We start from the raw sequence: 143,160 nt of genomic DNA, 5'->3' as shown, positions 1-143,160 counted from the left end.
GGAGGACAAAGGACCAGTCACAGAAGCATGACTGGGCAGATCAATATCTCACAGTCGCAGGCAGGACTATAGAAATGGAAATAGGGACATGACTGGGTCACAAGGGCTTTCAACACAAGTCCAGGGCCTTCTGACCAAGGCAGTCAGGGTTTTGTGACTATGTGACCCCAGTACCCCCATTTCCATTAAGGAGACATTCACATCAAGCCCTAAAGGGACACTGCGCCTCCCTGGGCTGTTTAGGCTCCCTGTGAGTTGGCATCCACACGATGGTAGTGAGTTTGGTTTTTCATTTGGGGGTGGGGGTTACAGGGGAGGGAAGGGGGAGACTGTTTAGGGGAGTGGTAGTAATTCACTTTCTAATGCACTCTGCCTGAGGGAAAGGTGGTTCTCACTGCCAGCTAATGGTCTGAGGATTCACGGGATCCGAGTGCACTACCCAGCACACCCCAAAGCAGAGGAAAGTGGGCTGCTGTCATGTATAATTCCCAATAGCCCTGCCTGCTTCCCGTTCAAGGACGCACATCACAATGCATGTGAGAATGAGTTAACGAGACAAATAACGTTACATCTCCTCTAATTCGGAACTTTAGATTATATGATTTATAAATAGACTTGTTTGGAAAATAATTTTCTAATTTTAATACAGTGTTGGGTCAAAAATTGACTGTGAACTCCACAAAAGATGGTAATGACAGGTTGAAAACCACTCAATTATCCCTGGGTGGTTCTCAGTGGACACTGAGGCTGCCTTTGGGAAGAGTGTTCTGGAAGTGCAGAGAAAAGGAAGAGCAGTTAGGAAATTTTTGCTAAAGTTCCTGCTAACTAGAGACGATAAAAAGCCAAAACTAAGACGGTACTGGGAAAAAAAGATGGATTTGGAAAATGCCAAAAATAAGCTTTATGAGGGCATTGGTCTGAATTGTCATCTCTGAATCCCAGTGGGTTTCTAGCTCAACAAATATGACTTGGTGCGGAGACAATGCATTCAGGCGGTCGGCGCCAGACCACCTGGGTTCAGACCTGGCTTTGCCTTTTACTCCACCTCTCTGTGCTTGTTCCTCACCTATAAAATGAGAGTCATAGTAATGTCTAATAGAGGGTCAAATTTGGATCACAGGTAATTTTGAGGATTAAATGGGTTCATATGTAAAAATCTCAGAAGAGTGTTTGATATGTATGTATGTATCCATACACACACATACACACATAATATGCTATCTAAATGAAGCTATAACTTTTATTAGTGAGGGAGGCATTGTCGTTTTTACAGAACTTCAGAAGTGAGAAAAATAGTTTGGGGGTAGGGTAAACAGTAGTACTAAAATGTTCACTAGGCACCCTCATAGCAGAGTGGTTTAACGTTGGACTGTGTGTGACTCACAAAGTCAGCAGTTTGAAACCATTGTCAGAGCCACGGGAGAAAGACAGGGGTGCTACTCCCTTAAACAGTTACAGTGTGTTAGTCTGGGTGGACTAGAGAAACAAATCCAGAGACACTCATATGTGTGTAAGAGAGAACTTTATATCAAAGAGCAATTGTACATTAAGAAAATATCCCAGCCCTGTAAATCTGATATTATCCCTTATATCCGTTATCAGACTATAAAGTCTTCTTCAGACACACACAGCACATGCAATGATGCCGAATGCAAGAAGAAAGATCACAGGTCAGTGGGTAAAAGTCTTGTGGATCCAGTGATGGTGGAAGCATCTCGAAGCTGGTGTGGGTCTCCACGTGGCTACTCCAGCTCCAGGGCTCTGGCTCCATCAGCATACAGCAGCACATCTGGCTTGTCAGCAGGAAGATGAAGCAGAGAGACTCGAATCTCCAGGGAGGAATACAAGAGTTCCCCAAATCCCCTTGTGGTAGATATATAATCATTTGTCTATTTGAGGATTAAGAGTGTAGGCGTGGAGTCTAGCTTGTCAATCAGATCACAGCCAATGAGGCCACTGTGTGGGCATGACCTTCTCCTGAGAAGTCTGGGAAATCTGGTACTTCCTCTTTGGAGGCGGGAGACACTTCTTTCTCTGCCACTCCCTGGGAGACATTGCAGCTGACAAGACACATGGAACAACGTTAGTGCCCTCAGTTGGAGAAGCCACATGACCTACCCTGATGCAACCAGACCTCTGAAGCCGGAAAAGCCACTACAGACTTCTGCCAGTGCTGAGATGCTTATAAGGCCACTGATTTTCTACCCACTGGCCTGTGATCATCCTGCATTTGGCATCATTGCATGTGTATCATGAGTCTGAAGAGGGCTTTATAGATTGGTATCAGACATATAGGCTAATATCAGACTTAAGGACTAGATCTGGACTGGGTTGGGATGCTTTCTCAATGTTCAGTTCCTCTTGCATATAAAACTCTTTCTTATACGTGTTTATGAATTTGTTTCTCTAGTCTACCCAGACTAACACACCTCAGAAGGCCATGCCTACCCAGTGGCTATATCCTGATTGACAGGCCAGGCTCCACCCCTTCCTAAATTGACAGATTGTATAACTACCACATACAGCCTGGAAACTCATGGGGGCAGTTCTCTCCTGTCCTTTAGGTTCACTGAGTTGGCACCGTTTGGATGGCAGTGAGTAAAACACTCGTTGGTATTCCAGGGAGCCGCCGGACAGCGGGAGCAGGCATCTGGGAGATAAACTGGTGTTAAGAGCTCAACTGCTACTTCTCCCCGCTCTCCACACACCTCCTATCACAGTAGCCAGATCCCCGACAGGGCAGTTTTTGTCCTCCGTCCTGTCCCATTGCTCTAGCCTCTGCTTGGACCAATACAGAGGCAGGACTCAAAAGATGTTTAATTGCTCAATACATGGATTTGGGGGCCTTCTCAAAGGATATAAAAGTTAAATGCCTAGGAATGTACCAGCTTGCCATGAAGAAAGTGTGACTAAAAGGAGTAGGGTGTGGGCACGGAGAGATGAGTCACAAAGGAGTGTTCAGAGGGGTGCCCTGGTGACAGGGCTGCCAACCAAAGAAACGTGTGCAGTCTAACCACCAGGCAGTTGGTTGAGGAAAGGGGTGACAACCTGCTTTTATAAATAGCCTTAGAAACCGAATGTGACATTTCTACTGTGTCCTGTAAGGTCGAAGTGACTTCTTTAAGGGGGTGGCAAGAGGGGGTGTCTCCTTTGATGTTTTAAGTGAGGTAACCAAGATAGTGGGAGCAAAGTTTGCAAGAGCTGAGTAGCAGATGTCAGAATCTGCTTCATGGTGATGGTTTGCTTTTGCGTGTAACACTAAACCAGCGGTTCTCAACTTGTGGGTCGCGACCCCTTTGGGGCTCAAAAGACCCTTTTACAGGGGTTGCCCAATTCATAACAGTAGCAAAATGAGTTATAAAGTAGCAAATAATACTTTTATGGTTGGGGGTCACCACAACAACTATATTAAAGGGCCGTGGCATTAGGAGGGTTGAGAACCACTGCACCAAATGCTCAGACAGCAGAAAGAATCATGATATTTGACAATATCAGGAAACAGATCTAAGAAAGTAATTTTTCATAGGGGAGTAGGTGGGGAGTAGATTTTTCTTTGCCAAAGAAAAGAAATCAATGTACAGAGCATCTTTTCCAAAATGTTTGAAAAGAGAAACAAGAAAAGGGTGATGTTCGGGAGAAAGCCCGATTTTAAAGTTTCTCTGGGAAGTAGGAGGCAAATGACTAAGGTACAAACTCAGCTAATAAAAAACATCAGGCTGGATCCTGGGAACGCTGTGACGTGTTTCCTAAAATATATCCAGGGTGCTTTTCACATGCACGGCCTTATCTGAAAGGGGCCCCGTTGTCAGAGTGGGTTGCTAACCTCTGCTAACCACAAGGTCAGCAGTTAGAACCCAACAGCTGTACTTCGGGCAAGTTGAGGCTGTCCACGCCTGTAAAGATTTGAAGTCTTGGAAATGAAAAGCGGTAGATATACTGCCCTGTAAGGTCGCTAGAAGGTCACAGTGAGTCAGAATTGACTCCACAGCGGCGAGTTTGATCTTTGGTCTTATCTCCAGCCTCCTTGAAAATAACGTTCTAATTGAGAGCTTCTCAGTGTTGTCAGTACCTGAGCAGCAGCACCTGGAATCTGACCGCAATGCACACTCAGGCGCCTCACAGCATAAACTCCCCAACAACCTGTCATTTCCGACACTCTCCCGGGGGTTCTGATCTGCTCCAAGGGCCCACGCTCAGGGCTTGCTTTCGAAGCGACCACTGCAAGTAGTGGCCCAAAGCAGCAGACAGGCAGGATTTCCCTTCGGAACTGCCTGCCCTGCAAGACCGCACCCAGCCAGCCGAGCAACGCCGGCCCCAGCCGGCTTGGGCCGGAGCCGGGCAGGCGGGGAGGCGAGGCGTGGCTTCCTTCACCCAAGCCCCCAAGGCCCCGGCGGCGGGTTCGGCCAGGTCCCCGAATGCTCCCGAGCGTCCCCCCCTCGGGCTTCCACTTCCGGCGCCCGAGGAGACCGGGGCGGACGTGACCAACTTCCTCGAGCGGGGGGGGCAACTTCGCTCTTCCAATCCCTCCACGTGCGGACAGGAGGCTGACTGACGCGGCAGTGGAGGACGGGCTAGTTTAACATAAGCGTCTGGAGAGACCTGGAACCCCAAAGGGGAAAGGGGCAGCTTTGAGAACCCTCTTGCCCGCCTGTTCCGACTGCCTTCCCACCCGAGCCCCAAAGAAAGAAGGGCGAGAGAAGGGCCGAGGCCGGAAGTCTCGCGAGAAGAGACGTGCGGAGCGGGGGTGGGGCCTCTCCTCCTCCTCCCCGTCCTCGGCCTCCTCCTCCTCCTCGCGTTAGTTCCGGTCGCAGAGGAGACACCGCCGCAGTAGCCGCCACATCGAGGATTTCTGGCTCTTTTCTCTTCGCCTTAAATTCGGTGAGGCCCGCTTGCCCCAGGTCAGGTTGCGACCCCTCGTCGCCGGGCCTAGGGCGGCGGGGCCGCGGGCCCAGGCCGGCCTGATTTGGGGTTGCCCGGGCGGAGGCCGCCTCCTGAGACCGGCGCGGATGAGGGGCCTGGATGGCGGGGCCCGGCGGGGGCTCGGCCGGGCTCTGGGACGCCGGGTGCGCGGCGCCGGCCCTGGCGGCTGAGGCTGAGGCGGGGCCCCCTCCGCGCCCAGGCCGGCCTGGGTAACAAAGCCGCGGCGGCTTCTGTTGGGTGATGTACGCGTGGGGGGTTCCGGCGGGCGGACGGACGGGCGGGCGGGGCGCGGGAGCCTCCGCTGCCGCCGCCGCCACCTCCACCACTGCTTTCGCTGCAGGGCGGGCGGATGTACGGGGCGGCAGGGGCCCCGGCGCGGAGCGCCTCGGCTCCGGTGGTCCGCTCGTTGCGGCGGCCGCCACTGCCCACGACGGGGTCGGTAAAGAAGGGGCTGGAGGCCTGTGCGGTGCCCCGCAGTGGCCCAGGGCGCCGCGGGCGGGGGCGGCCGAGTGTCTCCCGGAGCTGGACTCTGGGAAAGGGTGTGGGGAGGGAGACACGTGCCTTGGGTGGAGGTTGGACTGGGGAATGGGGCCGAGTTTGCTGCCTGGAGTGGTGCAAGCGGCCTCTGCGGTCCCGGGCACGACTTTTAGGCAAGGTGCCATGGCTTTGAGTAGGCGCCCCAGAAGGAGGGATTCCCCCTTGGCTGGCTTTTTAAGGGTGCCATCTGCCTTTTTGGTACTTGGGAGAAGGAAGCAGTTAGCGATCCTTAACGAGGAAGTAATCCTTTCCGAGGGGCTCATTGGCCACCAGTCAGTGTGGGCCGTAAAGTCATCTAAGGGTATTATTGCACAGCCGCGCCTCGTTAAGGAGCGAGCGACCTATAGGGGCAGATGCAGAGCTTGGAGTTTAATTTATTCAAGCGAAGGTCACTTAACCTCTCTGCACCAGTTATGTAGCCATATTGTGTGTGTGTGTGTGTTCGTTCGTGTTCTAGAGGCTTGATGATTTGTTTTGAAAATGATTATGACCCTGGTGTTTTTAAGACCTTATTTCTCTTTTCCTCTAGGGTGTCTTTTATGAATAATCAAAAGCAGCAAAAGCCAACGCTATCAGGCCAGCGTTTTAAAACTAGAAAAAGAGGTAAATATTTAGGTTGCAGTAATCTCTGCGTGTACAGAATAGCATGCCTGTCTTGGTTCTTGGTAGGTAACGGCTTAGTACCAAAACCTCAGGAGAAGATACCAGGAAGGAACTGCAATGTCTGGTTATTGTCATTTCCTTTAGCTATACCTTTAATATTTTGAGGCCATTGCTAAAACCTCTAGTTCTGAATCAACTAAGTCGATTAGTGAATGTCCCTTTTTAGTGCAAGCTATAGTTAATTAAAAAAACATTGGGCTGCTTGTCCTAGCCAGCAACGTCATTTATTGCAAACATTTTGCTTGAGCAAAAAGGTTAATTCATAAAGGCTGGTCCTAACTGATGACTAATTCACCCAAATTTGGGCTTAATTTGGGAGAAGAAAAAATTAGGCTTAAGTTATGGAAATAAATTATAGAATTGAATTCACATGAAAATATGCTTCAAAGTGTGCCACAGGCTTAGTAGAAATAGTACTAGAATTACCATTGTTCTTAGTGGGTAGTTGAGGGAATATAGCTGGTCCCTTAGTTCCCGTGACTCAGTCAAATGTTTTTAATAATGGTCTTTTATTATCAACATGTTCATAAATCCAATCTTTAAACATATAGGAGAATAACAAATTGATCAGTAAATTATACACTACAACATTGTAAGTATTTCATGCTACAATAAGGTACAAGCAAAAAAGACTCATAAATCCAGTTTATCATAAGTGCGTAAGGGACTGCCTGTAGTTTTTTAGCTGAAGCAAGGCACTGCATAAATTAAGCAAAACTAAAACGTGGCTTTTTGTATGTTGTACTTAACTATTTCCAAAAATACTTTTTAATGTTAACTACTGAAATGTACATTTTTTTTTTCACAAGATGTTTGAGGAAGTAGAGAACTGGGTCTACTAATTATAAATTGTGGTTGTTTTGTTTTTTTTCCCCCAAAACCACTTTATTGGGAGCTAATACCAGATGTATTATTCCATAGTTCAATCACATCAAATAGTATTATACAGTTGCTACCACAATTAGTTTTAAGACTCTTTAATATCAGTTACTCAAATTGTGTAATTTTTTTTGCACACTAAGTGGCAAACACCTTAAGAGTCTAATCTAATCTCTGACCCTGGTCCCTCTTGGAGGTGACGGAGATACCAAAGACATTTAGTCTAATCTGCCCATATTCTTTTGGATTTGGCCAATAAGTTTGCAACTATAGAAATAAAACCAAGAACACTTCACCACTGAAGGAAAGTCCATATCCTCGGGTTACTGATGATAATCACCTTTATATAAATGTTGGTATCAGAAAGTGATGTCAGTTTCAGGTTCCAGGGAGAGGTGACACATCCCTAGCTGTTGACTCAAGTTTGGGGTAGGATGTAGGATGATATGCCATCCTGACCACTGTGGGTCTGAGGGAGTTCCCGGGGCATAGAATTTTCAGTATTAGAACCAAGAAAAGTCATTAGCAAATGAGTCTGTAACTCAAGCCTGCCCCCAAAGAAAAAACCATAGAAACCTTATGTTGAAAAAAAAAAAAGAAACCTTATGTTGGGTTTTCAAGGCTATAAATTAGCCTCATCTTTATCTTGCAGAGCTGTGGGTGGGCTAGAACCATCAACCTTGTGCTTACCCAACAGGGCCACAAGGGCTCCTTTAATCACCCTTGTCTTGGGTAAAAATGAAGATAATCTAGGTGGAGAAACTGTCATTTAATATTTGACAAAAAGAAAATGCTTTCCATATTAGAAAAGAACCAGGAGTTCCATTGTTTGGGGAAAGCCTAGCTAAATAAAGTTTAGGGAGGGGAAAACACCGGCTAAATTTCAGTGTATAGCAACCCTTTATAGGTTTCTAAGACTCAACAGGAGCAGAAAAGCCTCATCTTATGCAAAGTAGCTAGTGGATTTGAACCAATGGCCTTGAGTCAACATGCCAACACAGCTGGCAATACTTGCTTTAGGCATACTTGAGGATGGCTTTCATTTCAGAAAATCTAAGGTAGTGGGGAAGCATTAAAGGTAGAAATTGTCAAAAGCCCCTCCTGGCCTCCACAGTTAGCTCATGGATGAGGCTTACTTAAGGCAGAAGAAAAATCTTTATTATTCTTCTGACTAGACCATACTGCTTTTACTACTTGAGGCCACAAATTGACTAGGGTGTATACTCAGTCTCCTGTTTTGGTGACTGTGTTGTATGTACCTCTTGGGTAATCTAGCTTGTGTTTATATTTCTCTTCAATGAAACTGAGTGCAATTGCAGCTTGATAAGGTGGTATTCTGACATCTGAGTAAATCTTTTAAAGCTAAATGTTTTGAATTCCCCTCTCCCTAGATGAAAAAGAGAGGTTTGACCCTACTCAATTTCAAGACTGTATTATTCAAGGCTTAACTGAGACTGGGACTGATTTAGAAGCAGTAGCTAAGTTTCTTGATGCTTCTGGAGCAAAACTTGACTACCGCCGATATGCAGAAACACTCTTTGACATTCTGGTGGCCGGTGGGATGCTGGGTAAGTGTGGACTTTGTGATGTGTAGAACTGAGAATCCTGGATATGAGTAAATTGTCAAAGTTAGAATTGAATTTTGTTTTTATATCCCATTAGACAAACTTTCTCCATTGTTCCATTTCCCAAGTCATAGTATGTAGCAGAATCTATTTAGTAGAATTGTAATCTTTGAGGATGACTTCTGTGTGATAAGCTTAAGTCCCTGCAACATCCCTGCTCTGTGCCACCACCACCACCCCAATTTTGAATAGATCTAGTTACTAGAGAAACCCTATTCTGCATGTTTTACAAATAGCGTTGTATTGACCCTGAGCCACAGCTGTCCCAGCTATGCTGGATTCAACTCTAATACTTAGTCTGATCAGTAGTTCTTGTATTGTGTTACCAGTTTATAGTTTTCTAAATAGGTGAAAGATTTACATTTTCATAGATTTATAATACTACTCTTAATGCTTTTATTTGTAAATTGCTTCATTTCATTAGGCATATTGAAGCATACAGCCAAATCCCTGTTGACAGCTGGCTTTGCTTTCAGTTTATGTCTTAGAGTTCTATAATGACAGTCTTTGTTTGTTGCTGTTAGGTGCTCTCCAGTCATTTCCAACTCTGCAACCCTGTGTACAGCTGAGTGACACTGCCCCGGTCCTGTGCTGTCCTCCTGTGTGCTTAGCTCTGAGCCCATTGTCCCAGACACATGGGAACCCATCTTGTCCAGGGGCTTTCGTCTGGTGTGCACTGCCCCTCCCTCCGCTTTACCAAGCAAGATGTCCTTCTGTAGGGATGGTCTCTCCTGGTAACGTGTCTACAGCACATGCGTGAGACCATGTGCCATCCTTGCCTCTAAGGAACATTCTAGCTATACTTCTTCCAAGACAGATTTGCTTGCTCTTTTGGTACTCAAAGGTATTTTACCCAAAGAAATCTGTCATTTGGTCTGACAGCTGCTTCCATGGGCCTTCATTGTGGATCCAACCAAGGTGAAATCTTTGGCAACATCAGAATCTTTTCCATTTATCCTGTACCTATTGGTCCAGCTATGGAAATGTTACTTTCGTTGAGTTATAATCGATATTAATAGTTACAATCCTTGATCCTTACTTTCAAATAGCAAGGTTGTGTTCATCTACTTATAGCTGGTTATCTGTGTTACCTACTAATGGCTTATCTACTTAGAAGCCTTCTTCCCTTGCTGATGCCACATTCTTACAATCCAGTTTCTTTTGACTAATTGCTCTGCATACAGCTTGAATAAATATGAGCGGACCCTCCTGATTTTAAACCATGCATATTCCCTTCTGTTTGTAAGTGCCTCTTGATCTATGTACAGGTTCCACACGAGTGCAATGAAGTGTTCTGAAATCCCCATTCTTCTCATTGTAGTTTGGTAGGGTCCTCGCAGCTCAATTGCCGTGGCATGGTCCATAAAACACAAGTAAGCATCTTTCTGGTGTTCTCTGCTTTACATCCAAGATCCATCCGACATCAGTGATGACCCTGTGCCACATCCTCTTCTGAATCTGGTCTGCTCCTCTGGCAGCTCCCTGTCAATGTGCTGTTGAGACAGTTGTTGGATGGTCTTCAGCAACATTTTACTTGCATGTGATAGCAATGGCAGTCTAATTTTCACATTCTGTTGGGTCACCTTTCTTCAAAATTAGGTGCATATGTGGCTCTTTTCCAGTCCGTTGGCCAAGTAGCTGTCTACCAAATTTCCCGGCCTAGATGAGTGAATTGTTCCCATTACTTTTATCGGGTTGTTGAGACATTCGACTTGTTATTCCAGCAGTTCCTGGAGCCTTGTGTTTGGCTAATGCTTCCACTCAGCCTGAACTTCTTCCCTCGCACTGTTGGTTGTTGGTCATCGCTTCCTCTTGAAAATAGAATGCTGACGGCCTATTTTTGGTGTCGTGACTCTTCCGTCCCATCTTTTGATGCGTCTTGCATTGTTCAATGTTTTGCCCATAGAATTTTTCAGTGTTGCACCTTTGAGACTTGGATTTTTTTCCCCTTGGGTTTGCTCAGATTAAGATATGTTGTGCATGATTTTCCTTTTTGGTTTTCTAGGTCTTTGCACATTTTGTTACACTTTGTCTTCTTGAGCTGCCCTTTGAAATTCTGTGTTCAGCTCTTTTGGCGTCATCATTTCTGGTATTTACTTGAATAACTTTCTGGTCACTCTGAGTGACCCTGCTAGTACCAGGGATAGAGCCCTGATCTTCACAGCACCACACGGGCCACCAGTCTGACAAACTGGCAGACAAGTGTGAATGAAAATCTTTAGCTGTATTTAGTTGGTGACTAATTGAAAATTAAATTCAATCCAATTTTTTCTTAATGTCCCTTAGCCCCGGGTGGTACACTGGCCGATGACATGATGCGTACAGATGTCTGTGTGTTTGCAGCACAAGAAGACCTAGAAACCATGCAAGCATTTGCTCAGGTAAATCTTGGGTTATTTTAATTTTAGTTAGCTTTTCATAATTTATTTTTGACTAGTTTCTATCCATTTTAATTAATGTAAAGGGCATACTCTGCTCTCTGGTTATATGTTGAAAAGTAGAAGGAATTTATGCATTAACGTTACTTTTTTAGTGTGAAGCTGACAGTTTAAGGATACTGTAAACTTGGTAAAATGAATTAAAACATCAAAAATGTCGAGTGAAACAAGATAGGAAAAAGAACAAATTACTCTTTGTGTCTTCCTATGAAATTACTCCATTTTGGTGGAAAATGCCAGGTAGAAAAGAACCAAAAGAAAAAGTATAATTCCAATCAAGTCGGTAAATATCAACCAAATCAAATCTCTACTGGGAAAAAAAGAAAGGAGAACCAGTTCATTGGTATGGTTTCCATAGTTGAGTTATTTTATATAGAGTTACTTAATGAGTTTTAGTCAAATTAAGCAGAACAATCTCTTCAATGTTTCATAGTTATATTTGTATGGTGATTGTAAGCAGAGTGTAAAATGTTGCTGTGGCCTATTAGGCAGTATAAAACTGGATGATAAGTGTTCTGTCACTGTTCTGCAATGGATAAATGTCCTACAGTTTATCAGTAACTAGTCCACTAATACACAGTGACAATCTGTTAGAAGTGGCTATTTGAAACTATTAACAGTCTTGGCATTGTGCAGGGTTCTGGAGTTGACAAACCTTTGTCAGCTTGAGTTAGACGGCTCATAAAATGCTGCTGCATCCATCCAATGGGAAGTTCACTTCCTGTCTCTATCCTATAATGTGGGAGAGTTCTCGGTAGCCACGGCCTGGGTGGTTTTAGGGATCTAGCATCTGCCCACATAGTAAGTTATTAGATGTATATCATTTTCCTCCTAGGTTTTTAACAAGTTAATCAGGCGCTACAAATACCTGGAAAAAGGTTTTGAAGATGAAGTTAAAAAGGTATGAAGGACAATATGCTTTGTGGGAAAGAAAAGGTTAGGGGGAGAATACCATTTTGTTTATTAAAGTATGTATCTGCACTGTTTCTTAGCTCGGTCCAAAGGAGAAAGGGCTTATAATCAGAAGGAGGTGAATGGGGTTTGTTTAGAGCAGTGGTTCTCAACCTGTGGGTAGCAAAGTGACAGTGATGAAGTAGCAACGAAAATTTTATGGTTGGGGGGGCTCACCACAACATGAGGAACTGTATTAAAGGGTTGTGGCATTAGGAAGGTTGAGAACCACTGGTTTAGAGCATCTGAGCGAAATACCTAAGAGAAATGTAGCATATTTGTTGTTGAGTGCATCTATGGTATATTCTAATGTGAGAGGGTCTCAAAAAATTCCATTATGTTTTATTTTTCTACAAACGTTTGACGTCTATTTATATTAGAAGTAGGAGGCCTGCCGGCACAGTGGTTAGGTGTGAGGCTGTTCACTGCATGGTCAGCAAGCAGCTCAAAAGCACTGACTGCTCTGCCTGAGAAAGACAGGGCTTTACTCTCCCATAAAGAGTTACAGTGTCGGAAACCCACAGCGGCAGTTCCACTTTGTCATGTAAGGTCACTATAAGTCAGCATCTACTCGATGGCAGTGCTTTTGTTTGGTATATTATGCACAGGAAATCTGGTTATAGAAATAATAGCAATTATCAGGTATCGGGCACTGTTACATTAATTATTTTCATATTTTACAAAAACCCCATGAGGCGAGTTTTATTATGCATATTTTACATATGAAGAAACCTAAGCACACGGAGGTTAAGTAACATGTCCACAGTCTTCCCCCAGCTCATCAGTATTAATAACTGAGATATGTCTTTTAATTAACAATACCATTGCTCTTTTAACTCTTACTCATTTACTTTTACAGCTGCTTCTGTTCTTAAAGGGTTTTTCCGAATCAGAGAGGAACAAGCTGGCTATGTTGACTGGTGTTCTTCTGGCTAATGGAACACTGAATGCATCCATTCTTAATAGCCTTTATAATGAGAATTTGGTTAAAGAAGGTAATCAACATTTTGTAAAGGATGGTGTTTAGCTGTGGTGAGGTAAAGAGCATGAAAGATGACTTGACACGAGTTGGTGTGATTCCAGTTCAATTGTCCATAAAGTAGGTAAATCCACACTCCATGTGTACTGTAGGCTCTCGGGTTTAGGGACTTAAGGACAGCCAACGTCCAGACAAGATGTGAATAAAGAAATGAAAGTAAAGCCAGGAATGCTTTGGAAACATATTTAATAGAATAAGATGGGTTAAGAAAGTGTCAAGTTACAAATGTAAGTCATTTCCCTGTGTTAGTTTCAGTAGGTGAATTCTGCACAATAATAAAAAGTTAACTTTTTGTCAAGTACTTGATGCTTGAAAGGGCTGTGTTTTAATTCTTAGGACACCCCTGATAGGTATAGAAGCTGTTGCTCTTAATTTACACACTAGACGACAATTTATTTAACCTTGGAACACACAGCTAGCAAATAGAAAAGACTGAGCGGCGAGGTGGTGAGCAGTGGTAGAGAGCAAGTCAGACCCCTTTGTGGTCTCACTTTGAAGGAAATTTGAGGTCCCAGGGGAAGGGAAACCAGGAATGCACTTCTGTTGACTGAGCTCTTCTTTTGCAGGGGTTTCAGCTGCGTTTGCCGTGAAGCTCTTCAAGTCATGGATAAATGAGAAAGATATCAATGCAGTAGCTGCAAGTCTTCGGAAAGTCAGCATGGACAATAGACTGATGGTTTGTGAATTTTTCTTGTCAATACTTAAGACAAATGTATAGAGGGAAATCTTTTAAATTTAAAATCTTTAAAAGAGGGAAGGTGCTTTTAAAATCCCTAACAAAATTGAATTCTTCCTTTCAGGAACTTTTTCCTGCCAATAAGCAAAGCGTCGAACACTTCACAAAGTATTTCACTGAGGCCGGCTTGAAAGAGCTTTCAGAATATGTTCGTAATCAGCAAACCATAGGAGCTCGTAAGGAGCTCCAGAAAGAACTTCAGGAACAGATGTCCCGTGGTGATCCGTTTAAGGATGTAAGATATTTTTATTTAAACCTTCTCTGTGTGGTTTATGTTGATGCAAGACAATTTTTTTACTTGGTGTGTTAAGAATTTCACTACCATAAGTTTGAAATAATGGCTATGGAATGTTGTACTAGAACTTTGCTTTAGTCTAAAAATCCTTAGGCAATTATGGTGCATGCCACTGCTCACTAACCTACGTATCTGACATTGCACATTTGTAACGATAGTAAAAAAAATCATCCTGTGTTTGCACATTAACAACATATCTGACAGTAACTAGTGGCAAGGTGTGCTAGGTTAGAACAACGCTAGTTGTGGCATATGATGTGTCGCCTTGGCCGGCCATGACTCCTCTGTTTGACAGTTACATGTATGCATCCTCTGCCTTTTCAGACTGCAGTTTCCCCATAACAATCTGGTCCTCGTAGGGAAAGGGGTTTTTGGTCTTTTGTAGAAGGTCTAAATTTGATATTTGGGCAGTCTATACATGTTAAAACTGACTTCTATAATGAAACTTGAGTTCTTTGGCAGATAATTTTATACGTCAAGGAGGAGATGAAAAAAAACAACATCCCAGAACCAGTTGTCATCGGCATAATCTGGTCAAGCGTGATGAGCACCGTGGAGTGGAACAAGAAGGAGGAGCTCGTAGCAGAGCAGGCCATCAAGCACTTGAAGGTACTGGTGCTGCGCTCTGCTTTGACGTGGCCATGAGGGGATCGCCGCTGTTCTTTGTGTGTCGGAGAGGACAACCATAGCCTAGGATTCCTGGAGTGAGCCGTGGGGGCTTTTTTAATCTGTTAAACATGGCCATTGGTGTTTAAATCCATCAGTCGCTTCCAAGAGAGAAAGAAGACTTAGCTATTCCCCTAAAATATACACTGTTGGAAACCATGTGTTATTTAGGGCTGCTGAGAGTCCATATGAGGGGTTTGCTGGTTTTTAGGTTCCTGGGGATAGCTTCCCACCCCCAGGCCATACAGCAATGATAATTATTGATAACAGTTTAAAGTTGACTTGGGCTTTCTTTGGTTCACAACCAGTTTAAACACATGTTTAAAATCTGAATTGTGTTGTTTTGCAGAGATTATTGAAAAATGGGAGCATTCTTTCTCTCTAAAATAATTGGCACCGTGTTCATCTGTGCATTTTTTTGACTCAGATGCTAAGTAGTTTTGTTTGAGATTCACAATTGTTATTAAAATGTTTAATACTAAACAATTGCATTAATAAACTAAATCTGTTTCCAGCCCATAGTCATTACACAGGGGAGGAGTTGTGTTCTGTGTTTTAGGGATCTTGTCGAGGACAGTCACTGTGGTGTTTGATTAAAGCTTTTCTCCCGTTACTTTAAAAGCAATACAGCCCTCTCCTTGCTGCCTTCACTACTCAAGGTCAGTCGGAGCTGACTCTGTTACTGAAGATTCAGGAGTATTGCTATGACAACATTCATTTCATGAAAGCCTTCCAGAAAATAGTGGTGCTTTTTTATAAAGGTAATTTCGTTTTGAATTTTTGTGAATGCGTATACTGTATATACTCAAATAGAAGCTGGGTTTTTTAGCACATTTTTAATGCAGTTTTGTGGTGAGATTGGGTGCCTCGGCTGATACTCCGGTTGGCTTAATCTTCAGTATATACGGTAACAAATTTGAATAATTCAAATAAATAGTTGCATGAGCATCCACTCCCTGCAATATATTTTTTATTTTTACTCATTAATTGGATGCATTTCAACGGACAAGTGTTAAAAGAGCTCAACTCTAAGCATAAAGAGCTTGTGGGGAACTTGCCCTTGAGGCAGTGTCTGGTTGGTGGGGCTGCTCTTGGTCTCTTGTCACATATGCAGTCCTGTGAGTAGTGTGTGTATGTGTCCGTGTAGTATTCCTCTTCCCTAGCTTTCAGGTGGTTTTGTTGGGTTGATTTGTTTTTAAAGAAGGTCTGGGAGACCTGAGCTCTGAGTGTGGTGCACTCTTAATCACCATCTCATGGTTTGGTGTCCCCCAACCATACACATGGATTATTTAGAAGCAACTTTTGGAGATTTCATTTTTTTGTTATCCATCTGTTAAAGTTAGCATTTCACACACAAAATTAGTTTCTTAGTGAAATGTTCCTGATCCTTTAACAGCCTCAGCACCCTTTGAGCCAGTGTGCATTTGTCCTGTGCATCATAAGGTGTTGAGCAGCGTCCCTGGTCCCAGTAGACACAAAGCAGTAGTATCCCCACCCCTGCCCCTGAGCATGACCATCAAAATTGTCTCCAGGTTTTGTCAGAATTCCCCCACGTGTCATGACCACCCTCTCTCCTTAACAGCTGAAGTCCTGAGTGAAGAGCCCATCCTCAAGTGGTATAAGGATGCCCATGTTGCCAAGGGGAAAAGTGTTTTCCTTGAGCAAATGAAGAAGTTTGTGGAGTGGCTCAAAAATGCTGAAGAAGGTAAGTTTTACCTCCTTTGTGCTCCCCCCCCCTCCCCCCCAGTATCTGGAGACTAATGCAAGGTCTTGGAAAGTTTATGGGAAAAAAATTAATTGAAAGATAATGGCACAAACTCAACATACTTTGTGACACCCCCCCCCATGTTAACTGTGAACATAGCTATGTGTGTCCGTTTATCCTGGTGCTGTTTTATGCCCAGGACGTAGACTTGTTCCCTGACAGCAGCTCTGCAAATAGACATTTGCTTAAGTCGGGAGAGTCGCTAGACTTTCTTATTGCAATGTGGTGGTGGCGCAGCTCAAAGCTAAGCCTTGTCTAACTCATAGGTGTGAATTTTAAGTTCGCAAAGTGGATGCTTTTTAATGGGTCCTCAGCAGTGTCGTTTTACTAAAATTTCTTAGTTATAATAAATGCATCAAAGTGCTACATGGGAACTTATATGTTCTGATAGCATATACTTCACGACTGTGTTTTCCCCCCTTTTTAGAATCTGAGTCTGAAGCTGAAGAAGGTGACTGAATTTTGAGACTACGTCCTCAGTAAAGCAAACAGGAGTTGTAGATAAAATGTCATGTCTCATGTGTCCTGGTTTTTACATCTTCCTACCTCCCTATATCAAGCATGATATAAGGGCTTTCATGGCAAATTTTATTTTAACTGTTTCTATGGTTACTGGAAATGTTGGGTTTAATTTCTAAAACCATGTTTTAAGTAGCTACAGGAGCTCTAGATTGGAATCTAATGTTGCATTAGTCTTTTCAGTTCTCTTCTACCTCCTGTATTTTCTACTGTAATGTAATTTAAGGCCTTCCACAATGAACAGTTCACTTTATTCCCTGGGTTTTATATACAGTTTTCAAGATATGATTTGGTTAAAAAAAACACAATTTCTTATAAAAATTCTTTTGGCAAATTAAACTGTAAAAGTATCCAAAGTCTCAAAAGACAATGATTTGTGTGATAATTTGGTATGAAATGTAAAGGTGGCATAGTTTATGCCCAGAGCCCTATTCATCAGTGGAAATCTTATAGATATAATTGCTTATTGACATAAATCTTGAGTGTTCAGACCAGTCCTGGCATGTGAATATACTTTCTTGTAATGGTAGCCCCAGACGTCCTTAAATTCAGTTGTTTGCTCGCTGGTTTCATTCCGAGTGGAGCCATGGAAAGCGAGGTCTCTGAAATCATACATGACAGAAGAGAGGTAGGAAGAGTAATTAATATTGAGCTTTTTTTCCCCATTGAACATCTCTTTTGGGTTACGATCTTTCCAGGCAAACCAAGTGTTCTTTTCATACAACCATTTTCAAATGTATCTAAATGTGTCGTTCAAAATCATACACGTAGGTAGATTAATAAAAGTGCAAGTAAGGGAAATAACTGGTTAGTTCTGAACTCATTAATAGTTGACATTAAGTGATCAGCATGTTCTTAATTGAAATCTAAATAGAAATTGACTATTGGATTAGCGTATTTAAGATATTTGTGGTAACGAATGAAGTGCAGTGATGATGATGAGATATTCCACTTGGCCGGCCTGGACTGGCTTCAGTTTCCCAATGCATTCCATGATGACTCAGGCATCTTGGCCATTGACAAACTCTAGTTGCCATTTTTTAAATTGCCATGAGCCAAATATTCTGTATGGTCGATCCATCTATTTTAATGGCTGCTTTTTAATTTTCATCCTTTGTTCTTGCTGCTACCCACTTATGTATGTAGTCATTAGAAAACAATGTGACCACATTTTCGGGGAGGGGGTGAGAACTTCATGTTAAATGTGAACATTCTGAAGGTTTTCTTAATGGTTGAAAGAAACTAACCTGGAATAATGCCACCAGAGACAAAATGAGATAGCCCCTTTCTAAGGTGCCATTCTATGTGCCAAGCATATGGCATATGAAATCAAAGTTTATCTTGAAGGAATAACATGTAATAACATTATAACTGGTGGCATAAATGGGGTGAGTTTGTTAAATGAATAGCTTTGATACTATTTTTCTGCCCAGACAAAATGTCTTCACTAGGTTTCTACATAGTCATTGCTTTCACTTTGTAATTTGTAGTCCTCAAAAAGATTTTTCTTTCTTTTCTTTTTTTTTTAAATAAAGTCCATCCTTACACTTAAACATTTTATAGGTCAATCTTTTTTGTACACTTGTTATAATTAATGATCGTGTATGCCAGGCGTTCAGATGACTCCTGTGGTTTGACTCTTAAACACAAATATATGTAATTTTGAGGTAGCTGAAATGACATAACACATTTCTACAGCCAGGTCATTGCATGTTACTGCTGTACCAGCGCGGTGTCCTTTGTTTTAATATAAGCCCCACAAAGAAGAGCAAGCCATTTTCCTGTATAGTGTTTACTGATGGCGGCAGTGTTACGGACCATTCACTTGTGACAGTATGTAAAGGGAGGGAATGCTTTTTTGAAAAGATGTAATTCTTAGTGTTACAGCTGTACATTGATGATTCCCCCCCCCCCTTCTCGGTTTCCTCGCTCTGGGGCCCTGTCTGAGAGCAGTGTGACAGTGCAGGTGATACGGACAGCGTAATGGTGGTGGTTAAAGGAGATGCATGTGCCTGCGACATTCTTTGTAATGCGATGCTTTTCCACCTTTTTTCGTCCTGCCCTCAATGTAGTGCTTTTTTAAAAAAAAAACCTATCTTACTAGTGCAGCTTTTTTAGACATTTCCCCCTTGTTCCTTCTCCAGAAAGTCTTAATACCACAGATAATGCTGAAAATGGATGTGTATCTACCATTTGTGCATAAAGAGGTTATTTCCCCATTGAGAATGCACAGCCAAACGTTAATGGGTAAGGCAATTCTAGTAACATTTGCATTGACAAGAATATTTTTATGCTTATCCATATGCTGAAACTTTTCCAACCAGAGTTAGAAAATAAAAGATTTGTTTTCTTCCTAGGCTGTCTTTAGGCAGTTGTACTTGGTAACCTAACCCACCGTAGGCATTTCCCATCAGCTGGTACTTGAATGTAAATGTATCCCTTGGGGATTCCTTCCACTCAAAATAGTACCAGGTAGATGGTTTGTTTTTAAATTGCTGGGTGTAATGGATTTGGGGAAATCTTTTTGAAATTTCAATGTTATGTATTTTGATTATGTTCACCAAACCTTTGAAACCTAAAGACTTAAAGCAGTATTAAGGAATCTGAGATTTTTCAGTAGGCTAGACTAGACTAGTTCAGTAGAATCTGGAGGCTGGTAAGTAATTCGTTTACAGTAATAGATTTTATCATTGCCTTGTACCCTACCTATACGTCATTACACTAAGTTGGATCGGAAAGGCCACTTTCCTACCCCACAGTGTTTTTAAACCTGGCATTCAGCAGCTCTATAAAATCCATCCATTCTCATTTTCTAGTTCACTTAGTACTGTCTAAATTCTAGGACTATCAATCACTTCAGCGCTTAGTGAATTGAAAGGATAGGAACACTTTACACAGGGCACTGCATCATCGTCAGTTTAATTCAGAACCTTAGTTAAGATTTTAAAAGCTTCATTGCTTACTCATGCCTGTTAGACTGCCCAAGAAGAGTAGCAAACATGAGAATCCCTTGCTTTGTAAGCTCTTACCTAGAGGAACCATTATCTTGTTCAGATGGTTAGAATGGCTAATTATGTTGCTGTAGGTTCTGGAACTATGCATTCATATGTATAAAGAATTAGGGGTGCTATAAAAATCCAAGTACAACTTAAGATAGAGTGTTTCAGGGAACTTTTGGCCTGTGCCGATTTTTAAATATCTGAGCAAAACAACTAGGGGAGTTTGTGCTACTGTGCTATGGGTAAAAGTAAAATTTGTTACCCTAAGAGTTAGAAACTTTAAAAGCTTTCTCCAGTAAACTAAATGACCCATTTATAGAACCAAGCTCTATTCAAAAAGGTATTCTTTCTCTGGCATTTTAAAATTCTGCTTTCGCTGTAAATAATACCTCAGCTCCATTCTAGTTGAGAGTAATGGTGAGAATTGAATAGCTGGTAATCCAGATAGCTCTTGGCCCTCTGAACAACCGTGGCTGTCCAAGTCAATAATTACAATACTGCATTGTTTGTAACTGAAACTTGCTTCTTGTCTGTACCTCTGAAATTGAATAAACCTTCATGAGACTCCTTGTTAATGGGAAGAGAAAAGCCATGGCTGTTCAATTGCTTGTATGCTGCTTTTACGTGCTGGAGTTCTTAGGTCTCAGTACCTGCGCTTTCCCCTTCTAGTCAGCCTTTTCCCTGATTTGTGTCTACGTCAAACTCATATCCAGACATGTATCCTAGTGTCTCACATTATAGGACAGTGATGCTGTCTACATGAGCATCTCAAAGCTTTCCTTCCTAGCACCCACTTGTAATGGATCACATCTTGTTGGTTCCAACTTAAGATAACACCAAACCAACATCTTTTCTAATTCATTTAATGGTCACTGCAGGCAAAGTAAACAGCTTAAAACTTTTCTGCCTAGTCCCACATGCTCTTAGATAGAAGCTGTTCTTCCCACTTGGCACTGTGCCCAGTATCTGCTTGTCCATTAAGTGAAGAAATAAGGACAAATAATTGGCAATGTTGCCAACCAAGTCTGAACAACCTTCAATAAAAACCTGCAGATCCAAACTACATGTGACCCAGGCAGATTGAGATGGCTATTGTAGAGCCCTTTAGTGGGAGGTGCCCCGTACAAATGTGTGGTAGTTGTATGCTTAGGCAGCACAAGAAGACAGAATGACCCGTGTACAAGGTGACATGCAAATATGTGACGCTTTTTTTTCCTTCAGGGGAGAGCGTAAACGTACCTTACTACAATAACACAGGGTACCAAGGGTGGGGGGGGGAACAGAAAAGGCTCTGCTTGTCATAGCTTTCATAGCGTGCATTTTTCCTACTAGGGGAGCATGCAGCAACTTGCTCTCAGTGCACCCAGTGGCATCACCTGGGAAGGCTCTGGTCAGTGAATTTTTTAGTTGGAACTTTTTTTTTTTTACCCCCCTGCAAAACACCTGTTATTCAATCTTTGTGAATTGGGTGGGATTTACAGAATAACCAATCATGTTTTACATTCAATACATGCACATTTTGTTTCAACTCATTTGCAATCCCAAGTGTACCATCACTTATCCCAAGTGCACAAAAAGGTGAAATATTGATAACTTAATTCTGGACATCCGTCAACTTCCCAATTGGGTGAAAATGTTGACAAAATTCATCCACTTGTGCTTGAAGACCAACAATGGACCTTTGAAGAGATGGAGAAGTTATCTGGACTATCTTGGAGTTTGGTTCTGTGAGTTTTAAAGGGAGATTTGGGAATGAGAAGGTTCACTTAGAAATGTGTGCCTAAGGTTCTGATTGACCAGGAAAATGAGAGTTGAGTGGAAACAGGTTGAGCTTTGAAAGAACAGCTCCTGAGCGACCCAGGCTTTTTCCCAAGGTTGGTAAAGCAAACATCAAGCCAGTGGAAGACAAAAGTGAAATCAAAGATCAAGATGGGGCTCTCTTTTGATATGAGGCATAGTGCATTTGGAGTTCATCCGCCAGGTCAGACTTCCTCAAGCTTCCTATTTAGAGGTTCTGAAAAGTGTGTTAAGAGTGTGACCAAAACAAAAACCTGATTTGTGACACGACTGATTGGGCACCATGACAATACAACTGTTTTTGGCAAAAACCATCATGCTTTTCGCCCCACGTACCTTACCTAGTTCATTACAACTTTGTTTCCGGAAATGAAGAGGGACATGAAAGGATAGCAATTTGATGACAGAAAAGGTGAAAATAAAACTCAGGTGCTGGCAGTCATCCAAACATGAATTTGAAAAATGTTTCCAAGAATGCAATCACAAACTTGACAAATGTAGAATCCTTTGAAGATGATGTTTTTTTGTAAAAATACTATCTTTGGAGGAGGCACCCTCATGGAGATGTTTGGAGGGGTGGGACATGGCAGGTACTAGCAAATTATTTTCAAGAGGTTATATAATCTGTATTCAACTACTATGAGACAAATGCACTTTTTAAAATCCTAAAGAACTCAGAAAGCTAGTTAAGTGAACTCAGTAAAGTTGCAGACTAAGATCAACAAAAAAATTCCCCATGTTTCTATATACAATGAGTTACGAAAGCAATTCTATTTACAATGGCGGCTAAATACAATACCTAGAAGTAAGTTTGAACAAGGTGATAAACCTGTACATTAAAAAGATGACCTAAATATATGCAGAATTGAAAGATGAGGCTCTGTGCTCCTCTGAACCCTAAATATGTAGTTTCAGAAACAAAAAGGCAGTTCTACTCTGTCCTATAGGATCATTAAGTTAAAATGAACTCTGGCAGTTAGTGGGCAATACCAAGAACCAAGATCTCAAATTGAACAAGGCAACGAAGAGCCAGCACCAAAATGAGACAGCCTGGGATTGCCCAAAGCAGCCAACATTAGACTGCCGCAATGAACTACAACCTCACTTAAAACAAATGAGAAACAAAATAAAGCCAAGGAATAGATATGGAGAACCATGTGGAAATTTTTAAAAAAGCATTTTTTATTAGGGTGACTGTAAAATGGGTTTTGAAACCAGGAAGTGAAAGGCCTAGCTTTTGTTTTTGACTAGTTTTTTGTTTATATTGGGTTTTTTTACTTTCCATATAGTTGATTTTCCGTTTCTTGTAAGAAGTGTGCTGGGATTTGTATTTGAATTGTATTAAACTTGAGTACTTTTGGTAACATTGACATTTTTGCTATATGTCTTTGTACTTAATGAGACATTAAGTCTCTTGGTTTCTAGAAGTGTCTTATACAAGGTACTGTTTCATAATATGGTATTCTTTTGATTTCCTTTTTGGAATCCTCTAATATGAATCAAATTGATTTTTGCTTAATTGTATAACCTATGTTGGCAATTTTTTCAATAGTTCTAACAACTTTTCTCAACTGAGCCTTGGGTTTCCTTCATCAGTACCTTTGAGGTTAGATGCCACTGAGCTGAAACAATGGGAATTAAACAGTCTGAATTATAGATGATAGTTTGAAAGAGGGCCAGGGAACTGTGGGACTAACTAAAGATCTAATAAACATGCCATCAGTCAGCTGAAAAAATTTGAATGGCTGAAAACTTCCCAAATTCAGCACAAGACATAAACCTAGATTCAAGCTGAGCCAACCTCTAGTAGAGTAAATCACAGGAATATACTTCACGACACATCATTGCCAAACTTCTAGAAATCCAACCTTCTGCCTAAAGTTTTATTGGAATACCGCAGTAGTAAGTTGGAGGGCCAGTCAAAATGCAGTGAGGAGGCCTCTGGGTCCGAGAAGCCCTAAAGGATAAATGCAGCTGGGGAAGCCTTTGTAATACCTACAGGTTTTATCTGATTTAGGACTAGCAGCCACTGGGTACAAGTTTGCTGGGTATGCAAAAGCAAGCAGACTAAATGGCTAATAGTCTTACACTATTAACAAAAAAACCAACAATTAGAAGTGTACACACTTGTTTGGTGCCAGCACTTTTTTGCTCTGGAGGCTTGGAGGAAGGGAGAGTGGCTAAAGGGTCTTGGCTGGTTATGAAGTGAATCCAATACACAAGCCATCTCGTTTATTTGCCTTATGTAATAGTCACATTTGTTTACATGTTACCTACAACCACCTTCAAGCTATAGCAGAATTGAGATATAACTAAGACCATGGGTCTGCAAGGCCTAAAAAATATTTTTAATCATTTTGTTGGGGCTCTTACAACTCAACACAATCCACATATCAATCATACCAAGCATGTACATACGTTGCTATCATTTTCAAAACATTTGTTACTTGAGCCCTTGCAGTCAGCTCTTTTACCCTCCCTCTCCCACCCTTTTGACCGGTCATTTTCATCTCTTACACCATCCTACTTGTCTCCCTTGATCTGATCTACCTTCATGTCCAAAATCCTGATTTAGTTCGTGAACTATAAATGTAGCTAAGCTCAAAATTATTAACCAAAATGTCGATTTATATTGTTGCTGATAAGTGCCCTTTAGTTCCAACTCAGTGACCTGCAACAGAAGGAAAGCAGTTCAATCCCAAGTCTTCACAATCACTACTGTTTGAGCTCATGCGGCATCCACTGTCAATCCATCTCAGTGAGGGTCTCTTTCCAATGACCCTCTGTTCAAGGTCCTTGAATATTTAAGCCACCTCTAGGGCCAATATGGCCCAGCTATACATGGAAAGCCTTTTCATATATTTTTTTCAACTTTCTCATGAAGATTTTAAACATATACCAAAAAACCCACAATTCCCCTTCATTGCTCTCACCCAACACCATTCCATAGCTAATCTTATCTAAATTCCTCCACCCCCCTGAATTTTTAAAAGCAAATTCAAGCTATTAGAACTTTCCTGGAAATCCTTTTGTTACTGAAGAGGTTCTCCCACAGGGAGGCTATCAACCAGGAATTGCAACATTCTTACTACCAGGACTGAGCCTGATGTGCCTGAAGACTAGGACTGGTTCTTTGATTTTCCCAGGCCGGCTTGGGCTGTGGTGTCCCACAATACCACATCCTAGTGGGGAAAAAAAACGGGCCCCAAAGCTTGGAAGTTCCAGCTCACCGTGCTCCTGACAGTCACAGCAAAGCAAGCCTTACACGAGTGGTGCTCCAGCTGCTGCTATTAACCTTTGTCATCATGTAGCGCCAGCAATGCAAACTCCACTCTGCCATGTAACCTTCACTACACATAACAGTAAAGGAGTTTAGGCTGTATAATACTGGGACTGGTTATCCATGTCACCATTTTCAACAAGGGAATTGACATGTAGAAATTTAGAACGACAATCATTTTTCACACCAGAATACATAGCTGCTTAGGTCAAGATCTTTGAGTTCATTAACTAGGGCACTCACCAATTAAGTACTTAACTATAGGAAATGGATTTTCTGTGGCAGAAAGTTATTTTTACACAAAGCAGACAATGCTGAGAAATAGCTTAATATACAAGGTAACCCCAGAAAAAAATTTTTTTTCATTTATGGTTTTATTTAGCACAAATAAAACTCGAAAATGGGCCATCTATCTACTCATTTTCTTCACTGCGCAGCCTGGCGTTGGGATTGGTGACTGATGGCCAGCTGGGCTGCTTTCTACAATGGCTTTGCGATTCTTGGAGGAAACGTTGTGAGCAATCTCCGCACAATACTTGTTGCACATCAGCAGCACTTCCAGCTCCTTGACGTTGTGGAGCAGAAACTTGCGGAAGCCACTGGGCAGCATGTGCTTGGTTTTCTTGTTGCTCCCGTAACCAATGTTGGGCATCAAGATCTGGCCCTTGAATCTTCTCCGAACCCTGTTGTCAATGCCTCTGAGCCCAGATGCGCTTAATCTTAATATAGCGGTCGGACTGGTGCCGGAAGAACTTCTTGGTCCTCTTTTTTTACAATTTTAGGCTTCACCAAGGGTCTGAGGGGAGCCATGATGCCGGTGGGAGATGGCTGCCTCCTCCATAGGCAGCGCCGAAGAAGAGACCCAGAAAATTTTTTACAAGCTATGTGTGCATCTAAATTTTCGCTCAAATGAACTTGTCACCTTCAAAGTACTCTCCATTACGTTTAATTCATAAGTCAAATCTACAATTCCATTCTTGGAAACAATTTTCAAAATTTCCTGTTTGTGTGCTGACAAAAACCTTCATTTTTTTCTTTCACCACCTCTGTTGTCAAACCACTGCCCTTTCATATCCCTCTTCATTCATGGAAAAAGTCAGTGTGCGAGGTCACTCAACCCAGCCCAATTCTGCTTTTTTGAGGGGTACTCCCTCATAGGTCACTTCGAATTCTGCCTACATCTATCAGTATGAAACCAACTTATACCCATACCACTGAGGAACTACTATTAATTGTCTAGTTTTACAGGCAAAACAAGGAGGCATAAATGGACTTTCCAGGGTCATGCAGTTACAAACAGCGAATCTGAATTTAAGCAAGCTATTTGGAATTGGGTATCTTGAAAAGTCCAAGTCTGCTTAATCTTTCAGACATATTCATCTTTAATTTGCATAACATTGAGAAAGCCCTGAATCTCATAATCCCAAATGGATCAAAATAAAGTAGACTTGGCTACAGCCATCACTGACACACACTTCTGAAGGAGACCCAGTACCTGAAACCACTTGGAAAGCTCCACTGAGGCAGAGACCAGCAAATAGCACCTTTAATTGGGTTCCTTAACATTTAGCCCAGAGAAGGAAGGACAAGCCCCAATTCTGGCAACCCTAAAATGAAAACCAATGAATGAATGAGTACCTCCAAGAACAGAAGTGTATATTCTTTTAACGGGAAAAATAAAATACATAATACATATAAATTTTAGAATCACATGTTTATTTATCAGCTTATATAATAATTATAGGCGGGGGGGGGGAGTCCATTAGTTTATTTAGCTATGTGCTTAAATCACACAAACAAGGCAATAATACAAAACCTAAGAAATTTACAAAGCTATATACAAATAATTTAATATTTAAAAGACTGATACAGTCTATATACGATCCCTTCAAGGGCTGTGCAAAAACCTAGACCTATACAGTTTTTTTAAGAGGGAAGAAAAATGAATGCTTTAAGGCTTCTTTCAGAGTAATTCTTTTGGCTGGGTCATACTCCAACATTTTCTGAATGAGGTCAAACAGAAGTTCATGTTCGGCATCCTGAGAGAGCATAAATTCCTGGAAGAGAAAGAAACACATCCAACAGGTCTTTTCTACTACCATTATCGTTGATCCTATGTCAACACCACAGAGATTGGAAATTCCTTTTTTACCATTAAGTAATGTGCCATAGGCTTACCTTCAGAGGTTTACAACGTCTTGAAACATATCTTCCTGCAGATGTGTGCTCATCCCAGTCCAATCGATCATGATGGAAATATTTACGCTTCCTGAAAGAAATCAACATTCATACTTCTGTTGACACTGAAAACTTAAAAGCCTTAAAAAGGTAATTGGCTTAAATTATTAAATGAGTAAACTCAATGTAGTCATCGAAAAATTTATCTTGAGAGGTAAAGTGTGTGTGTGTTGGGGGAGGGGGACACGCACAAAGGGGAGCTATTATCAAGAAGTTCAAGAAGAAAATGTTTTAGCTCCGAATAAAATGGCCTTGGAAAAAAAAAAAGATGAAAAATATACCTTGAGTTTTCACACAAAGGGGCTAGTACTGCTTTAAAATGTCCAGGATTTGCCTTAAAATCTCTGGCCATATTTGTGAACTCTAAAATCCTTATGCAGTTTTGAGGATTTTCACCCATATTTGGGGAGGAGCCCAAGAGGTTATCACATTGAAATTGATAATCATTATATTCCAGGTGGTGCAATTCCCTCTATACTTTTGGACAACAGAAAAAAAATCTTTCTGAAAGAGCACTAACTTCAATAAACTATACCTGGTTTTCTGTATCATGTGTTTCGGTAAAGGTCCAAGAATTCTTTCCATCATTGCCAAGTGCTCCTTGCTGTCATGTGTCTGAATAAAAAAACAAACTTTTTTTATCCACTTTGTAGTTTATTCTTAGGTCCACAGAAAGCCAAAGTAAAATGATTACTACAGTAGGTGCTACTTTTATCAATCACAGCCGATAGCCAAAAGTTGTTAAAAACCTTACCATCAAGTTCACTAACTGCTTCAATTTTTCCCTCAAGCCTCAGTGTATGAAAGAATTATGAAACTAAGTACGGTACCAATTGTACAACACTGCTTGATGTGATTGAATTATGGAACAATATTTGTATTAGCTCCCAATAAAATGGTTTTAGAAAAAAGCAAACAATTATGAAGAAAATATTAATGCACTCCTCTCATTGCCATACAGTTAATTCCAACTCAGAGCAACCATTTTGGACAGCGTAGAATTGCCCCTGTAGGTTTCCAAGACTTATATAGGAGTAGAAAGTCTCTATTTCTCTCACAAATACCCTAAGGTAGTAGAATTGCAGTCATTTCTTCATAAATTTCCTGTAATTAACATAACCTTTAACCATAAAAGAGCTACCTCCTCAATTTATGCACTTAAGTACTTCAAATACTCTTCTATAAAGCACTTTTTGAGACAATACAACTAAAACACAAAATTGCTACTCACCGGAAATACTGTGAACCCAAGGTAGTACTCAATAAGAATGCACCCTATACTCCAGACATCACATGGCTGGGACCATCCAAGGGCTGGCAAAGCGAAGCAATGCGTTAGAAGAGAAATGCATCCTCAATGATTTTTTTTAAAAAACAATTTATTAGGGGCTCATACAACTCTTATCACAGTCCATACATATACATACATCAATTGTATAAAGCACATCCATACAGTCCCTGCCCCAATCATTCTCAAAGCATTCGCTCTCTACTTAAGCCCTTTGCATCAGGTCCTCTTTTTTTTCCCCTCCCTCCCCACTCCCCTCTCCCTCATGTGCCCTTGGTAATTTATACATCGTTATTTTGTCCTCAATCATTCTTTAAACGGAACGAAACTATTCCATGCAATGACTAATACATTGTCACACATCAGGCAATAAATGATTTTTAATCCCCACCACATACTACAAATGTGCAAACTAAGTTCTAATAAGGTTAAGCCACTTGGTCCAAAGGATCTTTAGAATGTTTGGAACTGAAGAGCTTAAAGCCTTTAATATGTTCCTCCTCTTAAGGAAAAGATATAACTTCCAAAGCCTAAAACTCCATTTTAAAGTAGCTCAATAAAAAGATACACCGGTTAAATTTAGAAGATAAATTATAGTCTGCACTATCATTGTACAGACCACAGCAAGGTGATTGTTATAGGCCCCAAAGCAGTGACCACACACCTAATATAACTTCAGGTGCTCTGTAATGCCGTGTAGACACCAACGTACTGTGATGTTCATCATCGTATGTTGCACTTCCAAAGTCCACAACTTTAATATCTGGATTTATTAAAGTCCGTTCATCACGTTTCTGAAAACCGTAAATGATGATTAAGAAAGAATGAAGGGGGGGAGGAGGATCCCACTAATTTAAAATGATTTAAAAAATACATTAAATCAAAACTTACCATTTTGGGGTTATAGGCCTCCGTGTAGTCTGATTGTACGAATAATATATTTTCAGGCTTTAAGTCGGTGTGAGTTAACTTATTACTGTGTAAAACTGAGAATGAAAGAATGTTAAAAATGGTACAATCTGAAAATCAAAAAAGCAAAGACAAAACAAAACCCAACAATATAATAATCTTTGATGTCTTTCCCCACATTCGCAAAGCAGCCAACAGTCTAGTCAGTTAGCCCACCACCCATTATACTTCTTAAAAGTTATTCAGCTTACTTAGACAACTGCTTAAAAAACAGGGCGGGGGGGGGGGGAGGTGGAGGGAGAATAATAATTCTCTTTTAAAGCTAAGCTCAACACACTGTAATTTTTACTCCCGTGTTCTAAATTCCTATTCAGGAGTCAGAAAGACTAAATCGCAGTTGTATGTTTGAGGACATGGTGGCAGCCACTGGTTGATTCAATACAACTCTTGAGACACGCACCCACACCTTTAAGTCAGGCCTCCAAACCCTGTTATGCTGGGCCCTTTTCGTTCACGTCTAATATTAAACTCACGTTTCTGGAAGACAGGCAAAGTACTTACAATTCACAGACTTGCATATCTGATAGGCCATTTTCCTGATATGATCCAGTCGAAATGGAAGAAATCCATTTTCCTTAATGAAGTCATAGGTACTAAGTCCCAGCAGTTCAAACACAATACAAATATGGCCATGATGTTCAAACCATTCCAACATTTGAACACAGCGGCTACCGACAAATGAAAGAGGTTTTGAATGCGATTCATAATTCAAACCAGCTAAGGTGGTGGGTGTCCCAGGTCTACCCTGATACTTACAAAGTACTATTGGGGTCTGTTGTATTCAAGTGTTCCAGAACTTGAATTTCTGAGCGAGCAGCTTCACAATATCTGTCTACATTTTTTACTATTTTTACTGCTACACGCCGATCTCCTCTGCAAAGGAAGTTAAAAATTGATCATTTCTATGTATCTAAAAATTGATAAAAAGATTTCCTATCACCCTCTTTACCAAGCATTTCTTTCCTTGACTTTATGGTTCAGCATTTAGTTAAGACCTCTCTTCTAAATGGAACTCAGAGTAAACTACTAGAATGATTTGGGGCCTTACTAGAGTTCGTAATGCAAACATATACATGTCCAATGATAAAGACTTCTTTTAACAGATCACCATTCAATTGATATATCTGTATCCTTCAACTGTAGTCAACCAGGTCATTAACTGCTATTTTAACAAACACACTGGAGACTATCACCTCAGTTTGCACCCAACTTAAAATAAATATATGCACATCAGCTTCTTCCTATGATTCCAATCAATGGAAAGTATTTAAAATCTTCCTTTGTGGGGATATAGGAAGCCCTCTTTTAAAAAAAAAAGAAGCACTCTAGTCCTCATAACTTATCAGCTAACAGTGGGAACATTTCTTAATTACCATTCAAAACAATGAAGGGAACAAAATAAACAGTGAACAGAAAAGATAAGCTGTTTCTTAAGCTACTTTAAACCATTGCAACCAGTTTAATGGGCATAAATAAACTTGTGGAAGCAATCCAGAAGACTGCTTCTAACTGTATGTTGTAATGAACTATGGCATATATATATTTTTAAAGGAAGAGGTCTCACATAACTACCTTGAATGTTTCCTTGCCAAGTCTGGGTTAACAAAAGCTGAAATCACTCCTAGCCACTGATCCAGGTAAAAAACAAAGAGACAACAACTGTGCCTAGGATACTTTTCAAATAAACCTGCTATTCGGTTAACATTAGGGCAGAGAGGTAGCATATATTATTAATAGCTACTGTTTAAAAATAACAAAGAGTCGGTTACTGGTAATACTGGTAATGAAGGTTTCGTATATGAAATCCAAAGACTCCAAAAGGTAAAAAAGATAAATCTCGGTATCAAATTACATTCTAAAGCTATCTAATTGTCCTATACTTCAAATTTCCCCAAAGGTAAGCCCAAGGGTAGGAGACTCACGCTTTATGATCAATGCACTCCACTACTTTTCCAAAAGCTCCTTCACCTAAAGTCTCAACAATTTCATCTAAAAGAGAAACAAGCCAAAATCAGATAAAAATACAGAAGCATCTTACTTATAAAAAATGCTATCAATGAAGATTACTCTATCTAGATGATTCTACAAATTCCCTAGCACTAGTTATTTACTTTATTGGTCAATACCCTCAAAAACATTAAAATAATTAGGTCTAATTTCAAATGCAGGCTAATTCCATTAAACTTGATTTACTGTTCTGGAAGTTCTGAATAACATACATAACATTTCTAAAGAAAACAAAACACATTTCCCCCCCCACCAAAAGAAATGAAAAGAGAAAAAGGGGGGGAGAGAGAGAGAGAGAGAGAAAGAAAAAAAAGATTTCCAAATCCCTGAAATCTTACTCTACATATAGATTATGTTATCTGAAAAGTTAATAAGTGTTAAAAAATATTCTATACATCTTGCACTTAGTACGTCTCCACTCTGACAGATCAGGTGACCCTCCTCATCATCCTCTACACTCCTGGTTCTTTTCCTTCGGTGACTCTTCTGGTAACGTCAAGTGGGCGGCACCAAGATCATCCAGCCAATCAATATACCCGAGTGAATTCAGGGCAGAATACGAAATTCATTCAGCGGGGAGATATTCAGGCATTCAGATACACGCCAGGCCACAAACGGTTGGCAGGAGCAATTTCAAATTCAGTCCCCAGAAATTCACAGGGCACATAGTTTATGTTAACAGGAGAAAAACATGGCAAGGAACAGATTTTCAGATAAGATACTCAAAGTGGCAAGGCAACAAAACATAATACAATTGTTTTTTCTTTAAAAAAAATGCTTAGTTGTAGCATTCACTGAAACATCATTTTAAGTTCCTAGTGTCATAATTTAATGTTGCAAAACTGTAGGAGGTAGCATTTACTTGTCAAAATAGGCTGTGGCCAAATTAAAGCTTCCTAGCTAATCTAAGAAAGTAAATATTGGAATAGTAAATAAAATTTTTAATTCTTCAGGGAAAAATATTCAGCTATGAGAATAACATTATGGCATTTTAAATGTTATCTGAGCTAATCTCCAAATTAACACATAACCCATAAAACCTCTTGCTTAGTGAAAAATATATTGAGCATGCTTAGCTAAAACAAAGTGGCATATCTAAATCACGTAAATAAAAATGTCTTCTTTTACTGTAACAAAGCTTCGTTATCAAAATCTCTAAAAAAAAAAAATCTACTAACTAGCCTAAATAACTTCTTTGCTATTCACTATTTCACTGGAATGACAATTAGATATCAACTAGTAATAAAATCTGTTCTTACAAAACTAAGTATATACTATATTTCAGGAACTTCCTATCCAAAACAAGCATAAAGAATCCTGAAAGTTAAAATTGAGTTTACTTCATCTTAAACAGAACTTTCTCAAATAGTCAAACATAATATACAATCTTCCTAGTCCACATAGGAAATTAAATTTCCAAAAATGTTAATAAAGAGCACATACCCCATGGGAACGATGATGTGAAGTACTGTGGGGAATCTTGTGTTTGCTTTTATAACTACTTCTTCCACTTCGACCAGAAGACTTGCTACTATGGTTCTGATATCTGTTTTCATGGTCTCTATGGTAATGCCCAAGTTCACATCCTTGACTGTAGTCATTTCTGTATTCATCAATGTAGCGACGACTATGGTAATCTTTCTCATTTATAGATCTACTTTCCATGTAATGGCTAGAGACATTAAAATTATTTTCAATGAGTATAGTGAATACCACATATTTTCAAATTTTCAGTCTCTCAAACTATCGTTGAAAGAATGGTAATCATAGTTACTTATTTAAGTGATGTTTTATCATGAACACCTTTATACATTAAGACATTTTCTTTTTTTAAAAAACAATTTATTAGGGGCTCATAAAACTCTTATCACAGTCCATACATATACATACATCAATTGTATAAAGCACATCTGTACATTCTTTGCCCTAATCATTTTTTTTCTCTTTTCTTTTTTTACATTTTATTAGGGGCTCATACAACTCTTATCACAATCCATACAGATACATACATCAATTGTATAAAGCACATCCATACATTCCCTGCCCCAATCATTCTCAAAGCAGTTGCTCTCCACTTTGCATCAGCCCTTTGCATCAGGTCCTCTTTTTTTTTCCCCTCCCTCCCCGCTCCCCCCTCCCTCATGTGCCCTTGGTAATTTATACATCTTTATTTTGTCATATCTTGCCCTATCCGGAGTCTCCCTTTCCCCCCTTCTCTGCTGTCCCTCTCCCAGGAAGGAGGTCACATATGGGTCCTTGGAATCAGTTCCCCCTTTCCAACCCACTCACCCTCCACTCTCCCAAGCAAGACATTTTCTTTATTTAAAAAAGGCTCCTTACCAATCAGATGTTTTAGAATTATTGTATTTGCAGCGCTTACTCTCCCGAGCACCGCTGTGTGATCTCTTCCTTCTTTTGTAACTGCTACTGCTCCTCCATTTTCCACAATCCCAATCCTTTTCATCCCAATCAGGGCAGTAAGTTCTCCTGGAATGTCTCATCTACATGAAAAATAAAAACATAACAAAGGCTTTTCCCCCATGTCAAAACTAGGTTGTTTAATATAAATCTCCTTTGTAAATGCATCCTAAATGGGGTATTTGACGGCAAACTTCAAGTCATTTTCTAACCCTCTCCCCAAAGTAAATCCAATCTCTAGAGGTAAAAGATGCTGGACTTCACGCATATAAATTCTGTATTATTCACATCATGCCTGGGATTAAGCATATGTAGTCCAAGAATGTAAAGAAAATGAGAGAAAAACATCCCAATCTGGTAATTTTGGTAAAGTATTTCTGCTAGTCTGCCAGTAGAACTATAAAATGATATATAATCTTCCCCACTTAACAGTCTATCAGAAATTAGCCTTCAACTCCAGGCAATCATAATATTCTTGTCACATATCAAAACAGATTAATTAAATTTGCAAATACACACATGACCATTTAATCTTTCTGTAAAGGAGTAAATCATTCCACCAACCACGGATTTTCACTCTACCAATTAAATCAATGATGGCACCACGGAACCACCACCACAAAATAATCTTTTCTTTCAAGTATCATTTTCCAGCCTGCACAATTTCAAAACCTAGCTTATTCTAATTTTAGCACATCAATTTGGGAATACGAGAGGAAAACACCCTCTTTTCAGAAGGGATTTTAGTAAAATGTGAGAAATAAAAAACATTAAATTGCCACCATACAATTATTTCAGATTTCATTTTCTAACTATTACTAAAATTGCAGAAAATCAATTGAGAATTCTTTTTACTTGGACTCTGCCTACACCACCAAGTCACTGTAGTGACGATAAGCCGGGGGGGGGGGGGGGGGGGGAAAGAACCCAATGTCCATCCACAGAAGCATGAATAAGCCAGCATGTGGCATCTCGATACCATTGCTGTCCAACCCGTAACCACCCTGCGGGGAAGAGCAGAGCCGTTATCTCCTCCCGCCGCCGCGCCGGCGGCCGACCTGGGCTTAACCACTCTGCAGCCAGGGCTCCTGAGCTAGTTAGGAGTTACTGAGGAAGGGGTACTGAGTTTCGGTTGGGGAATTCTGGACATGCGTCGTAATAACGGTTAAGCATTAATGTCACCGACCAGTTCAACTTTAAGAGCTTAAAATGTAAAATGTTTTGCTTATAGGAGGGCGCTTCCAAAAGTTCTCGGAAAAAAATATTAAAAGCGATATTCTTGGGGGAAATGGCGAGCTAATAACAAGACAGAGAAAATGTTCTAAAATTGATTGTGTTGACTGTACAGCTCTTCTCGACAGGACTGAGCTACTGATTGTATGATGCGCATCGGTTACGATCTGCCACAAGCCTTCTGCAGCCCCGGGCCAGGCGCCAGGTCCACCCTCAGTGAGGTTCACGGGCAAGCAATTAGGCTAATTCAGGCTGAGAAAGATTCTATGAGGCTGCGCCCTTCAAAGTCGTCGCCGTAAAAAGGAATTTACAGGGCTGTCTTTTTAAACGTTTTTAGAGCAAAAATAGTGACGTATTTGGAAATGTCTTGGTTCAAAACCAAAACTCATTCTATAAAACGTTGTAAAATTTAGCGTGACACATGAAACGACCCGAATACAAAAGGAGTCAACGCCCCCCCCCCCCGCTGTCGTCCAAGGGAGGGGTGAGTGTGTGTGAGTGTACAGGGCCACACACGCAGACAATGGCGCTCGCTCGCTGCAATGCGCTCCGCGGCTCCGCGGTGACCACGCCAGTCCTCCGCGACGCAGCGAGGCCTTGGGCGAGACCGCCATTTCTAACCACACACACACTTCCGCCCCGAGCTCGACTCGGGCCCCTGCCAGCACCCACGTCAACGCCCGCCACGACGCGCGGCTCAGGCCGGGCCGCGCGAGGGCGCAGCGCTGCCTCCACCCCGCCGCCATTTTACGGCGCGGCTGAGGCGGCGCCGAAGAGGCGACCCACAACATGGCGCTCCCGGGAGGACGCGCACCTCCCCCACAGCAGCGCTGACAGGGGGCGCGGGCCGCCCGCCTCGCAACAACCGTCACTACCCCCACCCCCAGCCCACCCCACCCCCGAGCGCCGGGGTCGTGGTGGACGGGCAGCGGCGGGATCGCCAAGGCAGAGCAGGCAAGCGCGCCGCCTTTGTGAGAGGGGCCAGCGGGGAGGCTTGCAGCGGGGACCGGGCTGCGCCCCGAGGCACGGGAAAAGGGCCCCGACGTCTCCCCGTCCCCTTCAGCACCTTACCGTTCTGGTCAGAGGCCAAGCGACGGTGACAGCGCGAGCGCGGCGACCAAAAGATAGACCCGGCTGACAGCGACGAGCTCACACACAAAATGGAGCTGACGGGAGTGCCGACCGGAGTCTCCGCGAAAACAACCGTGACGTCGGCGTGCGTCACCTCGGGGGCGGGGCCAGAGGCGGCGGCGCGTCCTCTGCGTGTGCGCATGCGCATGCGCCCGAACGTGGGCGTGCGTGCTGGCAGCGGCCATTTTAGCAGAAAGATACTCTCTTCGAAAAGACTAAAATCTTGCTCCGGACTCCTAAATCGTTTTACTTATGCAGGAAAACACCGGGGCGGGGGGGGGGGGGGGGTGGTGATCAAAATGGTGCGGCACGAGGCACAAATCTAGGAAAATCTTTTTAAAAAAGTATTGTACCTGCACCAAATAGCTGCAGATTATTAACTGGATAAAATTCAGTCTTTAAAAAAATGTCTTTAATGTTTGGGGCCCAAGGGGACTTAAGTTGGATCCTAAGTTTTTTTCCCTTTTTTAAGGTTCAAGAGATACAGGAAATTGAATTTTACGAAGTGAGGGCTTAAAGGCAATCGACATCAGCAGCAGATCTGGCCTCTAGCATTCAGAAACAAGCTCTGAACGATAATTAAACTATGTTTGGGTATGTGTTAGAACTGAAGTTCTGAGCACCCCATTTACAGGAAATGGACGACAGGGAAAACCCACACAATCCATTTGCAGAGCCCACATTTGAATTAAAACTCCTTTGAATCCTAAATGTTGCTCAGTCGAGTACATGGAAAATGGATTCCCTCCAGCCAGCCTAGGGAGGGGCAGTCTCCCTAAGGGGCTTGCCTGGGCATATCCTTGAAGAACTGATCTTCACTTACCCCTAAGAACCAACAAAAGAAGCATCACTTTTTCTTTTTTTGTGTGTGTGACTATTGCAGTAAAGTTATACTGAATAACGTACAGAGATACTATGTAGTGTATTTGATCTTAAATACCAGAATGAAAAATCCCAGCTTAAAGGACCATAAATACTCAAAAAAAATCTAAATACACTTTGAACATTTGCTTTCTAAAGTGGTTGGGCAAACACCAAAGTCCACAAGATTACCAATTTGTAAAATAATAAAACGTTCATATCTTAGAATAACCGTTTCAGTGCATTCTTACTATTTTAAAAGGTAACACAACAGACACTCATCTGAATAAGGGTGACCATGAGCACAGGGTCCAAATGGCTTCAAGGATTCAGTCATCACACAAATGGGAAGTCTTGGAACACAGGAAACCAGCACAAATTAATATGGTTGGTGGCAGTTACAGGTGGGAGTACAGAAGCAGGGCCAGGGCCATGATTGGGACATATACTTTGTTAGAAGAGCTTACAAATGTCCTGGACATTTGACCAGGCCCCATCTTGACCCCCCCACCCCACACTCAGGCATTCCCCCAAGAGACTGCCCCTCCAGTGCCTGGCTCAAGAGGGATGGAGGTAATGTACTTTTCCACTCTCTGCCTGAGGGCAAAATTACTTCGATCCTTGGTTAATAAAATCACTGCCATTGAGTGATGAATTGGTTGATGAAACATTAGCAGCCCTGCTTCTATGTATATATAGAACACTTACATGCCAGCTGCTTTATACACATTCCAAAACCACTGCCATCTAGTCAATTCTGACTCACGGTGACCCTATATAGGATTTCCTAGGCTATAAATCTCTACAGGAGCAGAGAACCTCAACTTTTCCCCAAAGAGCAAATAGTAAACTTGAACTGATAACCTGGGGATTAGTAGGCCATCCATTACTTAGCTGATAGTGCCATTCATTTAATTCTCAGCAATTTGAATAAATAATATTACTCTATATGGATGGGAAAATGAAAGTTTAGTGATACAGTAAGAGATACCACTGTGATTGAGACACAGACCGGGACTCTGAATCAACTCAGTTTTAATGGATAGCCTACAGAATTCTTATTTTGTAATATCTTAAAAGACCCACTGTTAGGAAAATGTTCTACAAATAAGTCAGTTGGAGAATGCTTAGTGTTTACTGCACTCTGTAGTTTCACTGCACATCTAACACCTACAGAAAACAGCCTGTGGACAGGCTAGCCTTTCCAGACTATTCCTGTTCTAAATGCACAGGGTGAATCATTTGAAAAATCACCCGGCATATCCGGAACATGAACTAGGAATATGTACGGTGAGTGCTTAACACTGCCTAGAGTTAATGAGTAGGCTCCACATTTAAAAATAAATATGTATTTATCACAAATTAAACAACTTTTATATAAAAATTAAAGAAACATGTTAACACGTGAAGTAAAAAATATGCTCCTAGGAGGTAAAAGATGTCTCTCTCCTCTCTGAACCACCAGCACACACAGGTCTTCGTTGTAAACAAGCAGGATGATGATGCAATCTATGGTGTGATTTCAACTGGTTAAACCACAATAGGCGTCTTCCGAGAGCAGCTTGCCAAGTATTTGCTATGCCTCTTGTAGCTACTGAGCAAATGGATTGGCATGAATAGTTATGTCCTTAATATGTACATCATTAAGAGGTCGGAATGTCTTCTCGTTTACTGGTAACTTCTCCAATTCATCTAGGGTCTCCAGACCATCTATTACCCTAAAAGACAAAAAATATGTGAACATTTCCTCAGGCTGAAACATATCTAAGTATCTGTAGAAATGATACTGTTTGAAAGAAAAGGCTCAGTGTCAACTTAAGTCCCCATGGCAGAAGCAAACCAGCCAGTGTGATCCAAGGAATCAAAACAATAAAATCCGATTCTAAAGGAGGAAATGCTATCAGAGCTTAAATTGTGAATACCCAGCTTACAGAGCTATGGATGGCAGTGGAAGCCCAAAATGCACTGCAGGGTCCCCACACAGATTAAATCACAAATTCTTTCCGACCACAGGGGAGGTGAATAACCTCGCTAAGAGACAGAGAACATTATAAAGTTGTGGCAGTTACATAATCTGTCAATCAGGGCACAGCTTGATGACCTCATTTTGGAGTCGCTAAGGAGATAAACAGCTCGCGGGAGGAGGGACAGGTGGTCATTTCCCTGTGAGACATTATTGACAATGAGCCGGATTTATTTAGTCATCTAATTTTTATTCTAACTGCATGAATCTTACTTCATTTGTTCCTAAAATAGCATTACTTTAATTGCTTAGAGAGGGCAGACACCATAATATGTTCACACTTGAGGTAACTCACCCATTTCAAAAATATAATCGAGTCTCAGATAATCCTTTCACTCAATTACTGAGTTGAATATAAAAGATATTTATCTATCATAAAATATATTTATGGATTTGATTTTCTACCATAGACATAGGTCAAAATTCAGAAATAAAAATGTACTTTTATAACCTTAGTCAGCAATAGTGGGTTGGACTAAGAGAATCTAAAATAACAACACCCTGAGAGTTCACACAGACACATAGAAGATCTACAAATGTCAACAACTTGACTTTCTTTGCGAAAAGAAATTTCCATGGAAGTGAGTAGGAAGACACTCCTGTTCTCAGCACTGTCCACCACTGAGGGCTCTCAAGGGGGCGCCTGGCTCACACGCTCTTGTAAGGCAGTGGTTCCACTCTGCTTTGGAACAATAGACAGTAATAATAAACACAAGAGAAACTATCAGTGGACTCAGCATCTGAGAAGCCCACTTTGTTTCCATCAAGAAAATGTTATTGAAAGCTTTCTTTCAAATATATGGTCTGAAAAGTTGAATTTATAAAATCTGCTAAGCAATTGTGACTTTTTAGATTTTAATACCTGTGAGTACAACAATAAGAAATCCTCAAGATTTCCAACATCCACTTAAAAAAAATAAAAAGGCAACAGATTTTGATCTCATTTCACCTTTCCACTAAAATGGTGTTTTAAAATAGGATATATGAAATAATGGAAATCAGCAACCATCACTGGATACTTGAAACTTTATTTCTAAATGCAGGCAATTAAGACGTTTAGGCTCTAAGTTTTAAAGACTTTTCCAGAAACCGAGCTGATTCCAGGAACCCAATTGGAAGGTGAATTATGAGAGTGACGAGTGCAATGAATGTATAAGGGTGCTTTGCTCAGTTGATGTATGTACAGATTGTGATAAGAGCCTTATGAGCCCCAATAAAAAGATTTTTTTAAAAAAAGACTTTTCCAGCCTCTGGGTCAGCAAGGTATGGGAACAAACAGGGTCAAGCTAGTTAAGTATTTCGGGACACAGTCTTTTGAGAACCCGAGAAGCTAAAGTGTGGGTGCAATAGAAATGCCTCCAATTTCAAACATTTAATGGAGTTGAGGCTAAGTAAGTCCAAGTAATTATTGATGAAGAATTCTGATAGATGGGTTGAGAAAAAAAGGAAATAGGTATTATCTAAACAGACAAAGAAATGAACATATGGTATAATATTTCATTTATTACTAGTAATCTATAAATTGCACAGGAAGTAAAAAAAATTGTAAAGGCTTCTATTTGGAAAATTAACCTAACTTTGCAGTCCAAACTGTTAAAACAAATTATATAATAGTGTCTTGGGGTATTGGGCAAAGTAAATATTATTGAATGGACAGATGCTTTCCTCTAATTTATAATTGCAATGATACACTAGAAGACACCACTGAGATCCATTCACTCTTCCTTCCTCCCAGAAACCTGATTTTATTCAGGGTGGCAGTGTATCCAGCTGAAAAGACGTTCCTTGCTTAGCCTCCCTTGTAGGCCGAAGGTGACTGTATGACTAAATTCTGAGTCTTCCAGAAAGCTGACTGAGTTGGCAAACACCACTGTCCTTGTTTTGCTTGGAACGCAGAAGGTTTGAGTGGAGCTGTGATAGCCATATTAAGAGCAGCCAGTGAGTATGAGGATGGAAACTAAAGATGGTTGAGAAGAAGGAGAGAGGTGCTTGGGAAATTGATTACCTCATAGAATTTCATACCCATAGCAGTCCTAGACACCTCTTATCTATGCCAATGTCCAGCAGATATACAAACTTCAGTCAAGTACGAGTCTTATTGAAAAGAGATGCATAGGGAACATGATCAACCTTCAAAGCGATCTCTCTGTCTACAGTAATTCCCCTGCCAGCTACAGAGCTCTACACCTAGGAGGGTATACCCACACGGCCTCCTCACCACTACAGTTGCAGAGAAAAACACCACAGGCCAGCCGAGGTGCTCCAAGAACTGGGAAGCCTACTTAGAGATAGCCCAGGGAAGGAACGCCCTCATGGGCCCACAACAACCCAGCAAGGAGTGGGGAGCCAGTGGAGGGACCTGAGGGCTCGGCCCCCATACCAACTATGTGGACAACTGCCCTTCACCCCAGAAGAATTTACTTGAGAGGACGGCACTGAAGCTGCAACTAGGAGAGAGGGGCATGTTTGATCAGAGCAAATGGGAGCAAATGAAGGGGGAGGAAGAGGGAGTGGAGCACATCCTGGCCCATCAGGCCTGGAGGACGATATCCCTGCTCTGAACAGCCAATGGACAGAGTGGACAATATGGCTGATCCCACTACGAGACATGCCATCCCTTGATGGCCAAGGGCCCTAAAGGGGACAACAATGGAGACTCAGGGCCGGGACTGGCCCAGACTGACCTTGTGACACTGAGGCAAACCACTAAAAGCGTGCGGCAGAGCAACCGTGGGAGCAGAGCAGGGAGCCCCCGAGGGAGTACAAAGGACAGACTCTGGGGCCAAAGCATGGTACCCCATTGGACCTGACTGAAGGACACGCCTAGAGATCAAAAATCACACCTTGATCTATTTACAGGTTTTTCTTTCTTTTTAAAATATTTTTCTTTTAATTAATTTATTCTTCGATGGGTAATTAGTTTCCTTTTTTATTGTCATCGCTGTGTTCTCACTGATAGCCTATCTTGCTATGACTTGATTTTTGGTGCATATTACTATCTCTACAGATCTATCTAGATAAGATAGAATGGATGAAGTCTGGAGGAGAAAACAACGGGACCAATGGTTCCGGGGGGACACAGGAGAGGGGGATGAGGGGGTACGGAGGTAGTGCTGACCAACCCAGGCCTCATAGGGATTCAGCAAGGGCAAGGTAACTGAGAGAAATTACTGAAACCCAAATGAACACTGAGCATGATAGTGGGACAAGAGGAAAGTAAAAGGAAATAGAGGAAAGAACTAGGTGACAAAGGGTATTTACAGAGGTCTAAAGACTGGAATGTACATATGTAAACATATTTATATGAGTGGGGAAACAGATCTATGTGCATATATTTATAGGTTTAGTATTAAGGCAGCAGATGGACATTGGGTCTCCACTCAGGCACTTACTCAATGCAAGAACACGTTGTTCTATTAAATTGGCATTCCAGGATGCACACCTTTCCGACACGATTGCTGAAGAAAAATGTGGTGCATAAGCAAATGTGGCAAAGAAAGCTGACGGTGCCCAGCTATAAAAAGATATAGCATCTGGGGTCTCAAAGGGTTGAAGATAAACAAGCGGCCATCTAGCTGAGAAGCAACAAAGCCCACATGGAAGAAGCACACCAGGCAGTCTGACCACAAGGTATAGAAGGTACCAATTATCAGACATCAAAGAACTAAAAATCATATCAATGGGTGCCCACCTCCCTGATGCGATCAATGAAGATAAACATGTGAATAAGCAAAGGTGGTGAAGGAAGCTGATGGTGCCAGCTATCAAAAGATATAGCGTCTGGGGTCTTAAAGGCTCTAAGATAAACAAGTGACCATCTAGTTCAGAAGCAACAAAGTCCACATGGAAGAAACACACCAGCCTGTGTGACCACGAGCTGTCGAAGGGATCAGGTATCAAGCATCAAGGAATAAAAAATATCATTGTAATTGTGGGTGAGTGCAGAGTGGAGACTCAAAGCCCATTGGTAGCCAACCGGACACCCCCTTAATGAAAAGTTGTGGGGAGATGAGCCAGTTAGGGTGCAACGTAGCAACAACAAAACGTATAACTTTCCTCTAGTTCTCAAATGACTCCTCCCCCCCACTATCATGATCCCAATTCTACCTTACAAATCTGGCTAGACCAGAGGATGTACATAGGCACAGATAGCAACTGGAAACACAGGGAATCCAGGACAGATGACTCCTCCAGGACCAGTGCTGACAGTGGCAATGCCTGGAGGGTGGAGGGCATGTGGGGTAGAAAGGGGGAACTGATTACAAGAATCTACGTATAGCCTCCTCCCTGGGAGATGGACAGCAGAGAAGAAGGCAGGGGGAGACGTCAAACAGAGTAACATAAGACAAAATAATAATAATTTATGAATGATGACGGGTTCATGAGGTAGGGGGGAGTGGGGAGGGAGAAAATGAACAGCAGATATTAAGGGCTCAAGTAGAAAGCAAATGTTTTGAGAATGATGATGGCAACAAATGTACATATGTTCTTGACACAATGGATGGATGGATGAAATGTGTTAAGAATTGTACGAGATCCCAATAAAATGATTTTTAAAAAAGAGATGCATAACTCTTCATTTGCATAATAATCCTAAAATAATATTGGCCCTATTTTTAAAACTAAGGAAACTGAGAAGTCAGGGCTTTCCTAAGATTACAGAGCTGGTCCAGGATGAATTTAAATACCGAGTCCATTTAACTCTCAAGAGTGTTCTTTGCAATACTAGACGTGTTATTATCAACTCCGCTCATAGGCATTCCTTTCACTGAAAGACCAAAGATCTAAATGTAAATCTCAGGGCTATAAAGATCATCAATAGGAAAAGAGGACAAACTTAAGGGCCCCCATTGCAAGGCACACACATCTACCAACATAATGAAGAAAGCTCACAAAGTGGAATGCAAAATAGAGGACTGGGACCTACTACAAGGAGACACTTCTGTACATCAAAAGACTTCATCAAAACGGTAAAAAGAAAACTCACAGACGGAGAAAAAAATCTTTAGCAGTGACACAAAAGACAAGGGACTAATCTCTAAATCTATAGGAAATACCTCAATCTATGCGATACTTAAGTATGCAATGGAAATAAAGAAAGTTCACCAAAAATTACATCCAATGGCTAACAATAAAAAAGGCTCATGACCATTCATCACCCAAAGATGCAAATCAAAATAATGAGATACCACCTTACAATGAAAAAGACATCTCAATGAAAATATAAGACAGAAAAAACTTTGAGAGAGGGTACAGAGATATTGAAACTCTCATACACTGTTGGTGGGTCTGTCAATATATCAAAGCATTACGGAAGGTGATATGGCACCATCTCAAACTGGGAATAGGAATTCCACATGATCCTGCAATACCGCTGATAATACACCCTGAAGATGAGCCAGAAAAGAGGCATATACCCTCCTATACTCTTTAAAGCACTGCTCACAACAGCATGATGTGGAAAGCAACTCAAATATCCATCAGTAGGAGAATGGATAAAGAAACTTAAAGAAACCTATCGGCATAGTAAGCATTGCTAGCTGAAAAACAATGATGAAACCACCGAACGAAGTGGATGGACCTAGAGAACCTTATACTGAGTGAAGTTAGTGAATCACAAAAGGACAAATATAAGATCACCACAAAAAGAATAAAACAAGACAAAGACTTGCACACCAAAGGGAATAGCTTCTTGGAGGCTCCCAAGAGAGAGGGCAAAGGTTAGAAGATGAAGCCACAGATTATAAGGTTGATGGGTATTGACCTGGGTGAAAGGGAGGATACAGGTTCATATGAAGGAGAAATGAGAGAAAAGAAGGTGACACAGAAGGGAGGGTGTGTGTGTGTGTGTGTGTGTGTGTGTGTGTGTTTTCAGAACTGTTGAATGAAGAATTGATGGTCTGAAATGGAGCCCTCCCGACTAATTTATAACAACAACAAAAATTATTCATGAAAAACAAAATACTTACTTTCCAAATACTGTGTACTTCATGTCCAAGTGTGGCTGCTTGCCATAGGTGATAAAGAACTGGGATCCATTGGTGTTTGGGCCATTGTTAGCCATGGACACAACACCTCTAACACTGTGCTGGGAAAGACCAGAGGGTTGATGTAAACGTGCTTGTAGATACACATCCTACGTATTACAACTGAAACAACATATACTATCTTTGGAACTGTTAGGTGCCATCAAGTTCACTGTGGCTCATCGGGAGCGATGTACGACAAAGGAAGACACTGCTCAGTCTTGCAGCACCCACACAACCATTACTATGCTGAGCCCATGGTGGCAGTCCCTTCGCCAACAATCCATGCCCCTGGAGAGCTTCTTCTTTGCTCTGGGAAGCCTGCTAGCCTTCTCTGGGGATCCAGCCCTCTTTAGAACATGTCCAGCCTCACTGGTAGGAGAGTTCCAGCTGTGTTCTAAGAATGTGGTCCGTCTTCTTCAACAGCACACTTCACACACATCAGTGCTTTATTCCTTCTTCCTTATTGTCCTTCACGTGATCCTCTACTCTACCAAGAAAACATGTCATCTGCTTCTCTTTATTAGAGTTAACCAATTTCTATATTAATTGAACCCCTAAAAACCTGTATGCAAATTGTTCACATAGCAAATCACATCCGTCCATTAATTTTACATTCACTTTGGAGAAGTACAGCTACAAACTCTTTTGGCAAAACCAAAGCACAACAGAAATACTCCCCACATTGACAGTAAGGAATTGAGTGTTGGCAGGAAAAGATCACAAAGACACATCCAAATCCCCATGATCTCCTCTGCGAGTTTCCTTTTCTGCAAAACAAGGGTGGTTGTACTACTGGTAATACTACTTCAGGGTCTCTTCATAATTCAAATGGACACAAGGCTCAGTCAGACAGATAACAGACTGATACCTGGGCAGAGTGTAAACACGGAAAGATGTAATCTGTTAAAATGAACAGTGCCTCTTTTGCCTATGGTCTTTACATTTTTTAATATCAATAGACCTGGGAGTCTTTCATATATAGACAGTCAATTCATAAGCCAAGAGCTGGATAACCTAAGAAAATTTTCTTCCACGCTAATTGATGAGGATATTTTCTATATTACAGCCTTTGCGTGAGAATTAGAAGGGCTTCATTGATGAAGAAAACTTCAAGAAATGACCAAGAACCATGGTTTATGGAGGTGTTCAAATACATTCTACAACTCCAATGATTCCGATCTAGCAATTCAGCAGACTAGTTAGACAGCCATTGGCACAGCTACATCAAAATATTCATACTTTATTGTCTCCCTAACTAGTGGTTATAAAATCAAATAAAATTGGCACATACATATCATTTGTAATAATATATGCCTATTAACCTACTTCCTAACTTTAGCCCTATAATGCTGAGTGTGATGTTTTCATAACATTTAATTAAATATATATATTAATATATTGATTACTATGAAATAAAAACAAAAAAATTCCCAGAAATTAAAAATTCAGGTGTTATATGGTTAAAAATTAACATATACTAACATTGTTGCATACGTCTATAAGCTCCTCTTCAATCCAATCCTCTGCCTCTTCTTATAAGAGATAGGCACCATTTTACATATGCCAAGTACCACAATGCTTTCTTTTGCTCACTGGTGAGCCTTTAAAATGGTATCAAACTCTTTTAGTCTTCTGCAATGTGGGATACAGAAAGATTTCTCCCAAATTGTCTCCCCCAAATATATGCCAAACCCAAGACACTGCTTGCTACATATGGTAAATGACTGTACACTAGGAGTTCAAGGAAAGTAGGTCAGAGGTTATTCTCCTTAAGTGTATCAGCCATCTAGAGCAACCAGACTGTATAGTCTGACTCACCCTAAGTAGGGCCGACTCCCTTCTGATACTGTTCCCTTGAAGGCGTGCCCGAAGGCAAGCCCACGACCTCTCAAGGATGACTAAGGTTAGGGTACTATATTGAGCCTAGGGTCTGCCCATGAGGAAGCAAGCCTCTGGGGGCATGCAGCAGAGCAGTGGGGGGAAGCAGAGAAATGGAGTCCACAGGGATAGATGGGGGACCAGGGCATGGTACCCCATCAGACTCGACTGGGAAGCACTCGTGAAGGATAACAAATAGACCCTGAACTATTTATAGGGTTTTGTGTGTGTGTGTGTCTTGTTATTGTAGCTATTGTTTTACTTTCTATTGTTGCTTTGTTGTACTCAGTCTTGTGACAGTACACAGCATGTCTACCTGGAAGGGACAGGCAGGTAAACAAGCCAGAAGAGAGAACAACGGGATGACAGTTCAGGGGGGACATGGAAGAAAGGGAGGCAGGGGAAAGGAAGTGGGTGTTAACAAACCCAGGGACAAGGAAACAACAACTGATCCAAAATCAGTGACAAGGAGGGTATAAGAGGTCTAGCAGGGCTGGATCAAGGACAATGAAACCGAGAGGAATTCCAAAACCCAAATGAAGGCTGAACATGGTAATGGGACAAGAGGAAAGTACAAAGAAAAAGAGGAAAGAACTAGGAGGCAAAGGGTAGTCATAGAGATCTAAATACAGGCATATATAGATGTGAACATATTTATATACAACAAGGGGAAAATAGATCTATGTATATTTATTTTTAGTTTTAGTATTAAGGAAACAGATGGACAGTGGACCACTGCTCAAGTACTCCCCCAACACAAGAACACTTTGTTCTAACAATTTGGCAGTTTGAGATGCTCACCTTCCTGGAATGATTGCTGAAGACAATGGGTGTACAAGGAAGTGTGGTGAAGAAAGCTGATGGTGCCTGGCTACCAAAAGATATAGCATCTGAAGTCTTAAAGGCCTAAAGACAAACAAGCAGCCATCTAGCTGAGAAACAACAAAACTCACATGGAAGAAGCACACCAGCCTGTCCCAACTCGATCGCTGAGGACAAAGCAGGTGCATAAGCAAAAGTGGTGAAGAAAGCCTACATGCAAGAAGCACACCAGCATACCCTGACAGTTGAGGACAAAGTGGGTACAGAAGCAAATGCTGTGAAGAAAGCTGATGGTGCTCAGATGTCAAAAGATATAGATTCTGGAAGATAAACAAGGGGCCATCTAATTGTGAAACAACAAAGGCCACATGGAAAAAGCACACCAGCCTGTGAGATCATAAGGCGTCGAAGGGATCAAGTATCAGGCATCAAAGACAAAAAAAAAAAATCATAGCATTGTGAATGAGGGGGAGTGCAGAGTGGGGACCCAAAGCCCGTCTGTAGGCAACTGGATATCCTCTTGCAGAAGGGTTGCAGGGAACAGACGAGCCAGTCAGGGTGCAGTGTAGCAATGATGAAACATACATTTTTCCTCTAGTTCTTGCATGCTTCCTTCCCTCCACTATCATGATCCCAATTCTACCTTACAAATCCGGCTGGACCAGAGGATGTAACTGGCACATACAGGAACCAGAAACACAGGGAACCCAGGACAGATGAACCCCTCAGGAACAGTGATGGAGTATAGATACTGGGAGGGTGGAAGGAAGGTGAGAGAGAAAGGGGGAACAAATTACAAGGATCTACATATAACCTCCTCCCTAGGGGACGGGCAGCAGATAAGCGGGTGAAGGGAGACGTCGGATGGCGTAAGATATGACAAAATCATAATAATTTATAAATTATCAAGGGCTCTTGGGGGAGGAGTAGGGAAGGAGGGGGGAAATGAGGAGCTGCTACCAAGGGCTCAAGTAGAAAGCAAATGTTTTGAGAATGATGATGGCAACACATGTACAAATGTGCTTGACACAATGGCTGGATTGTGATGAGTTGTATGAGCCCCCAATAAAATGATTTTTTTTTTAAAAAGAGTCCATCCATCTTGCCACATCTGTACCCCCATTCCCTCCCTTTACTATTCCAAGTACACCCCTAGGTCATCCCCCTCCTGTTGCTTGTACTGCCTATGTTATAACCCCTTCCTATGATGTAGGTCATTATCTGTAATCAGGGGGCTTGCATGCCCCCAAAGATAAATAAGCTTTGGTTAGAAATAAAACCTCACGAGAGCTCTCACCTGCCCTCTCTGGCCATGGCGGGCAGGAACCGGCTGGTGAGATCATGAACGGATGTGAGCATGCACCATGAAATGTGTCTGACTTCTTTTTGTTTGATTTTTCTGACTTCTTTATTTTACTCTCTCTCTCCTATTCTCTACGACTTTACTATATTCTTTGTATATCTTAACCATATGGATTACGCCTACCGAGCCCGCGATTAGCTGTAGGAGGCTGGTTAGTTCCACACTGGAACATAGTTTTAAAATTTATTTCTAAGATTTATACAGGTAAATGTAGCTGCAGTTCATTGTCATTGTATGGACTAAATAGCATTTCATGATTGACTAGACTATCATTTATTCTATCACAAACATTTAGGTTGTTTTTAGATTTTTGCCATTATAAAGAGTACTCTCAAAGCACTACTGCACAGATTGCTGCTGCACAGAGTGCTTCAGGACATAAACATTAGGGAATGGAATGGCTAGGTCATAGTGTGAGCAGTCATCATATACAGCTAGCACTGGAGATACCCTGGGAATCTCAAGACACAGTCACACTCTAATCAGTCCTGTTGACGGTTTTCTCTTCTATTTTTAGAGGGTAGCATATGGTGAGATAAGACCTTGCTTTTCTAAATTTTTAAAATTTCCAGATGAATGTCATAGCCAAGGTTAACAAATGACAGGTACAGGATGCTAAAGGATACAAGATTAGTGTCATGGAAGTAGTTCTTAATTCCTGCCATAAAAATATGGCTTAGGCAAATGTGGGGAAGAAAGCTGATGGTGCCCGGCTACCAAAAGATAAAGTGTCTGGGATCTTAGAGGCTTGAAGTTAAACAAATGGCTATTTAGCTAGCAACAAGCCTACATGGAAGCAGCACACCAGCCTGTGCGATCATGAGGTGCCGATGGGATCAGGTAACAGGCATCAGAAGACCCAAAACAAACAAATATGTTGAGAATGAGGCGGGGGTCAGAGCAGAGACCCCAAACTCATCTGTTGACAATGGGACATCCCCTCACAGAAGGGTCACAGGGAAGGGAGGAGTCAACCAGGGCACCAAGGAACACAAAATGAACGCAGTATTCCTCTAGCTCCTTGAGGCTTCCTCCCCTCTCACTATCATGACCCCAGTGCTGCCTTTCACTGCGGGCTAGACCAGAACATGTACACAGGTGTAGACAAGACATACAGAATCTAGACATTCAGAAACCAGGTAAGATAAGGCCCTCAGGAATAGAAATAGGAATAGCGATGCCAGGAAGGTGGGGAAAAGGCGGGGGAGGGAGAAAACGTAGGGAAGAAAAAGGTCGGTTAAAATATGAAAATAAAATCATTTATCAAGGGGTCACATGGGGGGAGGGAGGGAAAAAAGAGCTGATACCTAGGGCGCAAATAGAAAGTAAATGTTTAGAAAATAATAATAGCAACATATGTACAAATATGCTTAATACAATTGATGTATGGATTGTTTTATAAGAGCTTTAAGAATCCCCAATAAGATGATATTTTTTTTAAAAAGGCTTAAGGTTTTTTTTTTAGGGCGCATACAATAGAATAATATACATACATCGTTAACGAATGAGACAGCTGTGAAAATACCTCATGACATGGATGAACTTGGAGGACACTGTGCTGAGTGAAGTTAATCAACACAATAAAATGGATATCATGTAAGATCACTGACCATATATAGTCACCAGCCATGGGAGGAAACCGGGAAGTAAAAAAAAGGCTAGGCAGGGGTCCTCAAACTACAGCTTGTGGGTCACAAGCAGCCCGCCAAGGATTTTTATTCGGCCAGCCGGGTGTTTTTGCCCACTTTTGTTTTTACTTCAAAATAAGATATGTGCAGTGTGCATAGGAATTTATTCATAGTTTGTTTGTTTTTTTTTACCTATAGTCCGGCCCGCCAATGGGTCTGAGGAACAGTGAACTGGCCCCCTATTTAAAACGTTAGAGGACCCCTGCGCTAGAGGGTGGAGAGGTTTTTATCTTAGGTGAGGGAAAGATGACATCCTACAAGAAGGAGCTGGGGAAATCAGGAGGTAGGGGAACAGAGTAAGTCACTGGGTGTGATAGTTAATGAATGCAAAATGATGATCTGGTATTGAAATGTAGTGAAGTAATATGGCCCTCCTAGCCACAATCCCTTTTGTGACGGAAAGTCGCTGTTATATTAATGGGCAGGGTTAAGGTGGGATGAATTCTGAGACTCCACTTTGCTAGAAGGTATGAACCAAGTCACCCTCCTGGGTTTTCCTGGAGTATAGTCTGATGAAAGACAAAGAAGCCACACCTCCATACACGAGAGAGAATGCTTGAGACCATCAAGGATAAAGACCCACTAGTGGAGCGTTCAAGATCCCTCCTTGCTTGGAAAGGCAGCTGCAGCAGAGGTCATACCACACCCCAAGACCAGCAGCTTCGGGACGTTAACAGGGGGGACCCTGAGACAGGACAGACGATTAGTGCTGAGACTACGGGACTAGGAGGTAGAGAAGCAAGTGGGCTTCCTGGTCCATGGAAACCCGAGGCTGAGGACCAGAGAAAGACTTGGCCGCTGACTGAGACAAGGTGCTGCTGGATCCTTAGTTTACTGACACTGGCCTGTGGTAACCTGTTAACTTCCCTACAAGCTCTTATGACAGTGAATTTGTCTGTGACTTCTGTGTGGCCATTACAACTACCCCTCATCCCCTGATTTACAATATATGTATTTTTTCACGTCTTAGTTTCGGGGAAAGGCTGACTTTTAAAATCTATCGTCTCTCAATTGTGTCTACTACAACAAAAGTATTATTACTTACATTAAAAAAATAAAATGAAAAGAAATTGCCCAAGTCCTAACACTCAGAGATAAACACTACAATGATATTTTAACCATGATTTTTGCAGGATCTACTTTAATGGAACAAATACAAGATAATAAATTATATATTCTGACAGTATTTCATTTCTTTTCCTAATTATAAAGTTAGTACTACATGCATATAGAAAGCTTGAAAGACCACACAACAAAATGCTCACTGAAGTCATGCCTGGGAAGTGAAACTGACTTAATTTTTTAAAGCATGTACTAGTTTTTAATTTTAGAAAAGATAAAAAGATTCTTTAGGAAGTTTGCAAACTGGAAAAAATAAAATCCCTAAATTAACCAAGGTGAAAGCTGATTGACTTACATATGTACACTTTCTCTAACCAGGTAGAGCGTTACTGTAGGGCTTGAGTTTGACCATCTAATAGAAGATGGTCAAGCTGGGGCTTGGCGATGGGTGGCATCTGCAAACAGGAAGTTTGGGGTGTATGCCAGGGCTCCCAGGACAATCAGGGGTGCTGCAAAAGCAGCTTACCTTCTTCCTAGATGATGGGCCACGGCACAACAGTTTTCATCGCGGGGGGCACTGACTAAGAGAGTGGCAGGTCAAGTACACTTGGGAACCTCTGGTCTATGTTCTCCTTGCTCAAGAAACATCAACAACTCATGACTTTTCCATTCTTAATTAAACATTTCAGGTTGGACCTAAAAATGAGTTAATTTAACACTAAGATTTATGTGATGAAATTCCAGTATGTCTGCTTTACATGAACATTTTCTATCCAATATCATCTACCAAGGGTAGAAAAATTACATATATATAGAAACATATATAGATACACACCGACACACATACATAAGAGGGAGCTTCAAAAAGTTCATGGAAAACCTCCATTATTTTTCAATCCCATTTTCCCACAAATATTTTGAAAATCCCCTTCCTTGTACATTCAAACAACAGATATATCAAAGTTTCCCAGTGGAACCCAGGCACCAGAACACAGATTGTGCAGCTTGGGTCAGACCTTAAGATATTCACTGTATTCATCCTCAAACTTCCTGCCCCAGATACTGCTACCTCCTCTTCCAGTACCTGTAAGAAAGCAAAAAAAAAAAAAGAAAAGAAAGAAGTTATTTAATGAGAGTTGAAAAAGGTCCTTAAGATAGGGGTTCAGTTTAAGAAACCCTTTTTTACATTGTTCTCAAACATAAGAAGGCCTCCTGGCATAATGGGTTACGTGCTGGGCTGCTAATCAGTCAGCAGATCAAAACTTCCAGTTGACTTTCTACTCCCATAAAGATTCGCATTCTCGAATACGCACAGGGGCAGCTCTGCTCTGTCCTGTAGGGTCACAATGAGTGTGAATCAACTCAATAGCACTGAGGGTTTGTTTTGTTTTTAGGGATAGAAGCTAATAGGTTCTGCATCAAATTTTCTTGCTGTGGTAAAGTGGCCTGATCATTAAAAAACTACATTTTTCACTTTATTATTTTTCTACTCCTTCTTTATACACCCAATCCTCTTGATATTGATTAGTAAGAAAACTTACCTGTTGGATCTCCTGTTTGAACCATGAAACCCTTGATATTTCTATGAAATAAACAGCCATTGTAGTAATTACTGGCACAAAGAGCCAAGAAATTCTGGAGAGTGAAAATGATTGAGAATAATTGAGAAATGACGCAGCAGCAACATGTTTAAGAAAAAGCCAATCATACTTACTGAAACCACTACAGCAGAATGCTACACTACGATTTCTAGACACTACTTTGGATAATGTCACTTCCCTGCTGAAAAGACTTCTGCCTGCCTGTGCTCTTGAACTCAACAGGGCACAACAGGGCTGAGATGGCCTGGCCTACCTCTCCATCATGTATGATAATGTAGTCTTCCCTGTTGCTTACTAAGATAACCCCATCAGCCTTCTGACAGTTTATCTAAGAGCTAGGCTTCCCCCCAACCCCCAACCCGGATCTTTGTTCTTGCTGTTTCTACACTTGGAATGGCCTTTTTACATCTCTTTCCAAGGAAATGTCTTCATTACTTATAAATCTCTATTAATTTTTTTCGGTGCGGGGGGGGGGCAGGCCTCCCTCACCTTCCTCTCTGAAATAGGACCTTCCTCATTATTCTCTACTCCAAGACGTTATTTCCTTCAAGGTATTCCAGCCAGCCTCTAAAGTTACTTACCCCATCTCCCTTGCTGGAAGGTAAGCTCTAAGAAGGAGGCAAAGGATGCAGCTTGTTCAACACTTTATCTCCAGACCTTGGCAAGAGAGCCTTTCCTAAAATGGCTAACTGACTCTTTGTCATTTACCCGGGGAATATAATGTGCAGAAATGTTCTATCTAATAATCCTAATCATTCTCCATCTTTCCCGAGGAAAGTGAATCAAAAGAAAAGGGGCCAGCCACTCTGGTCGTTGCTGGCTACCACAGGGTTTTCAAGGCTGTGAGCTTTGGGGAGCAGATCAGCACATCTGTTTTCCCAGCATCTCCAGCTGGGATCCAATGGCCAGTTTTTCAGCTTGCGGTTAAGCGCTTGCGGGGCTCCTACTCTAGGCTGAGAGAAAAGTAGCCTCTCTTGTCTTTGATGAGTTTTTGAACATGTAAATATAACAGTACTCACCTCACAGGCTCTGGGCGTCCTTTCACAAAAGACTTCTATTTTAATATCACCTACATCTGTATGCAATGTCACCGACTAAAAGGGGAATTTGAGAAAAGGATTTGATTTCATCAGGTGACTAGATATCCAAGATGACAGTGAATTATTTCACAAGGCTCTTCTAGCTGGAGGCTTTGTTACTCCCACCAAACTGACCATTATCCTGACAGGTCTGGGTAAGGTGGGGGGGATACTGATTGGGATTGTTAACAGAGTTCATTGTGATTGCCATCTTGCTGGCTATAAAACGCGCCCTCTCAGAAGCAGGAATGGGAGCGCTTACAACCAGGAAGAGAGAAGAGCCCAGAGTCCTGAACATCCTTTGGACTTTGAGCTTCCTGCATTTTCCCGAGAGACACCTCTGACAGCAGAGGAGTGGCAGCGAAGCAGCAACAGCAGGAGACAAAACAGTGGTTTCTCAGTCTACAAAGCAAGTAAAGCTGAGTGGTTTGGAGTAGGAGACTCTTGTGGGATGAGATGCTATGGGCACTGAAAAGGGAGAGCTGGAGCTGCTGGCCTTCTGGTTCAGGCTTACAGCAGAGGGGCACGTATTAGCAGAGCTTTAGAATAGTGCCTAACCAGAGCAGAGGTGGACAAACATATATAGGATCTAGTACTACTTGTGGTTTCAAGCATTTACTGGGCGTCTTGGACCATATTCCACACAGATAGGCAGGGCTTATTGCACTGCTTCAGAGATAGCCTATTCCTACAACAGTTCTGAAATAAGTTTGCTTCTCCGCAAAAAGTTATTCTACCAATAGAAAAAAATACTTTAGACCTAAATAAGGTCAAAACTACCTACTGGAAGCAAATATTGAGATGGAAATAATTATCTTACATTTGGATTTTTCATCGATTAAAAACAATCATTATGTTGGTGTTAATAATTTAGACGGCAAACCACCAAGGAGTCCTAGTGAGTCTGAAAGACGAGACTTGCCACTCACATAGAGATCCAATCTCGGAAATCTACTGAAGCAGTTCTACCCTGTCCTATTGGGTAGCTATGAGTCTGAATCGACTTGATGGCAGTGAGATTGGTTTGGGTTGGAAAACCACCAATGTCATTAATATTCATAAAAAAATGTTAGGAAAATGACTTTCAAAAGTTTCCACTATGTAATTTCATGCTCAGAAAAACGGTTAACAATCTATTTCTTGACTAAATGAAAAACATAAAAGCACCGGTGTTTCTAGGTCCTACACAAGGAGGGAGGTCACCATAATGCTAGTTCTTGCTTGCTTTTATGGGGCTAGATTAGCATCTGTTTTTGGTAGCTTGCATATTCCTTTGTTCCATTTTAGGAGGGGAGGGGATTATTTTGAGGATTTCTTTCTTTTCTTACAATATGTAGCAATTAGGAGGTATGGCCAAGTGGAAGATCTAGGAGGCAGTTGGGGGCAAGGCACTATTCTCCTGGCTCATCTTCTACCTCAAGTTGCCTACCTTCGACCCCAGACAAAAGGATCCAGTGAAAATAATCATCCTTATTACTTTACCATTTCCAACTCTCCCCTTCCATCTCCATTGTAATCTTTTTGCCTCAAACGCAAATTCTGTGTATTTAACATGGAAACGATAAAGAGTTACATTTTTTCCCCTAATGAATGATTTCACAGTGTGCTTTCCAGCCTGTTGTTTCTCCAAGGCGGTATCGGCATGTCCCTGCATCCCCTAAAAGTTCCATGAAACTTACCATTCTTCCTGATGGCTTCACGATGTACTGTTATTTAAATTCTTAGCGTGTGGATCTATTGGGGGGAAAAAAATTCTTTTTAAAGCGTGAATCTATTTGGGGGGTGATGGTGGGGGGGGTGGTAAAGAAGTTATTCCTCGGGATGTGAATCATTCTTAACTTCCTCTTTACTGTATATTTATAAAAAGAAGAAAAAACCTTTTCGAATAGCAAGCATTCCCCAGAGAATACAAATTTGGTTATGTGCTCAAGTCGGTCAGTAATTTCCTACCTCCCTGGCTCTCCTCTTTAAGAGCCCCCTGGAGACTGAGAGAACTTTTTCTTGCCGTGTTGGGACAGTGTCCCCATCGCCTTTGGAACGCTTTCACGCAAACGAATTCCCTCACCTGGAAGTCTGTTCAATTATCAGGTCTCATTACTCTGAAGACCTCAATTAAAATGCCCGCAATCCTCCTCTCTGCCCATTTCAGTTTTCCATCACTCGTACTAGCAGATTACAGACATGAATTCAGGCGCTCGGCTGGCGGGTGGTGCGCTCACTGCACGGTCAGTAGTGTGCCTCGGAGGCAAAATCCCGCGTGTTTAACACTGAACCTCTGGTTTGAAACCACCAGCCGCCCCCGGGGAGAAAGAAAGGCGCTCGCCTCCTGCGGTCGCTCTAAACGCAGAGGTAGGTAGCCTGTCCCATCAGGCCGCGCGGCGTTGGCCTCGACGCGGCAGGAGGGAGTGTGCTTGTGTTGGAGCGTTTGGACGGTCAGCACCGCCTCACCCCGCAGGTCCACGCGGAAGTACCCCCAGAAGCCTGCCTGCCATCGAGTCCTAACAGAACAGTAGCGCTCACCAGGGACTTGAATAAGTGAATGAAGTGACTGCTGTCTAAGCTTCCTTCATAACTTCACTGGAGCACAGCGGCGTGCCGGCGGTGACGTACTTACGTCCTATCGGAGCTCAGGTGCCAGGCCCACCCAGCGGAAGGCGAAGGCGGGGCCGAGGACGCCCGGCCTCCTGCCTCCGCTCCCGCCGGGCCGCGGCCTTCCTCACATCCAATCGATTGGCTGAGGGGGCGGGGCCTGCGCGGCGTGAAAGGGAGCGGCTCTGCTACCAAGGACGGCAGGGCAACAAGCGGCACCGGAACTCTCGCGGGCTCCCCAGAAGTGCCCGGGTTGCCACTTAAGGAATTGGACCACTTCCGTTCAGCCCGGCCGTACAACCCGGAGCTCCCGCACCGGACCGGAAATGACTCAGGGGGCGTGCCCAGGCCCGGTGGGCGGGGACCCTCGTGTTTTAAAAACCTGCGTGGCACTTGGAGGCCGTCCCGGAGCACACTGGGTCAGGTACTTGCGTGGTGGGGTTGAGCGGTTTTGCGTTGGACTCCCGACCGCAAGGTCTACGTTTCGAAACCGCCAGTCTACTCCTTGGAGAAAGACGAGGCTTCCTCTCCTGTGAAGAGCTCGTCTCGGAAGCCCTGTCCTGGAGGGTGGCCGTGTGTCAGGGTGGACAGACCTGCTTTTGCCAGCAGGCAGCTGTGCTCCGGTGAAGTTGTGAAGGAAGCTTAGACAGCAGTCACTTCATTCACTTATTCAAGTCCCTGGTGAGCGCTACTGTTCTGTTAGGACTCGATGGCAGGCAGGCAGGCTTCTTGGGGTACTTCTGCGTGGACAGACCTGCTTTGTGTGGTGTCCGGCTGTAATCCTTCCGGAAGCAGATGCCCACGCATTTCTCCCGCAGAGTGGCTTCACAGCCTGGAGTGCTACCAGTGGTTTACCCCGCCGTGGGCGACTGAGTGCTTAACCTCTGGGCCACCAGGACTGTTTCGTTAGGGTAGTCGGTGGCGGCGGTAGCGGCGGTAGGAGCCTCGTATACTTTTACTTTTGGACGGCTGGTTTCGAGTTCTGTGGTTCAAGACTATTTTTGCTTCCTTAAATATTTCCACCCCGGGAAGCCCTTGGAATAGACTCAGTGGCTTTGGCGATGGAGTAGGGGGAGGATGTTGGGCAGAGACAAAGAACTGACCTGCTAGAGTCTAGGATGGGATCCTGAGTCCGGGTGCTCTTCAGTGCTCGGAAAGGCGCTGCCCTGGGGCTGAAAGGAGGTCGAGACCAGGTAGCACACTGGAGCAAGTGGCTTGCAGGTCTGGAAAGTGGGACCTGCTAATATTAACAGTAGCTATCGCAGTACTTACTCCAGTCCTGTCACTGTTCTAGGCACTTTACGTTTAATTATCCTGGCTACTGTATTAGTTGAGCACTGTAACTCCCCCCTCCCCCAGGAGGCAGCAATAATGATAATTAGCCCCTTGTTCATGGCTGTGGCTCTGAGGTTCAAAGTCCCTGCCGTTGTTAACCAACATGCTCTGCTGCCTAGCTTTGCCTTTAATTGCTTCTGGAAAGCAGCCTGTCAGTTTTCTAAAAGCTGTGAAATGAGAATGGCCCACCATGTGGTTTCCGAGGTCAGTTTCCAACACGGCAGAAAATAACTCAAAACTGTCTTGGTTGCCCACTGGGATTTCACTGTACCGCTTGCTGATTTAGAAGAATCTGTTGAAGATTGGAATTGGTAATGAGATTATGAAGCGCTCTCCCATGTCCGTGGGTTGGCTTAGTTTTTGGAGACCTCACACCACCGGAAGATTCAACAAGATAGGTCGCACAGTGGCGGAAACAATGGGCACAAACATGGCGACGGTTTTTGCCATGATGGCAAAGGACTGGGCAAAGTGGACTTGATAGTAGTAGTTATTTGATTAGGCATTTATTTTAATTTTGCCCTCAAAACTCCAAATTTTTTTCCAAAGCCAGCTCATTTTTCCAGCTCCATTTACTTTTCTGTCTTCTATCTTTCCTATTTTGCCAACCATCCCAAATTCTGTTGGGTGTCGATGTTTGGAAGGTTTATGGGAAAAATAAAATATTAAAAAAGAAGGCTTATAGGCTGCACAGGCAAGGTAACCTCCACCTTCAGATCTCATGTGTGGGTGTGGTGTGGGTGTGACTGAATTTAGGGCAACAGGTGTTAGACCTGCCCATTCTAGTTAACCACTAATGTATCCTATGATTTTAGCTACTGATAAAATACCTAAATTAGTGAAATTATTATTATTGGTAAGGCCAATACACAAGGGGATATCCCCCCCAAAAAACATGCTCTTTTTTGTTTCCTTTTTGATGTGAGCGGCATAGTGTATTGGGTTTATTCCACCAGGTCAACCTATTAATCGAGTTTTCTATTTAGAGGGTCTGGAAAGATTGCATAACTGTGTAACAGAAAGACCTGATGTGTGGCAGAAGGGGTTGGTTTTGCCACCATGACAATGCACCTGCTCATGCAGTGATTTCCATGCACTAGGTTTGGACAAAACCCAGCATGCCTCTCTCGCCCTATGCACCTTACTCACCTGACTCCGCTCCTTGCCACTTCTTTTTGTTTCTGCAAATGAAGAGGGACATGAAAGGACAGCCATCCAAGCAGATGAGTTTGAAAAATGTTTCCAAGAATGTAATCGCAGAGTTGACAAATGTATTAAGTGTAATGGAGAATCCTTTGAAGGTGATAGGGTTGTTTTATAAAAAAAAAATTTTTTAAATTAATACAGAGCTTTGAAAACAAATTCTGGGTTTTGTTGTTGTTGTTGTTGGTGGTGGTGGTGTTTTACAGGAGAGACCCCTTGTATATCATCTGACTCCAAGTTCTGCAAGACAGGAGGACTTGGTGTTGGCATATGAATGAACATGAAGTACCTGTCTATACTAGTGAGGACTGAGATTTAGGCAACAGTTCTAGTTGTCAGGTAGCAAGCATACTGGGGGAGACATCAAGAATATGCCAGAATACCGAAGAACGCTAAAAGAACCTGCCTTTTAGGAAAAGCTACGTGGAGGGTTAGAGTGGACTTGGAAGGAAGGGGTGAGGAGAGCAGCAGAGGTGTGTGTGTAGGGGTGGGGTGGGAAACATTTGCATGTTCTGTACCAGACTGGTGCTAGGTGACTTAACATTTATTTAGTTCTCCGGTGGCCTGTGAGGAAGATCCGAGTGAAAACAAACTCAGAAGTGAAATGACTTGTTGGTAATTGACAGAGCCAGTAGTTTAAGCCAGTTCTTGTTGTTACCTCCAAAGGTGGAGTGCTTGCCCCGGAGTGATTGAGACCAATCAATAGCCATCCCTCCTGGAGCAGAGGGACAGATCACTGACTATATTAAAGACTGTTCCCTGGAAGACATTCTCACAGTAGCCAGAACTGGATCTCAGTGCTTTCTAGATTACACAGTTTGCACACAAAAAAAATGTTGATTCAAAGGTTTTTTTGTTTGTTTTTTTCCCATCCTGGTAATGATTGAGAGGTTCACATAGATAGGAGAAATATAGAAGCGCAGTAATGCATATACAATATGTCAACTACCTGTCAAATGTTAGCGAACTGGCCGCTTTCAGAGGGAGCCATTGGAACCTTGGCCACACAGCTCAGCCGGGGTTCACAATTAGAGGGGCCGATCAGGGCGCTGGCCCAGGTACCACAGGCCATGATCTGACAGTGCTGAGCATACTGCCGTGGGTCCACAGCAGAACTTACTCACCGCTGGCAGCCGCGCCTCAGCCTCTCAGCACTTAGTTGGCATAGGAAGACCCCTGCTGGCACTCCCTAGTCTGGTCTCCCCTGGAACCCAGACCAACACATTGGTTTATGACCCTCTCGTGACTGCAGCTGTGTTGCCGCCACAAAGGCCTTCATCTGATGTGCACACGTGCGCCATTTTCTGTCTTTGTCGCTTCAGTTTCTCAGCTAGACCCGTTTCTGTATGTTGTCATCTGGCGTACAGCTGATCACCAGAAAGGTCCAGCTTGCCCGCTCTTCGGTTGGCAGTTCTTTCCGCTCCTACATGGATTTAAAAACTCTCATTTCCTCTTTGAATGACTTTGCATCCCTCTCATATGCGGAGAGTTGGGACAACGTTGGCTTACTGGTAGAGCCAAGCCCACCACATACGGTCAGTACACTCTTCCTGACCAATGACTTGACCGAGGAAGTAATGGAGGAGGCGCTGCAAAAGAAGGCAGATCTCATCCTTTCCTATCACCCTCCCATCTTCCAACCCATGAAGCGTGTCACCTGGGCCTCCTGGGCGGAGCGCCTGGTGATCCAGGCTCTGGAGAAGAGAGTGGCCATCTACTCTCCTCACACAGCCTACGATGCTGCCCCGCAGGGCGTCAACAGCTGGCTGGCTAAAGGACTGGGTAAGACACCACTTATTCCTGTCTACTTAAGCTATACTTTGACATTTAGATTCCTTTATAGTAAAGTTTTAATTACTCTAGGGGTGGGAGAACATCCCTATTTTAAGAACGAGCCTAAAAAGTAATGCAGAATTCTGGCAATTACATTGCATTGATGGAGAGAGCATTGGATGTCTTGATTGCTGGGCATAGCTTCTTAATTCCTCATTCGTGTGCCTGAAACTGAGGCAGTCAATAGTGCTTGTTAAATTACACCAGAAGCGCAGGCTTTTAGCATATGGTATATCATATAACAGCCAAGTGGACAGGGTTTTATTGAATGCTTCCTTCGGCCCAGCAGCATGAGGAGATTCAGCATTTGTATTCTAGCTTGACTTTAATAAGCCCTTTACTCACTTATTTTTGGCAGAAGCTTTTATGATGATACCTGGCCTAATGCGGCCAAACAGACTAGGAAAGTTTGCAGCCTCAATTGTGGTTGGCATGAGTAGTGTCACCAAGCACAGGCAATTCTGCGTACCATTTACAAGCTCCATGAATAGGTCTGCCTTGTTCACGTGCTTTTGATATTTAGAACCTTCTGGAAAATTCTGAAAATGCATTTGATTTTGTTTATCCACACTAAGTCTTTAGATTGGAGACTATTGGTAGATGCTCATGTAAGTATGTATATATTACATATGAATATGAGGAGACCCACCCCCCAAAAAGAAACCTGAAAGTAGTATCTTACAAATTTTTCCTAATCTTGAAAATAAAATGCAAAATAAATAACATTCCCACATTTTTTTCTTCTAGGAAATTGTACCTCCCGCCCCATACTGCCTTCCAAAGCTGCCAAGTGCCCCACAGAGGGCACACACAGAATAGAATTCAGTGTTAACTATAGCCAAGACCTGGATAAAGTCCTGTCTGCAGTGAAAGGAATTGCAGGTGTTTCTGTCACGACGTCTGCTGCTAGGTAGAGTGTATTTCTCTATATATACAGACTCTCTTTACATATTCTATAACCTTGGTATTGGGGCTCCGAGCAAAATGTGCTTGTCATTTGCGTATGGGTTCTAATGGAGAGGGATGTGGTCTTAAAATGACACGTCGTGTGTACTGAGTACTTCTTATATGGGAGGAACTATCTAGTGATGCACTGATACCATTAGACTTATCCGTTCCCATTAAATCAATGATTGACAAGCACACTGGAACACTTCGATGTCTTGCCTTCTGGTGTTTTATTTTGTGCATATGTTTTGTCATTTTACATAATTTGAATCATAATGTACCTACTCATAAAACCTATGTTTTCATAATTTTATATTCTAATAATTCCCTAGATAAACAGCTTCATGAAATACCAGTATTTTATGGATGTTTACTGGTGGCATAGTGGGTTATGCTGTGGACTACTATAAGGTCAGGAGGTCGGAACTGTCACAAGGTCATAAGTTTGAAACCACTAGTGACTCTTCAGGAAAAAGATGAGGCTTTCTGAAACCCACAGGGGCAGATCTACTCTGTCTTGAAGGGTCATTGTGAGTCAGAATTGACTGGATGGAGTGAATTTTCAATATTCCAACATAGAAACATCATGGAGCACAAAGTACTTAAGCTCATCTCTTATTATTATGTTTAATTTTTCTAGTTTCCACTAATATGAATAGCATGTCCATAAATTGTGTTGTAAATGCTTTTTTTAAAAAAATTAACCATCGTATGAAAAAAATTCTCATACAGTGCAGTTCAGTGGTTGGTTGAAATCTATTACAGAGTATGCAGTAGTCACCACAATCAATTTTAGAACACCATTTTCTTTATTCTTGCCTCCATTACTTACTAGCTTCCCATTTCCCCCTAATCTCCCCTGTCATAATTCTAAGGATCCAGTCACTGTCTCAATATAAAATCTAGGGTACGTAAATCTATAAAGAAATCTTATTTTTAAAACCCTAACAAAACAGGAAAACCTCAGTCCAAAAGAATGCAGACAATAATAAACACTAGAAGAAGTTGTAAATGGGTCAAAGAGGAGACACAGAGTAAGATGTTGAATTTTAGCTCAATTACCTCCACAGTCTTCTACTTTGCCGTTGTCCCCTGGTCTGAGGACAAGACATCACATCTGGTCTGAGGGAGTTTGGGGGAATCTTAATCCATGTGGGGACTCTTCTGGTGGGTTTTGGGCTTTCACTGTTACCCATAGCCTTCTGCAAATCCAGTACTCAGAATTTAAACTCTCATACACATCCCTCCTCTGGCTTTGGATTGAGTTATCTTTTTATTGGCAAATTATTCACATTGGGTTTTATTTACAGTCCTTGGATCACATGGGCTGGTGTGCTCCATCTGCATGGATTTAGCTGCCCCAGCATTTAGAAGGCTACTTATTTTAAGACAAACTTTAAGACCCCCAGCGCTGTTCTTTCTGATAGCCAGGCACCATCTGAGTCCTTTACCACACTTGGATTTTCTCAAAGCCGTATCTTTAGTGATTCAGTCCTGAGGGCAACTTCTCAGCAGCGCCATATCTAAAGAACTGATTGTTATTAGAGTAGGGCTTATGGTTCTGAGTGAGCTCAAAATCCATTCATATAACCAAGAATTACCAAATTCTTTAAAAGTCATTTATGATGCATACCAAAATGTTGCTTCTTAGGAGATTTTTTTTCAGGCTAATTTATGTAAGACTTAAGCATCATAGAGTCCAAGCTATACAAAGCTAGGACTTAACTGTTTTAAAAAAAGAGAGAGAAGTAGGAGTTTTTAATATAATCGAGAATTATATTTGCTACACCTAAAATTATCTGAGTAGTTTTTTGAGTATAGAGTTCTTTTAATAAAATGATTAAATACCCTGGAATCATTTTAGGAAATTTAAGAATCAGTGATATATGAAAAATTACCATGTTCAACCTATTTAAAAATCTCCTGTCCTTTTTATTCAATCTTAGCATCCTAAGCACAAGCCAACTCAATTTGTCTTACCTTTTGTTTTCAGAGAAGTGGATATCTTTTCAAACTGTCGTAGTGAAAACACACCAGACTTACACTCTACTAAAAATTAAAACACTGCACAAAATGTGGAGCCACACAGTGTGCCCAAGGAAAGGCTGCGACATGTGTTCCATATCGCAGAGACAACCGTCTGTACTGCACTGATCGCTGCAGGTGGTCCTCATGCACACTAACGTTGGAGAGCCATTATTTCTAGGAACTAGACTGGCGTGGGATTGCATAGATTTTTAGTTAAATCCCTAGCTCCGTATATGGAAGTCTGGTGTCCTATCGTAGCAAATGTGTACACTCTGGATTATGTAGGATAGTTTGTTTAAATTTGTTATAAACCAGGGTGGATTTCCGCCCCTCCCCCCACAGAACTGATGACGAAGAATACACGCGTGTCAGTCTCAATTGTACTCAGGAGGCTCTGCTACAAGTGGTGGCGTTTCTCTCGCAGAACAGAGAATTTTATCAGAAGACTGAAATTCTGTCACTAGAGAAGGTAATAAAAAGTCTCATTTGATCTGACATGAATGCATTTTGGTTCAGCAGATTCACCTGTGAGTTATTAGGTCATCAGGCCATTAACTCTTACCTAAAAAGCACAAAGGGGACCTGAGCTGTAGAAAACATAACAAAGGAGAGAGGATACAGACTAGCAATGGGGGGAAAGTGGGCATTTCTTCAGGGTTACAGACTCAAACTCTTTTTTTAATGTTTAAATGGATTTTTAAAAATTTATTGGGGGCTTGTGCAACTCTTATCATAGACCATACATACATCCATTGTGTCACGCACATTTGTACATTGGTTGCCATCATCATTCTCAAAACATTTGCTTTCCACTTGAGCCCTTGGTATCAGCTCCTCGTTTTTTCCCCGCCCACCCCCCTTCCTCACAAACCCTTGGTAATGTATAAATTATTATTTTTCCATGTCTTACACTGTCTGACTTCTCTCTTCATCCACTTTTCTGTTGTCCGTCATCCAGGGAGGGGGTTCTATATAGATCCTTGTGATCGGTTCCCCTTTCTACCCCACCCTGCCTCCACTCTTCTGGTATCACCATTCTCACCACTGGTCCCTGAGGGGTTCATCTGTCCTGGATTCCCTGTGTTTCCTGTTCCTATCTGTACCAGTGTACATGCTCTGGTCTAGCCGGGTTTGTAAGGTAGAATTGGGATCATGATAGTGGAGGCGGGGAGGGTGAAGCATTAAAGAACTAGAGGAAAGTTGTATGTTTCATCGTTGCTACACTGCACCCTGACTGGCTCCTCTCCTCTCTGTGACCCTTCTGTAAGGGGATGTCCAGTTGCCTACAGATAGGCTTTGGGTCCCCAGTCCACACTCCCCCTCATTCACATTGATATATTTTGTTCTTTGATGCCTGATACCTGATCCCATCGACATATCGTGACCACACAGGCTGGTGTGCTGGTTTGATTCTCAGCTAGATGGCCGCTTGTTTATCTACAAACCTTTAAGACCCCAGATGCTATCTCTTTTGATAGCCGGACATCATCAGCTTTCTTCACCACGTTTGCTTATGCACCTGCTTTGTCTTCAGCAATCGTGCTGGGAAGGTGAGCATCATGGAATGTCAGGTTAATATAGAACAAAGTGTTCTTGCATTGAGAGAGTACTTAAGTACAGACCCAATGTCCATCTGATACCTTACTACTAAACCTATACATAAATGCACATAGATCTATTTTCCCGTTATCATTTATAAATATATTTACATACGTTCATGCCTATATTTAGACCTCTATAAATGCCCTTTGCCTCCTAGTTCTTTCCTCAATTACCTTTTACTTTCTTCTGGTCCCACTGTCATGCTCAGCCTTCATTTGGGTTTCAGTAATTCCTCTCGGTTACATTGCCCAGGATCAAGCCCTACCTGTCCTTTTATATCCTTCTCGCCACCAATTTTGGATCATGTGTTCCCTTGTCCTTGGGTGTGTTAACACCCACTTTCTTTTCCTCCGCCTCCCCTCTCCCATGTCCCCACTGGAACCGTAGGTCCCTTTGTTTTCTCCTTCAGATTGTTTATTCCCTCTATCTTAGCTAGACAGACCTGCAGAGATAATAATATGCACACAAAAATGAGAAAGAAAAAGCAACAAAAGACAGCAATAACCAAAAACTATGACACAAAAGAAGAAAAGCCTGTAAATAGTTCAAGGTCTCTGTTGACCTTTAGGAGTGTTTTCCCGGTCGCGGACTGAAACTCTTGGTTAGACTCTCTGCATGGACCTTTTCACTCGCTCCTCTGACATGATGTGCAATTATAACTCCTACAGCTTTGCTCAGAAACACGGTGGGAACAAGCAGCCAAACCCATTTCAAATAACTTTACAAACATTTCCCATTTAAAGAACCCACCATTCAAAAAAAACAGCAAAGTAAAACTCAAACCCACTGCCATCGAGTCGATTCTGACTCAGAGTGAAGCTTTAAATCTTTACGGGAGCAGACAGCCTCTTCCAGAATGGCTGTGGGTTTGAACCGCCAAACTTGTAGTTAGCAGACCGATGCTTACCCAGCAGAGCTGGTATCTCATAAGTCAGTACATTTTAAAAGGACTTTGTGTTTGTTGTTTTCTAGTTCACTGGTGGTGCCAACAGCTGCCATATTTGTCAAGCTGCCCCTGCTTCTCCTGTGCTGATTTTTCCCCAGATGTATCAGTGTCTCCTTTCTAGGAGCGCTCTCACCATTTAAGTTGGGAACGCATCTTCCCCACTTGGAACATTAAGGTCCCGGAACCCCCCGAGGAGGCAGTCCAGGCCTTTTAGCACAGCATGCGAAGCTCTTTGGACCTGGGGTCCGCTCCTTGCCCCTCCATGCTCTGCACACCAGCCATACTTGTCTCCTTTGGACCCGCCCTCAAGCACCTCTGGCCCCTCTACATATTGCTTTTCACACTCTCACCCCGCCCCGGCCACAGGGCAATGCATCTCCTTCCTTTGTGAACTCCTTTCTGGTTCAAGACTGGTCCTTTTGAAACCTTTGATCCCAGTACCTCCAAGCTCCCCCACCCCATCCTCCAGCCTAGCCCCAGCCAGCAGCCTGCCCTCCCTGCGTACTCCCGCAACAACTGCACCGGTATCAAAGCTCTTTGCTTGTGGGTCTTAATCTCGAGCATTAAGAGAAAGGGTTTGTCAGGTTTGCGTCCCTGTACGTTTTAGTGATGGTATTTGATGTTTGTTCTCATCACAGCCTTACTAACTCTGCCTTCTCTTCAGCCTCTGCTTCTGCAGACGGGAATGGGGCGAATTTGTACTCTGGAGGAACCTGTCTCCTTGGCAATCATGGTTGAACGAATCAAGAGACACCTAAAACTGTCGCACCTCCGCCTCAGTCTTGGGCTACAGAGGACCTTAGGTAAGTGTGCCCCTTTTATTTTGCTGATAGCATTGGACAAAGAAAACACTGGTGGTGGTGATCATGTAAGTGCTAGGAAACATGCTAGCAGCCCGTGGGAGCTGATCGGGTTGCTTTGGGGCCTGGGGTGGACTAGGTTGGGCTGTGGTGTCTACATCGCAGTGGCTTAAACTACAAGACGTCTCCGGCACCCGGCATGCTCATCTCAGGTCAGCTGGGGGAGTCTGTCTGCCTGTTGTAAACTAGGTGCTGCTGAGAAGGATATTTAACCACAGGGAAAAGCTCCGCTTTAGGAGAGAGACACACAATTTCTATTCACCTCACCCCCCAGGACGAGTCAATTGTCCAGCACAGAGGAGGGAGGGAGGGAGGGACATGCCTTCCTGCCACGAGCCAGGCCGAGAGTGGGGGTCAGGAGTGCAGCAGTTACAATAGACCGCTCAGACCCCCGACACTGCCACGTCGTCTGCTCCATGGCCAGTTCGGACTCTCAAGGCCACTGTCTTTCCTTCCGCTCTTCGGGGAAAGAATGGACAGGCCTGGAGTAGATGCCTGCAGCAAGCCGAGCCCTGTGCTAAGAGTCTGCCTTCTGCACAGGCTGGGTGCACAGTGGTTAGCAGGTTGGACTTTCAAGTCAGACCGCTTGACTTCATATTTAGCTGCTCTGGTCCTTGTGTGTGTGTCAGTCCCCTCTCTGTACACTTGTGTTAATATCGAACTCTCGTGGGCATGGTTTCCCCCCATGGCCTGAAGACTGGTGCACAGAAGTACAGTGAATGGTACCCGTTGTTCACTGCATTAAGTTCAGAGAGCTCACTAACTTCTCCAAAAGTCCACAGTCCATCAAACACTCATGGGAAAGAAAGATTGAACTGTGACCCAGCGCCAGCGCCTGGCCTGACACTACGTGCTGGGAACCTGGAGTGAGCACCAACGGAGGTCCGTTCAGGACACCTCAGGGTGAAGGACTTGTTGGATTTTGGTTTGAACATTTCTACTCTTTTGCTTTTCAGAGAATACTCTTTGAGGCTTAACAGTGGATTTAAAAATTATGTGCCAAACCAATTCCTAGCATTCCTCTTTCTAAGAAGCCTTTTTCCTTTCTCTGATTCCTCACCCGAGAGTACCTGGAGCCCTGGTCAAGTTCTTTTGCTAGCAGCCTCATAACCCTGCCTTCTAGTGCCTGAACAACACACAGATGTCTAGTTCGAAAGTTAGTAAGCAAAACTCAGGAACTGGGAATGAGATAAGGAGTGAGGTCTGCACGTCATTCAGGAGTGTGTGTGCTGATAATACTATGAAAATGAAGGGGGATGGTAACTGTTGGTCTCTCTCATTCTCTTTGCCCTGAAGAGTCCCAGGTCAGAGTGGTGGCCCTGTGTGCTGGTTCTGGACGCAGCGTTCTTCGGGATGTAAGAGCAGACCTTTACCTCACAGGTAGAACGATCTTTGTACTCTGCTACCCATGTTTCTGTACCCTTGCCCTGCCTTTATTGTTTTTAATGGTTGTCTTTAGCACTGCACTTGGTCTGTAGATGCAGTTGCCTGGTGCCGTGGCGTCGGTCCTGACTTGTAGTTACCCTGGTTCGCAGTTCTGCACCATGCTCACCATTGGTCTTATGGTGAGCTCATCCATGGAGCTACTGTGCCCATCGTCCTGCCTCTGTTGTGCTGCCGCTCCACCTTACCGAGCCTGATGTCTCCTGACAACCTGTCCAAAGTATATCAGACAAAGTCTCACCATCCTGGCCTCTAAGGAGCAGTCTGACTGTACTTCTTCCAAGATATCTATTCTTTTGACACTTAGATGGTATCTAGTAAATATTTGAACCTGAACCAATAAGCACCTGTACCAGAATGAAGGACATACAGTATTCTTTGTGGAAGAATGAAAACATTGATTATATTATCAGACTCTCTCTAAAAATCAATGCTCAGCATTTATTTGACCTACCCTCTTCCTGAAATGGAACCTGGATAGATCCAAATCCTAGACATGAGCAATTCAAGGTGTACTGGCCTTGGCCGTTTTGAATCAGACAATCATAGGGTCTGTGCTGGGAATGAAGGAGCCTGGTGCCCTTTCCATCGTCAAAAAGGACATTTCAAGATCATCCTGATACCACGCTGCCTGTTATGGGTGAGAATCCATGTTACTACAAGTTAATGGCCGTTCACCTTTATAAACCAACCGCCAGTCTCAAAGATGAACATTTTAACCAGTTTCTGCAGTCTGAAATGGATCAAATGTAATCAAAACGAATCGATAATTTTGGTGATTGGGTTGGGAAAGTAGGAAACAAAGAAAAATCAGTACTTTAAAAATAAGTCCTTGATGATTGAAATAATGCTAAGGGTCATACAGTAATTGTGCAAGAGTGAAAAAGCTATTCATTGGCACTAACGGGAGAATAACAGGAGATAGCAGCCCTCCTGTGGAATACACAGAAATCAAATCGGCTGCATCTATGGAAAGACGATGGAAAAAGCTCAGGATGGGATATGCAGAGCAATGCCAAGGCCCAACTGTGGACCCAGTCATCACTTGAGCTCGTGTAGAAGTTCATACGGAAGTTGAGGAAACTTTAAGGCAAGCCAGGAGCCAAAGTGTGACATGCAGTATATCTTACCTGGATTTAGAGAGTATTTGAAGAATAGGTGTGGCGCCTTAGACACTGAGCAATGGTCTGGGGGACACAGCTGACCTCTGGGCAGAGGAGGACGAGGATCTGTCACACTCGCCCAGGTCCCTTTGCCCCAAGGCCGATCAGTCATGCCTCCGGTACCAACTGTTCCTCCCACAACACTCTACTCCTCACTGGGTTCGAGAATCCATTGCCATGGCCACACAGCTCAGCCAACACTCGTCATTCAGGAAGTTAGCCAAGACCGGAACATAATGAGGACACAGTCCTGGGTCCACAGCACTCAGCCCAGCTGCAGCTAAGTCTCTCGGGCCTTGGCGTCTCAGCCATGGCATCCCTTGGCCTCTGCCTCCAGGGGTCACGAAGCCTGCACCTGCTCTGCCGCACAGTCTCCCGCCGTGGCCTCTAGTCTTAGTGTTGCATTGCCTCGGCCCCTTCGGGCAGGGATTTCGACGTGTTCTACTGGTGGGTCTTCCCTGGTCCTGGGAATTCTTTCCCTCTCTATTCCCAAGATGGCATTCTTTGACACAGGGAAGGGCCAACCAGACTGACCAATCCCCTCTAGTAGTGTTTCTCATACTCTATTTGCCTACTTCTACCCCATACTTGCAGGAGCCCTGCTGGCATGATGGTTACACATTGCTAACCACGAGGTCAGCAGTTTGAAACCACCAGCTGCTTATCAGGAGGCAGATGAGGCTTTCCACTCCTGTAAAGGGGGACAGAAACATCACAGGGTTGTCTCTACCCTTTCCTCTGGGGTCTCTCTTGAGTTAGAACTGGCTCACTGGCAGTGAGTGACTCAATAATTTGGTCAGAGCTCATGGAGACGTGGACAGAAGAGCCATCGTAAGAATTTTCACTTCACCACACACACTGATGGCCAAAGACCCGGAGGAGCTGTGGGGTGACACCAAGGACACCACACCTGAAGAAAGCGAAAGGTCATTAGAAACACAGGCGAGAAAGCAACATCCAAAATGGATGTCTGCAGAGTCTGAAATTTACTCTTAAATGTCGAGGAGCTAAAACGAATGGATGATGTCCTAAAAGCTGAGTAAAAGATTTTAAGGGGTGGCTCAAGAAAGCCAAGTGTTTCATGAAATGTTGAAGACTTGGAGTTAGGAAGCCACTCGGCATTTCTCAAGCCAAGAGAACAAAAGGAAGCCATTAAGCCCTCGAGTTGTAATATTGAAGTGTTCTCCGGACAAAAGATCAAGTTACGCAGGAAGCAACCGAGGAAGACCGTGGTCCCTGTACCAGGAGGATTGTTGACGAAGAGGGAGACTCCAGTGACTGCAACAGTGGACGCTCACACAGCGACCATTGCCAGCGTGGTGCACGGCCAGGCCGCGCTTCCTCTGTGGACATGGCGTCTCGGGCCAGCCTCAGCTAGATGGCACCTAACAACAACTTGGTTTACCTGATGCTACTAGCCTTCTTTCCGCCTCTCTTCTTCCTCAGTGCTCAGAGTTATGTAACTTGGGAACTTGAAGGACAGAACTCTTAGGTCTTAATTCCTTTGGCCACTCTTTTGACTCCTTTTGTGCCTCTCCATTACTGGGCTCCGCTTGCACCCCCCACACAGATGGTCTGCTCTCTGCACCCCATCGGAAAGCACTGCCACACCCAGAAACAGCCTCCCGTCCGAGCTTCCTGCTTCCCTTGCTCTGCGCTCACAGACGGAACCATCACATGGCGATGGCTGGTCTGCTGTTTGACTGAGGATGTGGAAGGTTTTGACAAGCCTTCAAAGCTGTACCAATGGAAGAAAATTTGAGTCTAAGACAATTTGACTGGAGATCTTAGGAATGAACTCGTGGTATCCTTCCTTTACATTACTAATGATTAGATTTTGCTACACGTGTAATTGTTCTTTTGTATGTACATTTTTATAAAAATTTCACCAAATCCTTTGGAGCAAATGCAGACATGATGGGCCCTCAGCGTAACCACACTGGCATGCACTCCCGGGACAGGCCATGTGCTCGTACTGTGGCCCTGGAGCACGGTCACAGTCACATTCCATGTGGACTTTTCCTGATTCGTATAAAATGGGGGTTCATGTGTTGGTTTTCTAAAACATGAATACTGCAATAAAAGCCTGGAAACCTTCATTAAAGCAAAGTACCAAAATGTAAAGCTATTGTTTCTCAACATCTCTTCCATCTCGGTCTCTACGTGGCAAAATGGTAGGTTTGGCGTCTTCAAGCGATTCCGACTGTGGTCCTTTTTAGTGTTCTCTGAGTTTGAGGAATAAAACGTCTGAGGAGCAACAGCTGGGCTATCGAGTGGCGGCATGAGGTTCCCAACACAACCCTTAGCGCACAGTGCTGCCGTCAGGACAGGATGAGCAGAGGCAGGGGCGTGATGGGAACAGTTCTTTGGTGCGACGCTTCTGGCTTTTCTCAGCAATGCAGCTTGCGGTTTTCTTAAAACTTCCTCATCATAAGCCCCCGTGATTTTCCTCTGTCTTTTGAGAAAATCTATCCTCGTGACTTTTGGAATTCCCAAAAAGTTACCATAAGCGTCCAGGCTAATCCCTTTGGCTTTAACTGGCCTCGCCTACCCTTTTGAAAGCCACAGTTTCGAGTGGACCTTGTTCACTATATCGTGCTAATAAACCCAAGACTTGCCTCTGATTACGATTATTTCCATCAAATTGTCTTCATCAGCTTGAGTCTTGCTTTCAAAGACTGCTGGCATGGCAACACTAGGAGGCAACTGATCTTCACATGCTCCTGGCCCCCGCTGAGCTCCAAATTCTTGCTTAAAATGGAAACTGCCAAGCCACATGAAGTCCCGACTTCAGTAACTCAACAGCAGAGGTGAAGGTCACTTCCACCATGTTCTGACCTCAGTCACAGTTCCAAGGTTGGTAGTCTCTCTCTCTCAGCCTATCTTTGAGGTCTTCCTGACTTGCCCTGAAATGCTGGGTCCACCCGAAGACTGTTGGTGTGGGGCAGCAAGCCTGTCAACTGGTTGTGGAGCTTGAATGATTGAGGATAGCATCCTCTTGGGTTTTATGAAGAATCTGACATTAGCACTGACCTCAAACTTGACTTTTGCCATGGCACAAAAAGTATCTTTTTAAAAATTGTCTGTTTAAGGCATCCTAACACGGCTAAGGCAAATGTATGAGGAGGTTTCGTGAAATATGTAGAGAAATCCTGTGAGCTTTTAATTCTGTTTTTCAGTGAACTTTTGAAAGCCTCCTCATGTTGCTGGCTTCGATTACAGCCATCCACTGATTGCAGAAACATTCAAACATGTTCATTTGGAATAAACTCTGTGCATGTGAACTGACACGCCAGCTGTACTGGCTTTGATTAGTGTCTCTGATGAACCTCACCCGTCTTCTGTGCCCGAGGCCTCAACAGGCCATTAGAAGTAGTGCTCCACTCCACTCAAGGCCTCCCTCACGCTGAACACTGTTCTAATAACCTGGCAGTCTGTGATGCTCACCTTCCCAACACCATCGCTGAAGACAAAATGGGTGCATAGCAAATGTGGTGAAGAAAGTGGATGGTGCCCGGCTATCGTGAGGGTAGGGGGATGGTAGGGTCGCAGTGGGTGGGGAGAGGAGAAAGGGGGAGCCCATCACAGGGTTGGACACAAGGGAAGGAAGGGAAAAAGAGGAGCTGATAACAAGGGCTCAAGTAGAAAGAATGTTTTGGAAAAGTTGATGGCAACATACGTAGAAGTGTGTTTAATACAATTGAATGAGGGATTGTCAGAAGATTTGTAAGGGCTCCCCAATAAAATGATGAATAAAAAAGGTAATACTCCATAAAGACCAGCAGATGGCATGCATGCTCCTGACAAATGCACTGATTCTCTTCTTGGCTTCTGTTCTCCAGCCAGTTCATTGTAAAGGTTCTTTAATAAGTAGTCCTTGCAGTAGGAAAGTATAGGTGATTGAAAGGTTCGAGGAGAATAACTCCTCTCCCCTCCCACCCAGAGCCTTTTCTCCCTTTGCTGATGATTGTGGTTTAGGTATGACTTTACAGGACAAATTATTTTCCCAATTCAACAGTTTATACACGTTTTATTTCGTAATATTAGTTGTAATCCTCTCGTACATAATTTTCATTAGGTCATCTCCTTTACCCCTTCTTGTTCTCTGAATTTTGTTTTATACAAATGCTGCCCTTTGGTCTCATATGACTGATGTTTTCTGGACATGTACTGCTAACAAGTGTTGTCTGTCATCTCTTTCTTGTTTGGCTGAAAGGTGAGCTCCAGGTTAGCGAGGTATCTGGGAGGTACATTCTCGAGGGTTCCACTCTTTCTGGGACCTGTTGTTATGTGATCCCAAGCAGGAGCAGATGGTAGTGGGACCACGGTGGCCGGGTACCAGGTGGCTCTTCTGGTTTCAGGCTCATGGTTCCTGGGACCGTGGGACTCCTTTTGACTGGTTCCTGAGTCTACTTTTCTTCCCTTGTCGTTGCTCTGGACGAGGAGAGACCAATAGTCCCATCTTAGATGGCCATTTGTCAGCTGCTTGCTGCTCTCCATGGGAAGACAGAGAGAGCGCACTGCCCGCGTGAGCTGTGATGCCGCTGGCCTGCCGACCCTTGAAGACGATGACCTTACCTGGCCACGCTCAAGGCCTCTTTGGTCTTTCAGGGTGCTGCTGGTTATGGCTACGAAGTTTGTGTAACTTTGGTCTCCCTATATGTTCTGTTACATACATGGATCTATTTGCAGCACATACAAATACACATGTAGAAAATATCCTCTGCCAAACTTACATATGTTCCTGGGTGCACTCCCTTATGCCACCCCACACCTGTTCAGTTTAACATACCTATGTAGCCACTCATGAATGACTGTCGGCTCTTACTGTTACCGAAGGACTGTATGTGACGGGAAGCACTGTTGCTGTACTCTGGCGTCCCCCTGCCTTCTCCTTTGCTGTGCTGCGCAGACTTCCCTAGTGTTACTGCCTTTCCCACCCCAGGTAATTTGTCTCCTATTGTTAGTGATTTTCCCTTCGGCCCTCTAGTGTCCCCAGTAACCATCAAAGAATGTCGCTTCGTTCGCATCAACTTTGCCTTGACTTCCTCTAATATTGTTGACAGTTAGGTTATTTGACTCAGCCTACTGTCAAAAACCCACATTTTCCCATGTTCTAAGATGTTTTGTGGATGCCTTGTTAATCTGTAACACTGCGTAGTGCTCCATTGTGTTTATGCACTAGTTGATTTTCTCATTTCTTGATGGACAAGTCTTTTGCTCTCGTAAACGTGAGTACAGGTATGCAGTTGTCTGTCACACCTTTTCAGTAGGCTAGCTAGTAATGGACTCGCCAGACCTCACAGTCTCTGTATTTCTAACATTTGAAGGAAGCAGCCCAATAGTTGGACCATTTTGTAGTCTCATCGGCAATACATGAGAGTTCTAATCTCCCCATGGCCTCACCACTATTTTCTTCTTTTTTTATCACTGCGATTTTTGCTGTACGAACTCTCCTCATTGTCGTGATTTGCATTTCTTTAGTGGCTAATTTATGCATACATCTCTTCATGTATTTATTGGCTGCCTGATCGATGTCTCTCAGCAAAGGAAATATTGGGAGAAATTTTACAGGTTTCTAGATTTGTATGCAAACAAGTTCTGTATGACATTTACTTCATACACTATGCACACTTGTTGCCTTGGCACAGATTGTGCCTAATAAACACACTCCTGGTCCTTCCTCTCTCGGCAGGCGAGCTGCCCCACCATGACGTGCTGCATGCAGCTTCCCACGGCATCAGCGTCATCCTCTGTGAGCACAGCAACACCGAGCGCGGCTTTCTTTCCGACCTTCGAGAGATGCTGGGTGCTCAGCTGGAGAATAAGATTAATATCATCCTGTCGGAGGCAGATAAGGACCCTCTACATGTGGTATAACATGAACACGGACAACAGGTTCACGCAATCGTGCGATTGATTGAATCCCAGTTCTGTGTTGTCCTCTGAGTTGATGGGGTTGGTATCTTTCTGGCATGCCTGAGAGTACTAATCTTTTCCCCCAGTTCTTCCAAATAGCTCCTAAGGTAAAAATCTAGTATAATTATTATATGAAAGAACAAATTTCATTATAAACTCTAAAAAATTGGCAAAAGTCTGTGTTTAACCTCTGTGGAAAGTAGCTCAAAGCAGAATATAGGCTGGTGGAGGAGCACGCGCCCACTCCAGCACGTGCTCAGTGTTAGGGACGCCTTCCCCGGGGGCGCTGGCGGGGAACTGTGAGGGTCAGCGCAGGAACTGTGGGCTCGGCGGGAAGCAGGGTCAAAAGTGGAAAGAGGGACACTTTGAAAGATCTGAGTCGTTGATCACTTGCTTTCCGTGTTTTGCTCCCAAAGAAAGGCAGGAGGGCAGAACAGAGATTTGGATAGTTACCATCCACTGTGCGTCCACTACCATCGAGTTGATTCTGGCTCAAAAGAACCCTACGCAACAGATACGAGCTGCCCTCTGGTTCTCTGAGGCTTTGAGCAGACAGCCCCATCTCTCCCCCGAGAGACCGCAGGGTAAATGACGGGCCTTGGGCTGAGCAGCTCAGTGTGTCACCTGCTCTGCCACCGGGGCTCCTGTAGGACTTGCGAGGGAGACGCAGAGGAGGTATACAGAGATTTCCTGGGGAAGAGAGAAGTCAGTCGGGAGGAGAGGCTAAAACATGTAAAAAGAAACCGCCTAATACTCAGGGGGCTTCAAAAAGCTTTGGGAAAAATGAAAAAGAAAGATAAAAAAAATTTCCCCAAAATTTATGAATTTTTTGAAGCCCTTTTGTACATGGAAAAAACCCAAGCAATTCCTTTGGTATTGCCAGGGTTGAGAGGCGAGGCAGGAAAGGAAGGCAGAGTATGAGATGCGGGGATGAAGAACTCGCCTGGGCTGGCGGTCCACATTCGGAAACACGGGTAGCATGTGCTTGCGTTGAGATACTGGTCATGATGGCAGTGACAGCTCCGGAGAGGTTGAAGGTTATGGAAGAATGTGCTTATATATTCTGTCCACCAAACTTACATGTATTGCTAAATAGATCTGACTACAGAGTGACAATAAAACTTTTTACTTAGCATGCTTGTATTTCAAAATAAAGATATCCCTGAAACAGCCTTTGTCGAGTTTTACTTTTAATTTTTTAGAATTCCTTTTTTGGGCTATAATTAACGCCTTACCCGTCAGTAGTTGAGTCATCTCAGAGGGGGTGCCGCCATCACCATAACCACCTTTGCCTGGAACCCACTGGAGTTAACTGCCCATCCCCACTGCCCTTCCCGCCCGCAGAGCCTATTTCAGTTGCTGTCTCCTTCAAGAGTCCTGGCTTCATCTGTCGTTTTTTAAAAACAGTATATCCCGAAGATTACCCTACTCAGACATTCCTCACAGGACAGAGCCGAGCTGCCCATCGGGTTTCCAGGGCTGTAAGCATGGGAGCAGCTGGTGAATTTCACCTGCTGACCTTCCAGTTTGCAATCAAATGTTTGGTCACTGTGACACCAGGGCCTTTGCTGAAGGTCATGTTAGGATGTTGATGTTCAGTTGTATCTCTCCTGGCCTTTCAAACTTGGGTATGCATGTCCAGTTAGTTAAAATGCAGATGGATCAGTAGGTCTGGGGCAGGGTCGTAAACACTCACACTGCTGTTTGGAGACTAGACTTTGAGTAGCACAGGTACAGATGATGAACTAAACACTGGGAGGCTTAGAGCCAAAGTGATGGATAACAAGTTGTTCAGGAGAATTGGTGAGGAGCTTTATTTTATACTGTCACACGGGGAGCTGTGTTTTCCATAGCACTACCAGTAAGTCATTTCAGATTCACTCAACACCTTAATGTTTTAATGTTACGAATACAGAAAGCCAAAAGATGAAAATTTCCCATTTCAACTTCATGTCTTCCAGCTGTCCAGCACAAAGTCTTCTATATGTGCTCAATAATGAAAATGGTTGGACAGCAATCTGAAAAATCAACATATGAAAGGTTTTCCTAAGGGGGAAATCAAATTACAGCCTCCATTCCCTCCACACATCATTTACATAATACTTTACTCTTGGTTTTTCAGAGCTGCACAATGTGTGCTGAGGCCAACTGCCAGGACTCACTGTATCACCTCGTGGCTACTCTGGACTCCCTGAAGAGTCCTTCCACCTCCCAGAATGGAGGAAAAGGTGCCCCAACCAATGCTACTGGGTCCACATTGAAAGTAGCTAGAAACAATAGACTTCTAAAACATTCTGTTACAATTTTTTAAAAAGGTAAAAAATCTCTTAATTGTAAAATGGCAGTTTGTCAATTACATGGCTGTGTGATAGTTACATAATCTGTCAACTTGCAAAGGTGTGAAGTCTAGCCTGTCAAGTCACAACCAATGAAGCCTCTGAGGGCATGGCCTTCTGAGGATTCTGGGAACTCCTATCTTCCCTGCTGGAGATGACATACCTTCTCTCTGCTTCTCTCCCTGTGATACATTTCTATTGACAAATCAGATGGAGCTACACTGAGACAATTGCTCTTTTACATAAAAATCTTTCTTACACATGAGTGTCTGTGAATTTGTTGCTCTAATCTACCCAGACTAACACAGCTTACAAAACTCCCCTAAAAAAAAAATCTTCCTGGACTTCCAGCAATATGGCGACAGAGTAAACACATACCAGAGGGACTCTGCAGAATTCAGCCCAGGAGAGTGGCTTAAAGGGAAATTCAACACTGCTGGAATGCAGGAGGCGCATCATGAAGGTAAGTAGGCACAGACCCACGGGGTTTTGAGTGGCTTGGGCTTTTGGCTTACCTCAGTGGAGGCCGGCTGAGGCTTGACCTTGGCAAGGTGCAGACCAGCAAATAAGCATTGTATGCTCTTGTTTTTAAAAGGATACACACATCTTTCATATGCACAGGATCTTTTTGGAAGAGAATACTTGAGAAACTAATAGTGGTTGCCAGAGGAACAGGGATCAGGAAGGAAGGTAATCTTATTTTTCATGTAGTATATTTTGATACTATTAAAAAATTTTTAAAGATCATGTATAAATTTTGCGATTAGTGGTTATGTGCCAAAAACCAAAGTCACTGCCATTGAGTCGACTCCAACCCAAGGAAACCCTATAGGGCAGAGTAGAAACTGCCGGTGTCATTTTCTGAGACTAACTTTATGGAAATAGACTCTTTCTCCAGAGGAGCATGTGGTGGTTTTGAACAGCTGACTTTGCTGTTAGCAGCCCAACATGTAAACACTACACCACGAGGGGTGCCTAGAAGTTATATCCAAAAAAGAAAAACACGTCACTGCCAGTGAATCAATTCTGACTCAGTGAGCCTACCGGACAGAGCAGAACATTCTCTGTGGGTTTCAGAGACTGGAACTCTTTACAGGAGGAGAAAGCTCCATCTTCCCCTCGTGGAGCTAACTGGTGGTTTAGAACTGCTGACATTCCTATTAGCAGTGCATTGTGTACCCACTACACCACCAGGGCTTCTTTACGGTACATAAAACAGTATTGCTGTCAAAAGGGCTCCAGTTTATACGTGCATGGGCTTATTCTATACACGACATGTTTAACCATGGCTGCAGACAACTGTCATATACTTTATCTCGCTAGGCTGCCTTCAGAAACCAGATGATGAAAACACAGCCTTCTGAAGGCACCGCTCTGCTAGTTCAAGCAAAGGTGGTGCTGACTGCTTCCAACAGTCGTCCTGACAGATGTTCTCGGAGGATCTAGGATGATCGTCGGGGCTTATTATGAAGAGCGTTTCAAGAAAATGTACAAGGGTGCTGATTGGAAATAGGCCAAGAAAGTTGTACCAAGGAATTTTTTCCTTTATGATGAAGCGCCTGCTCATTCTTAAAGGTTAGCGATTTGGGGAAAACCTTACCCCAGCCCCGATAGCCCAGATATTGCCCCTTTAGGCCTTTGTTTCCCCAAACTCAGCATTTAGAAGGAACATGATTTGAGTCCCTGAAAGATGTTTTGACATGGCCTATGAGGAGGTACCCCCCAAAAAAACCCCGGATTTATTTTCAAAAGCTACGTTTTTGTTTTTTTACAACACAAGTATATTACCTTCAAAGTACTCTCCATTACAGTGAACACATTTGTCAAATCTGTGACTCTATTATTAGAAACATTTTTCAAACTTATCTGTTTGGATGGATGACCTCTCTCGTTTTTTTTTCACCTCCTCTGTCGTCAAATCGCTGCCCTTTCATGTCTCTCTTCATTCCCGGAAACAAAAAGAAGTCTCCCGGAGTGAGGTCAGGTGTGTAAGGTGTATGGGCAAGAGGTATGCTGTTTTTTGCCAAAATCTGGCACACTGAGAGGGCTGAGTGAGCAGGTACATTGTCATGGTGGAAAAAACAGTCCTCCATCTGCCACAACTCAGGCCTTTTTGTCGCACACTGTCAGCAATTGTCTCAGAACCTCTAAATAGGAAGCTTCATTAACCGTCTTACCTGGGAGAACGAACTCCTAATGCACTACCAGTTGACATTTTTGTCCGTTTGCCAAGTTGACAGATGTCCAGGACAAGGTTTGTCATCAATCAAAATTTCACCTTTTTTGAAAGGAGAAAACCATTTGTACACTTGAGTTTTTCCCTTAGTGGTGTTTTTGTACACTGTGTTCAACATCACAATAGTTTCTGTGGAATTTTTCCCAAGCAGGAAACAAAATTTCACAGCTGCAAGCTATTCTCTTAAATCGGCGATCACAAAAAAAAATGAGGTTTGAATGAAACTGCTTTTACCAAAAAATTTATTTCTAAAAATCTTCACTGTGACCATCAAACTTCCCAGGTGATGCCACTAGGTGCACTAACTCAGAGCAAGCTGCTTGAGGCTTCCCTAGCTGGAAAAAGGCACGCTGAAAGCTCTGCTTCACCCAGTGCAATTCTGTTTGTGTGTGTTTTTTTTTTTTGGGGGGGGGCACCTCTTCGTAAGTAGAAGGATCTTAGGGGATGGGCTAGAGAGATGGAAACAGTGCTTTCAGAAGTGTACAGACCTTGAGAGGGGATATGTCAAGAAAGGACAGTTTCATCTTTCAGTATTTTTTGTTTAATAAAGGGCTCTATCATTTAGTAGCAATACTTTTGGACTTACCCTTGTACTTAAGCCTCTAACCTTCAACACATAAGTTCAGTATAAATTCATGTAATCATACCACAAAGAAATGACAGAAAATTCCAAGCGTTTTATAAGAAGTGAATGACAAAATGCTGCTGTAGTACATGTTTTATCACAGTGACATGTAACAATTTCACCTCAGAGTAACATATCAGGGAGCATGTGGACTTTCAGCTGACAACAGTGGGCAAACTTGCCCTTTTTCCTTTCCTAAGAAAATAGGCTCATATAAATCTTTAGGAGGCTTGAAATTATCGCTTTAAGGAAAAATGGAAATATCTTACAGTGATATCTTTAGATTTACTTGATTGCAAAACCTTTAAATCCGACTATTAAGATGCTACTCATCTGCATGTTAATCAAGAAAAGAAAAATATCTAAGAATCCTGCCATGTGTTTATAGTTTCATCTTGAAAACAATTACTCAATTGCAATTCAGGATTTCATTTTTTCTCCTCTGGCATCTCACTTGTGTTATGAAGTGAACTGTATCGTGACATGAAAGGTTCTCTCTTCCTCTACTGTCCACGTGCTCCCTAGGCTTGTGTGCATTCCCATAAACCCCTAATGCTTTCGCCACTAGCCCCCTGCTCCCCTTTGTCCACCCAGCAGGGAACTAACATTCAAAAGGAGAAAGCACGATCACCTGCTTCTTCCCAATCCATGTCTCGGTGGCCATTTCAGAAGAAGGAGCAGGTGATCTGTCTTCTCGGCTGCACGCATAGTTCACACACACAACAGCAATACGAATGGACAGTGCCACATCTTCAAGCCCTCCACACCAGGACCAGCATGTTTGCCAACAATCCTCTCCGGAGTTTTAAAAGACTCTCATGAAATTAGGAATAATATCATTTCTCGTATAAAAGGATTAAAAAACATCCAGTTCCAAGCAGTCCCTGAGCACACTGTTCATTCCAGCAACAAGTCTCCCAAGGGAGTGAATGAAAGGCACATTTTCCCCACCTTGAGGCCAGCTGCCTAGTATGAGAGGTGTATACTGGGGCAGGGCAGTCCAAAGTTCTGATTGGGGAGATTCTCCACTTTTAAATCCTGTTCATTGGAAAAGTCATGTTGATGTAAACACACCACCTCTGTTTAGAGGAGTCCGCAGGCAGCTGGAACACAATCTTCCACAGAAGGTTCAACAGGAAAGGATAACTTTCAAGCCTCCTCTTCTTGCTTTTCCAGGAAATCAGCCAATGTTCCACTGTCAACAGAAATTAATAAATACTCCACTCCATCAGTCCCCTAAAAGACATAAGAACACTCTAAATGTTAGTCATTCTACAGAGAGAGAGGCGGGCATTTCTACTGCGGACGGCAAAGGAGTTGGCTTTTTAATGGTGCATTTGATATACTATGGAAGTATAAAAATTAAGGCAATAGGCCACACGTGTGTATTTGTTTAAACACAGTGAGTTTGCTGAACCACTTTATAGCAGAACAGAAAATTAACACTTTCTGAAACCTTAGTTGAACTAGTGTGTGGGTGGGAGTGGCAATGGCGTCGCATCGGTTGCCAGTCAGCAACTCTGCAGAGCACCACCGGACGGTGTGCTGCTCAGCCCTGCACTGAGCTCACAGGTCTGCTGAGTCTGAGCCAGTGTCACCACCCTTGCTTCTAAGGAGCACTCTGGCTGTCCTTCTTCTAAGATGGATGAGTTTGCTCTGACAATCCATGTTACATTGGGATATTTCATATTCTTGGACAACACCACAGTTCAAAGACTAGTTCTTCTTTGAGAAGGGAAATAGTTGAATATTATTTCTCTACCGTGCTTTCGCTATTTCTTTACCTTCCTGCCCTTGATGAAAATGTGTATTATTGTTTTTCTCCCTTTCAACTGGTTCCTTCCCATTGCCTTTTAAAGAAGTTCAAATGTCTTCCATTTAAAATAACCCATTAGACCCCATTCCTCTCCAAATGTTACCCTTAACTCTTCACGCATGCCTCCCAAACTTCTTCTATGAGTTGTCTTTCATAGCTGTCTCCACTTCCTCACTTCTCACTCAGCCAACTAGCTTTAGCTCCATTGACACATCTCCTGGAGCTTTACCCTAAACCACCCAACGATTCCACACCCGGAAGCTCATGACGTCTGCAACCCGCGTCTTCCTGTCCTCTCGGCAGCACCCGACACGGGTAGAGTCCTCACTGTTCCTCACTGGGCTTCTCTGACGTGACATCCCGGTTTGGCTCTCTCGCTGCTCCTAACCCGTGCAGGCTTAGCCTGAACTCGACCCTTCAATGTCAGGCTTCTTTTGGGCTTAGTCCCTGTCCTTCTCACTACACCCTCTATGTAGTCTCGCCCATGTCTGGTGTCAGTTACAATATAAATATAGATCATGATCTTGTATCTCCAGTCCAGAATTTTCCTCTGGGTTCTTATCCCGTGTTTCCACTTACTGTGATGAAACCTCCACTTGAAAATCATAAAAAATCTCAGGGAAAGTCTTATACTGAACATGTGACCCACTCTCCCTCCCCACGTGTTGCTCCTCCAATTTCCCATCCAATGAGCCCACCATCTGTATGGTTCTGCAGACAGAAACCAGGGATCCTGCTCCACACTTTCCTTTGGCTTCTCTATGTAATCTGTTATCTGTCCTGCCTTCCAGCTTGATATTGAATCAACCCAAACACTTTCGTTCTTCACCCAGGACAAGTTACCATCACCTTACCCAGGTTACTGCAATTGACACCTACCTAGCTGGTCATTATGCATCCACTTTGGCCAATCCCCATCCCACTCTGTCCCATTACACTTTACATCAGTATGAGAATGATTTTTTAGGACTTTACATTGCTTTTAAAACAGATTAAAATCCTGATCTTGACCTAAAGGACCTGAATGGTCCAGCTCTTAAATCACTAGCAGTTTAAATTCATCTTTTGCCATCTGGCCTTCTTTTCTTGACTGTACGATGTTCTTTTCTGCCTCGTGGTCTCTTCACATGCTGGTCCTTGGCTGGAATATTCTTCCTTTACCTCTTTGACTTGTTATTTCCTAATCTTCCCTTTGAATCTCAGATCAGTGGTCGTCTTTGATATCCATAATTACACCAAACTTCCCTATCCTATGCTCTTACATGTACCTTCTGATAATAGAACTTAACACGATAATATTTTACAAATGTGTGATTACTTGACTAGTGTGTGTTTTCCCCTTTAGAATGTATACTTGAGAAAAGGAACCAAGTTTTTGTTTACTACTGTATCTTAACACTTAGTATATTATCTCAATAAATACAGACAAATTTAATGAATGGAGTAGAGGGAGGAAAGAGTAAAATCAACTGACTCGGTACAGGTATGCCTCAGGGATATTACAGGATCAGTTAAAGCTAATATTGCAATAAAGGGAGCCATACAAAGTTTTGGCTTCTAAGTGTATATAAAAGTTATACTTATGAAAAGGTTTGCAATGTGACAGAGACACAAAATGAGCACAGGAAAAACAGCACCACTAAAGTTGATCCAGAGTTGCCACACATCTTCAACTGGTAAAAAAGCAGTTTTGTGCCGTGCGGTACAGAGGTGCGTTTGTCTATTTCTAATGGCCTCTCACTCTTCACTGCACTCCCGAGGTGTTTTCTGCATTCTCTGAAGCTCAGTGATCCTCCCACCTCACTTTCTAAAGAACTCAAACTGCATCCTGCCCAAGTGCACCCTTGCCACCTATTACAGAAGCGCAGTTTCAGGCTCGGGTCTGAGCCATGAACGCTGTCTTAAGGAAATGAGACACATACACTCATCCGGACACAGGCAATAATGTCAAAGGCTTACCTTCTTTGTTCTTATAAGCTTATGGTCCCTGAATTCAGTTAACTGGGCCCGAAGGGTTAAATCACTGTTGACCAGGAAAGCTTCTCGACACCGCTGGTAAAAGTCTTGAAAAGAATGTCCTGGAGCATTCAAAAGGAGATGGACCACAAGTCAGTGTTTCGGACATGATCCCACAGGAGGTTGGCATATCAAAGAACAGAGGAGAGCCTGCTGTTGGCATGCTAGGTCAACGAGTAAGGGTTGCTGACTTTTTAAAATGAATGTATCTCTAGAACCAAGACTAGTGGACACTTGAATGTTATACATTTGGCTTCTATTTAAAAAATAGAACCAACTGGTTGAAAGTAGTCAATTGTGTCTAAGTCTAATAAATCCTCTGGAAAATGTTAAACAGAAAAGATGAGGCTGAACTTTAAAGAGCAAAATTTGTAAATCAGGAGAAACTAAATGTTTAACTAAATTAAAGCATATTCTTCTCCCAAGGGGAAGAAAAGAATCTAATATGTTGAGCACATAAAAATGTCATTGGTGGACATACATTCATAACTGGCATATGAAATTTTAAGAGCAAGCTGGACTTGTTTTCCAGTTCCAGTCAACAAGCAGCCTCGTCAGCAATGAGGTGTGTACAGACCACCTATCCACTGAGGGAAAACTGCAGTGCTATTGCTTCCAGAATAGGAAGTGATGGGATACAACAAAAGCCACACAATGTAACATCATAGATATGAGATACCAATGTAGGAAGGGTTATCCTGGTTATCCAGCTGGTACTTTATTAGTAGCCTGAAAATCCCCCTAAGGAAAACAGAAACAAACAAACAGGAATTCAAATCCACAATGTTAATATTATAACATACAGCCAGTTGTAAACTATACACATGTAATATGTAATTATCTTATGTTCATTTCTCCAAAAAAGCATTATATTTGCTTACTTAAAGAGGAATTTTCAAAACTTTCCCAGTGACGTTGTCTAACACAAACTTAACATTTCCTTTTTGGTTTTGGACTTCATATAATTTCCAAATTTAGAAGATTAAAAGTAAACAAAAGTGTATATATTTATTGATTTATCAAGTTATTTCCTGAGGAGAGCTTACCATAATTGGAATCATGGAACTGAAAACAGTGTTGCACAAATTAAAATGCTCATGTATCTTTGGATGTGCCAAAGTAATTTAAACTTTTATATTTTCATTTTTATGATAATTTGGGAGATAATTACTATAGGCACATCTTGAATCATCTGAATGACTACCTTATACTTAACTATTGCTACATGACTCTAGGACTGAATTTTAGCTAAAATTTTGATTAATCACATTCATACCAAATAAAGGCTACATGATATTCAAGTGTATAAAATTAAGTGTTAGAGCTTAGTATACAATTTAGGTAATAAAAAATAAAAGATTCTAAAGGTCTCAAAAGAGTTCACGGAAAATGCAGATTATGAAAAAACTCCATGGATCTCAATTTTTAAAAAAATAAAAATAAACCTGTAATAACTTACTCTAACATGCCTAAGCAGGATCCAGTTTGAAGGATAAGGTATCAGTTTGAAATATCCCCTAACAAAGCAACAATTCTGCTAAAATTGAAGTAAATTTATGATGAAGCCTGAGCAGAAGAGCGAAAACATGTCACCGCAGCTTTAAGAAAAGTTTATGGGGACTTTTAGGCCCTAGGGCCGACAGCAGCTTATAAATAGCTAACTTTTTTGAAGTCTAATGATGCAGGATGCACACCTTCCAGACATGATTGCTGAAGAAAAATGTGTGCATAAGCAAATGTGGTGAAGAAAGCTGACGGTGCCCGGCTATCAAAAGATATAATGTCTGGGGTGTTAAAGGCTTGAAGATAAACAATCAGCCATCCAGCTAAGAAGCATCAAATCCCACATGGAAGAAGCACACCAGCCTGGCTGACCACAAGGTATAGAAGGGATCAGTTATCAAACATCAAAGAACTAAACTAAAAATCCTATCAGTGGGTGCCCACCTTCCTGGTATGATCACTAAAGGCAAATGTGAAGAAATCTGATGGTGCCGGGCTATCAAAAGATAAAGCGTCTGGGGTCTTAAAGGCTCGAAGATAAACAAGTGGCCATCTAGTTCAGAAACAAAAAAGCCCACATGGAACAAACACACCAGCCTTTGTGAACATGAGCTGTCGAAAGGATCAGGTATCAAACATCAAGGAACAAAAAATTATATCATTACAAATGTGGGTGAGTGCAAAGTGGACACTCAAAGCCCATTGGTAGCCAACCAGACACCCCTTACTGAAGGGTTGTGGGGAGGAGATGAGCCAGTCAGGGTGCAGGGTAGCAACGATGAAACATATACCATATATACTTGTGTATAAGCTGAGTTTTTCAGCACAAAAAATGTGCTGAAAAATTGGGGTTCGGCTTATACACGGGTGGGTCAGTGGCATGAATGGATGTCATCTGGTCAAGTCCGACTAACAAAAGGAGGAAATCTCATGAAGCCTGACATAGAGTTAATAGCAAAGTCGGTTTGAGATGCATGGGAAGACATTCCAGAAGACATGGTGCGACGTGCCTTCCAGAAATGTAGTATTAGTAAAGCTATGGATGGCAGTGAAGACTGCGCTCTGTATGAAAATGACAGCAGTGATGGTGATGACGGCGATCTCAGTGAGGACAGCATCTATGATGACCTCACACCAGCTGAAGCTCTGCATTGGGATACGAGGAATCGAGTTTTGAAGGATTCTAACTCTTCACATTTTAGCTTGGTTAATGATTGAGCTCAGGGAATAGTACTCTTAAGGTATCATTGTTGATACCTTATTGTTTTTGTTGAACCTATTTTCCACTTACTGTGCTGGTTTACTAATGTTAAATGACTTGTCCTTTTATTTATGGTTTTATTTAAAATAAATAAATACATTATCTACTGATGTCTCAATTTTTAGTAATTTTATTTTGTTTTGATCATTTAAACTTACCAATAGCTTCTGCATTTTCCACCCTAGGCTTATACTCAAGTCAATCAGTTTTTCTGGTTTCCCAGGTAATAATTAGGTACCTCAGCTTACACTCGGGTCGGCTTATATTTGAATATATACAGTAACTTTCCTCTAGTTCTTAAAGGCTCCCCCCCCCCCCCCACACACACACTATCATGATCCCAATTCTACCTTACAAATCTGGCTAGACCAGAGGATATACATAGGTACAGATAGCAACTGGAAACACAGGGAATCCAGGACAGATGATCCCTTCAGGACCAGTGGTGAGAATGGCAATGGCCATCTTGCCAGAAGTCCCCTTCTGTGAGCTTTTCAAAGTCTCCTTGTATCGTTTGCTCCATAGAAGTCTTGCATAATGTTAGACATATTTTTGGATGTTTCCTATTTTGATGCTATTGTGGATAGTAAATTTTTTTCTAGCTTTGTTACTGCCATATTAAAAATACTTTTATGTGTTAACATACGTATGTTTTTAATATAATTTTCTAGCTTTTAAAGACATGTAATATGGGCCCTCAAATGCTGCAGTAGGTATGCAAGTGGGTAGAAATATTTCTGGAAGTCAGGTTTGTAATATGTATCCAGAAGTTTTTGATACCAGATTTTGTTTTGCCTCAGGCCCGTATTATCATTGTTTTGTTTAACAGAATTTTAGATATTAGAGATATCTAATGGACAGAAATGAACATGAACACAGGGGGAGCATCATAAAGATAAGTAGTCACAGACCCATGGGGTTTTGAGTGGCTTGGGGCTTTTTGACCTTGGCCCCCCCACTGTCTCTGCCAGAGCCGGCACCATTTGGAGTCTGTAGGGTGGCTTGGGCACAACACAGCCACAGCTTGCCACCACCCACCTCGGGGCAGGGTCTAGACCCTTGCAGCTCCTCTCTGTCCCCCCCTGGGTCTTGGAGGGCTGCGCAGGGGCCTTTTCTCAACAGTCATAGCTTGTCCCTGCTGCCTCAGAGCAGGGACTACATCCTTGCAGCTACACTGGCGGGGATCGTGACTCGGCTACACTGTTGCTTTGTTTCCATCTCTTCACTATATCCCCCTTCCCCTGCCCCCCACAGGCTTAGCAGATTTGCTTTTTAACCTTTTTTTAAATTTTTTAAAATTTTTATTGGTTCTGTTGTGATATTGTCCATTTCATTTCTTATGATATTGCCCATTTCATTTCTTATTTGTGATATTTGCAAGAAAGATATTTTTAAACCTCCAGTCATTTGAACCCTCAAAAAATCCATAAACATCTAGTGGGTCATGCTCTGTCCCCAAAACTGCAGGTTCCTGAGGTCAAGGACCTTAACGTTTCATAGCGACAGATATTTTCAAAACTCACTGCCCTCAAGTCAAGGCCAACTCATAATGACCCTATAGGGCAGGGTAGCACTGCCCCTGTGGGTTCGCCATGCTTCGCAGAGCAGAAAGCTTCATGTTTCTCAAGTAGAGACACAATATCTACCTCTACCACTCACCCAAAAAGGCAGTAAATAGCACGAACGCAAACAGGAGGCAGTCAGTGAGGTCAGTGCTGAGGATGGGCGATTCATTCCATGGAAGACAAGGCTCTTGGAAAGGCATCGCTCCCTTCCCAAGTGGTTTTGTCTCTCCTTTTACCTGCTGCCTTCCCTCCTGCTGCCACCCTTGCCCTGCCCACTCCAGCCATCCCTGTGTTCTTTGTCTATCCTTTAAAAAGCCACAAGTCTCCCAAGATTTAAGCCTGGTTTCTCCATACACCAGTTGCCTGTAATTCCTGAGCCTCCCTTTCCCATTTGCTGCAACGAAGGGCTCGGAGCTCAGGCAAGGCTCGCTCCAGCCAGGATGACATTCACTCTGTGTTCCGAGGCCCTTCCTGCCTGGCAGGACGATCCCGCCGCCAACACCTGGCACACACGCAGAGTTGACCTTCCCTTACTCCAGGATGGCGCACACTCTCAGCGCACACAAATTTGTGATATTTCTTTCTTTTTCGCTACCACTCTCTTCTGAGAGGGAGTCCTGATAGCGTCACGGTCACGCCGGAAGCCGAGGTCCTCCGACCTGCAGGCTCCACAGGAGTGACACCACAGGGCTACTGCTGCCCAGTCCCAAGGGTCGCCGTGCGGTGCGTCAGAATCGGCTCCCTGGCAGTGAGGGGCTTTTTGGGTTTGTTTGGGGGATTGGTTGTGCTTTTTGAAAAGGGGATTGGAAGGCAGGTTTGGGCCAAAGCCTCTTTTGCACCTAGTGAGCCTCAGAAAAGGAGGTCGCCCGTCTGACCAGCTCATGGGTTTAAAAACCAAGCAAGCCCGGTGTGTGACACCCAGAAGCGCTGGGTGCAGAGCGAGGCGGCCCGATGCGGAACAACCCGGGAGCGTGGGACCCCGGCGGCAGCCGCGCCCCCGAGGGTGGCCCTCGTGCCCGGCCCGCGCGGCACACGGCCCCGTTCCCGGGGGAAGGCCCCTTTTTAAAAAAAAAAAATTTTTTTTTAACCTTTTTTTAACTTAGTCTCTTTCTTGGTCTCTCACACACTACTGCTAACCTCCAGACCACTCCCCTTAGCCTAGGGCATTTATGCATGTGCCACACCCAGCTAGGTGAGCTCCACCCTGTATAGCTAGGGAGGCTGGGAAAGTCTCTGCAAACCTCCACGAGGGGATACCCTGCTCAACTTCTCACTGGGGAATTCCTGCCTGTGTGCCTGGGAGCATAAGGCAGCTCAGCCAACAACACTCCTCAATGCTCCAAGCTGCTGCAGGAACCTCTGCCGAACCTCCCCAAGACCAAAGCAGGCAACCCTTCTGGGCCACTGCCCTGAGAGGGAAACCACAGGAGGATAAAGTAGTAGGTTAATTCCATAGTGAAATAAGCTATAAGCAGTTCGAAGAAGCACTCCTACAAGTCTCCCAGAGAGCCAGTGCTCTTCGACTCCCTGCAAAATGGCACCTGGCTTATCTAAAACAACACAACACAAACAGCCATCAGCTCCAACGACCTCAATGAAAAAACAAAGAGTAATGGCAGAAGATGTCCTGAACATAATGACATGCATAAAAGAAGCAGACATTGAGTTGCCACAGAAAGAAATTTTCAGAATGCTGCTTGGAGTCACACAGGATATGAGGAAAACAATACAGAAAAAGGATGAAACAATAGAGAAGGTAAAAGCCATAAACCAAAGAGAGTATGTATGGATTGTGATGAGAGTTGTGGGAGTCCCTATAAAACAAAACAAAGAGAAATACAGGAGCTTAGGGAGGAGATAACAAAAAACAGTAGCAGACTAACAGACCTCGAGAAGCAACTAGAGGAATCAGAGAACCGCATCAGTGACTTGGAGGACAGCCAAGCAAACTACAACAAACGCAAACAAAAATCTATTAAGATCATCAGAGAAGCTGAAGAAAACTTAAGAGCTATGTCTGATGCTATGAAGCGGAACAACATTAGAATTATTAGCTTACTGAAGACACATCAAAGAAGTCATCTGCAACAATAGTGAGAATTATCGAGGAAAGCTTCCCCAGCTTAATGAATGAAAACCAGGCAACCATTCAGGAGGCTGAAAGAACCCCAGCTAGAGTGAATCCCAAGAAGTCACCAAGGCACATAATAGATTATCCAACTTTGAGGAAAAGGGGAAAATCATGAGAGCAGCTAGGGAAAAACAAGCAATGACATATAAAGGTTCCCAAATAAGAATATGCTCAGACTTATCAGCAGAAACTATGAAGAAGAGGCGAGAGTGGAGTAAAATATTCCAAAAGTTGAAGGAAAACAATGCAAACCCAAGAACACTCTACCCAGCCAAATTATCGATCAAGATAGATGGAGAAGTAAGAGTCTTCGCAGACAAGGAAAAACTCTAAGAATACGTTAGAAGAAACCCAGCCCTACAAAAGATCCTTGCCAACCCAGTACAGGCAGAAGTACAACACTCACCAAGCATAAATAAGAGATCACATAGAACAACCTCACCCAGAGGGCAAAAAGGAGAAAACAGACCTCAAGATAGCATTGACTCAAATATAGAAAGACTTGAAAGGCTGCTGAGGTAAGCTTAAAAAAAAAAGGCAAAAGGGGCATAGGGAAAAAACTACTGTATACAAACATTCCTGGGGTGAGGACCAGGTAATTTGGCAGGGACCAGACCAAATACAGGGATACACATGGTAGACACTAAAAAGGAGGTGGGAAAAGGAAAATAAATACGAAAAAGGGTAGCGGGGACATAGGGCACTAACCCATCCAAGGTGGGGGTATTGTTTGTGTCTCCACAGGGAAAGAGGAACCAGATTTCAACCCGGTGCTCCAAGATGTGAATGCAACATGCCGGTGTGGCGTAGGGAGCCAGTGGAGAGGTCTGGGGGGGCCGGCCCCAACACCAACTACTAAGTGGACACCTGCCTCTCCCCTCAGAAGAATTTATTTCAAAGGACAGCACTGAATCTATAGCTCCGGAAGAGGGACATATCTGATCGGAGCACACTGGAGCAGATGAATGGGGAGGAGGAGAGAGTGGAGCACATCATGGCCCACCAGACCAGGAGGTCCATGTTCCCAATTAGAGCAGCCAGTCGACAGAGAGGACCACATGGCTGGTCCCCCTATGAGACATGATGTCCCTCACTGACCCACAGCCCTACAGGAGACAATACCAGAGACACAGTGTGGGAATTGCACCTGATCGGATCTCGCCACATTGAGGCAAAACATTAAGGGGGTGCAACAGAACAGCAAGGGAATGGAGTTGCGAGGTCCCCAGGGAATGCTGAAGGTGGACGTTGGTGCCAGAGCATGGTACCCCAACAGACTGGACTGGAAAACACTCCTTAAGGTCAACAAACAATCCTTGAACTAACTACAAGCTTTTCTTTCTTGTTGTGTTTTGTTTTTGTCATTGGTTTGTTGTGGTGGTTTTGTTGTATATTGTTGCTTGGTTTTGCTCTGTCTTGTTTTTGTGCATGTTATTATCTTCGCAGGTCTGTCTAAACAAGATAGACTGGGCGAACAATTGGAGGAGTAAACAACAGGACCGATAGTTCTGTGGGGCCATGCGAGACAGGGAGGTGGGGGGAAAGGTAGTGGTGTTAATAAACTCAGGGACATAGGAACAACAAGTGATCCAAATTGGTGGTGAGGAGGGTGTGGGAGGCCTGGTTGGGAATGATCAAGGGTAATGTAACCAAGAGCAATTGTTGAAACCCTGGTGGGGACTGAGCATGATAGTGGGACAGGAGTGAAGTCAAAGGAAATAGAGAAAAGAGCTGGGAGGCAGAAGGCATTTATAGAGGTCTAGATAAAGACATGTACATATGCAAATATATTTATACATGAGGATGGGGAAATAGATCTATGTGTATATAATTATAGGTTTAGTATCAAGGAAGCAGAGGGACATTGGACCTCCACTCAAGTAGTCCTTCAATGCAAGAATATTTTCTTCTATTAAATTGGCATTCTATGATGTTCACCTTCGTGATACAACCGCTGAAGACAAAGTAGGTGTATAAGCAAATGTGGTGAAGAAAGCTGATAGTGCCTGGCTATCAAAAGATATAGTGTCTTGGGTCATAAAAATTTGCAGGTAAACAAGCGGCCATCTCGCTTAGAAGCAACAAAGCCCACATGGAAGAAGCACACCATCATGTGTGACCACGAGGTGCTGAAGGGATCAGTTATCAGGCATCAAAGAACAAAAAATCTTACATAGTGAAGGAGCGGGGGAGTGCGGAGTGGAGGCCCAAAACTCATTTGTAGACCACTGGACATCCCCTTACAGAAGGTTCTTGGGGAGGAGACTAGACAGTGAGGGTGCAATGTACCAATGATGAAAAATCCAACTTTCCTCTAGGTCTTAAATGCTTCCTCCCCACTCTCCCACTGTCATGATCCGAATCCTACCTTGCAAGTCTGACTAGACCAGAGGAGGTGCACTGGTACAGATGGGTAGTGGAAACACAGGGAATCCAGGGCAGATGATCCCCTCAGGACCAGTGGTGTGAGTGGTGATACTGGGAGGGCATAGGGAGGGAGGTTGGGAAAGGGGGAACCAATTTCAAGGATCTACATGTGACCTCCTCCCTGAGGGACATACAACAGAAAAGTGGGTGAAGGGAGACATGGGACAGAGCAAGATATGACAAAACAATAATTTATAAATTTTCAAGGGTTCATCATGGAATGGGGAGTGGGGAGGGAGGGGAAAAAATGAGGACCTGATGCCAGGGGCTTGGGTGGAGAGCAAATGTTTTGAGAATGATGAGGGCAACGAATGTTCAAACGTGCTTTACACAATTGATGTATGTGTGGATTGTGATAGGAGTTGTATAAACCCCTAATAAAATGTTTTTTTAAAACAGAGAAAAGCTCACAGAAGAACAGTATTAAAGGGTAATGGACTTCTTTTGTGAACTTTTGAAGCCCCTTCATTAAGAACTTTCTAAGGGATATACATCAATGTATTTGAAAACTCAGTGTTGTAAAAACACGAGTTCTTTCCAACTTAACGTATAGTTCCAATGAAATCCCCTCCAGATCACAGGAGTTTCGTTTCATTTTGCTTTTTCAATTTTGAGGCAAGTTTGAAAAGATGATTCTTTTCATGGAAATGCTAAGGGCCAACGGTAGACCAGGCCTAGAAAGAAATCAAGGTCGAAAGACTCTCTTGCTCTAGCAAGACACTGAGATTTACTATACAATTGTAAAACTGGAAACAAAAGAAGGAAAGAAAATTAAGTAGGTACAGTCGAGTAAACCAGTGGGCTACAACAGGTACAGGAAGACAGTCCCACTTAGGTCCAGAAATGTGGGGAACAGGACTAATATAGCCGGGAGAGGGACAGTGCTAAATGTGGATTAAAACTCACTGTGAAGGACATGATTTTGAGAGAAATATCTTAATGCCTTGAGGTAGTGAAGATTTTCTTAAACACTAAACAAAAATGACTGGTAAAAATTGGGCTATAATAAAATTTAATGCTTCCGTTCATTAAAGGCTACATAAAGAAAATATAGAGAGGCAGGGGTAAGGTAAGTTGTACGCAAAACATGAACGGGCAGAGAAATAGTGTCCAAAACACGTAACTCCTAGCACTCACCAGCTTCTGATATGGCCCCCTACGGCCCTGACTCCTGTACAATCCCTTCCTTGAGTGTAAACTGGATTTAGAAACTTCCGTCTAACAAACCGATTATGGCAAAAACGTGGATGTCACTCCTGTGATCACGTTACAACACTGTGACTTCTTTTGGCGGGCATGCTCCCTCGTGCCCGTGCACGCTTCCATTGCCTTCTATGGAGAAAACCACAGGAAAGACCCTGAGCGAGGCTGCATCACCACCCCAAGGACTGAGGCTTCCGCTCAACAGCCGACACGGAGATAAATCTGTGAACAAACGAGCCCAAGGAGTGCACCCAGAAGTCAATTCTTCAGAGTTGGGACTTAAGATGACTGCAGACCTGGCAGAGAACTTGAACCAGAGAACCTGTCAAAACTGCACACAGACCTGACTCACAGAGACGATCAGCTAATAAATGCATACTGTTATAAGTCATGAAATTTGTGTTATCCAACAACAGATAAATGTTACAGATTAAATTTCATCCCCTCCCACCCCCAAGAGATATGTTGAAGCCCTAACCTGGGGTATCTGTGAACCTGGTCTTGTTTGGAAACAGGCCATTCTGGAGCGGTGTCCTTGTAAAATCTGGGAGAGTACACACAGAAAGACACAGGATGGATGCAGTGTGCTGCTGCAGCTGCTGCCCGAGGAACACCTGGGCTCACAACAGAGGAGAGAAGCAGGGAACAGACTCCCTGAAAGCCTCAGAAGAGTCGAATCGGCACAGGGACAGAATTGTGAGAGAATAGATTTCTGTCCTCACAAGCCATCTAGTTTATGGCACTTTACACAGAAGCCTCGGGAAACGAACACAACAAATATAATACTCTTATAAAGCAATGAAAGCCAGTAAGTAACTCAATGGAAAAATATGAAGAAAGCAAAATAATAGACACGACACACAGAAAATAAAGTCTCTATAGCAAAAAAAAAAAAAAAACAACAAAGAGAGCTTGAGCTTATTTTGTATTCAGTACAGAATGAAAGCCACAAGCCACAATGAAATGCTCTTGTATTCACCAGAGTGAAAAGTTATAAAAAAAAACTGTCAATACCAAGACTGGAAGCATAACAGGCATTTTCTTGTCCTTATACATAGGTCTAATCACTTTGGAAATATCTAGAAGAGGTGCAAATATGATCTTCCAAAAATCTCAAAACTCATTGCCATTGACTCCATGCCGACTCATCGCGACCCTCCACGACAGGATAGAAGTGTGCCTGGGAGCTCCCAACTGTTACTCTTTTCAGCACTCGAAAGCCTCACCTTTTTCCTTCAGAGTGGTTGCTGGTTTTGAACTGCTGACCCTGCAGTTAACCCAATGTATGATTCTACTCCCAGGAATGTATTTCAGATAAAAGTTCACAACAATGTTCATATAATCTTGCTCACTGTGCTCCTAAACAAGAAGCAATCAACAAGCAGAGTGAGGGTTTCTGGGGAGTGTGGGAGGGGAGGAGGTGGGAGGAGGTAAAGGAGAAATAATATCAAGGAGTTCAAGAAGGAAGAAAATGTTTTGAAAATGATGTGATAGCAATTGTACAGAACTGCTTGATGTGACTTAACTATGGAAACGTAGGACATCTGTATTCACGTCAAATAAAATGGTTTTATTAAAAAAAAATAGGAAGCAATCGAATGTCCACCAAGCGTAGAACTGATATAGTATGAATACATAATGAAATTCTACTCAGAAATAAAAAAGGAAAGAAGTTCAGAATTTGGATAAAAATCTTTGTGCCATTTACCATGTAGTTCAGCGTGGTTATGAAGATAAATGAAAGGTCTCTCCCTGCCTGGAGCAATAGAAAAAGGAGGAGAAGCAGGATCAGGAGAAGCTATGGAATGTGTGACTAACAGCTTCTATGAAAAACTTCCTCCTGGCTCCAGTAGAAAGAAAGTGCTTTGAAAATGATGATGGGAGCATATGTACACATGTGCTTGACACACTGGATGAATGTATGGATTGTGATGGGAGATGTAAGAGCCCCCAGGAAAAGTATTTAATAAAAAAGAAAAACTTCCTCCTGTGCTATCGAATCAGAAGAAATGGATGATGCACATTGTCTACCATTAGTGACTACTGTGAACAAAGACCCTACAGGAGAATCCTGACTAAGACGGGGAGGCAGGGGCAGGGCAGATGGTGGAAGGACAACCAAGAACAGAAATGCAAATTCTTATGGAATTCACTCTATGGAGCCGGGATGAATTCCTGAAACTAGTTCCCTGAGATAACCTTTAAACCTTAAACTAAAAATATGCCCTGAAGTCTTAAAACCAAACAATAGCTTTCCTAATAAAGAACAAGAAGCCCTGGTGCCTACCGGGTTATGTACTGGGCTTCTAACCCAATCCATACCCTACTGTACCACTGGTCAGCGGCTTGAAAGCACTCCTTGGAGAAAGTTGCGACTGGGAAGATTTACTGTTTAGCTCTTTCCTGACAGTCGCAACGAGTCGGAATCGAAATGATTCGATGGCAGTGCTTTTGGAGTAAAGAATATCCGCCTTGAACATTGTGCTCTTTTAAGATCTATCTGTATGAGGCCAGATGTCAAGAGCTAATGCAGAGCTTAGACAGGAAGCCCAGGGACCAGTGCGTTGACCTGACAGAGAGAGGAGCCATTTGGAAGAGGTAGGTGAAAATGACTGCACAACTCACAAAATGCAATCAGTGTCACTGACTCATACATGTGGAAGTCATTCACTAAGTGTACGTCTGTTGTGTATATTCTTAACAACATTAAAAAATGATCAAATAAAAATACCACCCCACCCAAAACAAGCTTATAACACTCAATTAGAATCCATCAAAATCTATTGGGAGAAAAGTGTTGGTGATCCTGCCTTGCTGCTTGGCAGGCTACCACTGTGTAATCCGCCTATTGCATATTTTAGTATTGGTCAATAGTCTACTGTTTCTCTTAATTCTCCAAACTAAATCGAGACTTTAGGGCTGCCATTAAAAGCTAGAAATGCACGTTTCAAAATGTATGGAGTTATAATAAAAGGAACACAGTTTTCACTCTTACCTTGCATTAGGAGTAAGACTTCGTAAGACATGAATTAGGGAACTAAGTGGTAGTGATCCAGTCTGTTTAACCAGAAGAGAATTCTCATAGGACGTTTCTTCAGTATACGGACTATATGTCGTAGTTTCATACCAGAGCCAATTATAAAGACTCTGCTTCGCATGATCCCACACTAGAATAAAGCACGTGACAAAAAAGGAGGAACTACTAATTATCTTCACGATCATGTTATCAGACTTCACTCTAGCAAAGAACAAGAAAGCACTAAGTAAAAAATGAGCCCTAAGATTTCTGCCATTGCGGTACTCACATCAACACTTCACAATACAATTTCTTTCTTATTTCTTCACAAGTTAATGTCATTACCAATCAAGATCTGAGTATTTAGAGGCTAGGTAGAAACTCAATGGGCGCTGGTAGCACAGTGGGTCAGTGACGATTGCTAACAGTAGGTTGGCGCTCCAACCCACCAGCAGCTCTGCAGGAGATGAGCTTTCTGCTCCATAAGATTCATCGCCTCAGAAACCCACAGGGAAGTGCTATCCTGTTCTACAGCACACATACAAGTCATAATCAACTCGATCACAGGGAGGCTTCTGGAGCTCCATATGAGCTCAATGAATTAACCTCACAAAATAAATACTGCAATACCATGAAGAATGGAAAGAGGTCAAACAATGGTTTGGTTTTCTCCCTCAACCCATGCAATTTTAGGTGTAAGACAACCCTTTAAATATTTGACCTTTTATTTTTTTAAAAAACTATATTCTAAATCATATTGGAAACACTTATCTCTTTGACAAGATTTGTCTTTAAATATGTAGCTGAGGCAAAGTCTACTACAAGACAGTACAAAATGTCTGACACAGACATTAATATAACAAATTTTATAAGACAAATATCTCAGGAAAGATAAAGTTCACTCACTGAGGGGAGCATTAAGGTGATCGATGGACGCTATCAGGTATATGTTACACAAAGACGACAGCTGCCCAATAATTTGCTGGCTCTTGTCTCCTCTCAACATTTGGCTATCCAGATTGTGGATGAGCAGAAAGAGTTTTAAAGAAGAATCTAAAATGAAAAGGAATTCATTATTTTCAATAAGCACTCCATATAACAGAATACATCAATATAGTAAAATACTGTATTTAAGAAGATCAAATGCTCATCTAAAGGGCAAAGTGTAGTTATTAAAATGTGTTTTTTTTTTTAAAGAGAAAAGGAAATTCAGGAAAACTAGTAGGGACTAAAGTTGTTAGAAAGTTACCTTAAAGCAGAACTGAATGAGAGCAGAGTTGTTTTCAATGTGGGCTGTTTTTGGTTGGTGCCTTTCGACTTGACTCTGTGGCTTATGGAGCAGAACTCCTCCATAACATTTTCTTGGCTACACTTTTCTTTTTTTAAAATACTTTTATTGGGGGCTCTACATCTCTCATCACAATCCATACATTCCTCCAGGGGGTCAAGCATATTGGCTACACTTTTTATGGAAGATTACTAAGCCTTTTTCCCGAGGTGATACAAAGGGCACATGATTTTTAACGGGAGAAGAAAAAGAAGAGTTTTTAGACATGACTGGAGGTAGAAGTTTGGGAAGTAAAAGCAGGCACGCACGCACACACCCACACACACAACTCTAGTGATTAAATAGTTTTCATTAAGAATTTTCAGATTACATTACAACAACAACAAACTATTATGACTGCAAAAGCCAAGAAAGACAAAAGAGAATTAGAAAATTGCTCAAGGTATTAGGAAGGTTAGAGAAATAACACACCTTATACACATCAATGGAGAAAGGCTTGAGGACAGAGCTGTCACCACCATCAAATAAGCATGGATCAGAAGAAACAAAGGGTGAACCAGGACCAGTGGGTTTGGTGAGAAGGAAATTACAGCATGCAGTTTGGGTTCAGCTTGGGCAGAAACAAGGAATTAAGATAGACCTCTTTTTAAATGGGAGGTATGACTTTAAAAACTCAGAAATTATATGGAAATAGGAAAGAATACAGGTTGAAGGGACATCAGAATCAGGTAAAAATGTTTTCAATGATGAAAAAAGATCTATGCAGTCTCTTGGGAGTTGGTACAAAATGGAACTCTTGGCATCTACAATTAAGGACAGGCCTCCCAAAGAGCAATTTTTTTTTGAGGGACAGGAGAGATAATATAGACAAAGATTATGAGGTGCCAAAGAATATCGAGACAAATTATGAGATGGCATGTTTTGAAAATATAGCCTGCTTGAATTCTAGAGAAGAGCCACAGTCAAGGGGATTTAATAACTCATTTAATGACGTAAGGCAACTACTTTAATAAGCAAACAAACAATACTGATCTGGACCACATGGGAAAGAGATAGGTAAAAGACAGAAAGAATGCTTTTAAGTATTGTATGTGTGGGGGAATATATTAGCATTGCATATTAAAATGGATTCTGAGAACTAAAGACAACCCAGAAAATAATTCAGAGTTATTATGAAGGCAGAATACTATATGAATTGATTTCCTAATGAGTAAGATTCCAAGCACTGAAAACAAACCAGATTTAGGAGGCAACAGCTAATGGTTAACTATAGGCCTACATAACTAATGAACAGGGAATGTTCAGACGCTGTAGTTGTGGGATTCAGCAAAAGAGATAGAGTTGATTCATGCTACTCGCAACAGCTACATTCTACAAAGTTGCTGCCAACAATGAAGTAGTAAGTAATGAGCCATGGTCCCAGGGAAAGAAGAGTTAGGTTCCAGAAGTTTCTAGTCACAACAATCTGGTCAGCTAGTCAATACATAACTTTTTTTTTCTTTTATATGTTTCCATTTAAAGATATCTTAACTTGGACTGTTAATTCACTCACATTGAATTCATGGCCAACAACATTTTAAGCTGTGCCCAACCCAAGTGTCTCATGTATATATTTCCTCCAGAAGGCATAGCACAACCTTCTTGACCGGAAGACTACCAGCCAGCAAGCCCTACAGCCCTATGTGTGCCTGGGGCCATTTTAATCAGCGAAGGCACAAAGTGTGCGAGACACGGCAGTATCTAAACTGTGGAAGGCTACTTGTTTACAGTATGACAGCAGAAACAAGAAGGCGGGAGACGAACTTGTTTGCTCTTGGCTGGGAGTGTATGCATCGGGCGACTGAAAATGCCCTGAGAGCACTGATTTTTAACAAGTAGGCAAATTCACAAAATCCAAGAACCAGGATCGTCAACTCTATTTATTTTCCAGTTGGCAGATCTCAGAGATATTACGGGTTCCAGACCACCACAATAAAGTGGACTTTGCAATAAAGCAAGTCGCAAATAACAGATATGTTTACACATGTTGTCTATTATTAAGTATGCAATAGCATATGATAAAGTGTAAAACAGTGAGATTTACTGAAAAGTGACACAAACACAAAATGAGCTCATGTGGTTGGAAAAATCATGCCAGTAGACTTGGTTGATGAAGGGTTGCCAGGAATCTGCGATTTGTAAAAAAGGAGTATCTGTAACATGCAATCAAATGAGGTTTGTCTGTATAGCTAACGGGCTGTAGATAAAATGGGCATAAGAAGCCTACAAGGAATAAATTTAACATAGGAAAACATTTTCAAGTAAGAATTATAGGGAAGAGAAAATTTAATTCATAGGATATTGATGAAATATATAAAAATGTTATTGAAATGGAGTTATTCTAAAAACCTTACTCAAATATTTGTTAAATATTATCAATTAATCTTTTATATTAATAAGCAATGATAAAATGAAAATTAATTAGAACTTGCACCATTTTACTTCTCATTTTTTGTTTGCTGACATAACCAAACATTCACACTAAAAGAGTAACAAAGAATATATCTTTTTCTCATTCCATAGATTTTGAATTTGTGATATTTTCCCAGTATTATTCAGAACAGAGAAATAAGAATGTTTTAGAAACATAGTAACAATGAAAAATTATGAAAGATACATCAATCAACTGGAAGTAACTGTACCATACCCAAAATCTAAAAATTATTCGGAAATAAAAGGCATTTGGGGAAAAAAAAAGGCATTTGGCTCTACAAGTTTAAGACTGTAGGAATAACTATTATTTTAGCTAAATTCATAGAAATATTTTATAGAAAAGACCACAATTTTTTGAGAAATTTAAACTAGTAACTACTACTATATATTGAGATAAGAAGTTATTAAAATAATCTTAAATCCACACATGAATACAATGTCTATTTCATCTGAAACTACATGAAGCATATATCTGTGTTACCTTCTTTAAACCTATTAACTGTCCAGTCTAGCTGATCTAGTACACTTCGGAAAGTTCCCACATGGTCCAGGACATCTTCTGTTATAGAGTTCAGGACCTAGATGATACAGAACAAGAGGCAGGGTGTCAATCAGAACCACCCCCCCACCCCAAATCTTGTGTTACTAAAAAATTTTGCCAGAACATAAGTTGGCCTAAATAATAATTACTATTTTTAATAATCTTTCTCTTTTTTTGCTGATGTTGAGGCTACACACAGCAAACAATACACTGATTCATGTTTCCAAATGTACTTTTCAGTGCCATAAATTACATTCTCCAAGTTGGGCAAAGATTCTCTCCCTCCTGATTAATGTGCACATACTGCTCCATAAGGTTCCTATCTAGTCTTTGGAGCCGATGTTGTAAGTTCAATCCCATGGATAGATTAAATGGGCGAGATGCTCAAGGCAGACATTCTTTATTCGTTAAACTGAACTGTTTTGTTTTTCATATGTAATTGTGAATTACGTGGATTTTACATTTCAGATAATCATCGATTTTGTATTCCAACAATTTAAACTACTTATCAAACCCACCCAATAGCTTGTCCTACCCCATCCCCACTGTTGATTTCTCTTCTCTTCAGTTTTAAAGAAGACTTTAGGAGATATTTTTGGTTTAAGATTTAACGTTTATTTTAGGGTAATAGTTTTGAGTGTTCCTAAATTATGGCAAAAAAGAAACAAGAAAGAATAGCAAAAATATAAAGATATAAAGAGATGAGGGGGGCAGCAAAAAAATACATACAATAAGCCCCAACATGAGAAATATTAGAAACATATATATTAATCAAAACCCGGAACACAAAAACATTAAGAACATTTGTTTAAAAGAACACAACATTATTTAATATCTAGCACTTGAAAGAAGTAATTTTTACATGAAAAAGGATTGGAGCATTTGGGGAGAAAATAATCCAGGATAAATACATTATAAAACTCTAAGGTTAATTTCTTTCATTTTGTGATGATCAAAATGACCTAAAAGTCTAACAGAGCTACAATCCTTCCATAATCCCATCTTTTATAGATAACTGGTACAGTTAACAAGGCTAAAGGGCAATATGTGTCCTTTACAGAATAAGAAATCTGATGATGGGGATTTGAAGTCACAACTCTCTAGCCACAAGCTGGTAAATACTACGCGGTGCTCCCAATAAGAAAGCTAAAAACATGCCTTAGATAACCTTTTACATGTGGAACTGAACCCACTCCTGGGGATTAACTTTCTGCCAAGCAACAGAAGGTCTATGAAGTGAATTAGCAGCAGGCAATAGAGAAGGCAAGGAACTCGGGGAGGGAGGGGAGAGGAGCACCGTTACACTGAGGGGACTTCAACCAAAGTCACAAAACAAAATGCAATTCAATTGGTGAATGGAAGGCGAATTTAATCTGAATACTTTCACCCAACCCGAATAAATAATTTAAAAAAGGAGAAAGAAAAAAATATAAGCTACCTAATATATAAGTAAAATACACACACACATACACACACACGATACATAAGTCTTTTCAATGGAATGCTCCAGAATGAAAAAGTTGCATCTTCATTAATGGGTGTGTGTGAGAGGGACAGGGGTTGGGGTGGGAGAGACCTGGAATGGGATATGGACTTTTTACCATTTAGAATTACTTACTGATTTCACACTGATTCCAGGGAAAAACCCATTGATGACAACGTGAACCGAATCCTGCAGCATGGTGGTGCGAAACCTTTCTAGTAAGTCTCTCTTAGATCCCAAACCGTAGAGCACAATGTTGAAGCCCAGGCTGTCAGAATAGAGACCATCCATAGAATTAAAATGCCGTTTAGTCATCAATCCATCTTCCTACTTTAAGCTTACATGAAGAACTAGAATAGATAAATATCTATACTTATTCCAAACTTATACATGGTAAAGGCACAATTTTATTACCTGTATACCCCACTTTAATAGCTTCCTCCCCAGGTGCTATTAGTTTTCAGCACCAGGAGGAACACAGCCAGTGCAAGGCAGTGAAAAGTTTTACAGGTTAAAGCAGAGTTTAAAATGAGAGTGTAAATTGAAAAGATAAGCAGGGGCCATGTCATAAAGATCTTACTAAATCATAATCAAGCTATTAACTGACTATTCCAAAGAATGAATTTTAAAAAGAATCACTATGGCATTAATTAACTGAAAGGCTGTCAGTAGGTACAAACATGATCTTTTTAGAAAGGTCTCATGTGAGGAATGGATAAGAAAGGAACAGACTAGGGCAATCAGAAAACCATTTCAGTCACCAGCGAAAGATGGCGCCTTGGACCGGGTCTCGTGAAGAACAATGTGATGGGTATCCAAAGCTTTTTAGAGGTCCAATCAATAGAATTTGGATTTTGATTAGATGTGGACATTAGCAGCAAGGAAAGAGCTAAGCATGACGTAGTTTTTTTGGCACATGGAACTTATGTGAGTAGAAGGACACTCATGTGGGAGTAGCATGGTTAGGAACCGTGGCTGCAGGACACATCCTGTTCTATGGATGCTGAATTATTTACAGGGCAGTGACGGAAAACCTCCAGTACACATTCAGAAAGCCAGGTCTGCTCCTAAGGCGTGAAGCCTAGTTGGAAACAAATCAACAGTCCTTCAGTACACACAAAGAAATTGAAGAAAAGCGAGTATGAGACCCACGACTGCAGGCACAAAAGGGTAAGCTAAAGTCCAACTCCAACACTGTCATGGAAGTGGATCTGCACACAGTATTTATGTGATGCATGATAGTAATGCAGGGCAGCCTAGAAAGAGAACAAAAAGGTACACCCCGCTCCCTCCAAGCCGGCCACTCAAAAACTCACTGCCATTGAGTCAGTTCTCAGAGAACTACAGACTGACCAATATCTCCAATGAACACTGATGCAAAAATCCTTAACAAAATATTGGCCAATAGAATACAAAAGTATATTAAACAAGTCATCTATCATAACCAGGTGGGGCTCATTCCAGGGATGCAGGGATGGTGCAACATCCGAAATTCCATCAACATCACCCAGAGAAGAAAATGGATAAGAGCCACATAATAATATCAATAGATGTAGAAAAAGCATTTGACAACAACCAACTCCCATTCCTAATTAAGACACTCAAGAAGACAGGAATGGAAGGGGAATTCATCAAATTAATGCAAGCTATCTATGAAAACCCAACAGCCAACATCATAGTAAATGGTGAAAATATTAAAACAATCCCATCAACAAGGGGACCAGATAAAGATGCCCTGCATCCCTACTTCTATTCAACATCATACTGGAGGTCCTAGCTAACAACATAAGTCAATGAAAGGACATTATAGGCATTCATCTGGGGAAGGAAGAGATGAAACTATCATTATTTGCAAACTACATGATTCTATACATTGAAGACCCCAAAAGCTCCACAACAGGAGTACTGGCAACAATAGAGGAATATGGAAAAGTGACTGGAGACAAGATCAACAAATAGAAGTCTATTGGATTGCTAGATACATCGGACAAGACCACAAAAGAGGCGATCAAGGTAGTGCCCTTCACAATAGCCAAGCACAAATTGAAATACCTAGGAATATGCCTATCCAAAAAACCAAAAGATTTGTACAAGAAACCAAAAGTAATCGCCACAAATGGAAGAATTCTAATCCATGCTTATGGATTAGAACCCTCAATACAGTAAAGATGTCACTCCTACTCAAGGAGCTACAGAAGCTCAATGCTCTGATGACACAAATACTAACCTTCTTCAAAGAAAGGGAAACCGACCACCAACTTCATGTGGAGAGGGGGGAAGAAGCCCAGAATTAGCAGAGAACTCCTCGAGAAGAAAGGCAAAGGTGGAGGGCTCGCTTCAACTGACTTTGAAACACACTACACAGCCACAGTGGTCAAAAAAGCATGGTACTGGCTTAATGACAGACACTCAGGCCAATAGAAAAGGACAGAAAACCCAGAAATAAAACCAGCAGCATATAGACAACAGATCTTCGATAAGGCCCCAACACCAGCAAATGGGAAATGGGTGCCCTCTTCAACAAGTGGTGCTGGAAAAAATGAAGCAAGATCCTTATCTCATGTATATATATGTATGGATTGTGATAAGAGGTGTATGAGCCCCTAATAAAAGGTTTTAATAAAAAAGATCCTTATCTCATCCAATGCATAAGAACAAATTCAAGGTAGAACATAGACCTCGAAGTAAAACCCCAGACTATTAAGGGCACCAATGAAGGAACAGGGACAAGCCCGAGAACCTTAGCTCAGGGAATATACGGGCTACCTGAAATAGGGAAGGACAGACACACAGAAGAACCTGAGATTGACAAACGGGATATACTACGGATAAAACACCTGTGTGCTTTACCAAGAGTCACAGAGAACCCAAAGACTGGGAGAAGATCTTGACACTGTCCCATCACACAAAGGACTTATTACTAAAATATACAATACCCTAATAGCCTGCCCTCTGAGGAGGTGGACAAAGGACCTGACCAGAAATTTCTCCAGGGAGGAAACCCAAATGGCCAATAAACTTATGAGAAAATGTTCACGAGTTTGAGGACATTATGCTAAGCAAAGCTAATCAAGCACAAAAGGACAAGTACAAGATGAGTCCACTGAGATAGGTCCCATCAGCACGGTGGAGTCAGAAGAAAAACTATTTAATACATAACTTAAGGGTTGAGGGAGAGGCACACAGGCAGGGGACAGACCAAAGCCAATGATGCACACAGCATACAAACATTAAAAAGGGGGAAAGAGGGGCAGGGAGGACAAGAAAAAAAAATAGGGTGGGAGGAGACAAAGGCATGGGGGCAGGGGGGAGAACAAGGCACTAATCTACCACAGGGAAAGTACTCTTTATGTCTCCACAGGAAGAAAGGGAGAGAGGGACCAGCCTCAACCTGGTACACCCAGCCCTGAAGACAACATACTGGCATGAAGCAGTGAAGTAACAGAGAGGTCTGCAAGGCCAGGCTGGCCCCTATCCCAGCTGTGTCCAACCCCTCCCCAGAAGAATGCACTACAGAGGACACACGGAAGATACAGCCCAAGGAGAGTGACAGTACCTTAAGAAAGCAGACTCCACAGGAACAAATGACAGACAGAGAGAACAGCATCCTGACCCACCAAGCTTTGAGGATAGCATTCCCGCTTGGAGCAGCCAATGCACAGAGAGACTGTAGGGTCGGGCTTACCTCAAGACAGGACATTCCCTTCCTGACCCACAGAGCTAAGGAAGGCAGCACCACAGACAGTGCGGGAATTGTGCCCAGTCTGACCCCACACTCCAGGGTGTAACATGAAGAGAGCGCAACAGAGCAGGCGGGGAAGCAAAGCCACAAAGTCCCGGAAGAATTCTGAAAATAGACTTCAGACTGGGGGTGGGGGGTGGGGGTGAGGGCAGGGCTAGGCACTCCATCAGACTCAATTGGAAAATATTCATAAGGGTCAGCAGACAGACCTGGAACTATTCATTGGCTTTTTAATTTTTCTTGTCATGTCATCTACATAAGATAGGTAGGATAAACAAGCCCAGGGAGAAAGCAATAGGACCAACGGTTCCTGGGGGACGGAGAGGGGGCTTGGAGAGGGGAGCCAACAAACCCAGGGACAAGGGAATAAGAGATCTAAAATTGATGGTGAAATAACAACAATAAAATATAATTGATCAAGGATTCACAAGGGTGGGTGGGGAAGGGAGGGGAAAAAAGAGGAGCTGATACCAAGGGCTCAAGTAGAAAGAAAATGTTTTGGAAATGATGATGGCAACTATGTACAGGTGTGCTTAATACAATTAAATGATGGATTGTTAAGAGATTTTTAAGAGGCCCCCAATAAAATGATTAATAAAACAATTAAAATCGATGGCAAGGAGGTCATAGAATGCCTGGTGGGGTTGGATCAAGTGCAATGTAGTCGAAAGGAAGTACAGAGAGCTGAATGATGGTCGAACATGATAGTGGGACAGGAGGAAAGTAAAAGAAAATAGAGGAAAGAACTAGGAGGCAAAAGACATTCATAGAGGTATAAGCATAGGTGTGTACACATGTAATTATATTAATATATAACAATAGGGATACAGGTCTATATACAAATATGTACAGATTAAGTATGAAGGTAGCAGATGGACATTGGGCGTCTACTCAAGTCCTCCCTCAACACAAGAACACTGTGTTCTAATAACCTCATTCTCTCCGACATGATCACTGAAGACAAAATGCGTGCATAAGCTAATGTAATGAAGAAAGCTCATGGTTCCTGGTTATTACAAGATAAAGCGTCTGGAGTCTTAAGGGCTTGAAGTTAAATAAGTGGCCATTTAGCAGGCAAGCAACAAAGCCCACATGGAAGAAGCACACCAACCCATGTGATCACGAGGTGTCGATAGGATCAGGTTTAAGGCACCCAAAAACCCAAAACAAACAACCATTTTGAAGCGAGTGAGGGGGTTGGAGTGGAGACCCAAGCCCACCTGCAGACAATTAGACATCCCCTCATAAGAAGGGTCACAAGGAAGGGACGAGCCAGCCAGGGTGCAGCACAGCTTCAAGGAAACACACAACTTTCCTCTAGTTCTTTAATGCCCACCCACCCCCACTATCCTGACCCCAGTTCTAGCTTACAAACCTGCTAGACCAGAGCATGCACACGGGTACAGATCAAGAGCTCTCAACACGCAGAATCCAGGACAGGTAAACCCCTCAGGACCAATAATGAGAAATCGCAGTGATTGACAAACAAGCCCCGCTCCTCCAGGGAGACAACCAACAGAAATGTGGGGGAAGGGAGTCATTGGACGGTGCATAATATGAAAATAAAAATCATTTATAAATTACAAAGGGTTCACGAGGATGGGAGGGCCGGGGACGGAGGTGGGAAAAAAGAGGAGCTGATATCAATGACTCAAGTAGAAAGAAAATGTTTAGAAATGATGATGGCAACATATGTACAAATGTGATTATTACAATTGATATATGGATTATTATAAGAGCTGTAAGAGCCCCCAGTAAAATGATTTATTAAAATTAAAACAAAACAAACAAAATGGTGTATTTTCATTTTAGAAATTCTGCTGTGGATAACTGGAGCAAAATATAATTGATGTATTTATTAATCTTGACATATTAGCGTTCAAATGTTTTATGAGAGTAGCTTTTAAAAGACTATTTTACCAGTGGGCTATCAAGTCTGATAAACTCAGAAAACACAAACTTCTTAAAATCACAGAATTTCTGAGAAGAGTCATACAGGTACAATTATGTGAAATTTCTATTTTTTTGTATCATTATAATTAGGAAAACAGCTGTCTTAAAGATTGATCAAGTTTGTTAAAAATAAAATTAAATCTTACATTGCTTGCTTTTTACATTAAGGTTTATATAATATAGCACAGCCTGTTTTACAAGGGCATGCGGTGATTAAAACACTTACTGTAACTGTAACATCCACTTGTGAAACAATCGCTCATGTTGTTGATTTAGCTGTTTGAGCTCAGCAGAAAAGGAAGGTGAACCCTTGCTCAGTAAGTTACGCAAAGTTTGCTTTAAAAGAAAGTGGGAGAAAAATCACTTTCAAAACAATGAAGCTAATCAATTCAAGTGAAAATCACTTCCCTAGAAGCAGAAGTTAGAAGAAGCTACAGGTAGAAATATTGTTTAATCTGGTTTGGTGATGTGTTCAGTACATTAAGTGAAACATATATTACTTTACATGATTTAAAGTTTGGTTTTTTAAGGTTTTTTAGAAAAACATTCTTTTTGTAGTCTTGTTAGTAAAACAAGAATTTGTGATGCTTTGTGTAGAATCATCTACATGATTAAAAATTGCAAACACAAAGGTATTTACTATTAAGATCATTGAACCTGCTTCCCAGCTTGGCAATAAAGTCAGACTTTTAACGGATTGAGAAAAATGTATAAGCTTAAAGCAACAGCACAATATTAATTCTCTATAGACATTGAATGTTACTTATAATTTGCTATTTTCACTAGTAAGATAAATCTATCCTGCTTTTTCTCTTCTCTTGGGGACAACTTTAAATCTTTTCCAAGCACAGTGAAGCTTTCACCCTGCAATGGCCACGCTTTCAAGGCCTACCCTGAGAGGACAGCGTTGCTTAATTCTGAAGACTAGATGTGCAATGGTCACTGCAGGTCTTTACTTACCCACATTCTGGAAGAAAATAGGGCTACTTCTCAATACGATTTCTAAATAGGCTAGGCAATTTAAAAAATCTTTGTCATCACTTTTGGAGCTTGCTGGGTTGCTACTGTGTCCTGATGAGTTAATTCCATCTTACAGCAACGGATGGGGCAGAGCAGAACTGCCCGTGTGATTTCCAAGGCTGCCATCCTGATGGGAGCAGACAGTTAGGACTCTTCTCCTCCAGGGAGCTGGGTGGGCTCTATTATCTCCAGTAGTCATCTAACCAAATTACCCAGAACACTCTCCATGGGGATTCTAACCTGTGTTCTCATTGCTGCACTTTCATTTCAAACGTTGTGATCTGTGGAGAATTGCACGGTTGGCTCAGTGCTTCATTTCCTTTGCCTTCCTACCACTAACGGGCAGAGCGCAGCTCAGTGCCTCTGGATGTTGCCCCCACCCCCACCCCCACCCGCAATGACTTGCTGGGGCCTCTTGAATGCGACAGAAGTGACACAGTGCCGGTTCTGAGGCTAGGCTTCAAGAGGCCTGGGTTCTTCTGTGTTCTCTTTCGTACTCGGCCATCACCACAAGAACACGCGCCAGCGAGCCCACTGATCCAGGGAGGGAGAAAGATGGGTGCCCCGAATATGAGTAACTGAGAGTTCTTTTCACACGTCACTGAGATCGTCACAATCACTGGAGAGCTTGCCTCTCTCTCACTGTCATGAAGCACTTCTTCACTCCACTCCAGGTCCTTGGAGTCCTGCTTCAACTACAGATTAATTCATTTATCTTTTTCTCATACCATTTCTATTAAAAATATATGCACTCTTCCTTCGAGTGAACTGGCTTCTTGTCATACATTTTCAACTAGTCTCTAAGCAGGTAACAAGCATAGGACCATGTTATGTAGAACATAAAGACTCATACTTGTTCACGGCCAATTCCCCACTAAAATTCTTACATCAAAAAGTTATGGAAACCTTAGAAAATCATACTCAATTCTACTGCAGAGGACAACAAAATCTTGATGTTCTCTGAATCAATCTTTCCTTCTTCCTGTAGATTATCACCTCTACCTTCTACTGAAAAGATTTCTCTCCTAAGGGGATAGCAGACAAAGTCCCAGCTAATACAGTTGTGTGGGATTTTCAGTAAAAAGAGCGTGAGAAGCATTCCTTATCTCAACTCATGATATCCTTAAGCAGACTATGCTCAGCTTTGTGCAAGGTTTATAACTCAGAGGAAGTCATGAGGCTAGCCTTTTTATTAGTATTTTTTAATGGACAATGTGGTAATTAATGAATAAATGAATTAAATGAACACAGATTGATAGTACAGAGACATCAGAGACACTATAACCCTGATGATTAAGAGAGATCTTGAAGAAGTGATAAAATGACAAAGTACATAATAAGTATAAAATAAGTATATAATTTTTAACATTCATTAGCGTTCATTTAATCAGGACAAGACTTCTCCTTGTGGAGTCTTACTTAAAATTAAGTCTTGGCCCGGCTATTAAAAGATAAAGCAAAAATAAAATAAAAATTAAAAAAAAAAAAAGTAAGTCTTGCTTACATAGCATGTTCGTCAACTCACAGCAAGTTGACAAGTCAGGTCCTTCATGACATACCTGATCCAGTTTCCCTCGCTTCAGCTTCTGCAGTGTTCTATCAGAGGTTAAAACTTTTGAACTGCTGTGAGCTTCAAAATATTCCTCTACTAGGTCACTCTGAAATTGGACAGAGCAAAGTTAGTTCTTAGTTGTTTCAGACATCTGTGTTATTTCAAAAGTAGACAGCAATAGCAGTGTAACAGAACTAATTAAAACAATTTATTAAATACTTTTATTGGGAGCTCTTACAGCTCTTATCACAATCCAGACATTCAACCACTGTGTCAAGCACATCTGTACATATGTCGCCATCATCATTTTCAAGTGAATTTCTTTCTACTTGAGCCCTTGGTATCAGCTCCTCTAGAATTTTTGATAGCTGGTAGGTAGTGTCGTTACACAGTTCAGGACCAAATGCATAGAACTCTAGTGGCAGGAGCCCTGGTGGCCTAGTGGCTACATGTTGGGTCGCCAACAACAGAGTCAGCAGTTTCAGACGAGGCTTTCTACTCCCGAGAAGTTCACAGGCGTTGATCCTTGTCCGGTAGGGTCCCTGTGCGTAGGAATTCACTAGACGGCAGTGAGGATTTCTAATAGAATAACTGGATCATAAAAGTTTAAAAAAAATTACTAACCTAGTCTGCTCCTAAAAATGATTCTTAGGTACCAACACACAATCTTCACGTACCAAGACTTGTGCTTGCTCCTCAAATAGCCCTAACAGATTCTTCAGTATTAGTATAATCGATGAACTGTGAAAAAGGCAAAGAACTCAGCAGAGCAAGGTAAAAAGGACTTGTCTACTATTCTAGAAAAAGGTCTCACTACTTGTTTTATTTTCTGTCCCTCGGCAGTAGTCTCTAAGTCAGCGGTTCTCAACCTGTGAGTCGCAACCCCTTTGGGGGTCGAATGCCCCTTCCACAGGGGTCGCCCGATTCATAACAATAGCAAAATGACAGTTATGAAGTAGCAACAAAAATAATTTTATGGTTGGGAGGTTCACTACAACACGCGAACTGTATTAAAGGGTTGCGGCATTAGGTAGGTTGAGAACCAGTGCTCTAGGTGGTAGGCAGGGATGGGAAGCCATGCAAGCAGTAGGGTTCCTACAATCCTCACTTCACCGAGAGCCCTAGGATCCCTAGGCGAGTAAGCCTCTCTCAGTGTTTTCCAAACAGGTCAACAGAATTCTAGCCACCTCAAATATTGCCTACACTGGCTTAAATACTATCAAAACAATACAAAAAGCTGTACACTGAGATATTTTGCCTCCAATTGTTTAATCAAAAGTGCACTTCACACAACTGAAACACCACTTTTCAACTAAATCCCCACATATATCTCTGTCTATTGTTGGCCATTCAATTCTGGTTTAATGTTAGTATCATATATTTAAATCATTGGTGCTTTTAAATTATAATAGCAGAGAAAAATTTCATCCACTCCCATCTTTTTATCTAAATCGGCAGTTCTCAACCTGTGGGTCATGACCCCTTTGGGAGTCAAACAACCCTTTCACAGGGGTGGCCCCATTCATAACAGTAGCAAAATGACAGTTATGAAGTAGCAACAAAAATAATTTTCTGGTTGGCAGGGTCACCACAACATGAGGAAATGTATTAAGGATTACGACATTAGGAAGCTTGAGAACAACTGGTCTAAATGATCTTTAGGTATAGTAGCATATCTACGTAATTTTGTATCAATTTCTATAAGTGACAACTCAGGAATTTTTCATCCTACTCTATAAATATCACTTTTAATGTTTACCTACCAGTCTACTGAGTACACATGTTGTAACTTATGTAACCATGCCCCAGTGGACATTTAGGTTGTTTGCAACTGTTGCTATGGACATTTTTATGCACATAACTCACTGGTGTTACAATGCTGGTGAGCACTGGTGAACACACATTTTCCTGTGTTTGTTCAGGAACTGAAGTTTTTCTTACCCTTGACATTTTCCAAGGGCCCTTAAAATGAAAAGCTGCTGCTTAGGAGAGAGATGAGGTTCCCTCTCCCATAAAGATTTCCAGTCTCGGAAACGAGAGGGGCAGTTCTGCACTGTCCTACAGGCTCTCTAGCGAGTCGGGGTCAATTTGATGGCAGTGAGTTTGAATTTTGAACTTGAGTTACATTTTCCTTGAGGGGGGAAAGGGAGACAAAAATAGCAGCCAAAGCTAACCTTGGTCCCATATTAAAGAACTCCTTCAAATTGCTTAAGAAATGACCAACCCAACAGAAAACGACACAAAACAGCCACACAAAAGGAACTACAAATGGCTGTATAAACACAAGGAGAATGTTTGTAAGTAAAAGAACGCAAAACTAAACTGTTGATAAGATTTCTATTTTAAAGTATAAGCATACATTTGTTTAAAGAATGGGGGAGAACAAAAATGAAAACGAGATATTCAGAAATGACTACAAATGATGACTTGCTCTTAAAATTCCTATAGCAAACTTGAATTTGTTTTTTTTTTAAGTAAAAGAAAAAAATTACAGTTCCAATTCTTAAGGACATTCTGTATTAAATACTCCAGTGACAGATTTATTATATTTAATGAACATGCAGGCCTAAGAAGATAAAGGAAAATGAAAAAAGGACAATTGATATTGGATTTCCCCTCATACGGGTCTCTTAGAGTATCCTGTCTTTGGAGTATTACACTATCTTTCAATTTCTGGTGAAAAGTCTCTCCGCACTTACTGGTTTGCCCCTCTTCATTTTCTTGGAAGGTGTTTCCTTGCAAGCAGCGGTGGCAACTACTGTGTTAGGAGCTGGCAGCTTCTGCCTCGAAATGACCTCACTGGGGTCTTCTTCAGCTTCCTGCGCAGTCCCTTCCTCATCCTCCGAGTCAGACGTAGAATATTCACTTTCACTGTCGGAATGCGAACTTAGCGCTGTGGTGGGGGAAAACACTTGAGAATAATGAACAAACTAACAAAGGAAACGGTAAAGAGTAACATTGCAGGCTTTGAAGAGAGTTTGCTTGACGCTTCACCAAGAACACATAAATTCTCTGAGGATCAGGTTCCTTTTGTCAAATTAGGCTAAATAGTGCCTAATTTAATAAATGGTTGTGAATGATACTGAAATTTATGCAAAGCACCGAACAATGCCTGACTCATAGTTGAGACAGTGGTAGTAGAATCTGTCAAACGACGCTAGTTCCAGCTTCTTCCTTCTCCCTGGCTAACAGAATTCCACATTTTAATGTGGCAATGAGCCCTGCCTGAGGGGATGAGTCGAGACAAGGTCCTTCTTTTGCTGGACTCTTCCTTTCCCAGTCTGTCTCGGAAAGAGTGCTGCTGCTGCTACATAGCCCTTTCACCAATGAGATCTGAAGTTAATTCTGCTTCCAGATTCGTTTTTATCCCTGTTGATTTTAAAATAACCATAACCACCTCTACCACTTCCCAGAAACCATCAAGCTAGTTTTACACTTATCCAAATAAGTAAAAAGTTAGCTTTAAAAGTTAGTTGTGAGATACCAAAGCAAGACAATTATGTTGATTACTGGATCTACTTCATAGGGTTGTCTAGCTATATATAGCATTAACAAGTAGGGTTACTAATTTTTAAGAATGTTTTGTTTTTTTCCTCAAGGGGTTGATTTTGTAGGCATACATGAGGGGGTCTTAATTTGTTCATGAAAAAAATCTACTACCTTTTAATTGCATTAAAATGTTTAAGATCATTTCATTGGGCATTTAAATTTTTAAATAAAACTTTATTGTGCACTCGGTGAAGGTTCATAGAACAGACTGTTTTATAGTCAACGAGTCAGACCGTTTTGTTTCATTTCATTGTTATCCCAATGTAACCTGACGTATTCCGCTTCCTCTTTGTGATGCTTGTTTCCTTCCTAACCCTTCTGGGAGTTATCCTTGGGTAAATGCTGCTCCTTAAGATCATAAAACGTTGGTTTTCCTACGGTATGCGAACATCTTAGTACTATTATTCTCCTTATAAACCTACTGTTTGGCTGAAAATTGAGCCATGGGTATAAGTTCAATTCCAGACATGAGGAGTAACTGAGGGTTATAATCCTGGGGGTTGGACAGTCTCCCCCTGGCCAGTAAGCCAGGTCTCCTATGATTCGGACTTCTGTTCCAGTCTCCTCCACTGTCCGGGACCTTCTCATGTGATCCCTTTCCGAGCAGTTGGAAGCAGTGGCCTTCCAGTGTTTGAAGCCCTCTGCAGTTGGGCAGACTCGGATCTTCATTGGCTGCTGCCCAGGAAAGATAAGCGAGAAGTGGTCAGGGGCACCGTCTCTTACAAGTACACATCCTGCACGTAAGCATGTGTGCTTGCTGGTGATGGGGAAAGGAGAGGAAGATCACTTCTAATGAGGTTTCTTCTTAAAATCTTCAGAAATTGCATTTCTCTCGTAGCACCATGACTGGGGGCCTAGATCCGCTGCATTGGTCACCAGGGACAGACCGCAGCTGGATGGCAGCAGGGAGTCCACACCACTCGCCGGTACCGCAATGAGGTTACCCCTCAATTCCAAACTTTCCTGAACAGATTAACAGGAGAGCCAGTGATGGTGAAACTGGAGTGGGGAATGGAGTACAAGGCTACCTGTTGTCGGTAGATGGCTACATGAACATGCAGCTCGCAAATACAGAAGAATACATAGATGGGGCATTATCTGGACATCTGGGTGGAGTTTTAATAAGGTGTAGTAATGTCCTTTATATCAGAGGTGTTGAAGTAGAGAAAGATGATGGAGAAATGAGAGAATAACATCTTTTGTGGGTTTTTTTCTTAAATATATGTATATTTCTAGGCAATAAAGATTTTTTTTAAATCTGAAATTGATTGTGGTGATGGTCGCACAACTCTCCTTAGTATGTCTGAATGATTACATTGTATGATAGGTAACGCCTATGACCCATAAAACCGTTGTTTTAAAGATGCTTTAGGTTATAGAATATATCAGATATAAAATAATAATAATAAACATAGCATATATTATCTTTTATTGTTGAGACATTCAACCACTTAGAATTACCAATTTTAGGCTGATTAAAAATACAAGGCCAATAGTGCCACAAAATACAGGCCTTGAAAGGAATGAGCAACAGTGTTAAGCCCTGAAGCTTCACTGGATTTGACAATGCTAGTTATTATTAGTGCCATGGGTCAAAACCCCAAGAAAGGGGTTGACATCTTTCTGAAACATAAAGGTCAAATATTTAATTACTCAAATGCCAGATAGCTAAAAAGCTAAAACCATTTTTAATTGCTCAGAAGGCAGAATCTTGTGTGTGTTTATTTTGTTTTGCATAGCATCTGGTACAAATATAAATACTATTATTTCATTATAGCATTTTTTGCAGTATTTCAACAGAAATTTATTATTTTTATTATAACAAAACATTTTTGTAAGTGCAGTTTTGCGGTGGCTGTTGTGAGGTGGTTTCAAGTTAATTCTGACTCATATCCACCCAATGTCAACAGAGCAAAACACCACCCTGTCCTGCCTGCACTGTCCCCAGCAATGTTACATTGAAGTCCTTGGTTGCTGCCTCTGTGTTAACCAGTCTTGTTGGGGGTCTTGCTCTTTTTCTCCGTCTCTCTACTTTACTAAAGCATGATGTCATTTTCCAAAGACTGGTCTCATGATAACATGTCTAAAGTTTATCTGATAAAATCTTGCCATCCTTACTTTAAAAAAAATCATTTTATTGGGGGCTCTTACAGCTCTTATAACATTCCATACATCAATTGTATCAAGCACATTTGTACATATGCTGCTGTCATCATTTCTATAACATTTTCTGTGAGCCCTTGGTATCAGCTCCTCTCCCCCGACCCCTCATAACATATTGAAATAAATCAATAGAACCACCTCCAAATAGTCTCAAAGGAAAAAACAAACTAAAACACATGTTATATTTATTGGGTTTTTTCTTTCTTTTTAAAAAATTTATATATATATTATTTTTAAAATAATTTTATTAGGGACTCATATAACTCTTATCACAATCCATACATACATCAATTGTATAAAGCACATATGTACGTTCTTTGCCCTCATCATTTTCAAAGCATTTGCTCTCCACTTAAGCCCTTTGCATCAAGTCCTCTTTTTTTCCCCTCCCTTCCCGCTCCCCCCTCCCTCATGTGCCCTAGATAATTTATAAATTATTATTTTGTCATATCTTGCCCTATCTGGTGTCTCCCTTCACCCACTTTTATGTTGTCTGTCCCCCATGGAGGAGGTCACACGTAGATCCTTGTAATTGGTTCCCTCTTTCCAACCCACTCACCCTCTACCCTCCCAGGATCGCCACTCCCACCCCTGGTCCTGAAGGGATCATCTGTCCTGGATTCCCTGTGCCTCCAGCTCCTATCTGCACCAGTGTACATCCTCTGCTCTATCCAGACTTGCAAGGTAGAATTCAGATCATGGTAGTTGGGGGGGAGGAATATTTATTGCTTTTAACAGATTTCAATATCCACAGAATGTAATATGAAATAAACCTCACCAAGTTTGAAGTTAAAAAGATAAGAGTCTTAAAAAAGGAAAATGAGCTGATTCCAGGAACCCAAGCGGAAGGCGAATTTTGAGAATGATGAGGGCAACGAATGTATAAGTGTGCTTTACACAATTGATGATATGTATGGATTGTGATAAGATTGAATGAGCCCCAATAAAATGATTTAAATTAAAAAAAAAGATATAGTCTTGAGAACGAGGGGCATCGAAGCAGAGACCCAAAACCCATCTGAAGACAATGGGACATCCCCTCACAGAAGGGTCACAAGGAAGGGAGAAGTCAACCAGGACGCAGTATAGTACCAATGAAACACACCATATTCCTCTGGCTCCTTGAGGCTTCCTCACCTCTGCTATTATGACCAGTCCTGGCTTTCAGTTCTGGCTAGACTGGAGCATGTACACTGGTAACAGTTAAGAGCTCATGACACAGGGGACCCAGATCAGATAAACCCCTCAGGAACGGAAATGGGAGTAGTGTTAACAGGACAGTAGGGGAAGATGGGGAAAGGAGGAGAGACGGTGGAACTGATTGTAATGATCAACACATAACTTCCTCCACCACCTATTCCCAGGGGGACAAACAGCAGAAACCATGGATGGGGGAAGGGAGACAGCACGGTCAGTGTAAGATATGAAAATATTAATAATTTATCAAGTGGTCATGAGGGTGGGAAAGGAGGGAAGGAAAAATAGGAGCTGATACCAAGGGCTCAAATATAAAGTAAATGTTTAGAAAATAATGATGGCAACATATGTACAAATATGCTTGATATAATTGATGTATGGATTGTTATAAAAGCTGTAAGAACCCCTGATAAAATGATCTTTATAAAAAAGATATAGTCTTACTATCAAGCTACAGTTTGAGATAAAGATATCCTCTGTCATGAAAAGAGCAGTAAGTTGTTATAAATATAGTTATAATAGAAGATAATAAAAGCTAACATTTGTTAATAAACACATGTCCAAATAAACACTATAACAAACATTTTGACATTCATTAATTCTCATAACAACTGTTATGAGGAAGTATTGTGAAGCAATGCTTAAATTTTTAGATCTTGATTTATTTTGGGCCATGTCTTACTAAGCTAACTTAGGACTGTGATAGTCTGCCACCATAAAGTATAATTATGATTCAAATGTTATAAATGAAGCAAAGAGAAGTGCTAGCAAGGGCCGGCACAGACGCAGCCCCAAGCAGCCTACATCTGGAAGCTGAATACTTAAACCTCTACTGCTGCCTATTTCGATGCAACTCTTTACAAAAACTTAGTGAAATAGGAATACATACCTATTAATCTTTTCCTTTGAGCACTAGGTGTTGCTGACACAAATTTACTTTTGTCACTGTTCTGTTTTTCAAAAGAAAAGGAATATAGTTAAGTAGTCAAAGATAATAGTGACAGAAAATTAATGACTGGTCTGAAGGATGATAGCAAAGAAAAAATATATACTGTTTAAAGGATAAGTCTCTAATTTAAGACCTGAGGAAGATAAAGATAAATTAATTTCTTGGAAAAAAATAAGAAAGAGTAGAACAACAAATGCAAACTCCAAAGGATTCCTAGAGTGACTCTGGAAATTGTATTCAAGGTACTTGTAAAGTACGTAGTTAAAAAAAAAAAGTACGCTCATGTTCTTCCCCTAATGACTTGCCAAAATGGTTGATGACCCAGAAAACCCCACAAAACCACACAACTCAAGAGGCTAAATCTTTGGGTCCATTTAAATAGCACCAGTGAAACTGCCCAGGCCATTCCAGAAGGGCACCAAGTACTTGAAAGATGTCGCTCTGCAGAAGCAATGTGCTCCTTTTCAACACTACAATGGTGGAGTTGGTAGGTGTATCCTGGCAAAACAGTGGTGTTGGATGCAGGGTTGGTGGCCCAAAAAGAGTGCTGAATTTTTGTTGGAAACACTTAAAAATGCAAAAAGTCATGCTGAACTTAAAGGTTTGGATGTGGATACTCTGGTCATTGAGCACATCCAGGTAAACAAACCTCCCAAGTTGTATCACCAGACTTACAGACCTCACGGTTGGATCCACCCACCCATGAGATTCCCCCCTGCCACACTGGAGAGATCCCGACCGAAGACAAACACCTTGTTCGTCCACCAGAAGAGGAGGGTGCCCAGAAGAAGAAAAATATCTCCCAAAAGAAACTTGGAAATGTTTAATGTTTTTGACCAAGAATCTCAAAATTTTTTTATATTTTGCTATCTTGACCTAGGACGTGTGCGCACATGTATCTGAAATAAACTGTGATGAAACAATAAAACCAGAAAATTTCTATTCTGTTCTATTTCATTTTTTAAAATGTAGGTCATCCTACAAATCTGTTTCAATACTGAAACTATCTGTACCCACATAGCTTGACTATCAGGCCTGAAAACTGTGAGCACGTGTGTCAAAATAATGAATATCAAAAATTCCTTGTTCAAAAAGATGAGGCTGTAAATTACTAAGTAACTTCAGTGTGTGCTGTAAGAAACCCCTGCAAACTAGTGTATTTGAACAGCTGGCTCCTCTGTCAAGCCACTCTCACTCGGGACAACAGATCGCTCACCAGGACAAACAACTGGCTTAATAAATAATAGTTTATTGATCAAGGCTCACTTCTCTACCTATCCAAAAAGACCAGGTTATAAACTTTGTTCAACAGTTCCCATTTAAAAAAAAACTTCCTTAATCTACTTGAGCCCAGATCCCAAAGTCTATGCATATCCTCTCCTGCATTCCTCTTGTGAGACGCAGCGCGAAGGCTGTGCCACAGGGATGTCCTTTACTGCAATAGGGCTGGTAAGCTTAGCTTTGTCTGGTCAATGGGCTTTTGGGAAACAAGATCCACTAATGATTCTGATCTTAAATTTGAAAAAGAATATGTTAATAGAGCTAATTTACTGATTAGATTATGAACATTCCTTTTATTCATTTACAGTGATATAATCTACAAGGTAAATTAGTACTGGGGAAAGCATTTTTAAAGTCATGGAAGCGCCAACATTTCTAATCCCACATCTCCACTGAAACCAATTGCTACAGAGTTGATTCTGACTCAGAGCAACCCTATAGAACAGGGAACATCTCCATAAGGCTTCCAGGCTGTAAACCTTTCTCTGCCGTATCTTCTGCATGTGGGTTTGAACTGCCAATCTTTTGATTAGCCTTGTGACAATAAAACCAATCTTTTAATTAGCAGATAAGTGCTTAAGAAGTGTACCACTAGGCCCCTAACATGCCCTCAGACTTTATCTAGCCAGGTCTGGCCAGGCCACATCCATGCCTTGAACGTTCATCCACACACTCTAATCCAGGCATGCCTAAACCTATAGCCACCAGGTCTGGGCACACTCCCCACTCATCTACCCAACTCCTATGATTCTTCCATGTCCCTCTGGGCTGGCCCATATCCAGGCAGGCCATTTGACAATTCATGATACAAACACAAAGCCACAACATACAAAAGAGAGGATAAATAGGCGCCGCTGCCGCCGCATGTGGCGGCCGGCGAGCTCGCCGGTTCGGGCGCGCGCACGGACGGGGGGGTGGGGGGTGGGGGGTCAGGGGGAGGGTGGCCTGGCTGGGCGTCCAAACTGGACGCTCCCTGCTGGCCTGCCAGCTTAGAGGTGAGGGCATTCCAAGCGCCCTTCTGCAGAGGGGGAAACTGAGGCCCGAGAGGAGAACTCGTGTTGGGGGACGGAGGTTCTCGTTCGCTGGACGGTGCACTCCTGCACCCAAACACACACTGGCCCGCCCCGCCCCCCCCCAGAGCCTCCCTCACTGGAAATCAAGAAAAAGGAGGGAGCAAGCGAGTGGGGGCGGGGTAGGAGGGATACGGAAGGCGGTCTTTTTGCCCTGCCAGCCCTGCCTGCAGAGATTTTACAAAAGGGTAAACTGAGGCTTAGGAACTCTCTGGCCTGTACTGTGGGGCTCACTGAATTCACTTCCTTCCAACAGTTCCCTGGCACTGTGGGCCCCTTTTCTCCACCGGTCTCCAGAACCTGGGGTCCCTCACACAGTAGGCCCTGAAATAAAAAGACAAGGTATCAAAGCCCCCTTAGAACCTACATTTTCGGGGGTGCGGTGAGGGAACACACTTATATCTAAACCTAGAAGAAGACATCTGCTTTGGGGGGAGAGCGAGGGCAAAGGGGATAAACGAACAAGTACATAAAAAGATTACTTCAGGAATGGGGGGAAAGGTGAAGGGAACTGGGGAGCAAACAATGAATGCAGGGGAACTGATTATGATGATGTATAAAGAGATGGCCACTCTTTTTAAAAGCGATTTCACTCTGGAAGTGTATGATGTGTGAATATTATATCAAGAAGTCAAACTTCCAAACGACCTAAAGTTACCACGGGTGAAGGAGGAAGAGTTTTTGCCATGCAGGGTATTGCGTTTATGTTAATGGTGGTGGAGTAATTTGGAAAAACATTTCAGTAATGGTTGCACAGCACAAAGAGTGAAATCATGACACCACACGAAACATGCAGAAGTTGTTGACTGGGAGAATGTCGTGTGTATTTTTGCCCCAATTAAAAAATAATCATTACACCAATACCAATGAGTACAAGGAAGATGTTCTGACATTAATTGTAATGGTTGTACAACTCTTCTTGGTACAATGGAACAATTGAATTGTACATGTGGGTGACGGGCCAATAAAACTGTTTTTTTAAAAAAAGATTCTTCAGGCCAGAAGAAATATGAAAAATATAGAAGGACAAAGGACTATCCCAAACCAACCAAACTATAGGACAGAATCACAATGCCCTTGTGGGTTTCCGAGGCTGTCAATCTTTGTGGGAGCAAAAAAAAAAAAAAAAGAGAGGATAAATATCACCAACTGTTTTCAGCAACCCTGAATGAACTTGTCCATTTTAGTCAACTTAGCGTTTCAATGTACATTGTAAAATCATAGATTAATGGGTCAAGCCTCCTGAAATAACAGAAGAGTATATATCAACACACAAAACAAAATCCATGAAATGTCCAGGCCTGCTCTACAGGCTGAAAGCACCCAGGAGTAGCTCTGCCACAGCAGCCGCGAGCAGAGCGCCTGGCTGCACGGTCCAGCTTCGCTCCTTCCTAGTTGGGTGACGTCAGGCAAGTCACTTCATCTATAAGCTATAAAGCACTTTATAGATGAAGAGACGAAATGGGTCTTCTTTAATCAGGTCTTACTTCGGAACAATTATGCTTTCATTTGTCTTTAGTCGGTTACTTACCTTCAGCTGAACATTGTCTGAAGTGGAATGTCCTAAAGAAGGAAACAAAGAGTCAAGATTTACTCGGCAAGTACCTCTTGTTCATCATGGCTCCGTGTCATTAAAAGCAGCACTGTCATTTCCGCCCAGAGGTGACTATAGTGCTAAATTCTCAACAGATTGCATCACTAACCCACAGTCCTCAAGTCACTCCCTACTCACTGAGGCCCTGCTGGACAGACAGCACTGCTGGGATATCAATCTGGATAGAAGCAGACAGCCTTATCTTTCTCTCTGGAAACAGCTGGTGGATTCAAACCATGAACCTTGTTCTTAGCAGCCCAATCCGTAGCCCACAGCATTACTAGAGCTTCTAGAGGCTGAATTTTCACCATTAATTTGATTATTATTCCAATTAGTGACAGATTCTTTCTGCCTGCTATCCATAAGGTTTCCAACCGCTAATTTCTCCGAAGTGAGCAACCTCTTCCTTCTTCGTCTGTTCTTAGTTTGAAAGTCTGGCTGGAACTTGCTCACGTTGGGTGACTCTGCTGGTATTTGAAATGCCAGAGTCATAGCCTCCAGCGTCACAGCAACAAACAAGCCACCATAGTACAATCCACTGACTGACACACGGCCTCTTCCGAGTGCTGAAAAGCAAGTTGCTTAGAGGACTAAAGTGTGCCTAGTCAAAGACATGGTACTTCCAGTCGCCTCGTATGCATGTGAAAGTTGAGCACTGACCAAGGAAGACCAAAGAAGAATTGATGTCACTGAGTTAGGGTACTGGCGGAGAATATTCAAATACCATGGACTGTCAAAGGTACCAACACATCTCTCTTTAGAGAAATACATCCTGAATGCTCTTTAGAGGCAAGGATGGCAAGACTTGCCCTTCGGACATAGCATCGGGAGAGGCCAATCTTAGAGAAAGGCACCCTGCTCAGTGAAGCAGAGGGCAGCGAGAGACGCCACCCTCACCAGAGTGGTGCTGCAAAATGGGCTCGAAACACAAGAACAAGGACGGGCAGCGTTTCGTTCTGTTGTCCAAGGAAACAACAGTAACACGTTGCATTTCTAGAGTATTAGTGTCACAAGAAAAAAATGATGCCTTTTTCATTGTTGATTAAAAAGTACACTTTAGTTGGAATAGAGCATTCATAAACAGATATGAGAAATTATGCACAAACAAGGTTTTTAAAGCCTTATTCAACAGATAATGACACAGTAAATCTTTCCTGGACATGTAGCTAACTCAATCAAATGATAAAAGACTTTAGGTGTCAGTCTGCACAATTTCAGTTAGCCCAGACTCTTCCTCTCTACTGACTGCTGAACACAGGTATATTAAGGCACACAGGTGGAATATTAACTGCATTTTGTTGAATGAATTAACAGAGCAGAACAGAAGAAAATATATTATTTACTTGCACTAAGTAACATTCTGTAACTTGGTGCAACTATGAAAGCTGTTTTCAAAGAACATTAAAGGCTTACCTTTGCTACTTTGAGGTGTGTTGCTTGTTACTTCCGGGTCCATCTTCAAATTGCATGAAACACTTTTTCTTGGTGTTTTTGCTAGTTCTGAAGCTGTAAACACAAATTAAAAAGACATGCAAGAACAGCAGCTGGAAAGCTCAATAGCTTTACTGCCCTCAAGTAAAGGCTTCTGAAAACCTGCTGGTTACTGCTACCAGAGAGGAACATAAACTGAGCAGGAACAGAGTATTCACTATGCAAGGAAACATGGTTTATTGGTGCTTACTGCCAATCTGTAATGGACACTTTCATCACAAGTAAGCCTGTGTTCACCTTGCTTACTGGATTCTCCATCCTTGCTACAGATTGCCGTGTGAAAAGAGGCCATGCTTCTCTAGGAATAAGCGGGAGCAGCTGGGAATAGGGGCAGATGCACACCAACAATCAGAATCTTTGATGTGGTGTACAAGATGGCAAATTGTTCAATACATATTACTATGTAAGCCCCAGTAAGCCTGTGCTTGTCTTCCTCATTTGGTAGTCTGACACAGAAACCTACCCATATTGAGTACTTCTACATTCTACAGACCAGAACTTCAAACTTGTATGGAAACCAGATTTGCTGATCCACGAAGAGTGGAAGAAAACTGGAATCTAATGCTCAGAAAAATACAAAACTATAGACACACACACATTTTTAGAGAGAGCAAAGCTTATTAGTAGTTGCTAGTGGTAGGAGATAGGAGGGAAGGGGGGTCAGCAGTGAGAGAAAAGCCAACTAAGGAGAGTGAGGAGGGCAATGAACGCACAGATGTGCTTTACACAACTGATGGATGTATGGATTGTGATCGGAGTTGTATGAGCCACCAATAAAATGATTTTTTTAAGTCAATTAAGGATGGGGTTGCGCAATTATTGTAACTGCTGTCAATAAGCCTCTTTCTCATTGACATGAAATCGATTCCAGCTCATATCGGTCCCAAAGTACACAGCAGAACTGTCCCTGTAAGTTTGCAAGACTGTAACTCTTTACAGGAGTAAAAAGCCTCGTTTTTTTTTTTCCCCTGGGGGCTGCTGGTAGTTTTGAACTGCTGGCCCTGCTGACCAATGCATAACCACTACGCCACCAGGACTCGTCAATAAGTTATAGACTTGTAAAAAGTGGAATTGGCAAAATTGTGTGATAGGTATATTTAAACAAGAAAAACAAAACAAAACCCTTGTTTGCTAAGGCTTCTTATGCACAACAAACACAGCAATGGATTTGGTTCCTTGGTTTTGAGGCTCAGTTTCATGGGGCATCCCAGGTAACTGACCTATTAACATCTTAGTTTTTTGTTCTACCTCATAGTTTGTTGGGTAATGCCTGAAATCTTACGCACTTGTAAGAAACCATGTAAGGCCCAACAGTTGGTCTCTGTTCACCTGCAACAACAAGGAGAGGCAGAGTCAGCAGTAAGAGGACATGAAATGTATAACTAATGACCTCCAGGAACAACTGCTAGATGGTTCCCGGCTACTATTACTGAACTTTTAGGTAAAAGGTACCACAGAAGAATCTTGATCAAATCAGGGAAAATGCAGACTAGAATTTCAATTTTCAAGGAGTCTGAGGAACCCTGGTAGCATGGTGAGACAAGCATTAGGCTACTGGCTACAAGATCATCAATTCAAACCTACCAGCAGCTCCCCAGGAGAAACATGAGGCTGCTCAATCCCATAGACATTGGAGCAGTTCGACTCTGTCCTATAGGATGGCTATGAGTTGGAATTAACTTGAATGGCAGAAGGCTTTGGGGTAAGGGCGAGGGGGGACAGAGTTTTTTGGTTTTGTTTTTAAACCTTGGACAGAAACTACCCCATGAGCCATTGCTAAACTCAATGAAGGCTTTAGCCTAATTAATGATGTTTGCTTGGAGCAAAGCACGTTCATAAAGAATTAGCCATGTAAGTGTAAACTGACTAACGCACAGATGAAAATGTTTGAAGGTAGGGAGCCCAAATGAATGGTGATGAAACAACATGGGTAAGAGGGAATGGTGACAGACACATGTGAAGTACAGAGACTTTGTATGTAAAGTATACACACACACACATATACATATATATACATATATGAACTAGAGCCCAAGTAGTAATTGCTTCCCTTATCTTCATGGGTATGTGCGTGTGTGCGCACGCACGCACACTGCTGAGCATGAGGTGAAAATAAGCATATGATATGTTACTTTACTGCCTCCCAAACCTAACCCAGTCCCCATTTTTAAAACTCTACCCTTGAGAAAGTCTCAGGATTCCCATGACCACTTCTACAGATGCACTGGCTTTGTGTTCACCAGTCTCGTAATCCTCTCGATTCACCACTCTTTCCTTGGGGGCGCCATTCCACCTGGAACCTACGGGATTATTCTAGCTCCTCTTGGTAGTTATTCCAACAGGAGGAATTCTTCACTCTTTTCATTCTACCTATAAGAGTGTCCAATGCTCAGTCTTTGCTTCTCTGTTTTATTGTGGTGGTATATACACCTATAATCACAATAAATCACCACTTCAAAATGTACAATTCACTTTTTTGATTTTACAAAGGCCTCCTTCAGCGTCTACTTCTGGTCCCAAATACTGGTTAGGCAAATTATACTTAATCATTATGAAAAACAGTTAAATATAACTTCGAAGTCAGAAATCTTTGTAGAAAATTTTGGCTAAATATATCTTTTTACCATGGCTGTTGAGTTGATTCTGACTCATAGCAACGCTAAAGGAGAAGTGGAACCGCTCGCTGAGGTTTCTGAAGCTGCCAGTCTCTGCAGAAGCAGAATGCCCCCCTTTCGTTTGCTGCGCAGTTGCTGGGTGTGGATGGCCACTGAGATCAAAGTGGCCACCAGGACCCTTGATAACTTCTTCTCAAAAGCTCACTGCCATCGAGTCACTAGCAACTCACAGTGATCCTAAAGGAGGGCAGAAGTCCTTTATGAGTTTCCTTCTTTCTCCTGCAGAGCAGCTGCTGGTTTCAAACTGCTGAACCTTGCGATTAGCAGCCCAATGTGTAACCACTACACCACAAGGCATATACAGATGCACATTATGTACATTTATACCTTGGAGAAGGTGAAACTGATTAGAGAACTCAGAAAAGCAACATACCTAGTTTAGACATCTTTTCAGAGTGTTTTCTACTTTGAAAAGAGTAAACTTTACTCCCACTATCTGTAGATGAGCCATTTTTCAAGGATTCTGAAAGAGAAAAAGCAACACACATTTAGAAAACAAGGGCAAAGGAAAACAATAGAAAACTTAGTTCAAAACTTAGTATCTGTACTCCTTGCTACCTTGCATAAAGGTCTCTTTTGGAAATACATGTCTACACGGAAAAGCATTTGAAAACAACCAAGGACGATGAAGCATCGTAAGGGAACTAAGAGCGCACAGCTGAGGCCGACACCAAGCCCGGGACGGGGCTGCACCAGGCAAGACAGGTTGCTGCGGAGACCACGCTCACCAAGATGAAGCCGTGTTTTCTCTCTTCACAGACTTGCTCTAATTATGGTCACAAATTTAACGCAGAGGTGGCCACTTTTTCCTTTCTAAAATTTACCCCAAATTATAAATTAGTAGAAAAAATATTAAAAACTGTTATTAGAAACATCTGGTTTTCACTATTCAAAGCATAAAGAGCATTCTCTACCTCTCACCCAACGTAAAATTAAAAAGAAAAACTACGAAATGTTTTCAGAAAAAAATTCAACATATACCTATGACCTTGGTGCATAGAAGGATATCTTGCCCAACCCATAAACAAGCATTAGACTAGGCAGGCAAACAAAATTTCTTTTGTCATCTAATTACATAAATATTGGTGAAAATGTGAAAAAATAAGAGCTCTTAAACATCTGCCTATTAAGACTCCAAAACATATTTTGTAGACCTAGTGGCACATACACACAGGAAAACATATACAAATGGTGATTATTAGTACATTATCTGTAAGGCAGGGAAAACTGAAAACAAATGTAAATGTCCATCAATGACTAGGAAATAAAATGTGGTCATGTATTTTCATACCATACACACGAACACAATGGACTGAGTCTCTCTCGACATCTGAGGGCACGTCAGGCAGTATTGGTGCAAAATCATAGCACCATTTATTGCATGAGACTATCAAACGAGAAGCCATTATTCCTTAGCATGTCCTCCAGCTAGGTCTGCACTTTTCAGAAGGTGGGGTTTCCATTTCTTTAAATCGTCCCTGCAAAATTCTGTGCTGTTATTATACATTCCACTTTAAGCCTTGTCAAAATAGTTTCAGTGTCCTCAAGGCACTCAATTTATGTTGTTGTTGTTTTTAATGTTCTTGAGTTTGGGGAACAGTAAGAGGTCTGAAGGAGCAGGATCAAAGCTAAAGGGTAGACCGAGTCAAGCTGCCGAGAAAAATCCTCACAAGCCAGTTCTTGCTGTCCGTGAAGAACAAACAAGTACACTGCATGAAGGGAAACCATGTCCTTGGTGCAGATGCCTGGCTTTTCCTTCACTAATGCAGTTTTCACCTTTATTCCAATGTCCTCCTGGGGGGCCGGCCCCAATCCCAACTACATGGACACCTGACCCTCCCCCCAAAAGAATTTACTTTAGAGGACAGCACTGAAGCTGCAGCTCGGGGAGAGGGACATGTCTGATCAAAGCACACGGGAGCAAATGAAGGGGGAGGAAGAGTGGAGCACATCCTGGCCCACCAAGCTTGAGGACGATGTTCCCGCTCAGAATAGCCAATGCATAGAAAGGACCATATAGCTGACCCCATTATGAGACATGACATCCCACACTGACCTCTAGCCCTACAGGGACAACACTGGAGACACAGTGTGGGAATTCCACCCGATCTGGTCTCACCACACTGAGGCAAAACACTAAGAGCATGCAACAGAACAGCAAGGGGAACAGAGCAATGAAGTCCCAGGGAATACCAAAAATAGACTTTGGGACCAGGGCTTGGCACCCCATCAGACTCGACCGGAAAACACTCCTAAAGGCCAACAGTCCTTGAACTGGAAAAAAGAAAGTCCCGATAAGCACCCAAGATTGTCTTGTGATCCCGGATATTTACCCCTCTGGAACCTCAAAAAACACCTCCATAGCCTTCTGAGCTGACTTGCTTTGAGTTTAACTGGTTTCCTTAGAAAGGACTGTTTCGATTGGACATTGCTCTCTGGATTAGTAAAATCAAGACTCATCCCTGGTTACAGTTTGTTAAAATTGATTTCATTGTCTTCAATCGCGCTTGAAAGACCGCTACGAAGATCAGGTCTTTGAGCTAGCCGACGATTGCCTAATGCTTGCAGAAGCCAAGATGTTTGCTTAAAATTGAAGACGCTGTACTCGGTGGGACCCAGCTTTAGGAGCTAGCCCATCAGCAGTAGTTCTAGAGTCTTTTCCCGCTAGTTTCCGGATTTCAGTCAGTTTCTTCATTTTTCCAAGTTGATGGTTTTCCTTCCCTTGGTTTGTCTTTGAGGTCTTCCTTTAAAACATTTGAGTCCCTGAAAAGTCTTGTTTTACATAGTGCAACAATCCTGTAAACTTGTTGCCAAGCTGCAATTATTTGAAAAAATGTCCACTTGAGGTTTGTTTAAAATGTGGTTTTACCCCTGATCTCAAAATTGTCTTTCCCACAGCACAAAAAAGTATCCTTTTAATAGAAGATACTATTAATGGGACTGATAAGTGTATCACTGAGAGAGGAGGAAGCCATCCACTGATTGATGAGGTATGTTTACAAATGTTTTCTTTGGGATAAACTCATGTATATATGAATTAGTAGCCAGGTAGCAAAACTTTTTGACTTACTGTTCCGTATCAATACGTAATGTCAAAATTATAAGGTTATTAGTTGAAAGTTACAAAAGCATATAAATTATAATACTGTTTATATAAATATTCGGGGAGGTAGGGAGGGAAAAGAGGAGCTGATCTCAAGGGCTCAATAGAAAGTAAATGTCTAGAAACGAACGATGGAATATATGTATGAATATGTCAGATACAATTGATGAATGGATTGTAACAAAAGTTGCAAGAGCCCCCAATAAAATCTTTAAAAAAAATTAAAACACACACACTGTATATTGTTCACAGGCACACAGAAAACAAATACATAATAAACAGGTCAGAGAGATGCATTCAGTTCCTAACAGTGGTTGCCTATTATGGGAAGACATGAGACTTTGTTGGTTGAATTCTTGAAGCACACATGCCAAGTACATTAACTTTGAGGGTACAGTTTAAATAGTTACCAAATGCTAGAAGTGCTCTTAATTGTCTTTCTGCAATCACCTCTTTGAATAGCAATTGCTACCTATAAACATAATAAACACTCAAGGCTAGTACCCTGCTTTCTAGTAAAGCAGTTCTCAAAGTGTGATCCAAGAAACTCAGGAGGTCAAAACTATTTTTATAATATTAAGATACTTTGCTTTTTCACTCTTAAGTGTAAACAGTGAAATATCCCAGAGAAAATGTGACATGCAAGGATGCAGTCACCCTCGAGGTTAACAAAATGTGGGAAGCTGAACGAAAATGTCTTCTATTACATTGGACATTTGCAAAATGTAAAACAATGCCTTCCTAGGTAAATGTTTATGGCTTGGAAATAGTGTGCCTTCATTTAAAATATATCTAATCTATGTTAACGATAATTATTATGGTTTCCAAATGAATACATTAAAAAAAAATTTTAGCTGGTGGCTGAAATATGTAATTTACCCATTCCCCCATTGTTATTTTGGTGGTTTCTAATTTTTTTTGCTATCGCAAAATGACATTACATGAATATATTTTGATTTTTTTGCATGAATATCTTATCTATATTTGTTTTATTTTTAAAAGATCATTTATTGGGGGCTCTTACAACTCTGATAACAATCCACACATCAATTGTATCAAGCATATTTGTACATATGTTGCCATCATTCTTTTCTAGACATTTACTTTCTAGAGTGCTTGGTATCAGCTCCTCTCCCCCACCTTATGACCCCTTATAAAGGATAAATTACTATTATTTTCATATTTACACCAACCTCTGTTTCCCTTTCCATATGGTTTCTGTTGTTCACCTTCCTGGAGGGGGTGGTGGGTGGTTATGTGTCTATCATTGCGATCAATTTCCCCTTCCTCCCTTCCTCTCCCCACCTACCCCCTACCCTTCTGATATCATTATTCCTTATCCTGTTCTTGAATTTCTGTGCTGTGAGCTCCTTTTTGTACCTGTGTACATACTCTTGTCTAGCCTACAGTGAAAGGAAGTACTGGGGCCATGATCTCAAGAACCCAGAAGACCATTGTGTGTTTCACAGGTACATTACTGCATCCTGGTTGACTCATCCCTTCCATGTGACCTCTCTGTGAGGGGATGTCCCATTGTCTGCAGATGGGCTTTGGGTCTCTGCTTCAACTCCCCTCATTCTCAACGATATGTTGTTTGTTTATTATAGGTCTTCTGATGCCTGTTACCTGGTCCAGATGACACCTCATGATTGCACAGGTCAGTGTGCTTCTTCTATGTGGGCTTTGTTACTTCTCTGCTAGATGGCCACTTATGTAACTTCAAGCCCGTAAGACCCCAGACGCTATATCTTTTGATAGCCGGGCACCAGCTGCTTTCTTTACCACTTTTGCGTAGGCACCCATTTGTCTTCAGCAACTGTGCAGGGAGAGTGAGCATCACAGAATGCCAGTTTGTTAGAACAAAGTGTTCTTGCATTGAGGGAGGACATGAGCAGAGGCTCAAAGCCCATCCACTACCTCAGTGGATTGCCATATAAATATATGTCCATAGGCCAATACCTCTATTTTTATGAATTAATGTATTTACATATATACACACCTATGCTTATACCTCTATCCATAGCTTTGCTTCTTAGATCGTTCCTGTTTCTTTTTACCTTCCTCCTGCCCCACCATCACACTCACCCTACTTCCACCTTGTAGTACTTCCTCTCAGACTGCTGTTGCTCCAACACCCCCCAGGATTTCTACATTCCTCCTTGTTGATTTTAATTCCCTAGTTGTTTCCCTGTCTATGGCGTTGTTTGCTCACTGCTCCCTTCCCCCTCCTGCCTCCCTCTCCCCCCTAATCCCTCAAAGATTTTTGGTCCCACTGCTTTCTTCTCAAGGTTGGTTCCCATCCCTATCTTATACAAGTAGACAAACCAACGATATCATAGCTTATCTATGTTTTACACAAATATGCATGTGCATGAATTTATCTGAAATGTCTATCAAGTGGAATGGTTTTGACAAAAATTTTATGAAACTGTGACATTACAAAACACCGCCAAACTTTTCCCAAGTGGAAAAAAATTCACTCTCATTGTTTAAGGATTTCCACTGATCTCTAATTTGTATTTGCATTAATATTTGATATTATCCAGACTCCTCCATCTTTGCCAATCTAATGAGTACAAAATGACTGTCAAGGAGACAGTCTATAAAGGTTAGAAGCATGTCCAACAAAGGGACTGATTAAATCTTGGTATATCTATATCCCATATATACTTGAGTATAAGCAAACCCGAGGATCAGCCAAGGCACCTAATTTTACCACAAAAACTGTATTAAAAATGTGCTTAAAAACTTGGCTTATATACAAGTATATATAGTAAATGATAGTCTGTGTAACCCAAAGAAAACATCAACAGTGCCTTAGAAAAATAATCCACCATTCAACATGATGAGGGCAATGCCTGCCCGAGACAGAGTTGGGAAGGCAGGAAGGGGAGGAAAGGCAGGGAAGACAGGGAAAAGTGGGACGAGTGATGTATTGCAGGGACTGCCACTGATGGCATAAAACAAAATGTGCATGGATTGTTGATTGGACAACTGGCTTAAACTTCTACTCAAATCGCAATGAAAAGTTTTAAAATATATATACGATTCATCCTCAAAAATGTTTGAAGTATAATATGGCAAGAATCTGCCTTAGGTTTTGCTTGTTTTAAAGAAAGAAAGAAAAAGAAAAGAAAGAAAGAAAGAAAACACAAACACTGACACACCGAGGTTGGAACAGTATTACTTCCTGGAATGTTCTTTCCAGCCTTTTTTGCAGAGAACATCAAAGTAATTGCTTTATAGAATTATTTTTCAATTAGTTAAAGTAGAAATATCTTAAATAATAACTTTTAGAATAGTCTGTAGAGTCCTTAATTCCTAAAATTAACTAAATTCAGGATAGGCTGTAAAGTAAATACAGAGCACACCATCACCTAAATAATCAACTACTTTTACATACTCTGCAGAGCAGCAATGTCAACTCCGAGCAGAAATACTGGCATACTTCCCCTAGCCCACCCCCCAGCCCCGAATACCTTGAACATCTTTCCCCAAAACTTCCACATATTTCTGATCTTTTAGGACTTCTCGGTCATCTTCTTCCAAGTCATATTCTGGCTTCTTGATGATTTTTTTTGGATTGACCAAAAGCTGAGTTCGCTCCTTTTTTAATTTAGCGCCTATAAATATATCCAAGGAATTAAAACAGAGCAAGCACAAATTCTTTTACAATATTACTTATATTGCCATTATTACTTAAATGCTAAAAATAATATTTTCAGTGTTTTCCTGTTCATGGAAAATACTGACCATTCTTCCAGTTTTCTTAACTAAATTAGCATAAAAAGTGAAAATATATTATTGCAGTCCAAGTAGCCACACTTTTAACTACAGAGTGGTTATCATTTACCACTACTTCTGAGCATTTCATATTAAATGAGTTAATATTGATCCTTCCGTTGAAGTTTGAATAAAGTAAAATTCAAAGTAGTTTTAAATCGCAACTTTGTGCTATATCCTCAATATAATTGTTAAACCATTTTAAAAAGAGAAGCAATCCACAAGCCTCTTTACAACAATGTACCCGCTCAGTACCTCCTTCTCTATCAAGAATGTGATTCAAAACATCATCGTCCCCCACAAACTGAACCTCCAGCATCTCGCTTTTCTTCAATTCCAGGTTACTCATCGCAGCCAACCTAAATAAAAGCAATAATTCACTCAAAAGCAAAGATTTCACCAACAAAACCAGTTACACATTAACATAATGAGCACATGTGTTTGTACAATGCTTTAAAAAGTCCTTTTTGCTTCCATTCAAGCTTTTTGAGGTATTAAAATATATATATTATGAATTACTGTGTTTATATGATCATAGATAATTGAATTCCACATGTGAAAAATGAAAGGAAGAAGTGCTGAGATTGGGGAGAAACCAACTCCAATCTAAGTGACTAAAATGTAAGGTCAGACTAACAAGTCTTAGGAGGAAAGCTGTAGTCAATCTACAAAACGACCACAGTCACAGAAAGGAGGTTACGTATACAAGAGCTTAGAAAATCAGTAGCCCTGGGGCTGTCATACTTCCCTGGTGCACCAAGTCTGGATTAAATAACTTCAATTTTACCTTTAGAAGGACCCCAGGTGACATAGTGGTTAAAGCGATTGGCTGCTAGAACGAAGAGGTCAGTGCTTCAAGACCACCTGGCCCTCTCTAGCAGGAAGATGTGGCAGCTGACTTCATTAAAGATTTGCATCCCTTTGCTCCAGGGCAGCTATGAATTGATCAGCAGTGGGGTTGGTCTACTTTTATTGCATGCTCACCAAACAACTTTATGATTATTAATCTGACTTTTTAGGCAAACTGGTAACTAAATAGCAAACAAATGATCTTTCCAATACATTGATTTCAGAGTTCAGTTGGCAAGCAAAAGCTTGATCAACTTTACTCAGAAAATTCCGTTTCAAGACTTACAAATCGAATAGCCTGGAATTAATGATTCTAACACAATTTACACACAATCCAGTGTTCCCAGTGAAAAACTCCCCTTCCATTTCTCTTATTGATCTTATGTTTGTCTTTTCTCCTGGCAAAGAAAAACTGACTGTGGCTCTCAGGAGCCATATAACTAAATGGTGCAATATTTTCTTTTGACAACTGTTAAAATGAAATTACCTGTTTCAATTTTCAGTTACCTTGAAAGGTACTATATACATTCTACATCTGGAAAATTCAGGTACAGTGACCTGTAATTCAAAAAAGAACTCAGTCAGGTTCAGCTAATAGAAAAATAAAAGCAAAAAGGGCAAATGAAGGAGTCCATGAATGTAAGAACTAAGATGAACAGTAAATTTAGACTTTGTCACGCCAGAGTTGAATGACAATGGTATAGTAAAGTCAAGAGAGCTTACCATGGAAGCCTTCTTATACTGATGTAGAAATGAGAGGAGGAGGAAGAAGCAAGAAGTCAGCAGTACGGTCTCAAGAGAGCAACAGTTATGAAGGTGACACAGCACTGGACAGAGTTCAGGCTTCCGCTGTATTGTACAGAGGGTCCGTAAGGGTGGGAACTGTCTCCACCGCACCAACAAGAACAAGCATTAGGCAGAATCCGGGGAGGGGCAGCTAAGTGACCTATCAAGAACAGTTCTATGGTGACCCACTGAGTCAGAGCTGACTCAAGGCAATAGGCTTTTATGTGCTAGATACTTTCATATAAACATAATATTTTATCTATAATTTATATGGCCACTACCAGTAAAACATGCTTCTGGATCATTTGTCTTGTTATGATCTATTTCCTATGCTAGAACACTCTTTTGTCTACAAGGAGTTGTCTGCGGCTCTGTATTGGGCACTTTTAGGTACTCCAGCTCACAAAAAATCCTCAGGCTATTTGAGGTGGGTTTATATGAGGAATCTTCAAAAAGTGGTGGAAAAAGAGAATGAATCATTTCCACACACTTTTCAAAATCTCTTTGTATATATATTGTATATGTAATTTCCCCAATTTACCAAAGTAAACTGAGGTTACATATTAAATTACCCAAATGCACACAATTAGAAAGTATGTTCACGATGACAACCAGGTTTGGTTTACAAAGTTCCTGAACATTCTATTATACCACGATCATTTCCTGAGATTAAAAGGAAATCTATATATCTAAACTCTTGCTTGATCTCTAGAAACTACCCAAAATGTTTCTAATTTTCCCAAATGGTAGTATATACTTGAAGTAACCCAAGATTTATATCCCAAACACCCCCAATACCATCGAGTCAGTTCCAAGTCAGAACAGCCTTATACAAGGATTCTGAGACTATAAATCTTTATGGGAACAGTCAGTTTCCTCTTTTTCCTCCAAGACATAGCTGGTGGGTTTGAACCACCAACCTTGTGGTCAGCAGTCCAGTGCCTAACCCACAGTGCCACAAGATTTATACTGTAATTTTCTGGTTCATTCTGTTAAATATCCCTCGTTCTATAAAGCACACGTCAAAAGGCATGCTGATTCAACATACCGTAACCAGGGTTCACTTAAGGGCACGCAGCTATGCTCTTGTGAAGTCTATGCACGCAATAAGCTTCCAGTGAGCTCCCTCTATCCACAGGAGAGGGATGGGAAGAAACTGGTTACCAGAGTGCACTGCAGAAATGACTATACAAGCTCAAAATGATAAACTTAACTCGAACATTAAAACCTTGTCAGGTGATTCCCCTCTCTGATGCATGTTGGGCCTGATCTGGTTTTCACCATTTTCTGAGTTAAAAAAAATTTGTATTAGGGTTTATCTCAGATGTAATTTGTCATTGGGGTAACCCTCTTAAATTTTTGTTACATATTGTTCTGTTTTTCAGAATGTGAAACCCAAGGTTGATGAGCCTATGGAGACAGCAAGCAGACTAAGGATTCCTGGGGGGTAGGATAGAGTAGAGGAGGGGGGGAAAGGGAGCTGATACCAAGGAGCTCAAGAAGGAAGAGATGCTTTGAAACTGATTATGGTAGCAAAGGTACAATATGGCTTGATATGATTGAACTATGGGATGATTCATCTGTATTAGCTCCCAATAAAATGGTTTTATAAAAAAAGGGGGGGGGATCTGTATTAGCTCCCAATAAAATGGTTTTATAAAAAAAAGGGGGGGGGAGAGGCTTACAGTCTCAGCAACTCACCAAAACCATCATCGACTCCATGGCAGTGAGTTTGTGTTTTTGGTGTTCTACAAGGGAGGCCTGGTGGCACAGCAGCTACGCGTTGGCCTACTAACTGCAAGGTCAGCAGTTAGACACCAGATCCGGGATGGAAGGTTGAGACCCACAGGGACAATGCTACCAGGCCTTATAGGATCACCATGAGTCAGAATTGACTTGATGGCAGCAAGTATGTTTTTGTTTTACTTTGTTTTTTTCTGGTTTGGAATTCTACAAAGCATTTGAAACAGTGGTAATGACAAACTGCAATAAAACAAATGATAAACTACAAATACTAATAGGAAATGTTAACTAGGAAAAATACAAAGAATAGCAGAAAATAAAAATGGAAAGAAATTTTGTCTCTGGGCTTCTGGGCAGAGTGAAAAGGAATACAGGTCTGTAACATGATTCTTATTAGAAAAGTTTAGTAGTTCCTATTCAAACAAACAAACAGAACCCTCACTGCCATCACCAATTTTAACTCATTGGTGGGTTTGAACCCTTGACCTTGTGACTAGCAGCCTAACACATAACCCATTATGTTACCAGGGATCCTCAGTAATTTCTTCAGATGATTTTACAAAGGCTTTAAAAGAAAATTTAAAAGTAAGCATTAGAGGTCAGACAGGATGAGGGAACACAACCTAGGCAGGCCGGAGCCGCTGCCGTGACCATGACCCAAGGTAACCAATGTGTTTGCTCGCGAGAAGATTAACAAGCAGAGTGGCTTGGTTAAGGGAAGCACCGAGATGGCAGGCTTGCTGCTGCTGCTGCTGCCCGCTAGCAGAAGGACTTGGAGATCATGCCGCAGAAACAGAAAAGGGCAAACGAGAAGATGGAGGAACCCAGGTAGCTTTGTGGCTTCATGTCCAACCCTTTTGCCCCCGCCTGCGTGTCTGGGGCCAGCCCCACCAGGCAGGTCCCAGCACCGATGGCATACCCTTTGCCCTAAGTCTGCAGCGGGTCCTGCTGTGCTTCCTTCCCCTCAGGTAGCCCCTCTCCTCCTGGGCCACACCTGGGGGGTGAGAGGGTTACCCCTGCCCAGTGTTTTTTATTCCTGTGGGGCTCACCCCAAAGTATTAAACCTAGCTTTGTAATTTAAAAAAAAAGTATTAGAGGTGATAAATATTGTCCAGGGTAACTTTTCTATGGCATTTAACGCTAAGGCTAGGATAGAGACAGTCTAACGCTAGTGTGTAGATGAATTCATTTATACATGACTTTCCTTATCTAGATTTTAAAGCATTTAAATTATATAATACAAAATTGCCAAATTGAATATGTGACAAAATTCTCCCTTCCCCAACAATTGCCGGAAAGACAAAAACACTTCCCAAAATCACACAATAAAGTGTGTGATAGTCAGTGATCACCTATGACCTTTCAAGGAGCCCGAAAGGCACAGGACAAGTGCTTCTACCCCAGCTGCTAACCAAGGAGCTCTACTGGAGAGTCTTGATCCTTTGCTTCCATAAACATTACAGTCTAGAAGCCCTCGGGGACAGTTCTACTCCTGTCACCGGGTTGCATCATGGAGTCAGCATCACATGGAGAGTACACAACAGCACTTACAGTGTGAGCCATCTCTTTTCACCGAGTTAGGGGACAGAAAACTCATCAGGGTCAATCGCAGAGCAATACAGCAGCACCACCGTGTTCACAGCAACACATTCTCCTTGGAAAGTAAATTCTGAAAGTTTCTTGCAACTTTTTAAAAAAAACTAGGATGTGAATTAATGATTAAGCACCAATCTTAATATCATGGCTTATACTGAGTGACCTTAGATGTCTTAAACGAGATCATGTTTTTAACTAGTAGAAAACTCAAAGCCCATTCCACTGCCATCCAGTTAATTCTAATTTACAGAGCTAAAACCCAGAGGCTCTATATAGGGTTCCCAAGATAGCATTTTTTTTAGGGGAAAAAGCCTAACCTCCCCCCCCCAGAAGGTTGGAGGGGCTGCTGGTGGGTTTGAACCCGCATACCTATCAGTTGGCAGTAAAATGCCTAACTCACAGGGCTCCTAACCTGTAGCCATGGATTAGGTTCCAACTCATTGGGACCCTATAGGACTGAGCAGAGCTGCTCCCTAGAGTCTCCGAAGCTGTACATCTTTAACGGCATCTTTTTCCTGCGGAGCTGCTGGTTGGGTTGGAACTGTTGACCAGGGTTCCTTAAGCCACCAGAGTTCCGTAAGTGTTCACTGAATGCTTGGAGTACTGGTATCTTTACTTCCACGCAGATCTCTTGTACATCTTTAACCCTCCTTCAACATCGAACCACGCCACAAACCAAAACCAAAAACCAAAATAAAACACACTGCCATCGAGCCAATTCCGACTCAATACAACGCAGTAGCTCTTCACACATGGGTGCAGGGCCAGGCTGCTATCCTCGAACGGCAGTTTAACTATGGATGGGGTGTCCGGGTGCCATTGGGAAATCTTAGTGTACTATGATTTCAACTGTAAAATGGTAAGCAATGCCGCCCCCCCCATCTTTTACATTCTGAAAACTCTGCCAAAGGCCCCTCCTGGTTTACCCCCGCTTCACAACCGAGCCCAAACCCAGGGAGTGCGTTCCGTTAGCGGGACGTGCTGGCTGCTTTCTGTCTGGGGTGACATCACAGGTGGTCACCGCAGCGCAGTCCGGGGTAGTGACCTCTAACGCCGGCGCCCCTCTTGCGGTCAGAGTCTTACCTGCTCCTCTGGGGCACTGCCACCTCCAGGCAACGGATTCCTTAGGCCAGGGAACCCGGAGGTTACGCCGGCTCCGGGCGTGCCCGGCACGGAAGGGGCATGCAGTCCTCCCAAAGAGGGCTGCTCTCGGCCGGCAACAAGCACTCGGCTGCGGGCCAGCGGGCTGCTTCGCTCGGCCAGCCGCGGGTCCGTGCCCGCACGAACAAGGGGGGCCGCCTGGAAAGCGCGGAGCGGGGGGCGCAGGGACCGTACTCCGGGTGCAAAGGGGGCACCCGGGGCTGGGCTTGAGCTGGACTGCTCTCGGAAGCCCTCAGCCAAGCAAACACCGAAAGCAGGCTGCCCTGTGGCCCCAAACGTACCGCTAGGTCCCGAGGGACGCCGTTCTGGCCGCCTGGCACGCGCAGGTCGTCGCTGGGCTGGGCTGGCGCAACGCGGAAGACGCCTGCGGCCCCACTCGGAAGGGATGCGGAGGCGGAGCGGAGACGCACGGAGGACCTGAGGCCTGCAGGGGGATGGGACGCCTGCCGGCCGCACACCGAATCTCCCGCCCTGCTCAGGGGGCGGTACCCGCGACAGCCAATCAGAAGCGGGGTCCGCTGAAAACGACGGTTCTGAGGGCCAATCGGCACCGGCAAATCCTGCCCCGCCCACAGAGGGACCTGAGGGTAAACGAATCGCGGAGCGTTAGGGTTCTGGGCCTTTCCGTTTTCCATTTCCGGGGAAGGGGTAGGAAGTGATGGTTGGAGCTGCGGCAACCTGAAGTGTTGGTTGGGGAGACTGCGGGCTAAGTGCTTGCTGGATGTCTGAAGCAATCTTAGTGTTTCTTGATTTTAAAATACCTCTCTCGCGCTCTCTGTATGTGAGATAAAACATAATGAGGACGATTCGCGTGGGGGGTTTTGGTTGTTTTTACAGTTGAAAGGTAGGCACTTGTACAACCTCGGGGTTTTGGGGGAAGTACCTTCTGTAAAGACAGGGCTAGGACCACTTCCGAGCACTGAAGATAGAGATGAAATGAAACATGATTTAAAGGGATCCAACCCCACTGCCCATGGAGTCGGTCCCCTGTCATCGTTAGCCTATAATGCAGTAGGCCGGCCCCGTAGTATTCCCCGCGTTGTAAATCTTTATCTAAGTAGACTCACATCTTTCTCCCACGGAGCATTTTGCTTAGTGGTCTTTTGTTTAGCAAGCGAGTGCTCAGTCACGGATTCACCAGCCTCTTTACATAGGAGTGAAGGCAGAAAAGGATGTACAAGGAAAGAACCTGGCTGAGATACAGAAGTATCCACCACCAATACCATACCGTTTGGATTCATTCGTTGAACAAATAGAAGAGTACAAAGACCCCTGTCCGAGGTTGAAGAGGAATACAGGATCGTTGCCCTCAGTAG

The 143,160-nt window shown here is 42.2% G+C and overlaps 5 protein-coding genes and 2 pseudogenes across 13 annotated transcripts; 3 read left to right on the top strand and 4 right to left on the bottom strand.

The window, feature by feature from the left end:
- Positions 1-4,721: 4,721 nt before the first annotated feature.
- Positions 4,722-18,563, top strand: BZW1 (basic leucine zipper and W2 domains 1). Its single transcript, XM_075529964.1, has 12 exons — positions 4,722-4,878; positions 5,987-6,060; positions 8,391-8,567; positions 10,911-11,005; positions 11,898-11,963; positions 12,873-13,008; positions 13,619-13,728; positions 13,853-14,023; positions 14,546-14,692; positions 15,372-15,510; positions 16,332-16,454; positions 16,942-18,563. The coding sequence occupies exons 2-12, from the start codon at positions 5,997-5,999 to the stop codon at positions 16,971-16,973; spliced, it is 1,260 nt and encodes a 419-aa protein (XP_075386079.1). The 5' UTR covers positions 4,722-4,878; positions 5,987-5,996; the 3' UTR covers positions 16,974-18,563.
- A 6,959-nt stretch (positions 18,564-25,522) lies between these two features.
- LOC142424147 (large ribosomal subunit protein eL32-like) lies at positions 25,523-26,222 on the bottom strand (annotated as a pseudogene).
- A 582-nt stretch (positions 26,223-26,804) lies between these two features.
- On the bottom strand, positions 26,805-36,467 carry CLK1 (CDC like kinase 1). 2 transcript variants are annotated; one of them, XM_075529248.1, is made up of 13 exons: positions 36,334-36,467; positions 33,952-34,112; positions 33,055-33,283; positions 32,007-32,097; positions 31,527-31,593; positions 30,361-30,477; positions 30,106-30,272; positions 29,527-29,621; positions 29,300-29,429; positions 28,579-28,661; positions 27,883-27,962; positions 27,288-27,378; positions 26,805-27,166 (listed from the first exon to the last, which is right to left on the bottom strand). In XM_075529248.1, the coding sequence occupies exons 2-13, from the start codon at positions 34,110-34,112 to the stop codon at positions 27,023-27,025; spliced, it is 1,455 nt and encodes a 484-aa protein (XP_075385363.1). In that variant the 5' UTR covers positions 36,334-36,467; the 3' UTR covers positions 26,805-27,022. The 2 variants fall into 2 exon arrangements, with proteins under 2 accessions (XP_075385363.1, XP_075385364.1); XM_075529249.1 differs by lacking the exons at positions 32,007-32,097; positions 33,952-34,112; positions 36,334-36,467 and having other exon boundaries at positions 33,055-33,194.
- Positions 36,468-38,587: 2,120 nt separating this feature from the next.
- PPIL3 (peptidylprolyl isomerase like 3) lies at positions 38,588-57,557 on the bottom strand. Of its 3 annotated transcripts, none has more exons than XM_075529661.1 (7): positions 57,414-57,557; positions 56,479-56,533; positions 54,740-54,814; positions 53,661-53,754; positions 53,136-53,203; positions 45,247-45,365; positions 38,588-38,972 (listed from the first exon to the last, which is right to left on the bottom strand). In XM_075529661.1, the coding sequence occupies exons 2-7, from the start codon at positions 56,479-56,481 to the stop codon at positions 38,846-38,848; spliced, it is 486 nt and encodes a 161-aa protein (XP_075385776.1). In that variant the 5' UTR covers positions 56,482-56,533; positions 57,414-57,557; the 3' UTR covers positions 38,588-38,845. The 3 variants fall into 3 exon arrangements, with proteins under 3 accessions (XP_075385776.1, XP_075385775.1, XP_075385777.1); XM_075529660.1 differs by having other exon boundaries at positions 57,320-57,461; XM_075529662.1 differs by lacking the exon at positions 57,414-57,557 and adding an exon at positions 56,865-57,074.
- Positions 57,558-57,609: 52 nt separating this feature from the next.
- NIF3L1 (NGG1 interacting factor 3 like 1) lies at positions 57,610-77,835 on the top strand. 3 transcript variants are annotated; one of them, XR_012779367.1, is made up of 8 exons: positions 57,612-58,069; positions 61,249-61,708; positions 62,507-62,669; positions 65,078-65,204; positions 67,948-68,086; positions 69,440-69,523; positions 73,407-73,605; positions 76,445-76,572. XR_012779367.1 is itself a non-coding variant. In XM_075529659.1 (7 exons), the coding sequence occupies exons 2-7, from the start codon at positions 61,273-61,275 to the stop codon at positions 76,627-76,629; spliced, it is 1,134 nt and encodes a 377-aa protein (XP_075385774.1). In that variant the 5' UTR covers positions 57,610-57,812; positions 61,249-61,272; the 3' UTR covers positions 76,630-77,835. The 3 variants fall into 3 exon arrangements, 2 of the variants coding, with proteins under 2 accessions (XP_075385774.1, XP_075385773.1); XM_075529659.1 differs by lacking the exon at positions 73,407-73,605 and having other exon boundaries at positions 57,610-57,812; positions 76,445-77,835; XM_075529658.1 differs by lacking the exon at positions 73,407-73,605 and having other exon boundaries at positions 57,611-58,069; positions 76,445-77,835.
- A 3,633-nt stretch (positions 77,836-81,468) lies between these two features.
- On the bottom strand, positions 81,469-142,283 carry ORC2 (origin recognition complex subunit 2). Of its 4 annotated transcripts, none has more exons than XM_075530349.1 (18): positions 142,126-142,283; positions 137,046-137,116; positions 135,965-136,068; positions 135,406-135,549; positions 129,197-129,286; positions 126,071-126,163; positions 124,595-124,626; positions 120,653-120,713; positions 115,554-115,747; positions 112,862-112,960; positions 110,509-110,618; positions 104,723-104,855; positions 103,045-103,141; positions 99,710-99,856; positions 98,783-98,954; positions 86,377-86,438; positions 85,641-85,759; positions 81,469-83,101 (listed from the first exon to the last, which is right to left on the bottom strand). In XM_075530349.1, the coding sequence occupies exons 3-18, from the start codon at positions 136,056-136,058 to the stop codon at positions 83,015-83,017; spliced, it is 1,734 nt and encodes a 577-aa protein (XP_075386464.1). In that variant the 5' UTR covers positions 136,059-136,068; positions 137,046-137,116; positions 142,126-142,283; the 3' UTR covers positions 81,469-83,014. The 4 variants fall into 4 exon arrangements, with proteins under 4 accessions (XP_075386464.1, XP_075386466.1, XP_075386465.1 ...); XM_075530351.1 differs by having other exon boundaries at positions 137,066-137,116; XM_075530350.1 differs by lacking the exon at positions 142,126-142,283 and adding an exon at positions 141,767-142,038.
- On the top strand, positions 117,338-117,596 carry LOC142424942 (small nuclear ribonucleoprotein F pseudogene; annotated as a pseudogene).
- Positions 142,284-143,160: the final 877 nt, after the last annotated feature.

Source organism: Tenrec ecaudatus, chromosome 13 (genome assembly GCF_050624435.1).
Source record: "Tenrec ecaudatus isolate mTenEca1 chromosome 13, mTenEca1.hap1, whole genome shotgun sequence".
NCBI classification, from domain to species: domain Eukaryota; kingdom Metazoa; phylum Chordata; class Mammalia; order Afrosoricida; family Tenrecidae; genus Tenrec; species Tenrec ecaudatus.
This window is presented reverse-complemented; position numbering and strand designations above follow the sequence as displayed.

What these genes read in the sequence shown, in the direction of transcription:
- NIF3L1 (XM_075529659.1), top strand. Translation starts at nt 61,273, where the DNA reads ATGTTGTCATCTGGCGTACAGCTGATCACCAGAAAGGTCCAGCTTGCC. An exon ending in CTGGCTGGCTAAAGGACTGG is followed by an intron (nt 61,709 to 62,506) that starts GTAAGACACCAC and finishes TTTTTCTTCTAG; the next exon opens with GAAATTGTACCTCCCGCCCC. An exon ending in AGCAGACCTTTACCTCACAG is followed by an intron (nt 69,524 to 76,444) that starts GTAGAACGATCT and finishes CTCTCTCGGCAG; the next exon opens with GCGAGCTGCCCCACCATGAC.
- BZW1 (XM_075529964.1), top strand. Translation starts at nt 5,997, where the DNA reads ATGAATAATCAAAAGCAGCAAAAGCCAACGCTATCAGGCCAGCGTTTT. An exon ending in TTTTAAAACTAGAAAAAGAG is followed by an intron (nt 6,061 to 8,390) that starts GTAAATATTTAG and finishes CCCTCTCCCTAG; the next exon opens with ATGAAAAAGAGAGGTTTGAC. An exon ending in AGTGGTGCTTTTTTATAAAG is followed by an intron (nt 15,511 to 16,331) that starts GTAATTTCGTTT and finishes TCTCCTTAACAG; the next exon opens with CTGAAGTCCTGAGTGAAGAG.
- ORC2 (XM_075530349.1), bottom strand. Translation starts at nt 136,058, where the DNA reads ATGAGTAACCTGGAATTGAAGAAAAGCGAGATGCTGGAGGTTCAGTTT. An exon ending in TGAAAAGATGTCTAAACTAG is followed by an intron (nt 126,164 to 129,196) that starts GTATGTTGCTTT and finishes TTGTGTTTACAG; the next exon opens with CTTCAGAACTAGCAAAAACA. An exon ending in AGTTAATAGGTTTAAAGAAG is followed by an intron (nt 99,857 to 103,044) that starts GTAACACAGATA and finishes TTTTCATTTTAG; the next exon opens with ATTCTTCTTTAAAACTCTTT.
- CLK1 (XM_075529248.1), bottom strand. Translation starts at nt 34,112, where the DNA reads ATGAGACATTCCAGGAGAACTTACTGCCCTGATTGGGATGAAAAGGAT. An exon ending in AATTCTAAAACATCTGATTG is followed by an intron (nt 33,284 to 33,951) that starts GTAAGGAGCCTT and finishes TAATGTCTCTAG; the next exon opens with CCATTACATGGAAAGTAGAT. An exon ending in AGGCCTATAACCCCAAAATG is followed by an intron (nt 29,430 to 29,526) that starts GTAAGTTTTGAT and finishes TACGGTTTTCAG; the next exon opens with AAACGTGATGAACGGACTTT.
- PPIL3 (XM_075529661.1), bottom strand. An exon ending in GGACGCCCAGAGCCTGTGAG is followed by an intron (nt 53,755 to 54,739) that starts GTGAGTACTGTT and finishes TTCACTCTCCAG; the next exon opens with AATTTCTTGGCTCTTTGTGC. An exon ending in AATACAGTGAATATCTTAAG is followed by an intron (nt 45,366 to 53,135) that starts GTCTGACCCAAG and finishes GGTCTTTCCCAG; the next exon opens with CACAGTGTTAGAGGTGTTGT.